We start from the raw sequence: 144,179 nt of genomic DNA, 5'->3' as shown, positions 1-144,179 counted from the left end.
TATGGTGCTTCTATTTTCATTAATTTCAAAATAAGTTCTAATATACCTTTGCTTGACTCATGAATTATCTAGAAATGTATTAGTTTTCAAATATTTGGGGGTTTTCCACATATCTTTGAGTTATTAATTTCTTATTTAATTCCACTGAGCTCTGAATACATACTTTGTACGAATTGACTCCTTTAAAATTTATTAACTTGTTTTATAACCGTCAGTATGGTCTATCTTGGTAAGCATTTTACGCGAAATTAAAAGGCATATGCATTCTGCTATTGTTTAGTGCAGTGTTCTGCAAATGTCAGTCGGGTTAATTTGGTTGATAGTTCGTTGAGTTCTCTATACCCTTCCTGATTTTCTGTTTACTTCTATTAACTATTAAGAGAAAGGTATAAAAATTTATGATTATAAATGTGAATTTGTCTATTTCTCCTTGTAGTTCTCTCATTTTTTGCTTAATGTATTTTAACGCTGTGTTATTAGGTCTGTAAATGTTTAGGATTGCTATGCCCTCTTAATAAATTGACCATTTTTTCATTATGAAATGACCTTCTTTATCCCTGGCAATATTCTTTGCTCTGAAATCTACTTTGTTGGATATAACATTGCCACTTCAGATTTCTTTTGAATTATGATAGCATAGTAAATATTATTCCATTCTTTTACTTTTTAACTTATTTGTCTTCCTATATATGAATTTGATATCTTATAGACAGCACATAGTTGGCTCTTGACTTTTTAAAAATCTAGGTTGACAATCTCTGCCTTTCATTTGGAGTGCTTAGACTTTTATATCTAATGTGATTTATCAGTATGGTAGGGTTTAAATCTATAACTTTGATATTAATTTTCTATTTAGCTCATCTCTTCTTTGTCCCCTTTCTCCTCTTTTCTGCCTTCTTTCAGATTGTTATTTAAGATTCCATTTTATCTCCTTTGTTGGCTTATTAGCTGGAAATCTTTGTTTTATTGCTTTAGTGATTGCTTTAAATCTTATAGTATATATTTTTAACTTATTTCAATCTACTTTCAAGTTATATTATATCATTTCACATATACTACAAAAATCTTGCAAAAGAATACTTTCATTTCTCACCTTCCAGTCTTTGTGCTATTTTTGTTATACATTTTACTTCTACAGATGTTATAACCCCCATTACATTCTTATTATTTTTTGTTTAAACAGTTTATTGTTTTTAAAGTAAATTTTAATAGTAAGAAAATATATTTATCAATGTAGTTACCATTTCCAATATCCATTATTCCTTTATATATCTATATTTGCATCTGTTATCATTTTCCTTTTGCCTGTAGGGCTTTCTTTAACTTCTCTGGTAGTGCAGATCTGAGTATTGAATTTGACTTTCAAGTTTTTGTCTTATGTCTGAAAAAGTCTTCATTTTGCCTCTGCTTTTGAAAGACTTTTTTGCTTGGTATAGAATTTTAAATGGATAGTTTTGTCTTTCAGTGATTTAAAGATGTTGCTTCATTGTCTTCTCATTTGTATTGTTTCCAGTAAGAAATTTACCAACATCTTTATCGTTTTTCTTCTGTACATATTGTATCTGTTTAATCTGGCTTAAAATTTTCTCTTTTCTCTGGTTTTAAACAATTTGATTATGTGGTGTCTTGGTGTAATTTTTTTTCATGGTTTCTTGTGCTTGGAGTTTGTAGACCTTCTTAAATTCTTAGGCTGGTAGTTTTTGTTAAATTGGAAAAAATTTCAGGAATTATTTCTTCAAATATTTTTTCTTCCCTGTCTTCCTTTAGACACTCCAAACACACACATATTACATTGCTTGAAATCGTGCCACAGCTCACTGAGCCTCTGTTCCTTTTTCTTTTATTCTTTTTTCTTTCTCTTCTTCATTTTGGACAGTTTCTAACTTTGTTTCTTTAAATTCACTAATCTTTTCTTCTACAGTGTCTACTCAGTCCTTATCTCATGCAATACTTTTCCTGTTACACATTTCAGTTCTTATTTCTCCAACTTCAATTTGAGTGGTTTTGTATATTGTTCATCATTCCACTTATCATGTGCAATCTTTCCTCTAAATTGTTTTTTTAATATCTAGAATGCAGTTTTAATACTTTTAGTGTTCCCCTTTTGTTAATTCTAACATCTGGGTCAATTCTGCATCAGTTTCAATGGGATGACTTTTCTCCTTATAATGGATTCTATTTTCCCATTTCTTTGCGTGCCTGGTAATTTTTGATTGGATGCCAGATATTTGCCAGTAATATGTTGAGTTCTCTAAGGGGGCTTTCTGTAGATCTATGGAGTCTTTTTCTATGTAACTCTTTCCTCTCTGGTACTCTGCGTGTGAACTCTCCAGCTGTCATGCTCTCCTTGAACCTTCATGTTCACATCCTCAGTCAGAGAATGATGCCTGGCTGCACCTGGGTTTCTCCTTCCTGTGCCATGGACTGGAAAGTCTCTCAATGGAGTAAGCTGAGGCAAATGTGGGACTCCCCTAATTTGTTTCCTGCCTCTCAGGGACCATTATCCTTTGTTGACTGATACCCAGTGTCTTGAAAACTATTGTTTCATATATTTTGTCTGTATTTTAGTGATTTCAGGGGCAAGGGTCCATGTTGCTACATCTTGGCTGGAAATGAGTGCCCTGAAGGTTATTTTTTAATGAATGACTTATAATGACAGAAAGGGTTGCTAATACTATGTGATCCCTTTCAGTATCGGATATCTCATGGGTTGACTTAGCACAGTAGGTGAGGCATATTCATTACATATTTATTACAAAAGATAAAGAACATTTCACTTTAAAATATTCTAATATTAAGGTGCAAGCTGTGTAACTGTAGCAGTAAGGGGTTTAAATGTTGATTGACTAATCTTTCAGAACTCTGGGAGTTAAACTTGACAGAATGTCAGTGAAAGTATTCACAGTACACAGGACAATTATTTATGACAGCTCATTTGTGGTGCTAATGGAACAAATAATGATTCTGTAAAGTTTTAGAATACATGGGCAGTTATCTCTGTTTCTACAAAGTTGATGCTCAAGATAAGAGTAAATTCATTTTCTTCTAACCAGGGAATTTTGTTTATGATATGAGAAAACTCATTCCTCATAAAGAAAAGGAGTTAGCTTGTCGTTCACTTAGAGGGCTTAGAAAAGTCCCAGGAAAATGGTAGTCACTTTCATAGATAACTATTGAATAAAAAATAGTATTATCTATCAATTATGGGAATAGCAAACTGGTGGCTTGTATGTAGTATTCTTCCTATCCACAAAGTGTTTTAGAAAATCAGGAGATTTCACACAAAAATCCAGATTTTCAGTTTCTCTTTGAGAGGGAAGCTTCCCATTAATACTCTTGGCTTCTTTCATTCATTTACACTAGCTTCATTTAGGTTTGCATCACTTTCCTCTATATTTCATCCTTCTGGGTTTTTTTTCATTGAAATATATTCCTAATAAAGATTAGGTCTAGAATATTGTGAGTAGTAAAAATACATCATTGAGGCAGGATTTCTTTAAGAGGCACTTTAAACTTATTACTTCTTTCTTGTGATGCTTTAAAATAATGGCCACAAAATCTCTGACACTACTCTCATTGAAAGAAAAGATTATGTCCTTTCTCCTTTTTTCCTTCCCTGGAATCTAGATAGACTTATGACTCAATTGGAACCAAGAGAATGTGGCAAAAGCAACACTGTGTGACTTCCTAATGTATTTATTACCATAAATAAAGAGAAATGCCCCTTCTATCTTGTTTGATGCGATCCCCACTTTTGGAGCAGTTTAAGAAGTTCACCCATCCCAAGGCTCCATATTGTGGGGAACCCCTGGCCTCACGGGGTAGAGGCTGTAGTCAGCAGCTCCACCTGGGGACCCAGCCAATCACCAGCATGAACTGCTCAACCGAGTGAAGACGCCTCCAGGCGATTTCAGACTCCAGGCATCAAGTGGTTCTCAGCCATCAGGAACTCTGAGCTGAGGCCTCAGATCTTGTGGAACAGAGATGAACTGTTCCCTCTGTACCCTGCCCAGATTTTGATTCACAGACTGTATAAACATGAAAAAAATGGCTGTTTTAAGCTGGTAAGTCATGGGGTAGCTTTTCACACAGCAATAGTAACTGGGACATAACTATTTGAAAATCCATTTGAACTAACTCTACACTAAAGAACACATACACTCATCTGAACTTCTCTATCTGTAAAATGGACATGAGAGTTTCTACAAAATTAAAGGAAGGAAAGGGTGCAATGTGCCAACTCCAGGGCCTGCAAGTGGTAGGTTCTTGCTTTTAAAAATAATTAAAACAAGAATAATGTATCTATATGGAATAGTGGTTCTACAATAGAAATTTAGAAGGGATACTTATACTGAAATGATTTCTTCTTGTCCTGTTGGCATTTCCCCCACAAATCCTAGCCCCTCATTACCAAGTAGAACTAGTGGTGGAGAAATTACTTGGATTCTGAGCGACACATCTGATTGAATGGAAGGCACACTACATAAAGGCAGCATTACAGGCATGTTAGAGGAAGAACAAAAACATGGTTTTTTCACCCTTTCGTCAGTTGTAACTGTAGGTTCGTCAGATAGTTGAAAAGTCAGTTAATCCAGGAATCATAAAACATTTGAGACCTTAAATACCTTGAACTCTTTGTTTTAACCAAACACATCCACTCCACCCCCCACAAATATGTAAACTACCTTTATAGTCTTTTCCTCTAGGGTCAAGGCCTTTTCCTTAGGTAGGGGGTCCCTAACTGGAGTTTCATATTGCCTCTCTTGTGTTAAATCATACCTGTAGTACACTGGCAGCGATTTTTACTCTAGTTCCTCAAAGGGGGGGGTGAGAACTTAAAAGATATAGATAGTTTTCAGTGGGAGGGCGAGGGGAGTTATAACTTTCCACCCTGCCATTGGAAAGGTGTCAATAAAGACTTCTTGAGTCAGGACATCCTTTGCTGGATTTGGAAGGATGGTAGAGTTGGAAAAGGTTGTGAAATGGTGGAGAATACAGACGGGAAGTCGTGTGCAAAGATGGAAGCAGTCAAGTTCAGAGCGTATTTAACAAATGGTGAACACTCAAGTTTCCTGGGGGTAAGCATGATGATTCTTACACCTGCTTTCCTAGAACATTCTTGACTTATGCCTGTTGTTAAAAAATCCCATCAAACTTAACATTTGTCCCAGATGAAAGTGTCCTGGTTTGGATAAGAAATTATATGGTCACCCTACCTAAAGGAGAGGAAGAGGAAGTAAGGATGAATGCCAAGTAAGCTCTTTCAACTTTAGTAGGCACTAGAGAGTCATGGAAGACTTGGGGAGTTGAGAGAATCAGGACTGAATTTTATAAGGGTCAATTCAGTAACACTGCAGGTTATACAATGGGGAAAAGAAAAGGGGAAAGAGGAGACGAAGTCGAGGTTTCTGGTAATAAGTAGTTTCGGAAAGCAGCCAAGAGAAGAGCAGGGGTTGAGGAAATGCAGGTGAAGGCATGGACAGGAGCAATGATTAGAATCTAATACTGAAGCACCAACTTCATTCATAGATGAGGTAGGCAAGAAATGAACAGGGGACAGAATTTCCTGTCCCATCCTTTGGGTCACTTGGTGGCATGATTTAACGGTCAATCCAGATCCCTCTGGAATGGAAGGAATAAGAAATCAACCTTGGGTCTCACAGCCCTTCCAGTTTGGAGGAAGGCTTTTTAGGTATGCTCCACTTTGCCATTGAGAATAAATCTTCAAGATTCTGTATCCCACCTATGTTTCTGAAGATGAAAAATGAAATAAGTGGATTCATCTTGAGGGCTCACCTCCATTCTGGATTCACTTCTCACTTCTAGTTCCCTCATTGGAAATTCGGGAAACGGTGGATCTCTTTGTGTGTGTTGGGGGCCTTCCCTTGAAGAGGAGGTGACTAGAAAAGCGAAAACTTTGTGGCCAAACACTCACAGAGGTAATTTCTTTTCTCTTTTCCAAACCAGAAAAATCAGCTTTTCCCCCGACTTCCTTGTGCAAAGGCCTATGAGGCTGTGTTTTTATCTTGGTGCCTGGAAAACATTTGGACAATACTAAGTTCTCTACATAAATGTGGGACACTTTATATAAAAGACACATGTGCAACACTCTCCTTTAAATCCATCTGCCCCACTTTCAGTACGCATTTCCCCTGGTGCTTTTCATCCTGTTAGAAAGACTCTGAAATGAAATGGAAACTTTCTGGGGAGTTGACACAGAGGAAACTCTTTCTCTTTTTCTCCCTAAGATGTGGGGCTGACAGAGGCTTTGTCAGCATGGGCCTGGGTCCTGAGCTGGAGCTCTCCCACAGAGCTGCACACTTTCACTTAATCTTTCTGCCAGTTTATAACCAGCAGGCCTCACCCTCTGCTATGGCCAGTGTCTGCCTCTTCTCTGCCAGGTAACCATTTTTGGGTGCATGTAGAAATCTGTTTGGATGCATGAGGGCATGTATTTGGGTGCCGTGTAGAAGGTTAACCACCTTGCTGGAAATCTGGTTCCTAGTTTTAGGCATCAAAATGACTCTGGGTGTTCATCAATGAGAACAGGATCATTAACCACTGCAGAAACATGGCCAAGGAGGTGTTTGTTCTCTCAACAAGTATTTGACCATTTCCTCTATGGCAAGGACTGCTTCAGGTCCTAGAGATACAGCAATGATCAAAACAGACAAAAATTCCTGCCCCCCTGGATCCTACATTCTACTGAGGCAGAGGGAGATGATAAACAATATAGTAAATCAAATATATAACATATCAGAGGATGAAAAGTGCTAACGAAGAAAGAAAATCAAGAGGTAAAGGAAATGATGAGGGTGAAGAAGTTTGAAATAGTAGATAGGGAAGCCTCACATTAAGGTGACATTCTAGGAAATACCCAAAGGAAGCAAGAGACCAAGCCATGACCAGTAGAAGGATGTCCCAGGCAAAAGGTAGAGCAAATGCAAGAACCCTGAGGCAGCATGTTCAAGGAAGAGCCAACAGGCCAGTGTGCTGGAATGAGCTGTTTGTCCACAGTCGCTTTTCAAGTTTTCTCTGCAGAGTGCAGGAGGCCTAAGGTCTGACCTAGCGGAGTACATATTAGTGGGTCCATATGCCAGCTAGATTATCATTAACACTAGGGAGCATTTGGAAAATGTAGGTGCTTGAATTTCTGCCTAAGCTGTTCCAGTTGAGTAAGTCTGGAGATGGCCAGGCATCTGTCTTTGTAGACAGCTTCCTAGGTAGTTTAAATGATCTGTAGGCTGGGGATCCGATATCTAGATCCAATCCGTCTTGATCTACAGCTTCATCCTGGCTATAGCAGGAATGGATCCCCTTTGCAGGGCAGTGAAATATTGAGGCCAACATGATCAGTGTTGGATTCATTGGTTTTAGCAGCAGGGAAAAGGCACGGTGATGACAAGCTAATGCTTTTATGTCTTATGCTCAAGAACTGCAACACAATGTGGGGCTTACAATCATTTTCTATTGCACTATAGATTTGTACTGTGCTTTGCTTTCCTTCCAGGAGACCCGGCCTCTGTGTTCAGCAGGTTCTGGTTGCTCTATTCCATGTCTTTCTGTATCCAAGGAAGGATTAAATAAGCTAACTGTAGGTAGGGATAGGGCTATAAATAGGATTCACCAGGAACTTGAATACAACTTGAAATATTCTGTTCTTGTCTTTGCTGATCTCTGCCATTGGCCTTGTGCTCCACCATTTCCACAAAGTAGAAAACATGACCACCCCCAGCTCTTGAGTTTTATAGCTGAGAGCTTCTGCCGTAAGAGAGGGTCTGATTTCCATACTCGGAGTCTCAAGTCTAACAGATTCTAAGGAGTAGACAGTGGCCTATTCCTGGTCAGTGCCTCCTATTGAGAGGATTGAACATGGCCAGTGTCATGGAAGAACATGGCAGCTTCTCTTGGTAGCCATAAATGAGGACAGATGACAGTTCCCAAGAGAAGGATGGGGTAGGGTGTATATGAGTACTTCCTTAGATGTTCTGTCCAGGGTTGAAACTTGCCTTGAAACTTTTCTTTTGAAATTGGTTTAGAGCCAAGATAATCTAAAACCAAAGTCCTTAAAATTGGATAAATGGCCCTACCAGATCTAATTCCCTATTACTGCTGTACAACTTCATCACTGAACGTCCTTTCTGTGCTCATGCCACTCTAGACACACTGGTCACCCCAAGTAAGGCCTTTGAACTTGCTGTTGCCATTGCTTGGGAAAATCCTGCCCCAGAAATCTGCATGGCTCGCTCCTCTCACCTCCTTCTGGTCTTTGCTGAAATATTGTTTTCCCAGTGAATCTCTCCCTGTCCACCTTATTTGAAATTGTATTTCTACTCCAGAGCTCCCAGTACTCCACAGTAATTTTATCCTTATGACTCATTACCATATGACATACTATGTCTTACTTACATTTTGTTGTCTCTATGGTTCACTGCAACATCAGCTCCGTAAAGCCAAGGATTTTTGTTTCTGTTGTTTACTGCTGTATCCCCAGCACCTGGAACAGTGCCTGGCACATAGTAGAAACTCAATGAATAGTGAATGCCTAGTAAAGTTCTTGTATATTTTCTTAGACCTCATAGTTATTCCACAGCTACACTTTTCTATGACATCCCATGATTAGGAACCCTGACGTAGAGGGCCCCACCTGAGACTCCTTTGGATTGAATCCAACAATAATTCCAGAAAATGAACAGAAGAGCAGGGAGGCTGGTGTTGGCATGGCAGCTGCTGAGCTGGGAAGGGGGCAGCATCTGTATTACTCAAACCCAGCAGCAGCCTTGGAGAGAGGATAAGCCTGCGGCTCTGCAGGGCTTTTCAATATCTTGGATTAAATGAACTGTGAAATATTTGTTTTATTAGAAGTGCTTGTGTTTGTTTCTGAGGCCTTACATTGTACGTGTTCTGGGCAGCTGATATGGAGCAGAGTGGAGTGTGCACAACGTTTAGAGAACTCACGGGAACATCCCTCATCATTTGGGACCTGTTTTCAGGGGACCCTCTCATCTCTCCTCCAAGACCAGCAATCTCATCCTTGGAACAAAGCACTGGGGAAAGAGCAGGTTACTGCCGGTAATGGAGCGTGGAGAGGAGCAGCCTCGTGTAGCACTGAGTGCAGAGGAACTCAGGAAATTCTTTTTGTCTGAATGTCTGCAATCCATAGAATTTCAGACCTGAGCAAGTATATTAAATGAGGACAGGACTGGGGGTTCAGGATGAGTCAGTTCTTAAAGCTGATGGAAATTAGAGAACTTTTACAGGACTTGAAAGAAAAGCCCCTCATGTGTACAGATGTGCTGAGTACAGCTCCACGGCATCTCCTGCCAAGTGTGTTGTTCTTAAACACATTTTCCACCTGGTCTAGGAAAGCTGAGGGCCTCCGAGGTTCATGAGGGAAGTCCTACTTTCTGAGTGGGGAATGAGAAATTCTAAATTTCTTGGTGAGTTCCCATGGTCAATGGAGTAGAAGCCTCCACATTCTTAGCTAAGAATATTGAGCGTCTTTCTGCCTGCTGAAGTCATTAAATTATCTGTGTATACGTGCGAACATTTGAATGGATGTGTGTACCTGTACGGATGCGTGTGGATGGACGTGTATGCGTGAAGGTATGTGTGTAGATGTATCTGTAAATGCATGGGAGAAGTTTCAGAGTATATACTTTCCCAATGGTTAAATGTTTAACTCTGGAAAGGTAGAAAAAATGAGGCAGGGTGAAATAAGGAAGGGGAGGGTTCATTTTTAGCCTTATAGAATTCTAAAATTTTTACGTCTTTTCCTACCAAAATGTACCCATGCATGATTTGTCCAGTGAAAAAAATTATTTAAAAAACTGCAGTTGACAAATGAACTCACTAACCAAAGACAAATTGACTGATGTTCCTTTTCTGTTCTACTCCATTTCCTGCTCCTTCTGAATGACCACAGTGGTAGTGGATTGTGGGGTGGGGGAAACTAATCACATCATGTGGGAATCTCTGTTTCTCTAATGCCACTGACCTACTGTCCTACAATACATATATGTCATTTTTTTCATACTATCCAATATATCGAGAATGTATCCTTCCCCAGCCCTTCCTGTTTTCAATTACCAAATTTTGCTCATCTTTTAAGACCTAACTTAATTAAATCACCACCATGAAGCTTCTTCTCATTTTTACATCATCTTTCCTATCCATCCATCCATCCATCCATCCTTTGTGAGTGACTACTGAATGCCAAACACTGTGTGAAACTTTAGGTAATACAGATCTTATTCTTGCCCTCTTGAAGATATAAAGAGAAGACAGAAAGGATATACTCAAGCAACCAAATGAATATAAAATTTAAAAATGTAATGCATGCTGGGGAAAAAATAAACATGGTATTCTGACAGAGAATAATGAAACAATACCCGAATTAAATAAGGTAGTCAGAGATGGCATTTATCGTATGACATGAAAATGGAAAACATGAGGCACGTTGAAAGATGAGAGAGGGGAAGTGTAGGAATGTTTTCACAAGGGAAACAATATCCATGATCTCTTCTGCTTCTAAAATCCTTCTATATTTGCCTACCGCATTGTTCATTGTATTTATCATGTCTATGTTCATAGTCTTGATTTTCAAGCTTCTTTACAGCTTTCAGTTTCCTATCATGTGGTAGGAACTAAACAAACTGAGTCAAACATCTGTGGACTCCAAAGCAAGAAAAAGGAATTCTCTTATATTGTCTCAAAGACATTTTAAATTTCATTGAAAGAATCTCTAAAGACACAGAGATTATTTCCAAAGTGATCTTTAGGACTGAATATAAAAATTGTTTCACTTTTCCAAGTTGCCTCTCTGCTAGGTCTTTACTCTGAACCAGGAAAGAAAGATCACTGTAATCTACAAATCCCATTCTGGTTGGGTAGAATCCATCCTTATGCCAAACTTTATTTAAAATCATTTAAAGATCTGTTGCAGAGGAAGTATTGTTATCCTTTCCTGTTCCTTTGGGCTTGTGGTCTTTTTATAGGGGGGAAGTGAGAGAGAAAGCATACTTTCGGTAGACCAGAAATTGTTTTCTTTAGTGTAATATATGGACTATTGAATATATCCAGGCTATAATCACCTCTCCATGCCTCTAAATTGAGTTGGTACTATTTTACCAACTTAATGAGTTGTTAGTCATCCTTATTTTTCCCTAAGATCTGGCCTTGAGGCATGGAAAGGTTTTTATTTTCTAAACCAGAAACCAGAAAACATCTTTGTTCTCTCCCTCAGGGCCAGCATCTTTAAGACCAAGGCATTAGAAAGAACAACTCCAATTTTAGAAACATACAGTAGTCAGAATAAAGTGGAAAACACCTTGCCGCCTCTGGAAGGGCATAGGATCTAAGAGTTCGAAGAAACCTTAGAAATTATTTAGGTCACTCCTCTACCCAGTGCTGGAATTTGTTTACAACAGCTCTAAAAAAATGAATGTATGTCTCACACATGAATGAAGAATGTAGCACATTCTAAGAAAGACTATTCCGGTTTTCAGTTATCTCTGGTTATTAGATAGTATTTATTCACGTCAGTTTATTCACACCATTCATACCATTACTTATTCACCCCATAATCTTCAATGAGACAAACCCTACCTTTCCAACATCTTTCCAGTGATCCTAAGAACAGGTCTTGTTTATGACTTAATTAAAACTAAATTGGGCTTCGAATCAGAAGATTTAAATTATGGCTCCAAAAGTTGGTTGATCTTGGGCAAGTTTTTAATTTCTATCTCTCAATTTCCTCCACTGTAAAATGTTTATAGTCACCTACCTCACTGAATAGTTGTGAGGGTCAAATAGGGAAATGTGTGTGAAAACGTCTAGCATATGCCCAAGACGTAGTAGGACCTCAACAAATTTTCTGTTCTGTTCCCTTTTATTTTCTCATGATCATTTAAAGAGCCTGGGGACAACTATATGGGTAAGAAATGCACTTGGCTACAAGTAACAAAACCCAAATAACATTAGCTTTATCATAAGGACATGTATTATCTATTTAATAAGAAGCTCAAAGATAGATAGCTTTAGGCTAGGTCTAGTAGCTCATTGATTTCCTCAAGGACTCGGGCTCTACCTCTCTGCTCCACCATTCTTCGAATTGTTGGCTTTTTTCTTCATGCTTTCTGCACTTTGGCTGTAAGAGGGCTGCAGTAGCTCCAGGCATCATGGATGCATTCAAGGCAGGAAGAAAGAGAGGAGTGGCATCTGTAACTCTCCTTTACTCCCTTACCTTTTCTCAGGAGGCAAAATAGTGTCCCGTGAGGTCTCCCTGCACTCTTTTCTTGTCTTCCACTGGCCAGACTGGGTGAAATGGCCATACCCACTGCAAGGTGAGCTGGGAAAGCAATATAGGCAAAGGGGAAGGGAGTTGGGAATGGCTATGTGCTAGCCAACTAACCACGGCTGCTGCTGTAACAGCTTTCATGTCTCCCCCTGATTGTCACCTTTCTAGGCTTATCACTCCATGCGGCCTCAGCAGCTCTGAAAACGACTTGATTCACATACTCCTTTGCCCCTTGGTTCTCCTTTGTTGGGTTAATCATGGTCAGAACCAGGTAATAGTTGTCCCCCTCGGGATTCAACCAGGGAGCAGAACCACTATGAGCCTTATGGACTTTGGAATTTATTATGGAATTAGATCTTATACAATGTGGGAGGAGCTGGAGAAGTAAGGTCTGGAAAGGGGAGTTGTAGGAACAGAGAAAAGTCGCTAACCTTCTTTCCTGAGGCATGGGCACAGGGCAACAAGTCGTAACTTGTAGGGAAATCTGGGAACTCAGGCATGTCCAGCTGCCAGAGCAGGGCCACAAAAGGAATATGATAAAGAAGTTTCTGGAAGGCTGTTGCCTCTAGGTCAAATGGTGAACCAGGGTCGCTGTTGGTCAGTTAGGCCTGTGGTCAGGAAGAAGAGCTGTGTGCAGGGCAAAGCTAGGACAAGCTGGAACCAGTTGGCACCTCATCTTCTGTCTCTTAATCTAACCACAATGAATCTTAGAGTTCAAGTTCAGAGCGATTTGAATGGGCTCAGTGTAGCCTCTCCAAACCCAGGAGGTGTCAAGCATGAGGAAAAAGAATGGGGCTGTGCACCCAAATGGACTTTGCTCATCGTGAGGTTTTGCACATTTTCATTGCAGTGAGACGCATTCTCAGGGAGAGAAGATTCTCTGAGGGTATGTCAAATGATGGAAATAAGGTCTATTCCAAAGGCAAAAATATGAGGTATGAATGCAGGTTGCTTATATGAATACACTAGCAGAAGGAAAAGGAGCAACTTAGATTGGGAAGATAAATAAGAAGGAAGAGGATGAAACATTGAAGCAGAAACTATGCCTCAATCATGCTTCTATAGAAGCCTTTCACATCTCCTCTATTAATTTTTGTTTCTTTGACTTCTGTTTCAAAACCCCATGGCAGCAGTTTTTCCTTAAGTGTATTTTTCCTTTGCAACTAAATCTTTTATCTTTGTCTTGACTTGTATATCAGTAAATGTTTAGCAGCATGTTAACTGTTATCTTTTGTGTACTAAAGCCCAGATTGTTTAGAATAATTAAATCACAGGATGTCTCCTATACTCATCTTAGCTCCGAGACTCTTTTCATCTAGGTGATAAAAGCCAGACATACATTAATCCATCAAATTGTCTGATGATAACTTGAAAAATTATGAGAGAATGTTATCTAATCATGAAAATAAGTTAAATTCCTCCTTTCCTATAAATAAGAGGTTTTGGGGATTTTTTTTCTTTCTATTTACAAAGCAGCCAGAAGATCAGTGAGTAGGGCCATTTTTCTATTCTATTATGGAACACATATGATATATTGAGTGTTTCTGAGATTTGTTCTTTAGGGCCAATTTGTCAACAGGACAGGCTGACCTATGTCTTCTCTGCATGGCAAGCTGAATGTCAAACAAATGTCTCCTTCATTCCAAAGACACCATTCTATTCTATTTGGGTGGAAGATGCTGCTGGTTTAACTCAGCAGCAGGAAATTGCTTGACTGGAGTACCTTCTGATGGCAAACTTATTTCACAGACCTTTGTAGACAAGGTAGGTTTTGACATCAGTGCTAGTTAGAGCAATAGTTCCAACCTGATTTCCAATGATTATTGTCCGAATGGGAACATTCAAGTGTTGAGATTTCCTTATAAAACTTGTACGCCCAGAAAAGTCACATTTTAAAAAACAACACCACTTAAGGGTATATACAAAAGCCAGCATTGTAAATTCCATATTGCTCTGGACTTGGGGAAATAAGCAGATGGAATATATTGGAAGGGCTGAGGGCACAGATGTCTTCTTGGCTTGGGTTCAGAGTGAAAGGAGAAGCCCATTTTGTGCTAAGTCTGGGATAGGAAAGCTCCCGATACATGGAGGGCTGAAAAATCAAGTACACAAAGTTTAATGAACTGTTTTTTAAGACAATTATTGCAAGACTTAAGCAACAAGTTATTGTTCGGGACCATGCTCTTCTAACTGATTCAAACATGCGTTTTGAGTGGGAAAAGCTTTTCAGTGGTGGTTGAGTTATGTAAAGTGTCCTCAGACCTTCCCCTTACAGTAGCATGGCTATTGCTCTGGCCAAGAGAAAGCTTGCCCTGTTGAAGCCCTAAGTCCTTTGTTCATTACAAACATTGTCTCCAGTGTTTACTAAACTGGGAACAGATGTTTACTGTGTCGATTTTTCCTTTAAAAGTTGAAAAGTAAAATTAGCTGCTATACTTGGTTTAGGAACCATATTCCTAAAGGAGAAGCCAGGAAAAATAACGAACTTCCATTGCTTTGTTCTTGTTACAAAATTTACGCTTACTTATTAGAGAACATGTAAGAAAATACAGACAAAAAGAAAAGTTTAAATCACTGGAAATCCTTCTATCAGAAAACAATGAAAGTTAACATTTTGTAATAAAACTTTCCAGTTATATTTGGAATTGCTGTGTATTCTTATCGTATTCCTGCTGTTTTCTTCTAGCAATCTGTTATAGGGGTTGTTTCTTGTCAATAAATACAGATCTAAGTTGCCAATTTTAATGGATGATTATATTTTATCTAATCTATAATTTATCTAACCTATCCACCATTTGTAGACATTGTGTTTTTATCGATCTATCTATCTATCTATCTATCTAATCTATCTGTGTTTTCAATAACATTGCAATGACAATCCACGTACTTCTCTGTGTGCTTGTCTGATTATTTCCTTGGGTTGAATTCCGAGAAGCAGAATTGCTGGATCAACGGGTCTGCACAAGTTTAACTTTTGATAGGTATTGCCAAATTGCCTGCCAAAATTTCATACCCATTATACTCCCTTCAACAGGGTGTGAGAGTGTCTTTTCTCCATCTGCTCCCTAACACTGGGTAATATCAATCCAATTAATCTTTGCCAAGCTGAAAACCTAAAACAACCACAGCACCAACATTTGTTGCTCCTATTTGTGTATTTAAGATTATTATTGAGTTTGCACATCTTGTTACATATTAATTAGCCCTTTGCACAGAACATTATGAATGTCCAGACGATGAACTTCCTTTTACTGTGTTTGCACTTTTCGTTGTACTTTAAAGAGATCATACGATATGGTCTGGAGTTAGCAGGCCTGGCATTTAGTCCTGCCTGACACTAGCTAAAGGGATTAGTTGCTACTTCTCCCAGATGCATCTGTAAAATGGGAGCAATTATAACTCACACAGAGCCACGAGGACTATTTTCTTCTATATGTAAATGGAAAGAGGAGGTTTTGTGTTTGTTTGTTTTTGGGTTAGGTTTTTTGTTGGTTTTTAAAATTTCTGTTCACTCTTATGGTCGGCCCCCTATAAAATGGCCCCCCAATGACCCCACCTTCCTAGTATTCACATCCTTGTGTAATCTCCTCTTGAGTGTGAGCTGGACCTACTGACTTACTTCCAACTAATAGAATACAGCAGAAGTGACGGGATGCCACTTCCAAGACTGGATTACAAAGACTCTGGCTCCCATCTTGCTCACCCTCTCTCTCGCTATCTATTATCTATTACTCTCTCTTGGAGCCTGAGCTCTAGGGGAAGCAAGCTGCCATGTTGTGAATAGCTCTACGGAGAGGTCCACGGAACAGGAAACTGATGTCTCTGGCCAACAACCAGCAAGGATCTGGGGCCTACCTACAGTCACGTGAGAGCTTCGAAGCAGACCCTACCCCAGTCCAGCCTGGAGATGACAGCAGTCCCAGCTGTAACATCTGGTTGCAGCCTGTGAGAGACTCTGAATCAAGGGCACCCAACCACGTTGTGCCCAAATTCAAGGCTCTCAGAAACTGTGAGAAAAGAAATGTTTGTTGTGTTAAGCCACTAAGTTGTGGGATAATTTGTTATGCAGCACTAGATAACTAATAGGACTCCTGAGGCATCTTCTTGGTGGTTACTACTAAGTGTTGTGTGCCCTACCTCCGTCTCCTGGCTCTGCCATGCACCAACCCTCTGTCATCAGTGGTCTCCACCTGGAACTCAGAGGACTTTGTCTTCTGGGCCTATCCTAGGAGAGGGTTGGGGGAAGCTATGCTCCTGTATTAACCATGTCTTTTATTTTCTGTATTCTGATGCTTCAACATCTGGGACCTTTCTGACCCTGGTTACTCTAAAAAATCAAATTATTTGTTCTCCACATCCTTCTTGCCTCTTCCCTTTGCAAGTAAGAGGAAGGAAATAAAGGTTAGTTTTTCTGTTGTTTTAATCAAAGGGCTAGACCAGATCATCTTTCAAGATCCCATTTCACCCCTGAAGTTGCTCGCTTATTTGTGGATTGGTTTTGCGAGTGGTGGAATGAAGATCATGGGTGCTATTGTTTACTCCTTTATCATTATGATGTTTGTGTTCTTGTTTTGTTTCTTTTTGAAGAAATAACACTCCAGCTTGCATGACCCATAATCCTGCCTCAAGTCCTTACTTTCAAATGAGGTGGGGAGTACATTCAAGCTATTTCATGTAGACTGCCTTCTGGATTGCCCACACACTTGTTTTCCTGAGCAGGATGACATCTTTTGTCTGTAAAGGGATGCACTTTGAAATTATTCCAGAAGAGAAAAAGTGAAAGGCTATGCTTTCCTAAGGTGCAGTCAAATTTTGTCACAATTTGCATTTAGTGAGCCTATTTGTCAACATTGCATCGTATCTGAAGATGCCTTTATCCACTCTTGTTTGTTTTAGGTTGAACTAAATAGTATGCAATTTACTAAATCACTAAAACATGGGAAAGAAAAGAAAAATATTTCTTATTTTTTGTTTTACAGCTCAGCTGTGAGGTGCAATGAATCTGATGCTTCAGAATTGTCAATTATTCCTGACCTTTAGAACTCCTTAGTAAAAATTAAGATATTCTGATAGGTTAGATTCTGATTCTATTTTTTTTCAGATTCTTTTCTTTGTTTCATGAACTGCTTCTTAAAAATAATGCTCTCACTCTGCTGAGGAAGAGAACTACTGAATTGTCATGTGTGTGTTGACTAAAAACACACACAAATGGAACAGTAGCAGGACTTCTGTAACCAAGAGAAGTTTATGAAACATTTAATTGTTAAGGGAGTCACAGTATTTCAGAGCTTGACCTTGAAGTTTTAAAAAAGTGAACTGATCCACTGGAACGAGTACAAAGCCAGCTTTGGTGCTAAATGTAAATTGTTAAAAATGGTACGGAATAACATCTGCCTTGTAGTATGCCTTAATCAGCACTGTGAAAAATGAAAGTTTAACGATCTACCATAGTGGCTTCTAAGAGAAGGATAAACAAAGGATGAAAGAGTTTCTTGCATGGTTTGTAACTGATGCCATGAAAAATGTCAAGAACCATCTGCCTCAAACTTATCCAAACTGTCATCAAGTATTCTAATCCAGTCAAACGAGATACAACTAGAACAACCTATGTAACTTGCTGAAGGCTTTTCAAAAGAGTTGTAAATAAAGAAGGAAAAAACCCATCAACTGTGTAGCTGCAGATTGCAGCCAGCTTGCCTGTGGCTTTGAAATTCAATCCCATTTCTCTAGTCTGACAAACTGTACTAAATAGTAAAATGGATTTTTATTGCTCTCAGCCATTTTCACTTTAGTTGCTATCAGGAGATGAATACACAGTTTTCTAATAGAATCAGAATCATGATTTATTTTTTAAAATGCACAGACTGGTTTCGACTGTACCACTCAATCGGGGGTGTGTGCAGAGGACCCAGGCATTGCATTTCCATCAGTAAGCAATCACTCACACAGGTAGGGCTAGATTTCCATGGCCTAAGCTGGCATACACTTTTTTAAATTGGAGCTTCTCTTCATGCTACTTACTCTATCGAATTTTCCTAATCCACTCATTAAGAGTACAGAGTTCAATATCATACTGATGGGCTTTAAATGCCAGCTCGACCACTGACTGACTGAGTGATCTTAGGTAAGTTGCTTGACTTCCCTGGACTTATTGTTGTCATCTGCAAGACTGAGATAATTATAATTACCTAGATCATAGACAGACATGAGTTTAATGCTTACGAAATACCTGAAACATTGAAACCAATTAGGACAGAGACAGGTAATGCTCACTGAATAACTCTGTGCTCCCCCACTCTCCTTTGCAATTGGGTTGGGGCCATGTCACTGGTTCTGGCCAACGAACTGTTAATAGAAGGATCCATGTCATTCCTGAGCCAAGATATTTAACTGCTTGTGTGCCTCCTCCATCTTTCTCCTTCCCTTCCAAGGCAACTGTGGAATCGATGTGTTCCAGACAGAATAGCTACAAGGTAAAGAAGGGCCACTTGTCCCACACTGGACTTCTCGTGAGAAAGAAATATATCTTTGTTGGGTTTAGCTGCTGACATTCAGTGTTAATTTGTTACTGCACATGGTACAGCTCAGCCTAATACCTAAATAAGTGTGTTGGCACTTGTAATTATATATATCTACTTTGCTACCAATAGATACACAATAAATATGTCTTTAAATGGCATACACCGTTTTGACTATTCTATTCTCTTCTTCAGTATCTTTGACTGAATAGGAAAAGAAAGTTGGGGGAAGAAAGATGATGATACAAATAACTGTAGAACAAGGCAAAATAATGTTAAAGACGCGAGGATAGTTTTACAAAAGGATCTCTGAGAAGTTACAAGAGTAGACTATCTATGGTTGAGGAGTTCTGGAAGAAATTTCACGGATGTGGAGTCCCTTTAGCTAGCCTTAAAGGACAGGCAATAGTGAAATAGGTAGGTGGGTGTAGGGGGCGTACAGGGCATTCCTTGCCCCAGCCCCTCAAGATAGAGAACAATGCATAAGTCTTTAGGAAAAAAGGAGAAACGGGAATGACCAATATGCAAATGAAAGGATATTCACTTTCACTAGTAATCAAAAGTCAAATCAAAATTAGGGGCCGGCCCCGTGGCCGAATGGTTAAGTTTATGCACTCCACGTCGGCGGCCTAGGGTTTCACTGGTTCAGATCCCGGGCGTGGACATGGGACCGCTCATCAGGCCATGTTGAGGCGGTGTCCCACATGCCACAACTAGAAGGACTCATAACTAAAATATACAACTATGTATTGGGGGGTTTTGGGGAGAAAAAGAAGAAAAAATAAAGTCAAATCAAAATGAATCAAAATTGAAACAAGAAGTGGATTTTATTTTTCCACCCATCAGGTTGGTCAAAACAAGAAGACTGAGAATATCTGACGCAGGGTCAGAGAGTGGGGAAACAGAACCCCCGCTGACCTCCAGTGGAAGATAACTTGCTACATGTCTGAGGATTTTGGCAATAAATATCAAAAGCCTTAAAAATGTGCTTATCTTTCACCCAGTGATTTCACAAAGATGATATTCATCACAAAAAAAAATTTAAGTAGCAAAAGCAAACAAAACAACCCACAGCAAGAGGAAACAATCTAAATGTCCATCAGTAGGAGATTGATTAAAAAATATAGTATTTATGAGAATATGATATTAATTTAAAATGATACATATATAAACCTACTGACATAGAAAGATCCCTAACATATAGTTAAATAAAAGGACGTTTTAAATCATATAGACTATATGATCCTGTTTGTGTCTTTAATTACGAAATTATATAGTTTATATTTTAGAATTTAGAAGTATAATTTATGGAATTATATAATGTCTAATTATATTTGCCTGCATATTATATTTTGTACATATATTTTAGACTTTAGTTAGATTTAGATTGACATACACATGCGTATCTTTTCTAAATTTTTATATATCAAAATTTTAACAGATTATGCTTAGGTGGTTTTAGGTGGTAGGATTATAAATAAAATTTATTTTTACCCTTATTTTCTGAATTCCTTCCCATGTTTTTGTGTTACTTTTATAAGAAGAAGAAAGCTACTTCAAAAACCAAAAAAAAAAAAAGGGGGAGAAACTGGGAATGGCTTTCACAGGTGGAGGTGGATAGGACACTTTGAATGGCCTCATCCCACGTGTGATGGGTACAATTTCTTACAGCCTTGTTGTATCTACTCTGTGTGAGGAGATGAGCCGTGCCATGAAATGGGCCATTTCCTGCTTATGTAAATCATTTTGCATTGGAAAATACTGCTTACCAAAGTAGTTTTTATCTTTTTAATGTTATCTGCCATTTCTCTAAAAGTAATTGTATCTTTAATTTTATAATAAGTCTGACGTGGCTTGACAGGGCACAAAGGAAAAGAGAAAAAGATGGATTGATACTTTGTTAGAGAGAAGACCATAAGTCTCTCCCCTTGTACAGTCAGGGCAGAGAATTCTTAGTTTTATATATTTAGAATAAGAACAGCTACCATTTATTGAGTCCTTTCTATTTGACAGGTCTGTGCTGAGCACTATCTGGGCAATATCTCATTTCATCCTCACCACAATCCTATAAGGTCAGTTCAATTAGTTTTTTCAATTTTATAGATGAGGAAACTAAGTTTAAGTAACTTATTGATTAAGTAACTTATCAAGGTTCCACAGCTAAAAAAGTGGCAGAGTCATTGTTTTGCCTGATAATTGAAAGATGATCAGATTCCAGATGGTGGAACAGCTTGATGAATGGAAAGCGATCAGATTAGGGATTAGATGAGCTAGATCATAGCTGGCTCATATTGCCGCTAATTTTTGGTAAATTTCTTCCCCTTGGGTCACAATGAATATGGCAAATACAATGCATATGTATTAACACATTTATATGAGATTAAAGAATAAAAACTATATATCTATATCTACATTTAGATTTATACTAACAAGACAGAGAATAGGAGGGGAGAGGTCGCAGATGAGAGACGTCAAGGCATTTTTGAAAGATTGAAAGCAGAACAAAGAGTAGTAATTAACTTAGCGAGCAGACAGAACTGACACCTAGTTGCTTGCAGTTGAGGAGATGATGCAAGGATGTCTGCCTTGGAGATTCACGTAAAAGTTCAGAGATTGAAGGCATCCCAAAGAATACGTATTTATTTATCTATTCAGTTGTTTTTCTCACAATATTTTAATCCATTTTGTAGAATTCTTACTTTCAAGTTCTCACCTTATGATTGTTTCCTTTTTCCTGCTTTTTGATTTTTGTTTCAAATTTAAAAGTTCTGAGCTCTTTAAATTATGGAAGTATCATATTCATATTGCAAGAATTTCAAATAACACAGAAATGCAGAAAGTAATAAAAAGAAAGTCTTTCGCACCTCCATATGATCTTCTAGCTGTGCTACCCAATATAGTATCCACCAGCTACATGTTGATATTTAAATCTAAGTTAATTAAAATGAACTAAAATTGAAAATCCAGTTCCTCAATTGCGCTAGCCACATTTCAAGGGCTCAACAGCCACATGTGGCTAGCGGCCACGGTATTGGACAGTGCAGAATCAGATCATTTCTATTATCATAGAAAGGATGATGGACACTACTGCTCTGGAGGTATTCACTGTGAACAGTTTATTGTATAAATTTTCAAAACTTTTCAACTGCACATAATGCATCATACTACGCGTACTCATGGTTTTACACAAATAGTCCAGCTGCTTCAAAGGAAAAACATGACCTCTTCCATCCCTCCTTCGTCCCAGCTCAGCTTCCCAGAAGCACCTGTTCATAATTTTAAAAATCTAATTATAGTTTATGCATTGCAGCAAACTAAGTAACAGAGATACGCAAGAAAAGCACGCTCACCACTCCTGCCCTAGCATATAGAGACAAAATCTATTTAATGTTTCTGGGTTTTTTTCTTTCGGTGACTACTTCCACAACTCCATTTCTTGATTCATCACTCAGTCAATATCTATTAACTCCTCAATAAGGAAGATGAGGATTAAGCTCACCCATATCGACCTCTCCCTTTTCTATCCTCCTGCTACTGTTTGAAATTTATATTATTACATTCTATTAGTTGCCCCTCTAACTCTGAATAACATTGTTTAGCCTGTATTTCTTCTTTCATCAACTTTCCCCTGACTGGTAAAATTGAGGTATCCACTCCTCCACTCTCCCCTCTCTCTCTCCCTCCCATTTCTAAGCCCCGCCTGCTGCTGCCCCTCTTACACCCGGACCTTATGTACTCTGTCTGCCCGCCAAGCCGCATTCTCTGTTTTCTGCGTAGGTTGGCTCTAACATCGCAAGCCAATTAGCAACATTCACTTGAAACAAAATATGTGGCTTTAACCAAATACACGTTAAGGTTCCTAAGTTTGGATATTCTATAATTTATTTAGCTAGATTTGATGTTAGATCATCTGATATAAACCCAACTCATACCAGTGAGGGAGTCTTTCTGTGTGTCTGTGTGTGTGTACACGTGTGCACGCTGTTTGCACGGGCAGGCTTTCTTCCTCTAGTCATGTCAGGTGGGAGGTGCACGTTCAGGGACTCTGGGGCTCCCAGGAGACAAGCTACAGCAGTGTGATTCTGATCCCCCTGGTCGAATACGGGCTTCACGTCCCAGATCTTTGTTCAGACACCGTCTCTCTGGCATGGCCTGGGGGCTGTGGATACTGCTTAGCTTTCTGATCTTCCAGACTCTAAAAGATTCCCTTGACTGAGGTAGAGCCTGTGGACTAAAAGGTACAGAGAGCAGAATTTCAATCCCAGAGATCTATGCAAATGCACGGAGACATCTATATTACATAGTCCATGAAATCTGATGCAAGTTATTCATAATTTCAGTGACAATATTGGATTGCCCTTAATAGGCACTAGTTGAAAGGGGGAACTAACCAAAAGCTAATATTGGAGCTTGCACTCAGGCTGCTAGGAGGCCCCCAAGAATCTCATTGGCAGTCTCTTTTGAAGATCGGTTCTCTGTGTCCATTAAAACAAGATTAAATTAGTTTGTGGGAGCTGCTTTTAGCATTGGCACTGTTACATTATGCATGATTTCTGACTGCACATCCCATGAACAAACTACGCGCAGCTCCATTAGTGATTTTTTAGGGCCGTGCTTAACTTGGAAATGGATTGATTTTGTGTAGGTTAATGTATAGCAATGATGCTGCTGTGTCCTTAAAAATACTCTCTTACATTTGATATCAATAGGGAAGCGCTCTTTGGGGATTATGGCTCATTTTAAAAGGTTAAATTATGTAGATTGATGACTAGAGAGCAGTAAACCCTAGACCAGTATATCGTAATATCTGGAAACGTAGCACTGCCCTCCTCCACGCCTTGGGGACATCAGGGTACCTTATTCAGCGTGCTTCCCACCAAGCACTTCCCCACATGGGGAAAACGATATTCCCAGGATCATTCAGCATCAGGGCAGAGCCAAATACTGAACTCATATCTTTTGAATTCTGGTTGTGAGAATCAGAAGTTTGGATTTTTAGTGACCTCAGCTCCTTCCCACTAGAGGGTTGCACCCATTTTTCTGTTCTTTCTAGAGCCGAGCAACATGCCTGGGATATGGTAAGTGGTGGTATTACTTGCTGAATTGAACTAAATATAGTTCAGCTTTCTCATTTTATGGAGGAAATGGTGGGACATGGTGTAAATATTTAGTTAAAAAGTACTTTTATTAAAGTGTACCTGAGGCCAGGCACAAAGATCAACCAGCCACAGTCGCCGCCTCTGGCAGCTAAGAGTTCGGTGGGGGAGCAGACCCTGCACACACAGTGCCCCTGGAAGAGACCAGAATGCAGCAGGTGCACTGGGAATGCCAACACTGCTTCCGGTGATGATATCCATGTTTAGTCAGGCAAATGAGTTGGTGGAAGGGATCCAGGCAAGAGGGCAGGCATGATACAGGCACAAAGAGGGGAAATGGCATGGAGAGGACAAGGGTCAGTAAACCATGGTGGGAGCTGAGGAGAGATCAGAAGAGGTAGGTAACAGACCAATCCGGAGGGAACTTCCCTGCCAGGCGAAGGGGCTCACTTTGCCCAGGAATGGCTGATATTCAGTGACAGAGGAAGGACTCGAGTTCACTTCTCTTGATTCTCAAAATGACTTCGTCCACCTCTATCACTGTGCAATGCTGGTTTCTCCCGCCTCAGTCCTGTAGTCTCTCTTTTGCTGCCCTTACTGGCAGAACTTCTGCTGCAGGCTTTGCGTTTTATTAGGATTTTTCAATTAGACAAGTAATACACTATAAATTTTTTAAGGATCAAAGGATATAAAGAGAAAAATAAAATCTCCCCTCTTGTCTACTTTCCCAATCCCAAACTGCTAACGGTTTCTTATGTATCTTTCTGGACATATTCCATGTGTGTAAGGAGTGTGGCAACCAAATGACATCAGATAGCTCATCCTGTAAGGTCACTTTGCTTTGGTTTTTCATAGTACATCTCGTACAACTTTCCATGACAGTATAGTTCTGTCTCACTTTTTAAAAAATTGCTGCATAGTATTTCATGGATCTAATTTGTTTAACCAATACTCCACTGTTGAGAATTTGTTTTATTCATTCATGTACACACACACACACACACACATATAATATATATAGTATATATGTGTACTATGCACCTACTATTATATACCGTGTACCCACTATATATGTATACATATAGTATATTATATCTATGGCAGGAAAAGTATTAAACATGGATTAGATACACTTAGAGGTCAAAAGAAGGAATGGCGGGCCAGCCCTGGTGGCCTAGTGGTTAAGCGCAGCTTCTGCTTCAGTGGCCCAGGTTTGGTTCCTGGGCCCGGACCTACACTGCTCTGTTAGCAGCCATGCTGTGCCGGCAGCCCACATACTAAAAAAATAGAGGAAGATTGGCATGGATGTTAGCTCAGGGTGAATCTTCCTCAGCCAAAAAAAAGAAGGAATGGTGAGGAAAAAAGCCATTTCATGTTTATCTGTAATGTTTTATTTCTTTTAAAAATATATAGCACAAATAAGGTAGATACTTTGATAGTTATTACATTATCTTTTGTGATTTTATATATCTTTAAATTCTACAGTTTTATTTAAAAAATACACCCACAGGGGCTGGCCCTGTTGCATAGTGGGTAAGTTTGGCATGCTCAACTTAGGCAGTGTGGGTTCCTGGGTTCGGATCTCAGGTGTGGACCTATACCACTCATCAGCCATGCTGTGGCGGCAACCCACATATAAAGTGGAGGAAGATTGGCACAGATGTTAGCTCAGGGCTAATCTTCCTCAAGGACAACAAAAAAACAGAAACAAAAACACACATACCAAGCAGATCGATGCTTTCATACTATAATATGCATCATTTTATTTCCTGTAGACCTACACTTGAAGAAGCTCCGTGAGACCACAGGAGAAGCCCCTCTGATAGTCTTCTTAGATTCAACTGCAGGAGTAATGGAGAGCTCCTAAGTTTCTAGCTTATTTTACACCATAAGACCAATGGGAAACAGGAGAGGCAGAAGTCAGAAAGATAAGTTTCCTCTCATTTCACCATTCTGTGGTTCTTTCTTGGAGCCCTTCTGGAAAAGTCCAGTCTGCCAAGCAAACTTACTCACTGAGGGACCTGCTGTGTGACACTGTGGCTCACGGAGAAGTGGTGGCCAGGCCCAGAACCCACCTCCTCCAAGGCCTGCATCATTTCCCACATCCTCACCTTCCCCACTGCGGGCTTGCGCCTCCCGGATCAAATCTCAGCACTTAGGTCCTCACCTCTGTGGTCTGGGTTCTCAGCGCACTCCCGAGGCCCATGGGCCGGTTATGATGTGGAGTTCCTGTGGAGCCTTGGGAATGTTGCTCTGAAGTTTCCAGAGTCAGACAACGTGGTTTAGTCAAATGCAGATGAAATTGTGGAGCCAGGTGTCCTAGCTTCAACCTTGGCTCCATCTCTTATTAACTGCGTGACCTTTCATCTCTGTCATGGGTCTAATGCAAACAATATTGCCTGCCTTCCTTATCTTGAAATGCCATCATCAGGATGAGGAGAGAGAAGGTTTGAGAAAGTAATGTGTAAGCCACAAAGTAGCAAACAAATGATAATTATCGCAACTGAGTGTGAATTTGGTCCAATGAACACTTCCACATTTTTCTGTCAAAATAAGATTAGTGTTAAAAATTTATAAAATTGTGAAAACCTCAGGTAGGTTATGTGTGTTTTTTGGCTTTTAGAGAAATAATATCTTACTAGAGCAGGCGTCACTAAACTATGACCCACAGGCCAAATTCTGAGGGCAGCCTTCCCTTTTGTAAATAAAGTTTTATTGAAACTCAGCCACACCCATTCCTTCACATATTATCTATAGCTGCTTTCACACTACCGGGGCAGAGCTGAGTACCTGTGGTTATAACAGAGATTGACCCACAAAGCCTCAAACATCTACTATTTGGCCTTTCATAGAAAAAGTCTGCCAATGCCTGTACTGGAGGAAACGCTAAGTGCCTTGTCCTTTCAGTTAACACTACGTATCACAGCTGTGCTCTTCACATTTTATATATGCAAGACAACACATCAGGGTCTAGAAGACAATATTATGGTTTTTATTTTTTGTCTCATTTTTTCTCATTTCCATTTTAGTATATATTTTACAAAGTATGAAATGCATTAGTATGATTGAACATGTACAAAATGTACTTATAAATACACACATAAATAATTATATTTGAGATAAATAGTCAAAAGTGTTTATAAAAATGAGTCCCTGAGATCTAGCCATGTTATTACATGTAGACCTAGTTATTTTGCCTGAACTCTTGTATGGTGTTACATTATTGGAGTATATCACAGTTTGTGCATCCACTCCCCCTCGATTAATATTTGGGCTGCCCTCAGTTTTTACTGCTACAAACAATGAAGCAGTAAATGTGTATGATTTGCTTTCTTCCAGATCCATCGTTAGTTGGTAAAGCCTGATGATAGGAACTTATTCTGGCCTTTTCCGATTTGAGAACTCATAGGGATAGGAAAATCCACAGCCCGACCCAACTGGGCCATTGCTGCATTATTCTTTGCTGATGCTACATGTGCTTTATCTGGTTGATAACAAATGCATTTCACTGAAAATTTTCATGAGTTTCAGAAGACAAAAGGGAAAGAAAGGTCTCAAAGACTCCACTAACCTGGGAAGCTCTAGAAAGAGAAAAGAATCTATAGAAAGAAAAAAAACTAATCTGAGGTGCCTCAGTTTCCTCACCTTCTCACCCGTCTCTGCTGTTGACCAACATCGGCCGGGGCTCCTTCCCAGGCGCTTTGGGGGTGACCTCACCTTCCCCCGCTCTGCCATCCCCAAGCTAGCTGGCTTCTCTGATTAGACTGTGCCTTTTACTGCCTTGTGTATCTTTTATGTTATGTAGGATTCTGGAAGCTCTGTGCACCTGTATTCTGATTTGAATTATTAAAGCAGGTCAGTATTTGTGCATTTAGAAGCGAGATTCTTTTTCAACCATCCCCGTGATGTGAAAGAGGAAGTTTTTCAACCATCAGTTACCTGTGTGGATAGTTCTTTTAATCCCCTCTATTTTTTTTTTGGCAGTTTCTCCATTCCTTAGCTTTTCTCTCCTTCCCTCCCTTCCTCCTTATCCCTCCCTCTCTCTCCTTCTCTAACTCTCTCTGTCTCTTTCTTAGTATCGTTTACTGGGCTGTGAGCCAAGCAGTGCTCTATGGCCCATGGGATTGACTCACATCAGGTGTGTGTATGTTGCTTCTTTCTCCTTGCCTTTTGTTTGAGTTTTAGGTCAATTAGACCAAAATCATTTCCATCCTTGGTACCAAAAGTGAAACCCTGGTTTGACCTATAGGGCCAACGCTTTAGCTACGGTGGAGCTCTGAACTTAGCAAGGGCTTGTTTCGGTCACCATTGGAACCCCACACCTAGAATACAGCAGATGCCCAATATCATTCATTGAATGGATGAACGACAGCACAAACCAAGCACTGAGGTGGGAGGGAGCCACAGCGCCGCTGCTGGGCCGTTCAGACTCAGTATACATGAGAAGAGTCCTAAGTGAGAGATTCCCCAACTGTCAGACTTGGGCACTCAAATGTAGAGAGATTGAGACCAGGCTTCACTGTTCGGATTATATCTTTGATGTTGTTTAGCTGCTAAAGAGATGGGACACATTGCCCATAGTATTTGCTCTAGAATTAAACTGAGAATAGGCAAGGTCATCTCGGGATTTTGATTTTGAACAACAGAATTTGAATCTCATATATTCCCCTATAAAGACTAGGAGTCTTTAGACATGACACTTTACTCTTTTGAACTTTGGTTTGCTTATCTATAAAACAAACAGGATATAGCATTGTCCTTACTGGTTGGTTATAATGATTAAATGAAATAGTTATTTTAACCTTGTAATGATAAGTGTTCAATAAATGTGAATTCCTTTCTCCATTTTTCCTTCTTTTCCCTTAGCCAAGATGATTCAGTTACTGGAACGCTGAAGTGGCCTCTTTAAAGTGTGGTTTATGGCATAGACTTAAATGACCGCTGTGTAGCTAAGTTATGATAGATTTGGGGCAGGGGACTGTGAATTAAAAAGAGTGGCAATTTGAACATGGATCTCACGGAGAGATTTCTAAGAGCTAGATTATTTTGCTTATTAATACGAAGTGTACTTCTCTTTACGTTGTTAGCTTCATAGATTGTATGTGTACATATACAAATACATAGACATAGACAGATATATTTTTAAGAGCTTACATGACTATTGTAGGTTGAACTGTATGCCCCCAAAAAAGATATGTTGAAGTCTTAACCCCAGGCACTTGTGAATGTTGCTTTATCTAGAAACAGGGTAGATGTGATCAAGTTAAGATGAGGTCATACAGGGCTAGGGTGGACCCTAAATCCAATGAGAAGTTTCTTTATAAGGAGAGAGAGATGTGGAGACACAGAGACACAGAGAGAGGAGGCGGCGACGTAAGGGCAGAGGCCGAGGTTGGAGTTACGCTGCCACAGCCAGGACACACCTGCGGCCCCCAGAAGTTGGAAGATGATTGCAGCCGTTGGAGCACGGAGGGTGGCCCTGCTGGCACCTTGATTTCGGACTTCTACCCTGCAGAATTTTCTGAGAATAAGTTTCTGTTGTTTTAAACCACTCAGTTTGTGGTGCTTTGTTATGGCAGCCCTAGGAAACTAAACAATGAGCTACCTGAAGTTTTCACAATTTTATCAATTTTTAACACTGATCTTGTATTGACTGAGAAGGGCAACAGAATTCATTGGACCAAATTCATGCTCAGTTGCGATAATTATCATTTGTTTGCTACTTTGTGGCTTACACATTACTTTCTCAAACCTTCTCTCTCCTCATCCTGATGATGGCATTTCAAGATAAGGAAGGCAGGCAATATTGTTTGCATTAGACCCATGACAGAGATGAAAGGTCACACAGTTAATAAGAGATGGAGCCAAGGTTGAAGCTAGGACACCTGGCTCCACAATTTCATCTGCATTTGACTAAACCACGTTGTCTGACTCTAGAAACTCTTCAGAGCAACATTTCCGAGGCTCCACAGGAACTCCACATCATAACCAGCCCGTGGCTCTCGGGAGTGCGCTGAGAACCCGGACCACAGAGGCGAGGACCTAAGTGCTGAGATTTGATCCGGGAGGCGCAAGCCCGCAGTGGGGAAGGTGAGGATATGGGAAATGATGCAGGCCTTGGAGGAGGTGGGTTCTAGGCCTGGCCACCACTTCTCCGTGAGCCACAGTGTCACACAGCAGGTCCCTCAGTGAGTAAGTTTGCTTGGCAGACTGGACTTTTCCAGAAGGCCTCCAAGAAAGAACCACAGAATGGTGAAATGAGAGGGAACTTATCTTTCTGACTTCCCCTCTCTTGCCTCCCATTGGTTAATATTCCTCCCATGATAAGCTGACTTCCCTTCCACCCACTCCCAGGTGACCCGATCTTGCCCTACATGGTTGTAATTACATATTTCAGAGTGAGGAGAGAAGCTAGCACTCATTTATGCTCAACTTAATGGTAAGTTTTTATTAGTGAATTTTTCTCCTCTCTGGCCACTGAAATGGTCTTGCAGAAATGGTAAAAAAAAAAAAACAAAAAACAAAAAAACAAACCCCCAAAACCACCACAGTTCTCTCAGAGCCTCCTGCTCCCAAGGGAAAAGGCAAAAGGACAGGCTGTTGTGAGGCCTCTGCCCAAGCAGATAAAGATCAAGAGCCGATCACATATTAAACGCTTGTGTGCTCTCTGCTAAGTGTCCTACATGCGTCTCTCATTCAGTCATCACTATTATGAAATAGACGCCTGCGTTTTCTGGATGAGCTACTGAGGCTCCAAGAAGATGAGCAATTTGAGAAAATCAACCAAGGAATACATTGTCAAGTTCAAAATTTGTGCCCAGGTTATCTGCTGTCGAAACCAGAGTTTGGGAGCATTATGTTATACTGCTTATCATATTTCATTGGATCTAAGACACCAACGGTTGACGTCAAACCACTATTTTATGTATGATTAATACATTAAAAAAAACCAGTACCAATTTAACTAGTGCCCTCCTTTCTTATCGCTCAAAACTTTCACTTTCCACCTATTGAAAGATTTCTTTAAAACTCATTTAGACATATCTTTATTATACATAGAAAGGAAAATAGAGTTGAAATGAATATTCCTAAAACATCGGTACTTTTGATATCTTGAAGATGCTTTGAATAACATTTCATCTGGGCTGTTGATGACTGCATAGCCTATACCACTAAAAATCTCAGTGATGAATATTTTGCTTAAGAGAATCTACTATTGTCTCCATGATTTTCTTGCAAGCCATTGACCCCCATTCTACACGTGTTGACACCCATGAGCAGGCAATGACAATGACATCATGATTGCCACCTGGCCAGCAGTGATTATGGTATGCACCCAATTTCAGAGATGCAAGAAGGTGAAAAAGACACATTTTAGAATCTACGAAGTATGGAAATTTTATCTGTGGTCATAATCTAGATGTCCTTTTCCATTTAGAATAAAATGTTTTCCTCCCATGACCTAAGGGATTTCTGCTAGCTGTATAGGCTTACTTGGGGGAAAAAATGTAGAAAATCTTCCGGTTGCTGGGTTTCAGTAATCCCAGCAATGACATTAATGAATTGGGTTATTTTCTAGGTAAACCCAACCTCCTTCATTCTTTGCAAGCTATGAGATTTAACTGTGTTTGAGAAAGTTTTCCACTAAAACTCCTGGGCTTTTAACTTATGTGGAGTCTTAAGTACAATTCATCATCTTATCTAATCTGATATCCAAGGATAGCTTTGTCAAAGCAGAGTCAAGTATTGACAATCCCTCAGAAACCTCAGAAGAATGAATACAAGAAAAATGATTTAAAGCTGGAAGATTTAAGTCAAAGTTTGAAATCTTTTTAAAAACTGAACAATGGACCCCTTCCTGAATCTGCTAATGCCAGCTTTGGAATATGAATAGAAAAGCAGACTCGGGGAGCAGAGATGGATCCTGGGATATCATCTTGTCTATTGCAAGAGGTGTATCTAGCATCCTGGCCAGATGATAACACACTGTGGTGATCCCAGAAGATTTCCACAAAGAATAGATTCCTGGCCTGTAGTCATTTTCAGTGCCTCCCTTCCCCCAGAAGAAATGCTCCAGATTGTTCTCGATAATATTTATCCTTGCCCTTAGAAGATATGCAGAAAGATGAGCCTGTCCCTTATATAACAAAGGGGCTACATAGTATAGGGGGCAAAAGTATAGGTCCAGACTCAGATTTTAATACCAGCTCTGGCTTTATTTGCTATGTGACCTTGGGCTAATTTTGTAACCTCTCTGTGCCTTTACTTTCTTGTCTATAAAATGGAGAAAATACTTTCATCTATTTAATGATATCGTTAAAAGGATTAAACGTGAATATTTGTTAAGTCCTAATACAAAGTAAGTACCTGGCACTTAGTAGGTGCTTTGTAAGTGCTTTCCAAATAGAACAAAAGTATCAACTGTTCTTATCAATTCAGGTTTTTACAAATAGTACAAACTAAATCATACAGCGATTGCTTTAAACCAGCATAGTCGTCTGTACTGTTTTTCCATCAGCATATCTACCTCAGAAGACATACTTCCGTGTTTTTCCTAAATTCTGAGTGGAGGTGAGAATTTTCTGGGTTGATGTACAGGCTGCTCTGTGTATAAACACAACATGTGTATTTTGGTGTTTTTGGGGGGTTGGCTTTAAGTTTGTGCTTCTTGCTCCATTAGAACAGATGGGGCTTATAGGCCAAGGCAACTTGGACAATGCATTTTAAAGAAATGTGGCTTGGCACTGATGTCGGAGCTCTTAACTGCGAGCTTTAAGCTCTTCCCTCCAGGGCTCTGCTCTGTGACCCAGCCCCACTCCGGGGGTGGCTTCTCTCCATCCTGTCACCTTCTGATAAAGGGTTTTTGGATTTTGATTTTTAGTGGGAGGAATCTGAATGTCCAGTGGACTTTTCTTTCTCTCAGGCCACTTAGGCCACCAGCCAGCCTCCTCCGACGCACAGCCACCATGTGTGATAGCACAGCGTGGCCTCCACAGATAGGGCATGCGCAGAGGCTACAGATGCGTTGGTCAGAGCACTAAAGGCAAAATTTGCTCCGGCAGCAAATAGGTTGACATGTCTGATACAGACATCCTGGGCCTACTTTTTAGATTCATGAAAGCAAAATTCAGCAAATCATTATAAGCATAACTTTTTGTTGTAGAAGTTTCTTATTTCAAACTCAGAATTCTCAACCCAGATTTGCTAGTAGAATATGGTCTCCATCAGAGCAGGACATGTCACTGAGTCAGCCTTGTTTGCTGGGGTATGCCCGGTGCCTTCATGTTGTCCAGTCCATCATGGGCCCTCGTTTGGTATGAAATGAGTGGATTTGTTGTTTCCTTTGATGTGACTTATGTTTTAAATTAAAATATCCAGTCAGTCAACTGCAGTGGTCACTGTAATTGTACTGAATTATTATTTTTTTAACTTTTTGTTAAGATTATGATAGTTTACAACCTTGTGAACTTTCAGTTGTACATTATTGTTAGTCGTGTTGTAGGTGCACCACTTCACCCTTTGTGCCCTCCCCCCACCCCCCTTTCCCCTGGTAACCAACAATCAGTTCTCTTTGTTTATATGTTTAACTTGCACTTATGAGTGGAGTTATACAGAGTTCGTCTTTCTCTATCTGGCTTATTTCACTTAACATAATACCCTCAAGGTCCATCCATGTTGTTGTTAATGGGATGATTTTATCCTTTTTTATGGCTGAGTAGTATTCCATTGTATCTATATACCAATCTTCTTTATCCAATCATCAGTTGCTGGGCACTTCGGTTGCTTCCACATCTTGGTTATTGTAAATAATGCTGCTATGAACATAGGGGTGCATGGGACTTTTGGAATTGCTGATTTCAAGTTCTTTGGATAGATACCCAGTAGTGGGATGGCTGGGTCGTATGGTATTTCTATTTTTAATTTTTTGAGAAATCTCCATACTGTTTCCCATAGTGGCTGCACCAGTGTGCATTCCCACTAACAATGTACAAGGGTTCCTTTTTCTCCACAACCTCTCCAACATTTGTTACTTTTTGTTTTGGATATTTTTGCCATTCTAACAGGTGTAAGGTGATATCTTAGTGTAGTTTTGATTTACATTTCCCTGATAATTAGTGATATTGAGCATCTTTTCATGTGTCTATTGGCCATCCATTTATCTTCTTTGGAGAAATGTCTGTTCATGTCTCCTGCCCATTTTTTGATTGGGTTGTTTGATTTTTTGTTGTTGAGCTGTGTGAGTTCTTTATATATTATGGAGATTAACCCTTTGTCAGATATATAACTTGTAAATAGTTTTTCCCAACTAGTGGACTGTTTTTTCGTTTCAATCCTGTTTTCCCTTGCCTTGAAGAAGCTTCTTAGTCTGATGAAGTCCCATTTGTTTATTCTTTATATTGTTTCCCTCATCTGAGGAGTTATGGTGTCTGAAAAGATCCTTTTAATACTGATGTCAAAGAGTGTACTGCCTATATTCTCTTCTAGAAGACTTATTGTTTCAGGTCTAATCTTTAGGTCTTTGATCCATTTTGAGTTTATTTTTGTGAATGGTGAAAAAGAATGGCCAGTTTTCATTCTTTTACATGTGGCTGTCCAGTTTTCCCAGCACCATTTGTTGAAGAGACTTTCTTTCCTCCATTGTATGCCCTCAGCTCCTTTGTTGAAGATTAGCTGTCCATAGATGTGTGGTTTTATTTCTGGGCTTTCAATTCTGTTCCATTGATCTCTACATCTGTTTTTGTACCAGTACCATGTTGTTTTGATTACTGTAGCTTTGTAGTATGCTTTGAAGTCAGGGATTGTTATCCTTGTACTGAATTATTTTATGGAAAGTTGCAGTTATGTTAGATGAGTTACTCTAGAGATATGCTGTACCTCACAGTGCCTTCAGTTAACAATAAGGTATTGGGCCCCTCAAAATTTGTTAATAGGATGGATCTCATGTTAAGTGCCCTTACCACAAAACAACAGCAAAAACAACAAAAACCAAAGGGACACAAGGAAACTCTGGGAGATATTGGATATGTCTTATGATCTTGATTTGGTGATGGTATCATGGGTGTTCCTATATGTTCAAACTCATCAAATTGTACGTAATAAGTATGTACAATTCTTTGTATATCAATCATACCTCAATAAAGCTGTAAAAAAAAAAAAAGAATGGAAGGGGAGGATGGAGGGAGAAAAAAGAGAGAGGAGGAAAGAAGGAACGGGGCCTCAGTTCCTCTAAGCAATTGAATTGAGAGTGACTTCTGGCTTGTTCCCATTGCTGGCTGTGGTTTGGGCCCACCCTTACCTCCTGAGAAGTCCAACACTTTGCACTAGTAACTGCCAAGAAATTCAAGCAGGTTGGAGAACCCACTGGATTATACATGGAAATGAGTATCTGAAATGTTCTTGGGTCTTTTCTCTTTTAAAAATCATAATACCAATGATTGCCTATTAATTTAAAAAATCAAAAAATAAGAAATGCAACAAAATCAGTCTCTTTTCTTCTTACCTTTTCCCTCTTATGTCAGTCCTCAAAAGTAGCCTCATTAACAGTTTAGTGTCTATAGTTCTGGGACACTCTTGTATGATATAACACAAATATAGGAGTGTGTGTGTGTGTGTGTGTGTATGCATATTATATACATTTACGAGGAAACTGACCTGTATGTTTGGTGTGGATCTTAGGACACAAACTCAAAAGATACGTTTCTTTATTTTCAATGAATCAACATAATTTGATTCTGAATTTCTATTCTTCCAAGCTGGTAGGAAATTCAACTTCAAATTAAGGTCCTAGAGCACCCAAGTGTTGTGCCAAGATCCTAGGATCTTATGAGGCACTACATCATCGTGAAGACTGTCCATTTTGGGTACTTCCGAGATGCCCACTGTCTCTGTTAACATGGTTCTTTCCAGAAATTGTTGGTAACGCTTCTACTAGTGGCAAGGATACTTGAACGGGCAAAGGGAATGGTGGAAAAAACAGGGAGAAAATACCATTTATCATCTAAAAAGGCATTCTACCTACATGTGTTTATATTGTTTTAGGAGAGCCAGAAATGAGGATATTATGCCACATATCTGTCTAGAAAAAATTGTAGTTAACCAAAAAAACTATCCTTATGTTCACTATGACGTTACATCGGCAGTTCTACCCATTCTTCCTGTTAGTAAATTAACGGATTTCAATAAGCCCGAGGAGGAAGCTGAACAGGCCTCCTCTCTGGCTCACGTGTGCACGAAGTTCTTCCCTAAGGGATCCTTTCTCGTGGTGTCAGAACCAAGCTTCCTAATTCAATATAAGCACAATAACATGCAACGTGGAGTGAGTCAGTCCTTGAATTGTGAGAAAGGCACTGGCTGCTCTGTAAAACCCCCCCGGTATCTGCTCATTCTGCTTTTCTCCTCCTTTCCTTGTTACTTTGTGGGTATATTGATTAGTTTTCAATTTCTATTTTCTTTTCCTTCTGTTTGTTCACTCTTTGTCCTTATTTTCTTAACTGCAGCAGAAGCTCAGCCCACTCCACTGTGAGGGGTGAAGTTTCTTGATGAAACAATTGGTGAAAAGGACCCAGCTTCTCACACACTGTCAGTAACTATCCTTGAAGTTTAAAGACGAAGCATGAACCTTGTGAGCTTGGAGGAGCCAGCTCGCTTTGCTGTTTAAGCTAATTGGTTTGAACAATATATTCAAGGTGCTGAGGGAGGAGGAAGCTTGACCCATTTCATGTTATGTACTCAGCCCGAGTTCCAACTGATTTCTCAGGCTCCAGCTAAGTCAAGGAACTTTTAGAGCTCCAGGATTCACAAAGTACATGAGCAGTCTGAGAACATTCATCACGTTATCTTATCTGATAGTGCCATTTCCACCTTTTGTTCACCAGAATAGAAAAGTCGGTGCATCTGGGTGATGTGCCCTTGGCATTGCCGTCTAAGGCATCTTGGAGAAGTTCACTTGGCCAGGTTGATATGTGCTGTGGGATGTGAGAAGTCAATTTTATCTTTCAGCTTCTAAAATGTCTATCAATTGGAAGAGTAACTGCTGTCTGAAATCTCAATGTCTATTTAGATAACATGTCAACCTCTAAAATTTATATTAGAGTGGCTAATAATACTGCATACCAATTAAGTGCTATGTTTAGGGGTAAGGAGGAAAATGTAAGAAGTTGGAATGCTTCATCATTTTAGCACATTGTCTCCAAGGCTCTTTATTACTATCCATTTTAATCTTTTCCATTATCATGAGATTGAAGGTTATGGAATTCTAATGCATTTGTAACACTTAATGCCCCCAAATGGTACATAGGACTCGGTAAGCTTAAATTTGTTTTGATTCTCCAGCACTCCTTCACCCTCCAAACTTTTCTACCTGTGTCACATGAGACTCATGATCATCAACAAAATCTCCTGCATCCTGTTCTTTGAACATTCTCTTCAGTGTTGTGCTGTGAGACCTGGCTACCCTTTGAGGACATTGCTTCCCATAATCTTAGATCAGAGCCTAGAGATGGACCATTTCCTTCTTTTCCTCATGGCTCCTTGTAGATCATTTCCCATCTCCTTTTCCCTAAACACCAGTTCCTTTGCGATGAATGCTATCAGACTATTTACTACTACCCCTTTTTGACACAGTCATCTATTAATGTCTGAGCCACTCCACCTCCCATTCATTGCCAATTTAGACAGCTCAATAGATCTCTCGTGTAGTCACATCTTTATCATTTTTGGTGATTCCAACATCTACAAGGATGATCCATCCCACCTGTTGGCATCTCGCGTTCTTGCGCCCCTCCCTCCAAAGGTCTTTTTTCTCTGCACTCCCTGTGTCAGTCGTCCATTTCCATGACACCACCCCAGATCTCTAAGCTCATTCCCATTCTGGGACTTGGGCATTGATTGGGACATTTTCTCCAGATCTCTTAGCTTGCCCCCTCAGTTATTCCAGTCTCTGTTAAAATGAAACTTCCTTGCTGAGGCCTTTTGGATTACCCTATGTAAAAATGACCATCCCACCCTAACCCGCACCCCTTCCTAGCTTCTTCTCTTACTCTATTTTTCTTCATACCTCTTATTACCAACTTGACAGCATGAAAGTATTTCCTGTCTCTCTCTGGAACACATGCCCACAGGGATAGCATTTTGTTTGCTTGTTCCTTGCACCTAAACTCTGTCAACTCACATTAGACCCTCAATAGGTATTTTAGAATTAAATAATGAACATATTCTATGTGTTTATAGCTAAGTAGCAATTTACTATGAACCCTTTCAGGCCATTTAGTGAATTATCACACTTTCTCAATACTCATATGGTAACTCTGATATATTAAGAGCATTCTTGGGAATAATTTCCATCAGAACTTTTATATTTTCCCACTAGAAATTTTTCTGATGTGTTCTAATTAATCGGATCGCATTCAGAGCCTATCCTGAACTGCCGCGTTGATTCCTCGTGGGAGCAATTCTGAAACAGGCAGGGCAGCTCTTAATAATATTTCTAGCATAGGTTTTGATAATTCTTTTTGGACTGGATGAGAAAAATTGCACAGATGGCAAGGGTGAGAGAACTTGGGTCATTCTTGTGAATGAGAAGATTTATTGCTTGCTTAATTCTCGAGGAAATACCTTTAACTTCTTCTTAAACCACGGGTCAACAGTTTTTCCTGTGTTTATGTAGTAGCTTTATTCATGGGCCTGATATTTGGCTCCTTCCAGGGAGTTCTGAGATCCTCAATCAGAAAAATGCTCTGTTTTGTGTTCAAAGATGATCTGTTGACCTGCCTGCCATGAGGCCTCCTGCTGGGCTGTTTCTCCAGAGGTGGGGACTTTTAATTTTTCTAAAGCATTTTCTAATTCTTTTCTGATTTTACTTCTAATCAGTGGCCTCAATTTGTAAGATGTCTAGCAGGATCCAAAGGCACAGACCAATGCTGAAGAAAAGACTTTCCCCTCTGCAAACCTAACTAAAATTTATAGATGTTGATGGTGTTTGCTGCTTTTTCTAAGCAATTCTGTACCACGCTATCTCCCAAGATTAAGAAGCATGGAAGAAGGCCTTCCCTAAGGTAACCTCGTCTGAAAATTTAATTTTGTATCTGGAGACTAACAATTCTGATTCTAATCACCAATGTATGAAGGTTTTCCTCACACCACCAAGAAAGTCTCTGACACTAGCTGGATGTCCTACAGTTCAACTCAATTCTGACACTACCTATCTGGAGAGAGCATCAGATCCCACAGGTTAAGGGCTCAGTCCTACAAGACTGCCCCCATTCTCCACTTCAGATGGCAGTGGCAGTGGCATGCCCAGGTTGTCCTCTGTGCTTCTGCTGGACTGATTATAGATGGGAAGTTCCAATGATCCTCTCCCTGGATTTGACTAATTCACTAGAGGGGCTCACAGAACTCAGAGAAACATTTTACTTACTGGATTACTGGTTTATTATAAAAGAATATAACTCAGGAACAACCAGATGGAAGAGATGCATCAGGAAGGTATGGGGAAACTGCTTGAAACTTCCAACTTCTAAGCCTTCTCCAAGAGCCACACTCTCCCCACATCTCCCCATGTTCACCAGCCTGGAAGCTCTCCAAACCCTGTCCTTTTGGGTTTTTTGGAGGCTTCGTTACACAGGCATCGTTGATTTGTTGATTAAATCATTGCCCATTGGGCATGGAGCTCGATCTTCAGCCCCGCTCCCCTCTCCAGACATGGGTGGAAAGGGAGGGCTTGGACTGAAAGTTCCAACCCTCCAATCACAGGCTTGGCTCCACTGACAACCGGCTTCCATCCTCAGGTGACCTAGGGACTCCAAAAGTCACTCATTAACAGAACAAAAGACACCTTTAGAGCTCTCATCCCTTAGGAAAGTCCAAGGGTTTTAGGAGTTCTGTGCCAGGAATAGGTCAAAGGCCGAATATATATCTCTTGTTATAAATCACAGTATCACATGGAGAAAACCACAGGGCCTCTGAACTTGAGTACTAAGGTCCATCTCTGTACTTTGTCACAGTCCGTATTCAATAAATACTAAATAATTGATTCAATAATAATGGGGAAAAAATTGGAGGTTAGAAAAGGATATATTCTTTTCACTGGGAGATAATATTCTTATATTTTGGGGGAAATCTTTGTTGGTAAAAGTTTTAAAAATCAGACTGGGAACTTCTCTGCCTTAAACATTAATCACAGGCCTGGAGAGGAAGATAAGATATTAATAGCACAAACTCTCATATGCGTGTGATGGGGAAAATGCATACATATTAACACTCTTTTTTCCTTCATCCTTCTTCCCATTATTATGCTGGGAAGAAGAGAGAATGACTTATTGAAGCAGAGAAAAGTGACCAGAGATGATAAAAAGCCAAGCTGGATATGTTTTTGGTGGAAAGTGGTTCGTATGAGAAGTACAGAACGTGAGAAATACAAGAAAAGAAAATTAAAAGATAAAGGAATTGCTGTGTATCTGTGTGGTTCATTTTGTACTTTCCTGAGAGCATGTACTAATGATATAAATTGTTTTTGGTCATTTTTACCAGTACCATTGTTTTATTGAATGCCCATCTGTGTCTCGGGGGCCCCAGATCTATGCGGTTTGCATAAGGTGACCCATCCCTGAAGCTGTAATGGAGGGAGGGTCGTTCACTCTGTCTCTGGATGTTCAAGGGATTAGAGAGACCTGACCTCTTATCTAGGGGATCAGAGAAGGCTTCTTGGAAGGGACGGTGTTTTACTCAGGCCTTGAAGAATGGATGGGATGTGGATCAGCAGAGACAAGGGGCAGAGCTTCCAGACGGAGCCAACGATTAAACTGACCAATACAGCAAGATCAGGGAGCAGCGAGGAGCTCAGTGTGGCTGGAGGCCTTTGCCTAGAATATGTCCTTTACAGCTGACTATCCACAACTCCTCCTCCCACCCCCCTACACCTTTATGTGGCCAAATCTCACTCATCCTTTAGGTCTCAGTAGACCTCATTCCTTCCAATAAGCTTCCCCTGATTGCTCTCCACATACTGTTATGTGAGGAGCTCCTGGATGAGAATTCAATGATACCCAGGGCCTCTGTTATCAGAGCACTCATCATACAGTAATGTCAGTGCCCATTGAATCTCCTGTCTCCAGGAGGACAGAGGCCTCTTGCTCATCATCATTTTTCCCAGTGTCTATCACAGTACCAGGAACAGAGTAAGTTCTTAATATTTTTTTTTTCAGAAATACTTAAATGAGAGAGAGAGTTGTGATGATACTTTCTGAAAAATTCTGCAAGACATGGCACAGAAGGCACTGGTCTTCTTGGACCCTTTACCCACCAGATGAACTGATTATTCAGTCATAAGCTACCATTGCTGGGGGTGGAAATATTTAAGTCCTCCCCTCATTGTAACAGGAATAATATGGGGATTAATGGGAAATATTAATTTTAGAGTTGAGGAAACAGATAATGAGAAGAAAGGTATGCAAAAAAAGGTGCACAATTAGTGACAGCTGGACTACTGTTTGTTGATTGCCACATTGGTGCATTTTTCCCTGTGTCATGTGGTTACCTTGCAAATAAAAAATGAAGCATTATTTTTATTTAAGAATCAGAAACTTGCCAATCCAAGATGCAAAACTACTGAAAAAAGAAATTCATGGCTAAAATGTCATGCCCTGAAGCAAAGCTAAGGCTCACAGAAACGACAGAATTTATTTGCCTGGATATATTAAATATAGAATCCAGTCAGCAAATTCCCCCCACCTCGCTTCTTGCTCCAAAGTCTATTGTCGCAGTTGTCAATCACAGCCACTCCATCTCTCACGCGCTCACATTTATATTGAATGCATCTGTATAACTTTAAGGTACAAGAAGCCATAACAGTAGGGGATTTGGAGTAAAAATTTTCTCCCAATGAACATATAAACTCAATAAACTATCGACTTAAAACAGCAGACGGAGGATTGATTAATGTATTATTTATATTTGTAAATATATTAATCATCTCTACAAAAAGGTGTTTTTTCAATTTTCTTGGGCGTTATTGGAGCAAAGATACAGTAAAAACTTACGACTTCACTGTAGGTCTCCCATGCTTACTCATCGGACTCTGCTTTACCACGACAGGTTCTTGGGGCGCAGCAGTGAACCGCAGAGCTGGCCCCTCACTTCGCAATGTCACTGTGTGAAGGGCAAGATGGATGGTGACCACATGATCACAGGTGTAACCATTTAATCCCATGGGTGCTGAGTGCTGGAAGGAAGCACGCGGGTATCCTGAGAATGCTCCCCACGGGGTGTGGGTCTCTGTCTCTCTATATATATCAAAGAACATGATATGTCTTTTCTAATTAGTCTTTTCATGTTCTTTGGATAAATACCAGAAGTGGAATAGCTGAATCATGTAATATTTCTATTTTTATTTTTTTGAGATATCTCCATCCTGTTTTCCATAGGTGCTGCACCAATTTGCATTCCCACCAACAGTGTACGAGGGTTCCTTTTTCTCCACGTCCTCTCCAACGCTTGTTATTTCTCTTTTTAACAGTACCAGTTCTGACTGGTGTGAGGTGATATCTCATTGTGGTTTTGATTTGCATTTCCCTGATAATTAGTGATGTTGAACATGGATGGACCTTGAGGGTGTTATGCTAAGCGAAATAAGTCAGACGGAGAAAGACAATTATTATATGGTTTCATCGTATGTGGAAATAAACCAGCAAACAAACACATAGATATGGAGAACAGATTGGCGGTTACCAGAGGCGGAGGGAGTACGTACGGGAAGCTGAAAAGGGTAAAAGGGCACACACATATGGAGATGGATGGCAACTAGACTTCCGGTAGTGAACATGATGTAGTTTATAGAAGTCAAAATGTAATGATGTACACCTGAAATTTACAAAATGTTACAAACCAATGTGACCTCAATAAAATAAATTTAAAAACCTTTAAATCACAAAACATCCTGGTGATGACAAATAATTTAAGATATGCTGAATATGTTTCTCTTTGTCCAAATACAATGCTCTGTTGTTAGCTCCTGTCTCCTTTTGCTTCTTGTCCCACTCCATTGAGAAAAAATTAAGGAAAGAAAATGTGCCACACAAAAGTCAGATTACAGTAGAGTCTAAGGTAATGAGCTCATACTCTGGTTCAGTTCCCATAGTTTCTGTGCATATGCCTTTTCTGAAACATCTAGGGTATGTGGAGATATAAAATGTGTCCATTTACCACGACACGTTTAGCTCTAAGCCTTGTTACTGTAGCCAATATATTCACGGACGAACTGCCTTTTGTAAAGTGTGTTTTCTTTGTTTCTGGTGAAAAGTGGTTTCAGGCCCAGCATGAGGAGTGGGGTGAGATACAGTGCGGTTTATCACAGGCACACTCTCTCTGGGGCATTCAGGACACAGTCCGTCTGCTCACTGAGATCCTTCCAGTGCAGTGTTCATGCTGGTGGGGAGCACCTGGCGGATCCACCCCAGGGTCAATGTCAGCCTCTGCTTTGCAGCCAAGCTTCTCATTTGTCTGGTTTGTCGTAGGGAGAGGGTGGCAAGAAGTGAGCTCCGTACCAGGTCCTTGGTGAGAACGGCACCATTAGTGACAAAAATTTGTGCTGAGCAAAAATAGTTGTATAAAATGAATGCTACCCATGGCCAGCCCTGTGGCCTAGTGGTTAGGTTCGCACGGTCCCCTTTGTGGCCCAGGGTTTCGCAGGTTCGGATCCTGGGCTCAGACATGGCACTGCTTGTCAGGTCATGCTGAGGCGGCATCCCGCACAGCACAACTAGAATATACAACTATGTACTGGGGGGCTATGGGGGGAAGAATTTAAAAAAAAAAAAAGGGAAGAAAAAAACAGATGGGCAACAGATGTTAGCGCAGGTGCCAATCTTTAAAAAAAAAATGAATGCTACCTGGAACGAGAAGCAACTGACACAAAAATAAAATAAATGCATAAATGCTTGAAGAGTCAATGGAACAGAGGCTGCCTGCTCCCCACTGTACTGAGTGAATGCTCTGGCCCTGAGGACACTCAGAGGGGATTGGGCACTGGACAGACCTAATTGTGGGCCTCTCCTGTGCCCACAACCTTCCCACATGGCATTTTGACAGCAGATAGGCCAGTACCATCCCCGCCCTGTGAGGCCAAGCTTCCAGGGAGTTGTCACCAACGCCACTGACCTTGTTGACCTCTCTCCCTAATTCCTCTGGCCTGCTGCTTCCCCCAGTCATCTCTCCTGGCTGCTACGTGATCATTTCAGGGAGCGCATGGGCAAAGCATTTAATGATGTCCCATAGTGAGGAAGTTATTGCCTTTTCGATTCTCCTTCAATCTTTACATTGAAATCAAGGAAAAAAGTTCAAGTGTGGTGCTACTATGTCTTTAACAGTTCTCTGATACTTACTAGCTACTTTTTTTTAATAAAGAGAGAGCCCACCTTGGGCCTAAAGCCTTGGCGGTGAACAGTGTCCAGCTAGAATTTAATAACATGGTTTTATTTTTCAGATACTTTCTATTTAAGGCAAGGGATACCAACGTTCCATTTATGCATGTCATATAGATCTTTCTTTAAAAATAAATGTATTTAAGGAAAAAAGGCAGTTAATAGGAAATACTAAGTAATAGGAGGGGAGCTATGCAAATATAGCGAAGACCGTGAAAAATAAAGTTTAAGAAATAGTTAGAGGACTTATGCTCCAATGCACAGATAGCACTTCTCTGTTGCCATATATAAAGAGTCCTGAAAAGTATGTAAAAGAAATACGTGCGACAGGCAGACATTATGAGAACTGAAAAAATTATATTTCCAGAGTTTGGTGCATGTTCTTTAATTTTTTTCTTTTCCCTTTGAACTCCCAGTCAAACGTGGCCCAAAGAGCATTCAACTGAAGAGCAAGACTTGCTGCTTTTGCCACACCTAACGATATTCATGCTTGAACTTCATTAAGTTTACGAGAACTAAACTTTTGTAAGAATTTTGTGTGCTTTCTTTTTTATCTTTTATTCATTTTTATTTCCAAAAGGCAAAGCACAATAATATAGGCATCAATTGCTTGAATACTGCTGTGGGAAGATGGCAACAAGGCCGTATCTGAACTGATGACTGCCTGGCAGTGCCACTCTGACAGCTGAGAAGGGGCCTTGGAGAGAGGATGGTCAAATGTTGTCACAGGTGGCTTGGGGGTGTCAATGTACAGAGCACAAAATTGCACATCGCAAGGAAATTGAACCTTCAGAAGTTAGCAATACAGTTTTATGGAGTATAATATGCTCGTGTTATAAGTGCAAGTTCACACTTGATCTTCATCAAGTGCTATTTTATGTTACTTATGAACTGATTTGTGTTTTTCTCTTGCAACAAAAATTAAGCTCCTGAAGCTTAGGGACTTTATTCTTACAGCTTTGACTCCCAGCGCCAGTTTAGGGTGGGAATGTGTATGCTTTTTACCTTTACAGTGTTTCTTCATTTGCATAGGTTATCCCAATTTTCTTTTAGGGAATTACTCTCGGTCCAGTCCACGTAGTTTGAATGTGGCTGACCCCATCCCTGGCTCCTTGGGTGAACACATGGCCCAAACCTAGTTAAGTGAATTACTGCATCCCATTGGTCAGTGTAACTCACTGAATGGGTACATAATCCAGGCTGGACCAATAGGAACTCTACCTAGGGTTTGGCTTGAATGGTTAGGATACAGGGATTTCTTTCAACTGCTAAATGAGTAGGATGTAAGCCTGGAACTACTAGGGATACAGTCTAGAAAACTCCTGGCGAAGAATGAAGCCATTGCAGAGAAAAAGCAGAGCCCTGAGTGATAGAGTAGTAAAAGCTAGAGAACCCTTTTTGTGCTCCTAGTTCCAGCCATTCCTGAGATATTACCCTTGAATTTTCCAGTTATATGAACTAATGATTCTCTTCCACCTCCCACACCTCTTCTTATGTTTAAGCTAATTTCAGTTGGGTTTTTGCATCTGGCTTCTGAAAGAGTCCTCACTAACACGGCCCCCCGCCCCCCGCCATCCTACCGAGTAACTGAGCACAGTACCAGGCATGTGATGTGTACATGGTAAATACTTGTTGATCTGTGTGGGCCCTAAGCTTAGGAAATAGGACGGTGTATCTAAAAGGCTTTTAGGTAAAAATGGAGACTTCAATCAGTCTCTCATTTAATGCATTTTTATTGAGCATCTGCTCAGTGCCAGGCACTGTCCTAGGTGCTGAGGATACAGCAGTGAAAAATTAGACAAAGTCCCCATTTTAATGGAAATGATATTCCAGTAGGAGAAGACATCACATGTCAGGTGGTGATATATAATCTGCAGCTGTGAAGAAAGACTTACTACTAATTAGGTGTGGGACCTTGAGAAAGCCACTTCATCTTTCTGAGTTTCCATTTCCTCATATGTAAAAAAAGAGTTGCATTTCATGCTCTTTTTCTCCCCCTTTCCACCACCACCACCATCAACAACAACAATATTTCCATTTCTTGACATACTTTCATAAACCTGAATTCTGGAGCATACCTGAATATATATTTGTTGGTAGTTATTTCCAGGAAATTTTATATTCTCCTGTGTTTATTGGTACAATTCTCTATGTATAGCATTGAGAACTATGATCTTGCTTGCTTAGGTTTCCCAGAAATAAGTCAGATTCCCAAGAGATTTGGGGGCGGCTGAAACCAGCTGAATTCCCTTGAGGTCTCACCTGAAATCACTACCTGAGTCTCTCTGTTCTGTCCCCGAGCTGTCCCTGAAATCAATGACAGACAGTCTCTTCACAGCCACCTTGCATTTGGTGAAAAGTTTCTGTTATCTCTGAACCTTGGCGAAGTTGAGACTTTTCTCCCCCCACACAGCTTCTCGGTTAATCACTTTACTTATCGCGATCTCTGGTCTCGCCTGCCTCTTCCTACAAGTTTTCAGAATCTTCAGAGCTTCTCTCCCAGTGGAAAGGTTCTCAGGAGCACTATTGCTGCTGACTTTTAAAGTGACACCGTAAGTATAATTTGGCTCTGAAGAGTGGACAGCATCATGTGGTTCTCAAGTGATGTTTTTGGTCTTATTTCCATATGTGTATATTCTTTTAACAAATATTTATTGAATATATACTGTGTGGCACTGGATGCTGCACCAATTGAGTACTGCTGGTAGGAGTAGGGATGAATGAAATTTGATTTTGGGTGGCCAATTTCTTAGTCTCACCTTGCTTAATGTTCCATCCTGCTGTGTACTGCGCATACTCAACTCACCAGTCCTCATTCCTACGTCTCATCCATCTCTAGTCATTCCCTTCTGAGGCAGTTCCCAGGTGTGTGGGGTTGGCTTGCCAGGCCACTAGGACTTCAGGCTCTTAGAAAAACATATGTTTTGGTTTTTCCTAAAAGCTGGTTCGAAGGATCACTGTGAGCGCTCTAGGAGTGACTCCTCAAGAGGCGTTTGGAGCTTGGGCCTGTGGTAAATCCCTCAGAAGCTCATCCAGGTCGTTCTGACCATAGTACTAGCTCATTTCGGGCTGAGAGCCTTTGGAGTGTCCACCGAAGGGACACAAGCTTCCACCTAACCCCAAACTGGCATGACTTTAGGCTGTGGTTTTGGGGTTTCCAACATCGGCAGTGCAGTTCATGTTACCCCAGGTGGCTCTACTTCCCTGTCAACCTGCTGAGTGAGCCACATGCCTTTGCCATGCTTGTCTCTGTATCATGCACGTTGGAATCACTCCTCTGATCCTATGCTCATGCTATTTGGTGACATTTCTCCCAAGAAGGGAGGCTGCATCTTAGTTCTGTTAATCTTCCTAGCATCTTGCACACTGTTTTGCATGAAATGAGTGCCCAGTGCGTGTTTTGACAATGGGATTTTGATTCAGTTGCTTTCTTGGATAGCTGTTGACAATATCCCAGCTAAATAAAGTAAAACCTCATGTTAGTCATTGAATTTCTATCAAAGGCATTGCAAACTGGTTATTGATTTTTTTTAAAAAAAGAGAAATAAGCCTACCACTTGATACTCTTGCACTAAAATGTGAGCTAGGACGACAACCAGATGTGACTCTCAAGTCAGATGGAACCCCTGTGAAATTGATAATAATACAAATAGAAGAATAAGATCAAATGGGGACTTAGTTAAGTTTAAACAACAGCTAATTACCCTACCTTGAGAAGGTCTCAGGCACTCTCCATAGTTTGGAAAGGTTTTAGGGTTTAACTCCATGCTTTTCTCTATTTACCCATTTCTTCGTTAACCATGCTTCTTTAGATCTATCCCATTCTATATCAATCTCACCATGAAGCTCAGTCTCTTCGTTGTTTCCACCAAAAATTCTTTTATGAACTTCACAACATTACAACAGAATTGAGAGAGTCAGAATCGGGAGAGAAACCACATGGAGAGCATACACTTCACTGTCTTCCTGGATACACCCGTCTCCTCACCTTTTCTTTTCCTCCTCCCTGCCTCAGTGGAGAAACCACGTCATTCTTCACCTTGTGTCACACCAAGCTCTCCCACCCATATTCATGCCCCCTTCAACCTCAGGCACTTTTCCAAGCAGTCTCCTTCCTAGGAGTTCTGGTCAAATTAAAATGTCTCCATCATATGACACAGAAAACGGGTCTCCCATGATTTAATATGGGCCTCAAGTGGAGATGGTAGATTGTCATTTGAAACTCCACTTCTTCAAAGGACAATATTCTAGAAATGAGGTGAAGCTGGCCGACTGAGTGGAATACCAAAACACCAAGAAGATGAAGGAGCTGATCATCAGCACTCCAGCTTCATAAGACAGCTGCTTCCTTCGCGTTCTGCTTCAGCAGGGCAGGGCTTGAGAGGTCTCTGGAGTCCTGCAGCACAAAACCTAAAGAGTGGTGTATAGGATGGGAGGGAGCTAAGTTCCTATCCTGGAGCCAGGGCCTTGACTTTGATGGGGATGCCTCTGTGTATCCCACTTGCACTTTTGAAAAGAGATCAGAAGTTTGCCATGAAAGATTATTTAATGGGTGGCCATCAACAGCTCTGTGGAATAGGCTGTGTTAAAACAAACGCAGTGACTGGAGGCCCTGTCTTCATCCACTAGAAAGGTCTTTCCACTCAAGGATGGTATAGAGTCCCAACTCAGAAGGCTAACTGCCAAAAGGTTATTGTGTGCAAGTGTAGCAATTTCTAGTTTCTGTAGGATGAATTAGATGAAGGGTTCTCCATAAATGCTAGTAAATGATGATGCCCTGGCAGCGGCAGCATATATCCACGCTTGAGCTCAGCCTGGTGCTGACTCGTGCTTTTCCGGTGGGAACCCAAGTGCTCTGCCAACACTCCTCATTCTGCAGCCTTCGGGGAGTGCTTGCTCGCAGCTGCAATGCAGCCCTGCAGTAGCTTGCTACAGGTATAGAGTGAGGTGGGCAGATAAAGGGTGGAGGATCACCAAGTTGACCAAAGGCAATGTGGGGTCAACGTAGTCATTGGATTCTGGGTCAATCCCAAAAATGTATTAGATCATGGAAACTCCTGGGCTGAGATCTCTAGACCAAGAGTCAACAAGCTATAGCCTGTGGGTCAAAGCTGGCAATGGCCTTTTTTTGTACAGCCCACACCTGAGAATGGCTTTTACATTTTTAAAATGTTGTAAAAAACCAAGTGTATGTGACAGAGAATGTAGCATGTGGCCTGCAAAGCCTACAATATTTGCTATCTGGCCGTTCACAGGCAAAGTTTGCTGACCCCTGATCTAGATGAGTGATATTCAACCTTGGCTACACACCAGAGCCACTTGGGGAATCTTTAAAACAAAATGAAACAACACAAATAAGCCAATAGATAACTCCGCTCTAAACGAACCTACTGAACTAGGCTCTCCAAAATGTCCTTGGTATTCTTGTAAACTTTCACGGGTAGTTCTGAGGGTTATCAGAGTTGAAAATGAGGTCGACCTTTTACTTTTCAAAGTTACGTGATCGTTGGTCTTGCACTCTACCTACCATCACGCAGAGCATCAGGTGGACGTTGGGCTAATCAAAGCCTCTGCTTCAGCAGAAGGGATGTGTGGGGCAGGACTGAGTAACAGAAAGGCCATAAGAAAGTTTCTACCTTTCCAAATTTGCTAAACACTTTACATATTTTCACAATGATTCTCGCAGCCCTCTACGAAATAAATCATTATTACAAAGCAACTAAGGCTTCAGAATGTTAAATAATCCATCCCAAATTACCTAGCTATCAAGGCAGACCTGGAATTTGAACCTGGGTGTGCCTGCCACCAGAATCTAATCCTTAACCAATGCGCTTTGCTGTCAGGCTGTCACGGAGCAGAACCACCGGTAACCAGAAATCCAATGGACCATCTTGGGAGTGGATGGGGAAGAGTGTGTGATATGCATTGACTGATACCCATGCTCTCACATAGAGCCACAGATACTGGGACTGTAGGGCGTCCTTGGCGGCTGTCTAGGAAAGGAATAAGGGGAGGCATGTGGATTTAAGCCCCTTACCCACTTAGTAATATTTATCCAGTGTTGTTGGCTTCCACCCCTTCCAGGCCTAAAATGCCATATGTGGACACCTGCCTCTCCCCTTTCAGCCCCCAGGGCATTGTAGAAGGCAAGCACATGGTCACTGGAATGAAGGTAGGCAAACATAAACTATTACCTTAATGATGCTCTCTGGAGCTGTCCAGTGCAGAGGCCCCAACATTGCCTAATTTTATGGAGGAAACTGAACCTTAGAGAGATGGATGAACTTGCTCAAATTTGCACTGATTCTATGGGTGGGATCTGCCTAGAGCCCGTGCTCTTTCTGCATCACTACTGCCATGCCTGCTGCCAGTTAATGGACCAGCCTGATTCGGAGAGGCCCCTCTTCCTATCTCCATCCATTTCCTTGGAAATTCACCAGGGCTTTTCCCAACAAAGGGACAGCCCAGTGATTCCTGGGGTCTTCTCAAGAGGCCTGGGTATGAGCTGTCCCTTCTTGAGCCTCTCAGTGGCCTGGTCTCAGTTGAAGATTTTCCCCTTCAGGAGGCCCAACTGCCGCCACATTGTCAATTGCTGGCTGGTTACTATGGAAACGGGTCTCAAGAGGGATCTGCTTTTCTCCCTCCTTGAATGAGGAGGAGTATAGGGCTTTGTGAGTACAGTGCTTCCCCCTTCATGGTCAGGAGAAGGACTGGCTTTGGGTGATGGGGCTTATACAATTTTGCCTAAGGACCCCACTCTTTGTCAGCATAAGTCTGCCAGTTTTTTATTCTGGAGAACAACTGTCCTTATTTGGAATCCATCTCCTTACTCCTTTTTGATGGTTAAAATGCCTTTTCTTTTAGGAAATGATTATGATAGTAGAAAGAATGGTTTAAAAGATGTCATCACTTGGTAAAGTAAAAAGTTTGCTAATACATGCAGCAATATGGATGAATCTCAAAATCCTTATGCTGAGCGAAATAAGCCTTGCAAAAACAAAGGGTACATATTGTATGACTCCATTTACATAAAATTCTAGAAAGTGCAAACTAATCTATAGTGACAGAAATCAGACAAGTGGTTACTAGTGGTGGGGTGGAGAGAGGGATGGATTATAAAAGGGCATGAGGAATCTTTGGGGTGATAAAAATATTTCTTATCTTGATTATGGTGATAGTTTCACAGTATATACGGATTTCAAAACTGATCCAATGATACATTTTAAATATATGCAACTTAGTATACTTCAGCTATACCTCAATGAAGTTGGAAGAAAATAGCAGCCTTTTGTTGTTCCTGAATTTTTATTTTTATTTTTTGTAATTTAAACTATCTGTGGAAAACTGAAGTGTGGGAAACACAGCGTCCTGGTAGCAGCATTTCTGAACACAATAGCGAAGGAGGTGAAGTTTGTTTCTGTTGTCCTCTCTATACTCGACCCCCATCCCCAGGGTTCCTGTGACAGGAGAAGGTGATTCTAGAAGCTAATAGGCACTCAGGCATCTGGAGACTTAGATGTGGCTTGTCTCTGAAGAGTTATTTGTATTTTATAAAGAATTCTTGCCTGTGAGTCATGTTCAACCTGAAAGGATCAAGCTCCAGTGGTAGAATTTTAAGCTCCGAGTTACCTAGTGAAAGTAGTATTTTGAGACTCTTTATATTGACCACCTTTGTCAACTGTTGGAATTAATGATTCCTTCTGTGTTCTTCGGGCCCTTTTTTGGTTTTAGGCTTATTGTACTTACCATTTCTGTTTCCAGTTATCATTCTTCCCAAAGTTTTTATAGAAGTATGTGTGCAAATTTTGTATATGTATATTTATACACACGCACACACATATTTATATTTGAAACTATAGTTTTAACCCATGAGGGCAAAATCTGAACAGGGTGAAGCATTGAGTAAGGATATCTTTGCGTGCCACACAATATGTTGCATGTATTTGTTCAATACCAAAATAAACCTCCTCACTTACTCTATGCTCATAACTCTTCTAGGAACTAGAGATACAAGCAAAAGTAAGACATAGTCCCTGACTTGGAGGCAGTAATAAGGTACGAGAGAAGGTAGTCTACCAAGTGGGCCATTAAAATAAGGTAGCATATACACTAAGATCTTGGTAAGCACAGGAAAATAGGACCTGGGGCAGCCCTTGCAGTGTCAGCAGAGTTCTTGAAAGAGGCAAGAGCTATGCCAAACCTGAGGTACCAGGAGTTAGTCAGCATGAGATGGGAGAAGGACTTTACTGGCAGTGGTGCTCTTGTGAGACTAAAAGAACCGATTCTTCTGGAGTGGAGTCGGTCCCAGGGAGAGAATGGACCCGGAGAGACACTCAGGAGCCAGATTATGACGTGCCTGTTTTAAATCACAGCAAGGAGGTTAGACTTTGTCATATGGCCAGTGCGCAGCCTCTGTGAAGATTTAAGCAGGGCAGTGCAGAGACCACAATTCGAATTTGGAAGGATCGTTTTGTCTACTGTAGGTTTACTTACGTGTGGACAAGGCAGCGGCTGGGAATCAAGTTAGAAGACCACGTTGGCAATGTAGTGAAAGACAATGGTACCTTGAACTAGGGACTAGAGAGGGCATGGAGGCAAGTGGCTATATATGAAAGGTACAGTGTCTTAGTCAGTTAGAGCCGCTGTAACAGAATACTACAGACCACATGGCTTAAACAACAAACATTTACTTCTCACAGTTCTGGAGGCTGGGAAGTCTAACATCAAGGTGCAGGCAGATCCAGTATCTGGCGAGGGCCTGCTTCCTGTTTTGAAGATGACATCTTCTCATTGCATCCTCACAGGGCCAAGAGAGAAATCATCACTCTTGTGTTTCTTCTCATAAGAGCACTAATCTCATTTGTAAGGGCTCCACCCTCATGACCTAATTACCTCCCAACAGCCCTACTTCCTAATACTATCACATTGTGGGGTTAGGATTTCAAAATATGGATTTGGGGGGAGGAAACAAACACTCAGTCCATAACATATAGCAAAGTTAGAATCAAGAGAACTAGAGTCAACAGACTGATGGAATATTAGTGGGAGTCATAGAGATGGGAAAGCTAGGAATGATGCCCAAGGATGGGCCTTAGACAACTGTGTGGTTAGTTAACGGAAGATGAGTTCAGGTTTAAATAAGGTTATGGGAGATGATGAGTTCAGGTGGAGATGTGCTGAGTTGGAGATGCCTGACACACAACTAGAAATGTCAAGAAGGAAGTCAAACTTAAGGATCTGGAACTCAGGAGGGGACTCCGGCCTATAAGTATAGGTTCAGCATATTGATGGGACATGAAACCATCCGAAGAGAACGAAACAGTAAATGCATGCTGAACTAAATTCTCTCTGTTTGGTTATTTTAGTCATTACTTTCGTGTTCACAGACGACTCTTTGGCTATACAATGGGGAAAGAAGTTCGTAATTAGTGGCAGGTATAACTGAGAATCCACTCTTTTTTGACTGTAGAGAAGAGTGTGGTTGCTGGGGATAGAAATGTGGAATTTGGATTAGAATTACCAGAAGTCCTCAACCCTTCAGTTTTTATCTGATTACTCGCTTTTAGATTTTTAGAAAATATTCCCTCATTGATGTTCCCACCGCGCTTGACATACACCTCCATGAGAGCACTTTTTAACTTTGGCTGTTATTATGGATTTACACGCCTGCTTTCCCCGCGCATCAAGCCTAATTGAGGCCAGGTACCATGCATGAATCATTTAAGTTTTGGCATAAAGCGAAGGTGTGCTAAACTGAGTGCTTCGTCTCCATAGTTCGCATGTTGAGTTTTCTAGAAAATTACTCTTGACTCTTGACTTCTCCATTGATATTTGTGTATTCGTGAGAGCAAATTTAAATGGGGCAGTATATGTACCCAACTTAAAGGAGAATTTTCCTCATTCTTACATAAGAATTGAATGGTTGTTTTATAATGTGTTGAGTCCTAAACTTAAAGGCATGTCCTTGTTGCTTCCTATAAATCTGAACCACTGGACAGATGCTTCCCTTGGTTTTCTGTGCAAACATCCAGGAGATCCCTTTTAATTCCATGATTTCCCTTAGCTTGCCAGACCAAATCTTAGTTCTCCAAAATCTCACAGGAAAGAAAAGTAACCAAAGAAATTATTGTTTCCATCAAACTCTAAGACAAACCGATGACATTAGGATGTTGTCCATTTGTGTTTACATCTTAATTTTAAGCCAGCTGGTTTTGTGTTTACAGTCTGCATTAACTAATTTAGGGCATCATGAAAATGGTTTATGTTTGATGGGTGAGTTTCATAATGAGCAGAATTTCTGCATGGATTTCTTACTCATTTAACACTTGAGAACATGTCATTATTTTATAAGCACTACTGATAAATCATCGGCAAATACTTCCCAGTCCTTTAAAATAATTTTTATTTCCCGTGATTTCAATTGTCTCTGCATTTTTCCTTGTAAATAGTTGAAGAGTAAGCACATTTTCAAAGAGCTGTAGGGAGGCTAAGATGCCAGTTGCATTTTAACGATATAGGGCATTATCGTTCTTACTGTAGCCAATTCTCTTTTAAATCATTGCAGTTTCTGCTCTAGCCTCCAGCTATAGAATTCTTTTCAAGCCGGCAGTGAACTTGGCAGGCTGCCAGAAGAAATATAAAGGTGTTTTGGTCCACCAAAGTATTTTGAGTGGTTCTTAGTGATACAGTTTTCTTCAGTACATCTGCAAAACATTTTTCTGAAGTGAATTTTCATGTGAAAAGCCTCCTTAATCATCACCAGCATTGTTTGTCTCAATGCAGTTATTTAAGTGCCCCCCTGGGTGCCTACAAAATAAACAAGGGAATCTTCTTAAGAGTTTTAAAAGTGGCAGGTGCTGACGCTGTGCCCTATTCACGTAGTTTGCAATGACATTTTTGTGCTAATCTATAGACAAACAAGAGACAGGTGACACACCGAATCAAGTACAATGAACAAGAGAAGACAGTTTTGGCCAATGAGGTCAGCTCTAGATAAGATGCTTTTGAGGCAAATGCATGCAAGAAGCAACTGCTTTTTAACCCTCTTGTTGTTTGCATTCTGGCTGTAAAAATCTGATACTTAAACTTGAGATGTTAACCAAACGCTTTTGGTTTTAAATGAAAACAAAAAGAGACTCGAGATGAAAATATCTGTATCTGTGTGTCTGTGAATACATAAGTCAATATGTATGCATGTATTTATGTACATGTACACACAAACATATATATTTGTCTTTAAAGAAAAGAACACTATGATTAAACATTAAAACGTGAAAATGACCATTTGTGTACTTTTTTGGCCATGAATTCAATCCACGTTTGTTGTATTTCCACAACAAACCACCCTATTTACATGCCAAACACCAATACACATGATGGAACTTAAGAAATAAATGATTAAACACATTTTTATTTTGTTTCCTCTTTATTGACTGCCTTGTATATGTACAAATTCTGTTTCTAGGGAACTTATTTTTTTTAAAAAATGTTGTATTAGTCATCTGTTTAGAGACACTTGATGGGAAGTTGATTTTATTAAGCTTTAATGCAGACAAATTATTAATCACCACCTTCCTATTTCTTTCTCTTTTTTTGCTGAGGAAGATTCACCCTAAGCTAACATCCACTGCCAATCTTCCTCTTTTATGTATGTGAGCCGCCGCCACAGCATGGCCACTGACAGATGAGTGGTGTGGTTTCACGCCCAGGAACTGAGCTACAGCTGCCAAAGTGGAGCACGCCAAACTTAACCACTAGGCCACCGGGGCTGGCCCCCTCCTATTTCTTTTTCAAAGTAATTCTGCTCATGAGGTAGTGACAAGAAGAGATCTGGGGAAGTTTTTTTTTTTTTAAAGCTTAATTCTTTTTGTAAAAAATGAAGCATACCTACCATAAATAATACTGAATGCATAAAACACTGTAAAATTATTAAAATATTCCACTGCACTAAAGGGTAAACTTTCGAGGGCATTTACATATTGCTTAGGAGAAGTTGAGGGTTTTGTATGTAATCTCCCCTCCTCCCAAAAAGAAAAAAGAACCAGATAATGACATTTTATCCAGCCCTTTCCACCTTAAGAAGCCTTGGCAAGGTCCATTTTGATTATTGTGATCAAGCACAAGAAGTACTGCTCTGCTGTTGGATAGATCTTCAATATCGTTAAATTCCAAGCTCTGGGCCTATGGCTTTGGGCTTAGCTGCTTCCATGGAAATCAGCCCTGGTTAAAAAAATGTGTTTCTTACCAAGTGGCTCCAGAAAGAAGCATGTACTTCCTTGCAGCAAGCAGGGCAATCCTAGAATTTAAGAACTAAAGGAAACAGGTATCATTTATGTGACGCTGGGAGTATATGAACTTCGTTCAACTTGAACTGAGAATTCATGAAGCAAATGGAGTACTTCATCAGATTTGGTTTGCACTTGTCTGTGATAGGAGTAGAGTCCTCTGCTAAAATTAGACATGGTTGCCATCGATCCAGCAGCAGCATGAGGGAGGGCTCATTGCCGTCACTGGGAGGATTGCTATGTTCTGAGTTTTATTAGGAAATTCTCAACCAACTAGGTCATAAGTCAGTGGAGAGAAAGGAGTTGTCCACTGGCCGGTCTGCAGTAAGGCTGCAATAGCTTTCAAATCTGTAGGGTGCTACTTTTCCTACTGAACATACCATGATTGTTTTCCATCAAAGAATGGCTCAGGATTTATCAAAACAGTGAAGTCTCCTGGTTGCTGTCTTTGGACCTTGGTCTTCAGAGTCACCTCCCCAGCTTAATGGAAACATCAACATTTCACTGCCTGCCAGAGGAAGAGTGAACAGAATAGAAACATGAAGAAATGGCAACCTTCTAAGGAATAAATGCCCTCACGGGATATGTTATCTGAGATAATACTGTTCAGTTAGATACTTTGCAGGTCTTCCTTCCATTGAAAATGGGAACAATTACAATGAGATACAGATTCTGTAGGTTGTGTATAACTAACTGAAAAGTGCTAATGCCTCTTATGAAGAGGAAGAGGTTAGGTCATGGATCCCATTGATAATCTGATGAAATGTATGTACTCTGCGTGCGCACGCACACGCGTGCTTGCACCTGTACACAAACACGTATTTTCTACATATACATATGAACAAACACACGTGTATGATAAAACCTTAGGGGAAACAGAGACCCTCCTGAAGTGAATCCACAGACCTCCCCAGGGTCTGTGGACACCTGATTGAGGACCTAGTTGAAGACCCTGCCACCACGTTGTTGGGGGGAGGGGAGAGTGTTCAATTTTGCCTTTGCAGGTGACAATCTCATTACCTTGATGGCCTGCACAGAGTAGAAAAAAAGAAACAACTCCTTCAATTGTATGTTGGTGTAATCAGGATAACTTGCATTTCCATAGGGTTCTGTGTTTTTGAAATCACTTTCCCATCTACAGCCTTGTTCATCTAAGAAAGGGGTTGCAGTATTATCTCCATTCTACAGGAGAAGAAGCAAATGTGGGAGCTAAGTGCCTGTCCCCTGGCCAGTGGCTCCTAACCTTGTACTCCTGCTGCTACACTGCTCTGACAAGGGCTTTATTTGAATCTGAATCAAACCCTTGTCAAATTCGACTTTTCTTTCTTAGTTTTCAGGCTCTTAAATTAGGCCTATGGTTTTGATATAACCCACTTGTGTTCTCTCCTATGATGTTTGAGTAGACGATATTGATTTTAGCCATTTTCGACAGGCCAGTATTTGGGGAATTTCTATAGCCAAAGAAAGCATATCACTTTCTCCCTGAATAACACATTTGCCATTACCTAATTTCTATAGCTTCCTTTACATGTTCTCTTCAGGGTCCCCAGATCGTGAGCATGCAGTTCCTGCATGGACTGACCGTTACATTTCAGAATGCCCAACGGAAAACTACACCAAGAACAGCGGCAGTTTTCCAGGTGACTCAGATATCATCAAAGCAAGAAAAAAAAATCATGACTTCTACTTGAAATATCCAAATAACTGATACAAACCTGACCCACAGGATGAGACCTCTGGTTGTTTCCTGGGGCTTTGCTGCTCAGAACTGGTGTTCCCTTGCCTCTTTCACCAACATATTACAGGAAGTCGCTTGTTTAGAAAGGCAGTCAGAATGCTCATCAAAAATAACCACACTTGACATTTATCTCGTTTCTTTAACTTTGCAATGTGATCTTGCATCTATTTTCTCTCAAAAGCTTCAGAAGGTGTTCAACTGAGGATGGTTCCACTCCTTTTATGGGACCTGCCAGATACTGAGAAGTTAGATGTGGTTCAGGCTGCTCTCTTTACTGAGTCCAAGCCACTGGCTTGAAAAATGAAACATTCTACTAACTATCTAGAAGGTAACCTCATACCTTATACATATATGGCGTGTTACCATCTACAAAGTATCTTCACACCTGTAATTTCATGTCATCCTCATACGTGGAATCACTAAGCAGGAAGCTGGAACCAAGTGTTACAGATGGGACAATTGAGGCCAAGAAAGACAGAGGAAAAGGACTAAACTGGAACCAACATCTTCTAAATTCCAGCCTTTCCCACTGTCTTGGAGTTGCCGGTCCATTTTACTGACATGATTGTTTACTAGAGAAGGGCCAATGAAGTTGGTTCTTATTTTATACCTATTTCTTCTGACCCTCCTATGTCCTTGCAGGCAGCGCCTCAATTGACTTTCAAGATTCAGGTAACCAATTTTCTCGCTGTTTGCTTAAGAGCACTCATTTTGCAGTACATGAAACTGGCTTAGACCTTTAGACAGATCCCCCGGGGATGACTTATGTGTGCAGTGGTGAAAGTCGATTTAACAAAACCATTAATTTGAGTTTCTGGGAATAAATAGTAGCTGTCACCCGCCATCAGAAAATACACAGAGAGTGCTTTGTAATCCAAATTGCAAAGTGCCTGAGAATACAACTGAATCAGGGAAAATAACTTGGGTGGTTGTTCAAGTCTGGGTATTGTTTTAACTTTCTGGCCAGGATGGTTCATTTCAGTGTGGTTTTCAGAAAACTAGATATTGGGTTGTGCCTGCCACATTTCATCAGTCATGCTGCATTACGTGCATTAGGAGGGCCTATGAATTCTTTTGGTCTCAGATTTACTGCAAGATGAGGCAGAAATCCATTTATGAATCCAAGGAAGGAGACTGTTAAAGATGGTCCCCCTTCACCAGGGCAGACAGCACCTGCTTTTCTCTTACCATTCTCCTGCGACAGCCCTCCTGCCAAACCCAGTCCCTCCCCTGAACTAAAAAGCCACCTCAAGTAAAGCTAAATTCAAACAGAGGGAAAATATGTTTCAAAGACCCATGACTGATGGTAAAATTGTCTTTGTTTTTTTAAATAGTCCACAGTAGGCAGCGTTACTATGATGAGCATAAGGAACAGTTTCAACACCAATGACCTGACGAGCTTGTGAGAGAACAGCCACTGACATTCTCAGAGGCCTGGAGTCTATGCTCATGTGAAGGCAAGTCATTGACTTTCTCTTTTGAAATTATTAAAAAAACACACTAAATATGGAATATTTCAAGCATATAGAAAAATAGACAGTTTCATACTTGACACCATCATCTGGATAGATACAACCAATGTGAGCATTTTGCATATTTTCTTCAGATCTCCCATTTCTTATACAAACAACACAATTGGATACATATACAGATAGTTCTCAACGATGCCTTGACTTAAAATTTTTTGACTTTATGGTAGTAAGAAAGTGATAGGTATTCAGAAGAAACCGTACTTTGAATTATGAATTTAGATGTTATTCTGGGCTACAGTGTGATATGCAGTAAGATACTCTCTCATGATGCTGGGCAGTGGCAGCGAGCACGGCTCCCAGTCAGCCACACGACCACAGGAGTAAACAACCAATACACTTACAACAATTCTGGACCCAGTCATTCTGTTGTTACTTTCAGTACAATGTTTAATAAAATATAAGAGATACTCAACACTTTACTATAAAATAGGCCTTAGATGATTAGATGATTTTGCCCAACTGTAGGCTAATGTAAGTGTTCTGAGCACATTTAAAGTAGGCTAGGCTAAGCTATGATGGCTGGTAGGTAAGGTGTATTAAATGCATTTTCAGCTTATGGTATTATCGGGGCATAAGCCCCTTGTAAGTCAAACAAGATCTGTATATACAGGTACATACATAAACATACATATGTCTATATACACGTATGTATGTATATATGCATACATGTATATATATATGCATATAACTTTATATAATATATATGCATATATAACTGGCTGGACATCATACTCACTAAAGTCATGAACAGGCATACAGTTTTGGGCATGTGAAGCTCTGTCTATATATTTGAAGCCTTAAAGCCCCAATATAGTATGTCTGCTAATAACTGTTTTAGAAAGAACATCTCTTGTCAAAGTCTTTAAGTCTTTGTAGGACTGAAAATGTATTTATTTTGGCTTCCTATTTGAATGAAAATTTAGCCAAATGTAACATTCTAGGTTGACAGGACTTGTTTGTTTATTTCTTCCTTTCAACTTGAATCTATGCTCCGCTCCCTCTGGCATCTCCTGCTGCCTTGCTCTGGTCTGCCACTTTGCATGGGTTACACTTAGGCTCATAGACTCCGTGGGAGCCAAGGTCTTAGCCACTGCTGTAGTCTTTCGACATGACCTCATTCAGTGCTTTGCATGTGTCTCCCATTTCTGCCTAGGAGATGTGAATCTTGTTTTCGTCTCTAACCATATCTTTTATTTTTTTCTCATCATATTCTATTGCTATAGAAGTCAAAAGGGCTTTCATGGACTGGACTATCGGCATCACCCTTGTTCTCTGCTGAAACCAATGTAGTGAAGGAAACCGGAGTCCAAGAGAAGTTCTAAACTATTAATCTTACTATGATTGCATAATAACCTAATCATGTGCTTAAAAAGAAAAGAAGTAATGGGTGGACAAGAAAGAATTCATGAAAAATAAATGTTTACCAAAATTAAAAATAGAATACAGACACTAAATAGCTGAACAGTGAAATAATAAACTGAAAAAGTTGCACAAGACACTCTTTGAAAGTGCAAAACCAAAGGACAAAAATTAAAATTATGGATAAAAGAGAAGAATCACAGGATAAATCTAAGAGATGGGATGTCTAATGGTCATTACAGAAAGAGAAAACAAGATGGGGAAGAAGTGAAAAAAAAAGTGATAATAGAACGAATGGATAAAATTCCCTCAGATGAAGAAATTCTTGAGTCTTTGGATCAAAAGTGCCCACTAAATGCTAGGCAGGGACTTGGAAAAGTGACACACGTAGACATATTCTAGTGCTATGTCTGAGTTGTTGGGACATGCAGAGGAAAACATACACAGTTTCAGAATAACGAAAGAATGTGGTGACCATTAAGGAAGGAGAATCAGTCTGGGAGTGAATGCCTCGTCTATAACATGAAAATGCTAGCAGTAATGGAAAAGTAATTCCAAAATTCTGGGGGACGTGATTTTTCTCTCAGCATTCTTGGGTCCTCTCAAACTATTATCTATGTGTAAGAAAAAAAGAAAAAGAAGATAATAAAATGATGATTATAACAACAAAGTCTAGGAATCAAACATTTGATTAAAGTATAATTTTGTTCTGGGTTGCAGGCAGGGGTGTGTATAGATGCGGCTGAATTCCTGATAGAGAAATATAAGCTTGTTTATATTTGTTAATGTTCTAGTAGGGATCATTGGTTGTACAGAACAGAAACATACTGAAGCTAGCTCAAGGAAGGGAGGCTAATTTTAAGGATTTGACAGGCATCTAAGAGTCACAGGCAGCCCCATAGGAACTGGAAATTAGAAGCCAGTACAAACTGAAACCCTACTCTCAGTTTCAAGAGATACTTGGTCGGTCTTGTCTTTCTCCCGCAGCAGCCACATGGTCTGTCATACCTCTTTTCTTGGTAGCTTCTCTCTGAGCTGGCTGTCTGTGTACATACAGACCAGCTATGCCACAAGTCACAAATCTACAAATTGGACACATCCAGGACCAAACGACGACAGTCTCTGTGACTCTTAGTTCAAGTTCTCAGGAAAAAGAGCTCAACTAGTTGCTAGCCAGCTGACGATTGCCTGGCCTCGAGTTACCTGTCTCATCCAGGACCAATTTTCTAGGCTAGGGTGGGGTGGGGTCGTGTGGTACTATGTGCCTTAGTAAGCCTGTGTCTTTGCAGGCTATAAAGATAAAGGACATTGCCAGAGAAGTGAACTGGCAGCAAAGACAAGGAAATATGCCCAGGAAGGTGAAAAAAATGTATGACTGGCCACTCGTAGCACAGAAATAGGATAGTTCAGTGATCTCACTGAAGCCAGCCTCTTATGGGAACACCCTACTTAGGAGAAAGTTCTTTCTGATGTCAAATTAAAATGTGTCATAAATATTTAACCAGATATGTTTTCTTGAGCAACTCAGAGAGATACTAATCTACTTTCTCCATGGCAACTCGTCATCTGAAGACAGCAGTTGACATCCACAGCCTCCGCCATCATCTTCTCTCCAGGTTAAAGAGTCTTGCCTAAGTTATTGTTAATTTTAAGACTTTTGAGTGAGAAAGAAAAAATTCCCCTACTCTTGCACCATGTAGATACTTCCATAATTGCACTCATCTCCCTGTTTGGTGGTAATTTATCTGCCTCGCCTGCTAGATCACAATTGAGGTCTTGTGTCCAATTAACCATTGAACTCCAGCAATTTGGCCCCATGCCAGGAACATAGTAGGTGCTTAAAGAAATGGATGTGTTGGTCAGAATAATTTTTATTTTGAATCCTAAGGCATTTTATTTTTAACTTCTCGACAATTCTACCCTCTTGGTGATTATTTAGTCACAAGACAGAAGGGCTGAATTAGAGAAGCTCTTACTGCACATACTGAGCATTTTGTTAATTGCCCTCTCTATTTGTAGCACTTTCTGGCAGGTGTGTTCAAGGTTGACTTGCATGGGAATCCATCCCACAGGGTTTTCCAAAGCACACTGGAAGAGAAGTTAGCAAAGTTGCAGAGGGACAGTGTCAATTTTCCTGAAGTTGCTTGATCATTTGGGGGAGGGTAAGGAAAAGAAGTGAAGCACCATGATTGATTTGTCCCACTGGGCTACTGAGTGACCGCCACTGGTTTTAAACCATAATTGGCATTTTGAAAAAACCCACAATTATGGTTTCTTAGATTTAGCGACCCAGAGGTTGTAGGTAGCAACAGATGAGGTTAGTCCACGTGTTCACCTCTGAAGTCTTATGACCCAGGTACCATATTGCTAGAGCAATCCACTGTTTATTTAGAAAGATGAAGTAGCTTAAGGTTTGACAGTTGGGCCAGAGGAGCAGGTGCAGCGTTCAAACTCTAAACCAAAATGCGATACAAGTTAATGTTCATCCATATACATACATGACATCTAGAAAAAACAGTCTAATCCAAACTGAGTTGGCCATTTTCTGTTCTGTAGACACAGTTAAGGAGCCTCAGGAGAAATTAATACAAACGCCTTAAATGACAGGATTCAGAGTGCCTCCGCTCTCAAGCCTGCTTCTTCCAGCCTCTCTCTCCTCCTTAGCTGACCCAGATTTTGAGGCACTGCTCTGAACTTAATTTGAGGAGTGGTTCAGGGTAATGAGTTTCCAACTTCGTGCAGAAAACAAATTTGCATTTTTCCAACTGATTAGTTTCTCTACTGATTAACTCAGCAAGGTCAACTTTTGGTCACTGGTGCCGCTGATATGAACAGCTGATATTTTCCAGTTTCAGAGCTGGGAGGCCTAACTGGAAACTCTTGTTTTCATTACTGAAGGACAAACTACAACATTCCAGAAGAGAAGGAAGTGCTGGAGCACCTGTACCTCTACCTGGGTGCTTGTTAGCCTCTGTGGCTCAGGGTCTTAGCAAAGGAGAAGCTCCCTTCATCTTCTCTGCATTCCTAGCGCCCACTGCAGAGTCCTTTTATGAGATTTTTCCCAAGATGATCCAAGGTTTCTGGGTCATGACTTCACTGGAAACATAGTGTGAAGTAGAAAACACTGGCTTTGGATTCAGAAGGAACTGCCTTGGAATTCCCAGTTCCACCCCTGTCAAAGCTAGGTAACCTTGAGTTAGTTCCGTGCCTTTGTTTCCTCATCTATGAAATGAGGATAATAGCTATTTCCCTAAGTTATTAGGATCAAAAAAGGAAACATATACGAAAGTGTTTAGCTTAGTGCTTGGTACATAGTAAGAGATTAGTAAATATTAATTGTCTTCCCTTATTGAAGTCCAAGGTCATATATGATGGCTAATTAAGAAAACAAGCTTAGCATCACTTATTCTACTCCGGTGTCTCACCTCTTCTCCATAAATGCCCGAATCATTTCTGGCCCCGGGCCCAACAGTTAGACCATCCTGACTGGCATTCCAAGGTGCCTTCAAATGCTGCCTTCTCCGCGGAGCCTCAGCAGATCCTCTGGCCCGTAGATCACTCAGTCCTCTGACTCCTTTCCGCTGTTATTTCCCAACTAGTGGCTCGCTAATTAGAGGGCACACATTACTGGTGGTGCCAGGATGACTTTGTGTGAAAGAAAAACGATTCAAGATTATACAGGTACATTGCAGTTCCAGCTTTCCACGGGCAAAAATATCTAGCTGAAATTTTTGAACATTGTTTTATTTTTAGTGTATTTCCTTTTATACTTGCTAACCTATAGAAAACGATGTTTCCATGTATGGTAGTGATCTAAAGTTTCCTTTGACTATGGGGTTGTTTAAGGAAAAAATAAGTGGTTTTATGTACATAAAAATATTGAGTAAATAATAATAATTCCATTGGTATGTGAAAATGGCGAAAGATAAACCACATCCGGTTAGCATGCATGTGACTGAAATTTAAGAAATATCAGTCTGTTCCACTTACACAGAGGTACCTTCAAGTAGGCTGCTGTCTTTTAAGTTTTCATGTTGCTTCTTACCGAGTACTGCCTTCCCCTCAAATGGATTGTTAACTTCTTGGAAAACGATGTCTGGTGCTCTCTTTCAACCTTCTATCCTGTCTAACACTTCTGTAGATTCATTTGTACAATAACTACTTGTCACTCGAATGGAGAAGAAAGTAACTTATTTATCAACCCAGTCTTATAAATTGGCAGACATTCACAGAGATACAATCCACAGAAAAATAGTGATGCTCTGAACAATGAAGAATATATGTATAATTAAGAATATATATAATTAATATATAATTAAGAATTATAATAAAAATGAAAAACGTAACTCACCTGCCACTCCTTTTCTTCCTTACAGGCTTCTCTTAGTCCTTGCTGGACAAAGGATATTAGCATGAGCCCAGCAATCACAGGAAAGGCTAGAACACATTCCTACTGGTTATTAGATTTAAAATAAGTTCATCTTTGACGCCCTACCAACAGGGATTGTCTATTCTGTCAATCAGGGATGAGTGGCAGCTGGAGAGAGGAGAATTTTGACGTGGTGGCCCTTGTCAGCCCCTAGTCGTCATAGGAATTATTCTCCACTTTGATTCTTGGGAGCAGTTCTGGTGTCAAGAACACGAAAGGAATTCCTCCTTAAATGTGCATTGTCCGTGCACTCTCACACCTCAGAAACGACTCCTGCATCCTCTTCAGCAAGTAGTTTTATTTGGTTAAAATTAAGCCTCCGTCTGTCGGGAAGAATTACTGTTCATCAGTTATTCAAACACAGTTCCTTATCTTACATGATCAGATCACCGTAGTGGCAATATGGAAACAACCCACTCACCATTAACGCGGCCAGTCACATCCACCTCTGCAGGATTCCCAGAGTGCCCCATTCTAAAATTAGAAGTGGCTGCCTCTTCCTCCTTCAATTTCTTTTTAAAATGATGTAGTTAGATCACTGGGATTGATTCTTTAATCAAACTTGGCCTGTAAGATGGCCCTCACTTTATGAACAGATAGCTTATCAACCTTTTCATTTTCTATCATTCAGATGTACAGAAAAGAGCAGCCATTCTTACGGTGTTGTATATGCTTTTAGGTTTAGCATTCTATTTTTTTTTCTTTCCCAAGATGATTAACCTCCCTGTTGTGTGCTGAGTAGAAATTATAACAGAAAAATACTTTTTTCTTTTGATCTTGCCGCTGCTTTGAACTAACCAGTTGGTGCAGCATGGCAGTCACAAAACTAGGACAGCATTCATGGATTCCAATAACTCATGTTTAACTTGGAAGAAGAGTGAAATTTGATTAAATATAGGATACGGATCTATAACCAGATATTGTGTGGCATTGAGTTTTCTTAAAAATCTTTTACTGTTTGATTCTTGACGCTTCTAGGGAAAAAAGCCCAAAGGGCCATTTTGAGCATACAAGGACAGTGTTGCAAAAATGAAGTTAATTTGCAAAGAGCATTAAATAGGGATCTCTTACTTGCTAATGGAAGAACCCAGTTCAAACTAACCCAGGCCAAAATAACTTTTTTTTTTGGCTCATACGGCCTGCGAAGTTTAGGCTCCTTGCTTGGGATAATTGGAGACAAGCACTGTGGTTTCTCTTCTTCCTTTCTGCACATTGACCTCATTCTTTATAATTGCAAAAGGGCTTCACAAGTCAGCAAATTTCTGTTTCACAAGAGAGAAAGTGCCCATTCTCCAGGAAGATCCCAGGAAAGAACTCCGACTCTACCAGCTTGTGTCACATGCCTTTTTCTTGGGCACTGTGGTCATGGAGATAGGGTCACAGCTAGAGATGCATTTCACATTTGGAACACACGTTAGAATTCTGGATGGGGATTAGGTAGGGGCTAGCAGCAACCAAAAAGAAAGAGGTGGCTCTAATAAGGCCTTGCAGAGCTAGGCTGTCACCCTAATTTGTATCTACTATAAAGAACTGAGAAAGGAAGATGAGAACCAAGAGTAGGGTAGAATGGTGATGAAGTTGGACACATGATAGGAGGAAAAACTATCTTTTAAGACCGTGTCTACCCAAATCTAATGTGTTCATTAGAGTGTAGGCTACATTACTGTAAAAAACAGACCCCCGAATACAGATTTACGAGACAGACATTTATCTGTCTCTTGTGTTACAGTCCAGAATTGGACAGGACGTGCGGGTTGGTTAAGTCCCTTTATTCCAGAAGATCGTCCAAGCATCTAGGTTACTTCTACCTTGCTGATCTGCCATGCCCTAAGGATAGCTCCACATGGCTAAACCTGACTCAGTCCATTACCTTCCCACGACAGCCCACAGGACGGGAAAAGAAGGAGTAGAGGGTAAGAGCCTCCTTACAAAAATGCATGATCTGCAAATTACACACATGGCTTCTGCTTGCTTCTCATTCCTCAAAATATATTCACCTGGCCATACCTGCCCACCAGGAAGACTGGGAAGAGTAATCTTTAGATGGATAATTATATGCCCAGGTAAAGCTCAGGAGGTTCTGTTATTATACAATCTGGGAAACAATTAACCTTCTACCCTACCCAAAAAGTGGAAGATCTCTTAAAAATGCTCTAGCTTCAACGGTGATGGAAGGAAAGTGTATTCAGTGTTTATGATGCTGATTAAAATGTAGCCAGATGAGTGTAGAGGTACCCAACATGTAGAGATGCGCTTATGTATCTCCATTACTTGTTGGACTGCCTTGGTAAGAACAGCATCCTTTGCTTTGCCACTGAGGCTACATTTGTTTTGCTTTTTAAAAACTGTGTCTGTTAAAAGGTAGACTGGGTCTATGGTATCGTGCTATTTTGCCCAATTTAAATCTTACTAATAAGGGTGAAGGGTGGAGAGAGACTCCCTTAGCTTGGAAGAAATGACATGCATTGTGGCATTTATAATGAATCCATTTGTACCATCATCATTGTTTCACCTCCCTTGTGTAATTTTTCCCAGGCATTTTCTGGCAGTCTCCAGGAGTAGAAAATGCTGGCCTTCGTAATGTCCCTCCTGTCTTGGGCTAAACCAGCCTTCTCTTCTCAGGTCTCCAAGCAACAGAATCTTAAAAATGAAATATTCATTTTCTGAAACCTAATTTAATTTCAGTGATGACTGGGTTGCAGAGTTTATCAGATCACAGAATCTGAAAAATTCTCTGCATTAACAATTCTCTCCTAGTGATGGAGTTATTTATTTATTTATTTGCTGCACCTTGTTAAAATGTACACACTCAGTTTTAACCTTGGTTTGTCTGACAATGATTTACTCATTTGTGATCTAGGGGTAATGAGAAACACTGTAGGCAATCATCTTGCTGTCAATAAATGAAATACATCGTTATTTTTCTAAAACAGAGATGAGATTAGTGTTTCTCCCAAACGTAGCTTCTACCCTTACTGAGAAATAAATGATTTTTTAGTTTTATTTTTGGAACAAATTCTGAAGTGTGGTAGTAAGAAATTCATCTTTCCTAACTTCTGGAGATGGTGAGTCATTACTGACACGTAATATCCAATTAAAGCAGTGACAAATGTAATTGTGTGTCACGCACCGTGGGGGTGATAAATTGTACCACATTGTGAAAGGCATGTTTTTGGTAAATGCTGTTTTGCTGTAAGATTGCAATTACAGCCTGCTTTGAATGGGCGCCTTTGTTTTAAACACAGGGTAATGGAGTTCTAAATAGAGAGATCAGGTTAACAAAAGGCATTTCAGAGCAGAGTGTAACCAGGCTAACTAGCAGTTAAAGTTTTCCTACCACTATCATTTCCACCTACAGCCAGAATCTATCTTAATTCCTCAAAGTATGGTTGTTCCTAAAGAGCTTGGTCCAGATGACTTCACTTATCTCTTAATATCATGGCCCGTTTTGCCTAAGACTATCTCCTTGAAATTACGTGACACTGTAAATTCCCAAAACAAAACAGAAACTCAGGAAACCCATCTAAGAAGCTGGCTTATATTCAGACAAATGGGAAGAGCTTACATCCTTCAAAATTTACCTTTCTCTAAAACATTTAAGCAGAAAAGGTGGACAATTTGGTTGAATTTTGTATTTATTAGATAATCTTTTATCTTTTTGCTTTAGCTACATAAACTTTCCTTTGCTAGCACATGTATTTTATGATTGTGTCACACTGTTTTATGTATGTGTCTGGTCTAAAACTAGATCATTCATGATTTTAATAAGGCGATTAAGATGCGTGGTGATGATCATAGTCTAAGATTTTTTAGGTAAAAGAGAGTCAAGCATTTAGTTTTACGTGATGATTGCTTTGTCGTTAAACTAAGTTTACTGAATTTGGTAAATAACTGAGCCATTCTCTGCTAATTATATTACTGTGACAATTTTCTTCGTTGTTTTGCTGAAGTTTGTCTTATAAAAATACAATAATGCACTTAAAATAATAGTGATAGTAATAGACTATATTAATTGAGAACCTTGAATATGCTTAGCATGATTATTTTAGTGAGTTTCAAATTGCATGAATAAGCTTTCAGTGCTTGGATGCAAATTTGCTTCTCTATTCAAAGATACATTGTCTCTGTCTTTAAGAACATTGCTATACAGTAGAGGAGAAAGAGTGCAGTGTAATAATGCACAGGTGTTTTCCTACCGCGCAAATACTCCTAACACTATTTGGATATGAGACAGATTAATTACAGAATGCAATTTGCATTTATGAGTCAGATATTTGTTATAACAATATGAGAAGTATTTCCATTTCCACCTATCTGGGATGAGTAGACCAACCCTTCTGCTAAGAACAACTAGAAACATTGAACAAAGTTTAAAAAGATATCTTTTTGAAAGCATTGGAGAGATACCAAGGTAGGAAGTTTTGAGAGGTCAAGATCCTAGAGAGAAAGGAAGTCCAGAGGAGTGAGCCTAATAGTCTTAGTCACTTTTCCACTTTAAGCAATTTTTGATTCAAAAGTAGTTCAAGGCAAAGAGCAGAACAAACCAAGCAGCAAGTAGCAGAAGGAGGCTTCTAAAAGGATGAGAATCTAATGAATGGATAAATTCATAAAAATACAATTTACCAAAACTGACTTACAATGAAAGAACAAAATCTGAATAGTCCTGTTTCTAGTAAAGAAAAGGAATCCTCAGGAAAAATCTTCCCACAAAGAAACTCTGGCCTCAGACGGGTTTACGAGTGAGTTAGTCCAAACAGTTAAGGAATAAATAATACCAGTTTTATGCAAACAGAGAGAATACTTTGCAATTCATTTTATGAAGGCAGTGCGGTCTTGATAGCAAAATCTGACGAAGCATTACAAAAAGGGTAATTTGCAGACCAATCTCTCAAAAACATAGATGTAAAAATCTAAGTCCAAAATTTTAGCAGATCAAATCAACAGATGTATAAAAAGGAATCTAAGTTTGGTTTAACATGTTAAAGTCACTATAATTTGCCATGTGAATGGAATAAAGGGGAATAATCTCAACAGATTATATGATTATTTCAATGGATACAGAAAATGCATTTAGTTAAATTCGACATCTATTTCCAAGAAAAATTCTTTAAAAACTAGGAAGAGAAGGGAAATTCATACTTGATAAAGGTATGTACAAAAACATCTACACTACAAATGGTATTTAAGAACACAATGTGACAAGTTTTCTCCCTGAAAAATGTTGGCTATCATCATTGTATTTATCACTACACCAGAGGTCCAACGCAATAAGAGAAGAGAAAGAAATGGAAGTATTTGGATTGGAGGAGAAATGGAAGTGTTAACTTGCTCTCTTTTACTCTGTTCACACGGTAAATTACATTACATTCTAAAGTGGGCAACGACTGAGGGCTTTCTGCCGGCAGCACTCCAACATCTTACAATTGCCTCAGGTAAAGAGTCTCCCTGCTCCAGGCAACGCCCCCTTCTCTGGGCAGCCTTACCAATGACTGGGGGATGTGAGTGTGTTAAGTGCTGGCTCCCTCACTCCAACTTGAGCATCCTTGGCTTCAGAGTTCCACACAGAGTTGGCTGAGTCATTTATAGAGACTGCCTCACAGTCTAACTTCTCCCTCTGCCCTGCTCTCTCTTCACACATCCCTTCCATGCGAGTTGATCCCAAAACCTGCCTAATAAGCCTCCTGCACACTAGTCTCCAACGCAGATTCTACTTTCTGGGGAACCAAAGCTGTAACAGTTGGTACTAGAGGTGGTTGGAGAAAGCAGATGCTAAGACAGGATTTTGGAGGGGGATCGTCTGCTGCCTGAGTGGCAACGAAGACTCATCTTTGGCGGTAAGCAGAACACAGCCCTTGACATGAGGCAGCAGTGCAATTATTAAAGTTTTTACTGGTGGTAAAATGGGAGAGCACATGAGCAGAAGGGAATTCATAAGCTGGTGCAATAGCAGGCGTTTAAGAAACACGTGGTAACGATAACAAAAAGGACAGCAGGCTTGGATAACTTGCTAAGCTCCATTGATGCTTTGGAAAAAGATAACAAAAGGTTAAGAGTGATAAATTGGAAATTAAAAGTAAAGGAGGAAATCTATAGGGCCTCCTTGGTAGCATATAAAGAGGTCTGAATCTTCTACAGCTCAGGACTTCTTCACGAGTGATAGAGCTCAAAGGTTAAACTCTAAACCTAGGCATGTGCTATGGTCTGAACGTGTCCCTCGAAAATTCCTATGTTGAAACCTAAGCCCTAAGGTGAAAGTACTTGAGGTGGGACCTTTAGGAGATGATCAGGTCGTGACTGACAGTGGAGACATCATGATTAGGATTAGTGCTCTTATAAAAGAGGCCCCACAGAGATTGCCAGCCCCCTTCTACTATGTGAGGACACAGCCTGAGGATGCCCTCTAAGAGGAAGCAGGTTCCCACCACACACTGAATTGCTGGCACTATGATTTTGGACTTCCTAGCCTCCAGAGTTGTGAGAGATAAATGTTTGTCGTTTATAAGTTATCTAGTTGTGGTGTTTTGTTACAGCTGTCCAAACAGACTAAGATAGTATGTCTGTCATGCCTGGGCCCTGATCAGGAAAGAAGAGAATTAAAGCAGACTGAAACTTTGAATCTCAAGATTCCCCTGAATCTCTGAACCTCTAGAAATGGGGCACACCTCCCTCAATGGACTGCCGCTTTCCCTTGATTTGAAGATTGAGGGCATTTTCCCGTGCAAGACACATGCCAACCCCTCTCCCCAGTTTCTTCCAGGCCAATAAGCCAATAAGTAACAAGGGTCAAGTCCAAGATGACCTGGGCAGGGATATATTGGGCCTGATAAGGAAAGAAAGGAGCTAGACCTGAAAGGAGATGCAGGATCTAGCCAACATGTACCAGCAAGAGCCAGAAAATATGCACGGGCTGTATTCTGAGGATGCCGGATCTAGGAGGGAACATAAGAGTCAACAAAACAGAGTTTAGTGATTTGAGAAGACTCTGTCAAGATACAGAGAGTTTAACATCCTGGCAAGGACCCTACAAGATGATGCAAACACACAGAGTGGCTTCCACAGGCCTGGAAATAGTAACAGCCTACATTAAACGAAGTAGAAAAGTCAGGGAAGCCAGGAAGGCCATAGCGAAGAATCACTGTGCCAGACAATGGAAGAAGGGAAGGAAAGGCTCAGAGAACTGGGAGTAGATTGATAATGCAAGGCTCAATGTCTATGGTGCTGTTGCAAGGCCCAGTAGATGACAGCATCCACTACAGTCCAACCCTTGTTCCACTCAGAGTCACTTTACGTAATGTCTAGGAACAACTCCTCCAGAATTCCCATGAGCCCCTTTTCCCAAGAAAAACTAAAAGGAGAAGTTCAGTGGTATAATCTTCAGCCCCAGCCACTCTCAGCTGGTCTCCGACTGTAACTGGTACTCACCATTTCCCTGTTCTAAGGCCATCCTTGACTCTCTTCACCTTAGCTAGCATCTCTGCTGGGCTCAGTGGCTTACCTTGTTGTATGATCCAGATCCTTATTCCTGAGCAGTCCAAGCTCTGGCTGCCATGCCCTTCCAAGCCATGGCTGCTGCAATTGTGTATTTACAGGTAACATTAGTCAAGAGAGACCAACAGGCATCCAAGTGGATCACTGGGGTACCAAACATATTTCTCTCTGCTGTCATTGGGTAACCATAACTCTACTTCTCTGTGAGATTTGGGTAGATAAGACTTCTTTAAAGGTCATATAAAACATTAAGAGAGGGGCCAGCCCAGTGGTGCAGTAGTTAAGTTTGCATGTTCCGCTTCTTGGCGGCCCGGGGTTCACTGGTTTTGATCCCAGGTGCGGATGGACATGGCACCACTTGGCAAAAGCCATGCCGTGGCAGGCATCCCACATATAAATTAAAGGAAGATGGGCATGGATGTTAGCTCAGTGCCAATCTTCCTCAGCAAAAAGAGGAGGATTGGCAGTAGTTAGCTCAGGGCTAATCTTCCTCAAAAAGAAAAAAAAATTGATACATTTTATTATATAAAATTAAGAATTTTTGTAGATCAAAAGACATCTTTATGAGAGTGAAAAATCATCCACAGTTGTACAACTACTTTGGCAGTATCTACTACAGTTGAACATATGTATGCTTACATATTATATCTATATAATATAACCCTATATATTAAACAGGATACATACATGCATACACCAAAAGTCTGGAAAGAGAATGTTCATAATAACAGTATTTTTGATAGTCAAAAACTAGAAATAATCAACTACCCCTTAACAGTATAATGGAGAAATAAATTGCACTATACTCAATAAAGGACTACCAAGTAATACCTTATGATTCCATTCATACCAATATAAAAATCAGTCCAAACTAAAAACAGGAGGGGGGTCAGTCACTGAAAAGGGGCACAAGGGGGGCCTCTGGGGCATGGGGAGTAGCGATGTTCAGTTTCTTGATCTGGGTAGATATGGAGGTGCATTCACTTGGAGAAAATTCATTGAGCTATACACTTATGATTCCACACTTTCCTGTGTAATTGTTATACTCCAGTTAAAATGTTAAAAATAAAGTTCAGTGACCAGCAGAGTCTAGGAACTAGCAAGCTCTACTTAATAGAAAAACACAACATTATTGCATACGCGATGGAAGCTTACTGTTTGAGCGGCTTTGCACGTTGCCTTTTGTGCGGCTGGCTAAGCCTGTTCCCTCCCTCACATGCCCAGGGATTCTCTAGCCCGCCAGCCTGTTATTCCTCATGGTACTAACTGCTGCTCAAACTTGCTTACTTGTCCTAGCGTAATGTCAATTCAGTGCCCTGAGGGATCTTGTCGCTTGTTTACTGTTGTATCCCTTGTACCTAGATTAGTGCCTGGCACACAGTAGGAGCTCAGTAAATATTTGCTGAATGAATGAATAAATGAGAAAAAGATGTTAAGTATATGTATAAAAAGACACTGGCCGGGCTGGCCTGCTGGCATAGTGGTTAAGTTTGCATTCTCCCCTTTGGTGGCCTGGGGTTCTCAGGTTTAGGTCCCAGTACTGACCTACACATTGCTCATCACGCCATGCTGTGGTGGCATCTCACATCCAAAATGGAGGAAGATTGGCAACAGGTGTTATAGATGTTAGCTCAGGGCCAATCTTCCTCACCAAAATAAAAAAGGAAACAAAAGACACAAGTCTTTGCTTGAGCAGAAATTAAACTTATTCCAATACTGGATTTGTTCAGTGATATCTACATTTTATAGCTATACACAGGTACATATTTTTCTTAAAATTAGTGCAGAAAATATAACTTGTTACTGTGACTCTGAAGCTGTCTATTCCCTAATTTCTATTTTCCCCATCAAAACAAATGTTTTTTACATAGCAATTTCCCACAACAATAATTTCTTAAGAACGCAACTATGCATTAAAGCAGAAAAGACTGAACTTAATAAAGTGGCAAAGGGGGAAGGCTAGATTACAAGCACTACCAAAATTTGGAGGAGGAAGAGGTGGCAAAGGCAGCCAGGGAACTTTCCAGAAGAAGATGGGTCTTGAGCTGCTGTGAAGGATGAATAGGATATGAGAAATGACAGGGTGTTGGGGTGAGGGAAGCAACATAGAAACAAGGAAGAGGCAGCCTTGTCCACATCCCTCTGGCTGGGGTCCAGGGCAACCCAGTAGGATACGATTGATCATGGGAGTCCAGAAGAAGTAGGAGAAAATGTAGGTCAAGAGCCCAACCTAAATGTTTAAGCAGCTGGCACGGCATCCAGTTCCAGCTCATTGCCTACCTCTCTATTCCCAGAATCACATTCATTATTACTGTTGTTTCAAAAGAGCCTTGGGCTTACCTTCCCTGGTGGGCCAACCACAGGACTTGAGTGAGGTGATGATGGTACCGGGAGGGGTGGGGGATGTGTGTGCACACGTGTGCATCCTCGCAACCTCACAGTAGTGTTTATTCCACTTCTCTAATTCACTCAATTTGTTCCTTTTAGAAGCAGTGGTGCAAATCTTTCTACGTTCATTAAATAACAATTGAGTGTCCATTGTGAGCTAGAGACTGTGGACACAAAGATGAAAAAGACAGTTTTAGCTTTTAGGGACCTCACTGTGTAGTAGGAGAGAAACATCTACACCAGTAATTGCCATTCAGAGGGATATGTACAGTGTCAGAATTGTGTTTGAAGTACAACAGGAAAAGATGGAGACAGTAGTCAAAACTGTTTGGTGCAGGGGGTTCCAGGGACGAGGAAAGATCATTTGACATGGCCGTGCGGAACTCCTGGGCATAGTGATTAGGTTGTTTGGAGTAAGTTATGTTGTCATTGCCAATCCTGAGCTAATGAAAAAGGAAAAAATAAGGGTTAACCAGGAGCCACAGATGACCGCTCAAGGGTTAAATCCAGTCAGAAAAAATGGTCTACAGGGTTAAAAAGAGAAAGTAAAAAAGATATTATCATAATTCCAAAGCAGGGAGATTACACGAAGATCTGGATTAGCAGTTTCTTGTGAGACAATGGAAGACCTGGGCAGCACTTGGCCCTTGTTTTTTCATGGCGACAAGCGGACTGTGCTCTCTGATTGCCATAGTCCCCCCCTCAGCCCTTCCCATGCAACTTCTCCTCTCTCTTGGCCCTTGTGTGGGTTTTGAACTTTATCCCTATTTGGTGGGATGGTGGGGTCAAGGACCAGTACACAATACTGGGTGATAAAAATCTATGCTTTTGTTTTATGTAGAAATGTACCCATGAGAAAAGACCATTAACACATGATCATATGTCAAAAGTGTTTCAAAAATCCACTATGGAATTGTACACTCATTGATGAGTTAAGACATAACCTGAAACAATGGAATCATTAGCAGCACTTGTGTCCTTAATATACTTCATTACTCCAGAGTGGCTGTGAGGATCAAAACAGGATAACAAATACAAAAGTGTTCTGTAAAATAGATGTGGTTTGCAAATACAAGAGAGGATGTAAAGAATACAACAAAAGACAATAAAACGTTCATGATGACAGAACAAATTTGAGTATGTGAAAGCAGGGAAGAGAGTGGCATCTGAGGGAGTCCTCTCAATTTTAACAAGTAATATGAACATGTTGGTATCAGCAGACCTGGGCGGGGAGTATCCCGATGGTGCTGTTCTCCTTTCGGCCTCAGGAGATGGCTATTCTGGGTGAATATAACATGCCCACACTGGGGATGACCCCCAAACACACATCTTAACTTCCTGCTTACAAACCTATTATAGATCTACTCTTCATGAATTTAAGCCTTTCTTGAGCCTGTTAAATGGTTCAAAAAAAAAAATCACAGATTAAAAAACAGGAAAGCTAGTTGGCACAAGCAGTATAGTAAATCGAAGTAGATTAGAAACCCAGCGGTGGTTGTATCTTTCCTCGGCATTTAAAGCCAGCAAGTGGACGTACTTTACAGTTAATATGCTTGCTGGTTATTTTCACTTCCTCATCAGAAACGTAGCTTATTAAATGGCAATCCTTTTCTTGTAATTTGTAAAAACAGAACTCATACAAACATCCAATGGGTCCAAAGAAAAGGAACAGAAATGAAACCGGTCTTCAGGGAGAGTAAGAGTGGGAGAAATTCTCCCTCTGAGCACATTTTTCAAACGTTCCGCCTTTTCGACAATTTGTGTTGTAAATTAATATGATGACAGCATGGCTGTTGAGATTAGGATAGAAAGATATTAGAGGAAGCAGTGCAAAAGGAAAACAGCCAGAAGATAAAGGAAGGCGCTCTTTAATATACTTATTCTCTCATCATCCAACAGAGAAGCCCCCAGCCTCCCCGAGCACCCCGGGCTCAATTCTCCTAACCTTGAGTGGGCAAAATTGGTTTGATTAGCTAGGATGAGGGTTCTTGGGACTTGGATACACTTTTTCCCCCTTTTGTGGGCAGGTTCACCAAACAATGGAAGGCAGATGCTGCAGGAGAGCGGTTCTCAAACAGGGCTGTCCAACAGAATCACCTGGGGAGGCTTTTTAACACTACCCATACCTAGCCTCACCACCGCCCCACCCCAAACAATTAAAATAGAATCTCTGGAGGTGGGGTTCAAGCACCGAGATGTTTAAAAAGCTCCTATGTGAGAACCACAGCCTTCGAGGTGTAGGCCAGTTTCTGCAGTCACTGCAGGGCCTTTCAGAGGCGTCCCCGTCGGCTCAGTCAGCCCTCTTGGGGCAGTTCAGCAGACCATCAACAGACGCCTGCCGAGAGATGACCTTTCCGCTTGCTCTCCTGCCCCCATCCCAGTCTTCCACTGCCTCCTTGTCCTCTCTCCACTGTAGGGAACATCACCATTTTACTGCGCCAGCACCCACTCATGCTACTTCTAGTAGCAACATCTCAGTTCTGTAAGCACCCCCCAGCTCCCAATTCTCAGCCATCATCAGGCGGTTCCGACTCCGCTCACAGCGCCAGAAATACCCTGTGACCCTGACCTGGCCAATCAGAGTACAAGCTCCCCTGGCCCCAGAGTGGCTGGGTCAGGGGTGGGCACGTGACTGGATCCTGGCCAATGAGGGGCAAGTTCTGTGCGAGCGCTGAGAAGGGGGGACCCTGGCTCTTATGAGTTAGAGGTGCGGTCCTCCATCCTGTCACCACCGGGGAGGCACGCGGGAGCTCGAGCCAGCGGGAGAAAGGCGGGTGTGCCAGGGGAGAGGGAAGAACCGCGGAGACGCGTCCAGGCCTCCCACCTGGGCCATGTTCAAAGGTGGATCCGCCCCTGGGCATCCCAGCGGGGACAGCCCTCAGCTCCCTTTCTTGCTGAGCACCTCGCCTTGGCCTTCCTGTCACTGGCAGCTCCGCCAGCCGGCGGAGGGGAGGAGAGGGCCGGCGGGCTCTGCTGTCGCAGGCGTGTGGCCCGCGCTCCGGGAGCTGAGCCACGCGCGGCTCCGCGGCCGCCCGGCCCTCGTCTGTGCTCGGTGCCCCGGAGGCAGCCCAGTCCTGGGGCACGTGCCCTTGGGCACCAGCCTCTCTGCTGGGAGAATCCCGTCCTTTGATTGAGTTTCCCGGTCGATTCAGCGAGAAGCAGTTCAAGCTCACACCCCTGTCTCTTGGTACAGAGTCACAACGGGCGACCTGCTGAAGAGTATTGAGTGGCCAAGTCCTCAGTTTGGCGCTCAGTTCTGAATAAAAGCATATTCTGGGTAAGCCTTTGGCAGCTATCTAGAGCGTAATAGCTAATATATCCCGAGGACTTACTATGTATCAGACATCATATACATATGATGCACATACATGTACTAGACAATACGTATTTCAGACCGTATGTATAGTATATTAAATATTCATTTTATTCTCATAACAACTATGGGAGGTTATTACTATTGTGCATTTTTTGTATGAGAAAACCAAGGCACAGAGGGTTTAAGTAATTTGCTCACAGTCACACAGCCACCAAGTGGCAGACCTGGGATTCCAACCCCGGAATTTGTATTCCAGGGCCTGGGTTCTGAAGCAGAACATTTTATCCCAGCCTCAGCCAGGCCACTTGCTCAATCCGGAACAAATAGTGACTTATGGCAGAAAAGAGGAAAAGGTGGCAGGGTCCAGGGTGGATGAGCTAGCCGTTTTTTCCAGCGTACCCGGATGCAGCCACCCTCCTTCCCGCCTGATGGAATGTTTGCAGGCAAGTGGGCGTGGTTATATTCGTACACACCGACTCAGAAGGGCTGCTCCAGGGCTGAGGGGCAGAGAACTGGGAAATCGAGGCGGCGTGACGATGTTCCGTGTGCAGATACAGAATCTCATCAGCGAGACGATGAAGGGCGCTTTCTGGACAGAAGGAAACGTTTAGCAACATTTTGCCTTTTCAGTTTAATATGCAAGTAACATTTGATTCCCTGGGCATTTCTATTTCTAACTAGAGCTCTGAAATGCAACCTAATTAGCAGCATTACCTGGAAAGTGGAGCTTTCCTCTCCCGGAATGGGGGGCCTTGCGAGCGCGCTTCTTGCCTGTCGTCCCCACTTGCTGTACACTGATTTCAGTTTGTCCAACTTGTCCCTCCTTGACCGAGATAGCCCAGTGGAACAAAGAGAATATAATCTTACTTTCGCCACACCCTACATTTTGCTCCTTTTTTTCCTTCTTAGTGAGGTTGAGAAACAAAGCATTTCCGTGTGGCTATTCTCTCCTGCGGTTGGAGGCCAACCCTGAGATTTCAAAGAAACCTCCTTTGTTCAAGATTTAAGGAAAATAATCACCGCACAGCAAACATTGATATGACTTTTAATGGCCATTTACCTGATTAATATCCTTTTATGCTACAAGGCAGCATGAGACACAGCCCTTTAATGAAAGCCAGCAACAAAGCCTGGACCAGGTGTGTTACTAAGAAACAATCTCTTGTGTGATTTAATTAGTCAAAGCATTGCATGGAGCAATTATAAGCAACCTTGCAGAAGTGGCAGTGGTATGGAGACCTCTGCTATAAATTGGTTTTTTAAAGAAAGACATCATGATTTAATAACTGCATTTCTAGTGAAAGGAGAAACCCCTCTTTAATTGGGAGCAAGAGGGAAAAAAATAAGCTAATCACAACTTTTAGATCTTGCCCCACTTCCCCTCATCTCTAATTGGGTACAAAAAAAAACCCACCTCTTAACAATTTCTAGGAGGACTTGAAAATGATTGTTTCTGTTGTGTTTTCTGACTTTGTCTCTTCTGTTCCTTGAGCTACTCAGTATCTTTGAGATTGGCACTCCACTTGCTGTGACATCTTTGGAGAAAACTTAAAATAACTCCACTTGGTCAGGCTGAATGCAGGACATCCTGTAATTTTAAGAGTTTCCTTTATTGTTACATATAAAAGAAATGGGAATTGTGATGGTTTGATGGGGCGTTTTTTTTTTAATCCTCATGCCTTGGTTTAATGATGTGTCAACCTGCCACGGACAGATTGACTGGCATAATGCTTATTACTTAAGATAAAGATAGATTTCTTGTGTGATGTGGGAGCTTTACAATAGATAGGGTCTTATCAGGGAAAGTCTGCCTAACCCAGGTAGGATTTGTGACTGACTTCTACATTGCAGTTCTCTATACTTCTACTTAAATTAAGGAGACAAGCTTTCAGTGCAGAGAGAGCGAAATACAGACTTGAGAACCAAAATTGAAACTTCCCTTCTCCATCTGGCTCCTGTGCACTCCCTCAGTTGGGGGTCTGGTGTGAACTCGTGCCCACTGAGTACCTGAATTTCCTTGAGCACAGGAAACTGAACATCACACACCATCAGAGAGTCATTTGTCCTTGGGGTCACTGGGCAATGCTAGGGTGGAATTTCTTTAGAGTTTTTAACTCGATACACATCTCCCAATCTATAAGGTCTGATCTAGGACCCAGAATCTGTGTCTGACGCTGGGTTTTTGATACCTCAGTCCAGCGATGAGTTAGAGAGACTACGTATTGGCAACACCAGTTGTCAGCCTCAGGGGTTTGTAAACTATGGGCTGCCACAGGCCTGTTTTGTAAAGAATGTGTTATTGGAACACAGCCACACCAATTCACCATACTGTGCTACAATGCAGAGTTAGGTGATTTCCATAGAGACCATCTAGCCCACAAAGCTAAAAATACTTACTATCTGGCCTTTTCTGAAACATTCGTTGACCCCCGGAAGTTATCAGAGATGAATTCTGACAAGCGTTGCTTGCCTTTGCAGCCTGTTAGGCGGGATTCACTCCGGCGAGATCCTCCTCCCCTATTTCTCAGTATCCAGGTGGCTCAGGCTGAGAAGGAAGACTGGGTTTGGGACTTGAACAACCGGGGTCAGTCCACCTCAAAGTGCTGAGAAGCCATTCGCGCACTGGAGGTGGGGTTCCTGATGCATTTCAAGTCCAACTGGAAGTGTTGAGGAAGCATCCTTTAGCATTTGGAAAATTATAGATTATGGATCAGTGGGTCACAGTTTGTGGATTACACAGCCATATGCACCAAGCTCTTTTTGTGGGGGAAATATATAAGCCTTGCACAGTGAATCTTTTCTTATATACACATTTTTAATTTCAAAAGAAATACACGAGTTCATTTGCTAAAAATATTTGAACCGTAAAGATAAAGCTAATGAGCAGGGGTAATTTCAAAACACCAAACCACAGTTCGACATGGGCACTGACCACTCGAGTTGATGCCAGCCGTAGCAAGAAGTGCCGCCTAATGGTCTGTCCCAGTGCAGTGTGTGCTCTGCTAATGACCCCTTGACCACCCACCCCTGACTCTCATCCGTTTTGTTCCCTTTCCCATTGTTCTTGGTTTGGCATGTAACTTTCCTGAGAGTGTTGTATGCTTTTATGTAGGTACTCGGTGAATTTGGAGTATTCTTGGGACAGTTTTTATATAAATGGTACCAAAGTGTAGTTATTCTAAAACTTACTTCTTTTTAGTAGATCTCTTGGTGCTAATACCCATAGATCATTTCTTTTTAGCTGCTGCACCATATGACGTAGTATAGGTATTCTTAAACACTTATAAGAACATTTTTAAATGAATGCAGATGTTATTAATAAAACACTAGTTCATTTAAATTGTGGCTACATTCGGTATCAATGTTAGCATATGGAAGCAAAAATGTAGCAGCAACCATGGGGCTCTGAGAAATATTTCCTGGTAAAAATAAATGCAGAATATAAAACAAACAAAAAAAATGTGTATTTTCATATATTTGCCTGCTTGGGCAAAAAAAAAGTCTTTGGAAGGATCCAGAAAGCAAAGCTGGAAACTGGTTGAGTCATAGTCTTTAAGGAAGGCACTAGGGGATGGGGATGGGTAGAAGACAATTGTTTAGTAGATTTACTATTTTGAATCACGTAACTCTATTATTTGTTTAAAAGAGTAAAATAAAATAATCACAAAAGCAGAAGGAAGTGTCTCAGTGGTCGACATGGGGAACCCCTGGCCAGGCCTGTGACCTCTAACAATTGTTCTCGTATCAGACCAAATAATTGAGTACTTAAATTACTATCAACAACCTCTGGGGAGGTCTGGGGATAGATTGAAAATCTTTTCTTGAAACAGCTAAATATAAAACATAGATCCACTAAATTAAAATCATTTCATTGAAACTTAAACAAATATTCCCCGGGGGACCCAGCCCAGAAAACAACAGCTGCTGTTCCTTGGGGCCCTCCCCCTCCCAGCTTGTGTGTGACCTGTGAATCCCAGGGGTCATCTGCTCAGATCCACCTCCTCCAGCCTGTCCGGCTTGTGAGTGGCAGGGGATGGGGGAGCAGCTGTTTCTGAGAGGCGATGGGCCCAGATGCCAAGGTTGGGACCTCTGGCCTCAGTCCCCCAGCCCCTTCCCAGACAGCGGGGTTGAGGAAGAAGGAACCGTTGTCTCTTCCTTCATCTCAGGGCCTGTAAGGATCCCCAGAAAAGCTCCCGGCTGTGATGAGAGATTTCTAAGTGTCCTTCTCATCAAATGGAATATGTCCGTACCAGCAGCTAGATTCCTCTTTTTATCTTGTATCGTAATAACAAATATTTATTTCTTACTTACTGTGTAACCAGCAGTTTGCTAAGAGGAGGATTATTAAATTATTATTAAGATATATGCTGGCATTATAACCATTTAGCAGACGAGGAAGCTCAAAGAGGTAAAAACATTGATCACGCAGCTCCTGCGGGTTGAGTTGGGGTCTGAACCCCAGGGCTAGTGCTTCCACCCACCCTATAGTCTGACCTTTCCTTGTGCTCCAAGGCTTACCCTCATGTTTAGATATAATAATAAATACTCCTATTCAGCCAGTGAGAGATGAGATGCCCCAGAAATCCTGCATTGGGACCTGCCGGATGTAAGACTTAACCTCTGAAATGATTGGCTTGAGTCAGTAGTAACCATGCCGTCAGGACCAAGAACTATGCTTAGAGTCTTCTCTGTGCAGGGCACTGGAAAGGATAAAGAAATCTAATAATAGCCAGTTACGCACTGAGTACTTGATGCCAGGCCCTGTTCTAAGATCTCCATGTATCACATTTACTCACAGTAATCGTATGGGAAGAGATTTATTGTTTCTCTCATTTTCCAGGTGAGGAACCTGAGGCCTAGAGAAATTCAGAGTCCCACAGGTGATAAGTGGTGGGACTGGGATTCAAGTCTCTTCTTACATCATACATATATCATGGGCTATATAACATCAACATGACTTATCACTGGTGATATTAATGTTGACCATTTGGTTAAGGCAGTATCTGCCAGGTTTCTCCACTATAAAGTTATTGTTTTTCCCTTTCCATAGTTTATTCTTTGGCAGTAAGTCACTAAATCCAGCCCACACTCAAAGGGAGAGGAATTAAGCTCCCCTCCTGGGTAGGGAGTATCTACGTATCTAACTCAGAGATCTTCAACAAGGAAGATTTCTCCCTGTTATTCTATGTAAGCATTTATTTATATCTATATGGACTCATGCATCCCTATTTTGTACTTTGTGTTATAATCTAATACTAAGTACTTATTTTGTTGTTCAAGTTTCTCCAGCTTGGGCCATTGAGAGCTCTTTCAGGTTGGCTCTTATGTCCCCTTGACATGGACATGCTTTTTCGAGTACTTCCTTACTTTTTGTCGCTACAAGATGGTGAAACTCATCTTGCATTTTTTATGCTCCATGCCTAGGGTCAACTGTTTCTTTGAGAAGCCTTGATTCTTTCTAATGAAGAATGGTATTTAGAAACCAAGATCTGGCCCCGGGTGTGTTCACTGTTAACTGGCATGTCACTGCTTCTGAGTGTTGTCAGTGGACAGAGCTAGGAAATATATGTATGTACACTAACCAATGTATACACCTCTCTATAATTATTTCTGTATCTGTCTACCTATATATGAATTACATGAACATGAGTTTGTCCCTTTGTCTCTAATTCAGCACCACAGATTTAATTCTAGCTTTCCTCACTTGATTGTTTACCAATTTCTTTCTCTGGCAGTGAGAAACCTGGCTCCCATTATCTACATTTATTTACATATTTGCTCAACCCTCATATCCATGCAGCTTCAGACTCATTAGCCCATGCCCCTGAGAGAAATAAACTACTAACTAGCGTGCAACAATTATATACAGTTCTTTTTTTCCTTTAGCCTTACAATTTCTAGTCAAAATACCATTTTCCGTAGTTACTTAGGTCAACACTATACTCTTTTAGGCCAAACTGGGAAGCAGGTACATTCGCACTGTTCACTGATATTTTAATTTCTCTTCTTTTGGGCATATGAGGGGTTAGAACTTCCTTGCCATCACCCGGTTAGGTAAGGACACGTTACTTGTTTTGTCCAATGAAATGTAAGAGAAGATGACAAGCGTTGCCTGCAGGAAGAAGAATTTGATTGATTGGTCCATCCCTCTCTTCCCCTGTCTTGGCAACTGTGGAAGCGTAAGTTGCTGTAGAAGTATGAGCTGCCTCATTACATGGAAGAGAGCAGCCTGGGAGAATCATCTAGACCCAAAGTGGGTTTTATGTGAGAATTAAACATTTATTAATTTAAGCTCCAGAGATTTTGGAGTTGTTTGTTACCGCAGCATGACTGTGCTCTAGCCTGATACATAAACAAGCATAATAATTAAGAATGATAAAATATAAAGAAGTAAACTCCAGCATGTCCTATGGGGAAAATTAGTGGTATAGATAAATGCTACGAATAGTGGTTCTTAAAGCTATTTATGTTCACCAATCCATTTGGAGATCTGATGAAAGGCATCTACTATCTTCTTCCTCAAATGCAAAAGTTACGTGTACACAAGATTTCACATTCTGTTTCAGCCAGGTACATGAGCTCCCTGCAGCCTGTCTAGGGCACATGGCCCATCTCATGTGGGCAGCTGCGATTCATCTTCCCTGGCAGCTGCCATGTGGGGATGTGGGTTCAGTGTTGAGGGCACAGATCTTTGGTATTAAGGTTCAGGTTGATCCCAGCAGGTGGAGTCAGTCTGAGAGAGTTTCTTGGAGGAGGTGCTGTTCAGGCTGAACCTTAAAGCAAAGGCAGAGAGAATGGGAACCAGATTTCAGGCGGAGGTCATATAGACAGGAAGTGGCAGAAGAGCTCCTTGAACTCAGGGCTATCTTACTCCAGACCCCACCATTTCAACCTCTGTGTAAGGGCTTTTCACTCTTTCAGGAAGGCAAGCAGGAAACCTAACCCTGAGAGGATGTGTTGAGCAAAGCTTTGAAGACCTTGACAATGGTTGTAAAATCTAATGTTCTCAGTGCCTGGCAAGTTAAATCAATGAGTTAAGTGAGAGGTGAAGGACGATAGGGAGTGGAGTGGACTGCAGTAAACCGGAGAGCATGCGGCCCATCTCAGGTGGGCAGCTGCTGTTCGTCTTCAATTACAGCTGTGACGTGGGAATGTGAATTCAGTGTTCCACAATTCCAAGTTTTCAAGGGAAAATGTAAATATTGTTTTTCTGTGTGTGAAATATTCTGATATTTTACCAACAGACAAAGCATGTCTGGCAACCGGGGCCACCATGTGCAACTGGGTAGGTTGTGTTTGAGCTGAGGGTCCTAAGGAAGTCTACTCAGATAAAGGAATGTCTTTTTCTAATTCATACGCAGATACACATAGAGCTGCACAGAGGCCTCCAATTTGAAGCCTCTGGTTTGGGAGGAAGCTTGCTTTCTCTGTTCTTATCAGGCCTTTCTGTAAACTAGCGTGAACAGCTTACAAGACACACCCAGTTCAACGCCATCAGCCCTGTCACCTGTGCGCGAAGCCGTAGTTCCCCTATGGCTGGCATCCAGGCCCACAGCGTGGGGGAGGTGATGGGCATTTTGAATTCTGGCTGCTGGGCACTTGTAAACAGGTGCTATTTACCTGGTGTCTGTTTCCTTGAACTACAGCATTACCTGATTTTCCGGGAAACCGTGCAAAATATAATCACCCAATTCTTGTCCACCCAAAAGATGGAATAAAAGCAAAAGCAGGGTACAATTTCACGTTATGGACACTTGCCGCAGTGCACACGTAACACTAGTAATTTGGAAAGGAACAAGTCTGAGCTATCATTAGGGGCACTAATGTATTCCCCTGGGATCTTCTCACATAGCCAGTTATTCCATGAAGCATTCCTTGCTGTAGTTTCCTGTTTTTCTTTCCTTCTCTCCGACTGTACAGCTTCCAGGGAAACAAAAACGGATGGAAAGGTGTTTTGGGTGTCCTCACCAGAGCAACAAGCTTCCATTCTCACTGCCAGGCCTCTGAGCGACGCAATTAAACCCAGCTTTCAGGGTGAATGGTAAACCCCGAAGCAGGCTCTGCCCCTGGAAGAGAGGAAGGAGCTCACGCACTGAAAAGTGTGTTGGTAGTTTCACTTTACTTCGTGGCCTTGTAGGGCCCCAAGACTCCGCTGGAGGCGGTGAGTACCCACTGGCTTCTGGGAGCTGATCATGATAAACCAAACAAAGCTCACACTGACCAGAGATGCGGCCAGTGGCTTAGAAATAATCCAGGCATTCCAAGAATGCATGGCCACAGTCTGCTCCATCTGCAGAGCACACAGAGAAGAAATGTGAAGAGGTAATGCCCGTATTTTAAAGAAATCTCTTCTAGTACGTTATTGATGAGGCTTTTCTCTTTTCTTTCCTTTTTCTTCTTTTTCTGTCTTTGTTTTTCATAAATTTCTTTGGCTGCCATTGCAGTTCCAACACTCCTCTTCTCCCTTCCCCCATGGGAGTTATTTGAGTCATGATGTGCCTCAAAAGGGCCGATCTCCAAAAAAGAAAAGAAAAAGGAAAACTATTAGAAACCTAATGAGCCTCTTAGTCTCTTTTTTTTTTCCCCCCTTTCTGGCCTTGTGTGTAATGAGGAGAAGAGAGAAGGACCTTGTGTACATTGCTGTGAGGGAAGCTGCTCTGGGCTGGGTTGATGGGAGGTAGTACAGGACTGATGCTTGTAGCCAGTGTCCGGAGTTTAGCGGGCATTCAATAGCGCGGTGGTTCTCAATTCATGTGTATTGGAAGCTTTTGGAAGATCTTCATTCAGTGCATCTTGGATAGGATCTACGCATCTGTAGTTTTTTAAATCTTCAAAGGCGATTCTGATATATAGCCAAAGAAGAAAATGTGTATTTGTTAGAAGGAAAAATCATTGAATTAAGGAAGGAGTAAAAAAATGCAACTAGACCAAAAAGCAATTGTATTAGATTTGAGGCAAGAATTCTTTTTTTCCAATTGTTTTGTTGAGATCATAACAGTTTATAGCATTGTATAATTTGGGGTGTACATTATTATTTATCAGTTTCTGTATGGACTGCATCATGATCACCACGGGTGATCTAACTTTTATCTGTCACCATACACACCTGCCATTTTACCCCTTTTGCCCCCCCAACCCCCTCCCCTCTGGTAACCACTAATCTGTTCTCTTTTTCCGTGTATTAGTTTATCTTCCACATGTGAGTGAAATCATGCAGTACTTGTCTTTGTCTGGCTTATTTTGATTAACCTCATACCCTCAAGGTCCATCCATTATGTCACAAATGGGAGGATTGTGTCTTTTTTATGGCTGAGTAGTATTCCATTGTGTATATATATACCACATCTTCTTTATCCATTCAGCTGTAGAAGGGCACTTGGGTTGCTTCCACGTCTTGGCTATTGTGAATAATGCTGCAATGAACATAGGGGTGCATAAGTCTGTTTGGATTATTGACTTCAAATTCTTTGGATAAATACCCAGTAGTGGGATAGCTGGATCTTATGGTATTTCTAATTTTTTGAGAAATCTCTGTATTGTTTTCCACAGTGGCTACAGCAGTTTGCTTTCTCACCAGCAGTGTTTGAGGGTTCCCTTTCCTCACATCCTCTCCAACATTTGTTATTTTTTGTCTTGGTAATTATAGCCACTCTGACAGGTGTAAGGTGATATCTCATTATAGTTTTGATTTGCATTTCCCTAATAATTAATGATGCTGAACATCTTTTCATGTCTCTGTTGGCCATCTGTGTATGTTCTTTAGAAAAATGTCTGTTCATATCCTCCACCCATTTTTTGATTGAGTTGTTTGGTTTTTTTTTTTTGTTGCGTTGTATGAGTTCTTTGTACATTTTGGATATTAACCTCTTGTCAGATATATGATTTGCAAATACTTTCTCCCAGCTCATGGGTTGTCTTTTCATTTTGTTCATGATTTCATTTGCTTTGCAGAAGGTTTTTATCTGATGTAGTCCCATTTGTTTATTTTTTCTTCTGTTTCCCTTGCCTGAGTACGTGTGGTATTCCAACAGATGCTGCTAAGACCAATGTCAGAGAGTGTACTGCCTATATTTTCTTCTAGGAGTTTTATGGCTTCAGGTCTTACATTCAAGACTTTAATCCATTTTGAGTTAATTTTTGTGTGTGGTGCAAGACAATGGTCCACTTTCATTCTTTTGCATGTGGCTGTCCAGTTTTCCCAACACCATTTATTGAAGAGAATTTCCTTTCTCCATTATATGTTCCTGACTCCTTTGTCAAGATTAACTGTCCTCAGATCTGTGATTTTATTTCTGGGCTTTCAATTCTGTTCTGTTGATCCGTGTATCTGTTTTTGTGCCAGTACATGCTGTTTTGATTACTGTAGCTCTGTAGTATATTTTGACATCAGGGATTGTGATGCCTCCAGCTTTGTTCTTTTTTCTCAGGATTGCTTTGGTATTCAGGGTCTTTTGTTGTTCCATACAAATTTTAGGATTCTTTATTCTATTTCTGTGGAGAATGTGATTGGGATTCTGATTGGGATTGCATTGAATCTGTCGATTTATTTAGGTAGTATGGACATTTTTAACTATGTTTATTCTTCCAATCCATGGGCATGGAATATCTTTCCATTTCTTTGTGTCTTCTTTGATTTCTTTCAATGATGTTTTGTAGTTTTCAATGTATATATCTTTCACCTCCTTGGTTAAATTTATTCCTAGGTATTTTATTCTTTTTGTTGTGATCGTAAACGGGATTGTATTCTTGAGTTCTCTTTCTGCCAGTTCATTGTTAGTGTATAGAAATGCAACTGATTTTTATAAGTTGATTTTGTACCCTGCAACTTTGTTGTAGTTGTTGATTATTTCTAATAGTTTTCTGATGGATTCTTTAGGGTTTTCTACATATAGAATCATGTCATCTGAAAACAGCAAGAGTTTCATTTCTTCCTTTCCAATTTGGATACCTTTTATTTCTTTTTCTTGCATAATTGCTCTGGCCAAAACCTCCAGTACCATATTGAATAGAAGTGGTGATAGTGGGCACCCTTGACTTGTTCCTGTTCTTAGAGGGATAGCTTTCAGTTTCTCGCCATTGAGTATGATGTTGGTTGTGGGTTTGTCATATATGGCCTTTATTATGTTGATGTATTTTCCTTCTATATGCATTTTATTGAGAGTTGTTATCATAAATGGATGTTGGCTCTTGTCAAATGCTTTCTCTGCATCTATTTAGATGATCATGTGGTTTTTGTTCCTCATTTTGTTAATGTGGTGTATCACATTGATTGATTTGCAGATGTTGAACCATCCCTGTGTCCCTGAAATAAATCCCACTTGATCATGATGTATGATGTTTTTAATGTGTTGCTGTATTCAATTTGCCAATGTTTTGTTGAATATTTTTGCATCTAAGTTAATCAGCAATATTGGCCTGTACTTTTCCTTCTTTGTGTTGTCCTTGTCTAGTTTTGGCCTCAGGGTAATGTTGGCATCGTAGAATGAGCTAGGACGTGTTCTGTCTACTTCAATTTTTTGGAAGAGTTTGACAAGTATAGGTAGAAAATCTTCTTTGAATGTTTGGTAGAATTCTCCAGAGAAGCCATCTGGTCCTGGACTTTTGTTTCTTGGGAGGTTTTTGATTACTGTTTCAATCTCTTTACTTGTGATTTGTCTATTCAGAGTCTCTATTTCTTCTTGATTCAGTTTTGGGAGGTTGTATGAATCTAATAATTAATCTATTTCTGCTAGGTCATCCAATTTGTGGGCATATAGTTTTTCATAATATTCTCTTATAATCCTTTGTATTTTGTGGTATCCATTGTAATTTGTCCTTTTTCATTTCTAATTTTATTTATTTGAGCCTTCTGTCTTTTTTTCTTGGTGAGTCTGGCTAAAGGTTTGTCAATTTTGTTTATCTTCTCAAAGAACCAGCTATTAGTTTCATTGATCCTTTCTACTTTTTTTTTTTTTTAGTCTTTGTTTCATTTATTTCTGCCTTAATTTTTATCATTTGCCTCCTTCTGCTGACTTTGGGCTTTGTTTGTTCCTCTTTTTCTAGTTCTGCTAGATTCAGTTTAAGATTACTTATTTGAGGGGCTGGCCATAGTGGTTAAGTTCACATGCTCCACTTCGGCAGCCGGGGTTTGCGGGTTCCGATCCCAGGAATGGACCTACATGCCGTTCATCAGGCCATGCTGTGGTAGCATCCCACATGCAAAATAGAGAAAGATTGGCACAGATGTTGGCTCGGTGACAATCTTCCTTAAGCAAAAAGAGGAAGATTGGCAACAGATGTTAGCTCAGGGCCAATCTTCCTCACCAAAAAAAAAAAGAAGAAGAAGAAGAAGAAGGATTACTTATTTGAAATTTTTCTTGTTTGTTCAGGTGGGCCTGTATTGCTATGAATTTCCCTCTTATAACTGCATTTCCTGTGTCCCATAAGAGTTCATATGTTGTATTTTCATTTTCATTTGTCTCTAGGTATTTTTTAATTTCTCCTTTGATTTCTTCATTGATCTGATGGTTGTTCAGTAGCATGTTGTTTGGTTTCCACATATTTCTGACTTTCCCAGCCTTTTTCTTGTAGTTTATTTCTAGTTTCATAGCATTGTGGTCAGAAAAGATGCTTGAGATGATTTCAGTCTTCTTAAATTTATTGAGACTTGCCTTATTTCCCAATATATGGTCTATCTTTGAGAATGACCCATGTGCAATCTGCACTTGAGAAGAATGTATATTCTGATGCTTTTGGATGGAATGCTCTCGATATATCTATTAAGTCCATCTGATTAAGTGTTTCATTTAAATCCACTGTTTTGTTGCTGACTTTCTGTCTGGATGATCTGTCCATTGATGTAAGTGGGGTGTTGAGGTCCCCTACTATTATTGTGTTGCTGTTAACTTCTCCCTTTATGTATGTTAATAGCTTCTTTATATACTTTGGTGCTCCTGTGGTAGGTGCATATATGTTCATAAGTATTACGTCCTTTTGGTGAAATGTACCTTTTATCATTATATAACTGTCCCTCTTTGTCTCTCTTTGTCTTTTTTATCTTGAAGTCTGCTTTGTCTGATATAAGTATGGCAGCACCTGCTTTCTTTTGTTTGCTGTTTGCTTGGAGTATCGTCCTCTATCCCTTCACTCTGACCCTTTGTTTGTCTTTAGAGCTGAGATGTGTTTCCTGGAGGCAGCATATTGTTGGATCTTATTTTATAATCCATCCAGCTACTCGGTGTCTTTTGACTGGAGAATTTAATCCACTTACATTAAGAGTGATTATTGATATATGAGAGCTTCATACTGCGGTTTTATATCTGTTTTCCGGTTGTTCTTTGTTTCCATTGTTTCTTTTCCTTTGTATTTTTGACTGCCATTTCATTTTGGTTTTCTCTGTGGAGGTTTTCTCTTTTTTAATGAATTGTGGCCCTGCTCTTATTTTTTGTTTAGTGGTTGCTGTAAGGCTTGTATAAAAGATCTCATAGATGAGATAGTCCTTTTTCTGATAGCCTCTTATTTCCATTAGCCTTAAGCAGGTTCTGTCCCTTCCTCTTCCCCTTCTGAGTTATTGTTGTCACAAATTATTCTGTCTTGTGTTGTGAGTTTGTGACTAAGTTAAAGTGTTTATACTGACTTTTGATGTTTTCCTTCCTTTTATCTTTTAAGTTATAACTGAGTATTTGCTTCCCTGTTCTGAAAGAGAGCCACAGTTTTCTGATTTTGTCTATTTATCTCCTTGCTCAAAGCTTTTTAGACCTTTGTCTTTTTGTTTCAGGTATGAGGGCATCTTTAATCATTTCTTTTAGGGAGGTCTAGTGGCAATAAACTCCCTCAGCTTTTATTTATCTGGGAAAGCTTTTATTTCTCCATCATGTCTGAAGGATTGTTTTGCTGGATAGAGTATTCTTGGCTGAAAGTTTTTGTCTTTCATATTTTGAATATATCATTCCCTTCTCTCCTAGCCTGTAAGGTTTCTGCAGAGAAATCTGCTGGATGCCTGACAGGGTTCCTTTGTAGGTTATTTTATTCTGCCTTGCTGCTTTTAATATTTTATCCTTGTCAGTGACTTTTGTCAGTTTTACTGTTACATGCCTTGGAGAAGGTCTTTTAGCATTGATGTAATTAGGTGTTCTGTTATCTTCATGTATTTGTAAATCCAGTTCCTTCCTCAGATGTGGGAAGTTCTCAGCTATTATTTCTTTGAGCAAACTCCTTTCTCCTTTCTCCCTCTTTTCTCCCTCTGGAATACTTATAATCCTTATGTTGGTTTTCCTAATAAAGTCTGATATTTCTCAAAGAATTCCTTCATTTAAAAAAAAAGTCTTAGTTCTCTCTCCTCTTTCCACCTGTAGCATTTCTATATTTCCATCCTCTAAATCATCAGTTCTTTCCTCCATAACATCAGCTCCATTTTTTTAAAGGATTCTATATTATTTTTTACTTCATTAATTGTGTTCTTCATATCCAGAATTTCTGCTTGTTTTTTGTTTTTTTTTTTTACAGTTTCAATCTCTTCGGTGAAATATTCCTTCTTCTCATTAATTTTATTCCTGAACTCATTGAACTGTCTTTCTGTGTTTTCTTGTAACTCATTAAGTTTCTTTATGACAGCTATTTTGAATTCTCTGTCATTTAGATTGTAAATTTCTGTGTCTGCATGATTGGTTTCTGGAGAATTGTCATTTTCCTTCTGGTCTAAGTTGTTGCTGTAATTTCTCATGGTGTTTGATGAGCTAATATTTTCTCAGCACATTTGTGGTAGTATTAGGTTGCAGATCCCACCTGCTACCACTAGCAGGGAGCAGGAGCTGTGTTTTTGATCTCACCCCATCTGCTGGAAGTTGTAGGGGTACTATGGGTGCTTGCACTTGTCAGGAGAGTATTTGTGTGTGTGTGTAGATCGCTGCTGCCTCTTCTTATAGTCGTGCTGGCCACTGTGCTTGGTGGGCAGGGATTCCTAGTGGGGTCCGCACCTGTGCCACTTCTTGGGGCCACAGTGGCATGGTGGGCTCTCCCACCACCAGGAAAGTGATCACAAGCTAAGGGCTGCTGCTGCTTCTTCCTACAGTCAGTGCAAGGTGCAGTCTCACTTTCGGGGCACAGTGGTACTGTGGGTGTTCATGCCAGCCAGGAAAGCATTCACATGCAGGCACAGGGCTGCTGGGGAAGGGCAGGGAGTCCTCACCTATCTCCACCACTTCCCCAAGGCCCAATCCATCTACCTTTAGATGTATAGCTGCGTGTGTCTCTCAGGCATCCTGTTGTGCTGTGTGGGTTTCCTCCATTGCTCAATGATTGTCCATTTAACTATAGTTCAAAGAGGGAGAGACAAAGGGAATGGCTCACTCCACTGTGTTGCTGACATCACCTTGTTCTTGATGGTCTTTACATCAGATTCTTCATTGATTATGATCCTCAAAGTGAGCTTCCTACGAGTACCCAGAATTCTTTAATATCACAATGTGAACCTGAATTTAAAGAATCTTCCTTCTATTGGTGTGTTATCAATTTTGGCTGTGTAGGGCTTGTGATGTTCTCCTAGCCTTGATGAAGGATTGGTAAGGTGGATTGTAGGTGGGTACATGTTGCAGCACTCATTTACTCATTTAATAAATATGTATTGCGATTTCCCTGAGCAGCCACAGAAAACACACAGACACAGATTAAAAACCCGCAGAGAAAAAAAAAAACCCAATTCTAAAAAGTACTCAATGAATACAAAAGAAGGCAGGAAAGGAGCATCAAGGATCAGAGAATAGAAGAAGAAAAATAGAAAAAAGTGACAAAATGATAGATTTAAGCCCAATCTTTATCAATAACTATATTACCTTAAATGGGAGTAAATACTCCAATTGTAAAGCCAGTATTCTCAGGATGGATAAACAGCTAATTGGTATCTATAATTGATGTACCTTAAATATGAAAATGTGAATAGAAAAAATCAAAAGAGGAAAACAATATACTAAACACTACTCATAAGAAAGCTGGTATGCCTCTGTTAAACAAAGAAGATTTCAAAACAGAAAATATTACCAGACATAAGATGGAGACATTTCATAATAATAGGGTCAATTCATCAAGAAGAGAGAATCCTAAATGTATGTGCATCTAAGGCATGTGCATTCATCAAACTACATGCAAGAAAAATAGACGGAACTAAAGGGAGAAACAGATCGATGGACAACCAGGATGGGAGACCTCAACACTCCTTTCTCAGTAACTGATGGCCAAGGAGACAAAAAAATCAGAAAAGGTACTAGTAAGCAACACAATGTAATAGACATTTATAAAATTCTTACAATCAACAGATACAGAATATACATTTTTATTAAGGACACATAAAAGATTAACCAAAATAGACCAGGTTCTGGATCATAAAACAAGTCCCTTCAAATTTTTAAGGTTGAAATAATACAAAATGTGTTCTCTGACCAGGATAACATTAAATTAGAAATAATTAATAAAAATATATCTACATATTGCCCACACATTTGAAAATTAAGCAACACACTGGCAAATAATCCATGGTTCAAAGAAAAATTCATAAGAGAAATCAGAAAATATTTTGAAGTAATTAATAATGAAAACACAAATATCAAAATATGTAGGGCACAGCTGAAGTGGTGCTAAGAGAGAAAATCATGTCTTTAAATACTTATATTAGAAAAGAAGAAAGATCTAAAATAAATTATATAACTTCTACATTAAGAAACTAGGAAAACTGGAGCAACTAAGGTCAAAGTAAGTTAAAAGGAGGAAATTGTATATATATGTATGTATTTTATATACATACATATATACATACATACATACATATATATATATATATATATTTCTATGGAAAAAATAGATAAATGTGAAGTCCAAAAGTTGATATTATTTAACAAATATTAGTGAAATTGATAAACTACGAACAAGACTGAACCAGAAAGAAGAGGGAAAACACAAAGACTAACATTAAGAATGAAAGAGGATATCACTACAGGCACCTTATGTCACCACGTTTTACAACTTTTAAAAAAATACGGTAATCCAAACTGTTTAAAGAATAGATGATCTGACTAGCTCTAAATATTCACTAAAAATTTAACTCATAATTAAAATCCTTTTCACTAATAAACCCCTGTCTCCACCAACCTCACTGGTGAACTCTATTAAATGTTTAAGGAGGAAATAACCTTCATCTTATACAAACTCATCAAAAATAATGGAGGAGGAGGGACTTTCTAACTCATTTTATAAAGCCAGCACACTAAAACCTGAGAAGGACATTGCAAGAAGAGAAAACTGCGGGTCAGTATCACTCATTAAATAGACTAAAAAAATCCTTAATGTAATATTAGCAGTTAGTATAGAAGTATATAAAAAGTACAATACATTATGATCAAGTGGGTTTAGTTCTAGGAATGTAAGATTCTTTTAATATTCAAAAACCAATGTAATTCACTTCATTTACAGAGTGCAAGAGAAAAGTGATATGATGATCTCAAGAAGTGCAGAAAAAGTATTTGACAAAATGCAACACACATTTATGATTATGAAAAAGGAAGAAGAACCTTTGAGCAAATTAGAAATAAAAGAGAATTTCTTCAATTTAATACAGGGCATCTCTGAAAAAGATCTCATTCTTAATGGTGAAATATTGAAAGCATTAACATCATTTGTTAATGTCATTCTTAATGGTGAAATATCAAAAACATTCATCCTAAGATTGAGAACAGGCAAATTTTTCTACTCTAAACAGTTTCTCCTCAACGTTTTACTAGAGTTCAATGAAATAAAACGTTGATAATGAAGAAGTAAAACTATTCATAATGACATGATTGCACATATAAAGGAATCTTAAAAAATTAGTAGATCTGATATGTGAATTCAGCAAGGTCTCAGCATAAAAAGCTAATGTACAAAAATCAATTGTATACCTGTATATTAGCAACAAACAATTGGAAAATAGAATTTTTAAAATACCATTCATAATAAAACCAACAAATATCTAGAAATAAATTTAACAAAAGACGTAAAAGACCTTTACATTAAAATCTATAAAATACTGTCAAGGAAAAAGTAAAGACTTAAATAAAAATGGTTTTACCATGCTCATGGAATTGGAAGACTCAGTATTATAAAGATGTCAAATTTCACTCAAATTGATCTATAGATTTAGTGTAATTGCAATCAAAATCCCATCAGGCTTTTTTGGTAGAAATAAATAAGCTGCTAATAAAATTTATATAGAAATGCAAACAACCTAAAATAGCCAAAACAAAGAAGGACAAAGTTGGAAGACTTATGCTACCTGATTTTAAGATTTGCTATAAAGCTATAGTAATCAAGACAGTGTAATACTGGTGTAAGGACGGACAAACAGATCTATGGAACAAAAAAGAAAGTCAAAAAGTAGATCCACATGTATACAGTCAATTGATTTTTCAAGAGAACACCAATACAATTTAATGGGAAAAGGAAAATCTTTTTGACAAATTATGTTGGCTAGCTGGATATCTGTGTGGGAAAAAATTTGAACTGCTGCTCATCCCTCACACCATACACAAAATCAGCTGGAAGTAGATTACAGCTCGAAATGTAAAAGCTTAAACTATAAAACTCTTAGATGAAAAAATAGATGAATATCTTTGTGATCTGGGCTTAGGCAAAGATTTTTTAGATAGAATGCAAAATGTGAAAATTATAAAAGAAAAAGATAATAAACGACTTCATCAAAATTAATTTCTGCTCCTTAATAGTCATCATTACAGGAATGAAAAGGCAAACCACAGAATGAGGAAAACGTAGACAGTATTTTCTGCAAAGTATGCCATATATATCCACAAAAACTTGTATCCAGAATATATGAAGAACTCCCACAAATAAATAGCAAAAAGAGAAACAACCCAAGACAAAATAGTTGAAGGACTTGGAAAATTCACAAAAGAGGATATATGAATGACCGCTAAGTACATGAAAAGATGTTCGATGTTTTAAGCCTGATGGGAAATGCAAATTAAAACCATAATAAGAAACTATTATATATTCACTAAAATCTATAAAATTTAAAAAGACTAACAATATCTTATGACAGAAAGGATGCAGAGCAACTGGACCACTCACGTGTTGTTGGTGGAGGTGTAAAATTAGACAACCGCTTTGGAAAACTGTCAGTTTCTTATAAAGTTCAAAATACACCTACCTTATGATCCAGCAACTCAACTTCTACCTATTTACCCAAGAGAAATGGAAGCATATTTCCACAAAATGACTTGTTCATTGCAAGAATGTTTATTGCAGCTTAACTCATAATAGTAAGAAATTCAAAACAACATGTTTAAATTTTCTTGTTGTCCATCAACAAGAAAACGGATCAACAAACTGTGATAAATCTGTGCACTGGAATAGTGTGCAGCAAAAATGGAACAAATTACTCATTCATACAACACATGGGTAAATCTCAAAAACACAATGTGAGAATCAATCAAGATAAAAAATAACTCATACTGTATGTTTGCATTTATATCGAATTAAAGGACAGGCAGAACTAATCTATGAAGAATCATAACTGTGTTTCCTCATAGAGAGAAATCAGAATTGTGGTTACATCTGGTGGGAAGAGGGTTAAAACTTGAAAGGGACACAGGGGAACTTTCAGGGTGATGATAATACTCTATACCTTGATTGAGGTGTTACTTAAATGAGTATATACATTTGCCAAAGTCCATCGAAATGCGCATTTAGGATCTGTGCATTTTACTGTATGCAATTAAATCAAAGAAAGGAATGTATGGACACCCACTGTGTCTTAAGTGCTATACTAGACCCTGGGGATAAGATAGTGAGCAAAAGTCATAGTCCTTGCCCTCATGGAGCTTAGAAAGGAGAGGTGGAGAAAGATATCAATGGAAAAATCATGTACTTGAAAACCTGAGAAATGTAGATGAGCGAAATGTTTGAGCAGGAATCTGAGAGCACAGCAGGTGTGAACAATAGTCCCTAAACTCAGAAGTGCAACAAGTATCACATTCTGGTAAATTGTCTTAGTTCTCCCCCATGTGGGTGGGTGGGAGGTTCCATCTCTGTCTGCCTTGGGACTGCCTTCTCTTTCCTGATCACTTCACCCTCAGGGACTCTGGTGGTACCTGGACAGAGTAGTGTAGTCCTCCAGGCTCCTGGCAATCAGGGCTTTCGTGGTCATTGCTGATATCTTTTTGTCCAATGAGGAAGGATCCTTGAAGGAGAGAGGCATGCTACTGTTGAACTCATAAGCAGTTCTCTAGAAACCCCACACAGCCATCTTTTGGAGGTATTGCCATTTCTTCAGGGGTTTGTCTAGGAGTAAAGAGAAGGTCTCCACTGTTCACTGGATTTCTCACTCTCTCTTGCCCTCTACTCCTCCAACTTCTCTGTGGACACCTGGCATTGTCTTTTTAGAGAGCTTAAACTGCTGGCAAAGACAGGATGCCTTTGCTCTCTGCCCTACAAAACTTGGTTATTCAAGGAAGGACAACAAGGCCAAACTACAGGCTTGAAATGTGAGAAAGAAAGAAAAATCACACATGTATATGCAATGATAATTTCAATAAATTATCCTGCCCAAGATTATTTACTGGAGCAAAGTGATTCAGGCAGAGAGGCCTGGGAAGAGCTTCTCTGAGGAACTAATGATTGAACTAGATTTCTTGAAGAGGTGGAATTAACTACGTCAGGTGGGGTGGGGGAAGGAGTGTTTCAGGAGGTAGGACAGCATATGTAAAGGCCCTGTGGTGAAGGGGAGCACGCTGTATTCAAGGAACCTAAAGGAGGCTAGTGGACTGCTGTGCAGTGAACAAAGCATAGGGGTACAGAGACCAGAGAGGCAGGCAGGAGCCAGACCTGGGAAGGCCAACATTGCCATCCTTATCTTAGGGTAAATGGGAAGCTATTGAAGTGTTCCAAACTCCCTTTTTCTCCCTCCCTTTAAAAAATATATTTGGCTAGAGTGTTTATTGAAGGTATGGCTGGTCCTCAATTCTACCCACTGCTGGGGCTGCTTCTAAGTGGAGTCAGGAAGCCCCCACACACATCCCTTTTGGGTTTTGTAGATTCAGAAGGGCCACTGATCTCGGGGATGGGCACACCCATGCATACGGGTAACGTTGTACTCCAGCCAACCCTCATTACTGCATATTTCTTCAACTTGGGATATGTGATCACTTTCCCAGTTGATTCAAAGCAGTTAGGTGAAATGGCTGGAGAAATAAAAGTAATTTAGGTTATAAATGAGAATGCTAACCATATGATAGGTTGCTATAAGGAAGACCAACATTAATGTGCTGTAATATGCAATCTGAACTTGCAGAGGAGTGAGTTATGTACTGCAATAATAAGGAGGCACAAAAGTTATGTGAGTACTTACTGTCAGGATAGCTATTTCTACAATGAGGCTTTTACAATCTGGGTGCATGTCTGTGCATAATTTTCATATGCTTCCCAGGTATCATATGTTATATCTAAAGACAGGAAGAGGCTAGTGGCCAAAGGAGGAAAAATATGCTATTAAACTCATTAATTTGTGAGTTCTGGTTATAGAATGATTGTGAAGGACAGTCATTTCTTGGCTTGAATGTGTTATTTTGCTGTAATTTTAAGTGTGAATGTGTGAAAATATTGAGTGCATCTGCTAAGTGAGGCAAAGTGTAGAGTGAAACTTTATTTATTTAACCTTATTTTGTCAGTAATGAGGATGGGGAATCTATAAAGAAAGGAAGAGTCCTTCTTAAAATAGAGACTGAAAATGGAAATAAAATGGAGTGATGTACTTAAAATACTGAATAGAATCTGTTTTAATTTCTGTTTTCTAGCACCTTCGAGTACTTAAGAAGCACAAATTTACATAGTTATAAATCAGTCGCGTCATCCGAAAGTACTTTTATTAGGCAATAGTTTGAACTTATCACAGTTTGAATGACACAGCCAGCTGCATTTCTTGAAATATATTCTAGAATTTTTCCCTAACTCAGAATGAATGTCCTACTTTCCTAAGCAGTTCTACCCACTGAAGCTTTGGTTGAAGTGAGAGAATTCCAGCCTAGCATCATTGGCTGGCAGACACTAATGACCTCAGGGAGCCAGAAGGCCAGGCCCCTGGGCCGATAGGAGTTCAGTGTTTTAATTCTACTGATGTCACTCGGAGGAGGGTAAATGGGCTACACAGCACTGTCATAGACCTTTGCGGTCTAGCTTCTGCTGAGCTCCAAATCGCTGCTCTGAAGTCCTCCCACTTGTGCCTGGGTAGCTCCGTTTCTTCATCAATAAGTTGACTGCTCCAGCTTTCAATGTCTGCCCTTCGCCCCGCCCCAGCTGCTCATCAAATCTCACAGAGGGCAGGCGAGGGGTAGACGGGATTCTCCCTCATAGACCCCCTTCCTTAAGGTCTTATAGAAGTGGTATCTTGTCTCTCTGTCCTTCCATCTATGGCTAACTAACCCTCCCACTTAACCAGTCTCTACATGTTTTTGATATCCCAGCGTTTTTGACGCTGGCTCCGTCTCCCTACTCAGCTCTCCCCCTGATTTCTCTCCTACCCCGAAAGAACTCTTGCCCTGCAGAATTCACAAATTCACCTTCGGGCTGTGGCCATCTTCCTTGCTTTACACATGTGCATCTTCCCTTGCGTATCAGAACAGTTAGGGAAAGTACTCGTCAGGCTGAGACCTGGGGCAGAGTTTCAGAGACTCTGGCTCTCCTCTCCAACCTTCCTTACTGAGCAGATGCCCAGCTGCCCTCTGTGAATTGCATCTTTGTCCCCTGCAAGTTTTTTTTTTCTTTGTGGTTTCTGGTATTTTGAAGGATTTTCCATTTCTTAAAAACATACTAGCTTATAAAAACTATGTGTCACATATCCTCATTATAGAAAATAGATACTTTATATCTATTTTTAAAAAATAGGTATTTAAAACGTAGGAAAAATAGGTATTTATTAGCAAAGATAGAAAATAAAACTTCCCTTTGATCCTACCAGACATTTTATGCACGTAAACACACATCGGCAGTATGGTGTAGCAGTTAAGGGCATGAGGTATGGGCTGGAGTGTGTGAATTTGAAAGCCAAGCTCTGCCACTTATTGTCTGTGTGACCTCAGGCGCATTAGTAAACTCTCTGTGTCCCAGTGGCTTCATCTTTAAAATGAGGTGAAAATAGTAACATTGCTAGCGTTGTAAGGATGAATGGGTTAATATTTACAAAGTGTTTAGAACTGTACCTGGAATGAAGGAAGTCCTCAATAAATGTGCTACTGTTGTATCATTTATAAAGAAATGACGTCATGCTACATGTGGAATTTTACAGCTCGCTTTTTCACTAAAAGTATATTTTGAACAGTTTTTATGTCAATGAATGGCTAATCTGTTAGCTATATTATCTTTTAAACATATTATTTTAAATGATTGTATAATATTCCATTGTGTAGTTGAACTTGAATTTATTTAATTAATGTTCATGAGGTGAATTGTTTCCAGTTTATAATATAAAAAATGCCAGCAATTAACATCCTAGTCCAGCCTACATCTTTGGACATATCCATGGTTTCTAGAAATGGGATTTATGGTCAACAGATAAGCACATTTTTAAGACTCTGGATTTAAATTGCTAAAATGATCTCCAGATTATACTCCCATCAATAAATTTTCAGTTTTTTTAAAAACATTGCTTCCTTCAAGGGTCCGCAGGAACTTTACATTCACCGTATTCTGTTGCGCCTGATCTGGCTAACTCTTTTGCGTACATGGCTTTCTAATAGGTATTATGCCAAGCACTGATTTTCAGATAGTTGTAGCAAGGCATAGTCATGAGGCTTCAGGAAAGAGGTCCCTATATTAGCTAAAGATCTTAGGAAGGCCTTGAGAATATAGCTAAACCCTAAAGGACGCCCTTAATGAAGAGGTTCTCAAATTTAGCTGCACATTAGAATCTCCTGGGCGAACTTCTAAAAGAAATACCAATGCTTGGGTCTAGACTCAAATGGCCTGGGGCAAGGCACAAGCATTGAATGATTTACAAAGCTGTTCAGATGATTCTAATGTGCAGTCTGAGTTGAAGACATTAATGGATTGAATTTCTTTAATTACAGGTGAGATTACTTGAATTCATCATGTGTTTCCTTACACCTGCCGTTGGTGTCATCTTGGTACTACCCTTCAGTCATTCCCTTCTTTGTGAAAATAAAAATAATGATTTCAAACATTGGCAGTATCTAGAAGCTCAGGTAAATATATTCTTGCTATTCACTTTTCTCTTTCCGTGATGCTGTAGACAGCATCCTAACATTAATCTTACTGCTAACCCATCAATCATCTCTCTGATCACATCTCTTCTCCTAGATACTAAAGATCTCTCTTTTCAGGTGATTCCACCTACTATTGTGCTTCCCATGTTGAGTGTGATGTAAATGTCATTGGTTCTATTTTGTTGCTTTTATGAGACTATCTCAGCACTGGCCAAGTTTTTTGGAAATGTGAATTCTTGATGGAGCTCGCTGAACCAGAGACTTGACACTTGTGGAATTTTGCAAGCTGTGGGGAACCTCTAGCTAAGGATTCTCAGTATAAAACTAGGGAAGGCATTTGATTAAAATGCTTTGCAATAGTATGTTCTCGAGTTTTCACAAGTTTGTTCAAAAAAATACAGAGAGCTAATCTCCCTACAACAAGATACTTAATCATACTGTGTACTTAAAGAAACAAACAAAACTTTACAAAGGTATGAGGGAATGTGTACTCTTAAAACTTTTGGTGAAAATGTAAATTGGTGAAACCATTTTGAAGAGCAATCTGAAAATATTTACTAAAATTAAAAATGAATATCTACTTTCACCCAGAAATTCGTGTCTAGGAAATTATGGATATTCTTATAAACTTGTACCAAGACACATGTATGAGGTTATTCATTTGAGCATTGAGCGTTATACCAAAACATTGGTAATAACCTACATGTCCATCAGCAGGAGACTGCCTATATGAATATGGCACATCCATCCAGCTGTTAAAATTATGGATTAGAGTAGTTTATATAGACATCAATGTACTCCCATGATGCATAAGCGAGCAAAGTAGGCAAGCTATAGAATGGTCTGTAGGATTGCATTTGTCTAAATTTAAAAATAAAATCATAAATGGTTTTATGTCCTTTGTATCTGGAAGGATCAATGAGGAACTGTTAAGAATGGCCGTCTTTGAAATACGAAGGGTTGAGGAAGAAGAGAGGCTTATACATTTTAATTTTGTAGGTTTATGTACTTTTTGGATTGTAAAACCACATTTATGTGTTATTCCTCTTTCAAAAATTAGGTAAAGAATTTTGACAGTTGTGGGGTCTGCTAAATCACTTTGCAGTTTGAAAAAAAGGAGTAAAACAGTCACAGAAAATGCTTTACAAGTATCTTTGAGAGTTTGATGAGGAAGAACGCCACATTCGATGGTAGGTGGGCTGGCACGGTATTCCCTCTGAGCTAACTGTTCTTCAAAGCATGTGGTTCAAAAGTGATCCTCAGGTAGGCTTACAAGAATTGGTTATGTTATTTTCCACGCCTTAAAAAAAAACATCTAGGGGCCAGCCTGGTGGCGCAGAGGTTAAGTGCACATGTTCCACTTTGGGGGCCCAGGGTTCGCCGGTTCGAATCCCGGGTGCGGATATGGCACTGCTTGGCCAGTCATGCTGTGGTAGGCGTCCCACGTATAAAGTAAAGGAAGATGGGCACCAATGTGAGCTCAGGGCCAGTCTTCCTCAGCAAAAGGAGGAGGATTGGCAGCAGTTAGCTCAAGGCTAATCTTCCTCAAAAAGAAAAATTATAAAATAACCTAAAAAATCTAGAACATTTCCTTGCAAAAGAGTTACCTCCTGTTGTGTCAAGCCATTTAGTGATTTGGGAAAAGGAAGTTAGCTTTGGTGAACAGATTTTTCTCGCCTATCCGTTGTTCTCCTGTCCTTGGTATAGCATGAGTTTTAGGGAAATACCTAAGAGAGTGGTTTAACATTAGTGTCATTCTCATTGTTTTAGTTGCAATCTGTATCACACATATCCAGACACCTAGAGAAAGAAACAGGTCTTTACCTGAGTGTCCTGTTGAGTCTTGAAAGATGGTATTTCAAAGAAACACACCAACCAAGCTGTTCATCTCGAATGCCAACTTGTTCTCCTCCCTCTGTCTCTCCTTCCTGGCCCTGTTCCTTCCTACACCATGACCTCCTCATCCATGTTCGCTATACCCATGTTTCCTTTCCACCCCCACCACCACCACCTTGGCTCAGACAAACCCATGCCTGGATTAGAGAATAGGAAGTTATGCTGTTTCCTGCTAATTTTTCCTGCAAAACCTACTAGAATCATTTCCCTAAAATGCTCTTTTATCATGGTGTCTCTGATTGTGCATAAGTAGAGGTTGCCTGTGAGGTTGATCCCACACTCCTTAGCCTGTATTCAAACTCAGTCCAGATCCAGGAAGTGTTTCTTGGTTGAACTGAGAACCCCCATCCCCCGCATTCACACACACATCTACACAAACACACATAAACTCGCACTTACAGATTGTGCTTCTTGGGTCCAGTCCTCACTACTGAAGTGAATTTCATAGTATCCTGAATTCAGTGATTTTTAATGGTTATCCAAATGGTGTGACGTCAATTTATACACATGCAGGCACACAGAGTACACAAACACATTTCCAAGATTTATTTACCAAAGAGACTCAGTCATGAAAAGATCTGTTTGAATCAGAAGAGACTGAAATACCAATAGATGGAACGTTTAAATCCTTTTGCTCCCTTTTTTTGACTAAGGTTAGGATGCCATCAAGATGAGGTCAGCTACAGAAAATGGAATAGTTGCAATTTCTTTACCTAACTTCAGAGTTCTGTGTAAATTATCTAGCCTCTTACTCAGGCCTGGTCTTGATAGATTCCTTGAGGGGAGTGGCTGTGCCTGTTTCTTTGGAATCTCCCAGTATCCTATGTAATTCTGAGAAAAGTTGCCTGGACATCCAGTTTCGGAACCCAGACCTTATATGTTCTGATAGGTTCTTCATACAGCTTACCCAAGGAGGATGTGCAAATTTGCAGGGTCCTGGGGCAGGGAGCAGAGCAATTGGTAGCTTATAAGGCCATGGTCTTTCCCCCTAGAAAGGACATGCTTGTGGAGCTCCCTTTACAGACCAGGCCAATGCCCCCTGCTTCCTGGGTGTAACCACTGTCTTTGGAGTCAATCTCAGTCATCATCAGTATCAGGGAAGGCGTTTTTTTCTCAACCTTAGAATGAAAAGATTAGATTCGGGTCTGAACAGTAGCAATGGGATCCAAAAGCTACTTTCGATAATGCGAAAGGGCTAGTAGAAGTCATATATTTGCCTTCAAAGCACCACATTACTGATTATAGGTTAAATGCAGTTTGTTAGACAAATCTTTTCCAAATGTGGAGTTTGTACAGGGAAATGAACAAAAGGGGTTCATGGTGGAGCCTAGTTGATCTCTATGCCCTTTCCAGGCCCCCTTGACATTCTTTAATTCCTAGCTGGTCCATGAACCTGATAATGTGGGCAAAATGCTCTCATTCCACCTACCATGTTTTCTTGGAAGAGCCTAAACAGTCTTAGCATTGGGCAGTGCCTCTGGACTGGGCAAATCTCCTACCTGACTTTGACAGCACCATCCACCTATCTTGACTCTTCAGTCCTCCGTGTCTGAACCCAGAAGGTTGAAAAGTGCTCTTCCTTCATTTCTTTCTCCCCTCTTCTCATCCTCCCTCCCTCTTTCTTTCAGCCTGGACTTGTCAGCATAATTTTCTGTGTTTGTTTTTATATCCTAGGCCTCTTCTCTCTGTTCTATGTATGCATCTTCTTGTGTCTTTCCCTGAACCTATGCATGTTTTGCTCTATGCCATTTTCTGGATTCAACTTTATCAACATGGTAGCCGTAAAACCCACTTGTTTTCTTCCTTTAAAATGCTGACAATTTTGTAGATATCAAGTATGAGGGCGGCACCGCCGGCCACTATAGGATGGCTATATTAGGCTGTGCTTCTTATAGCTGTCCTTATGATTGTTGCCAGTAATTTGATAAATGCATACTAGCTAATAAAGTACAATTAACATTTAATAATCAAAAATGTGGAGTCAGTTGTACCTCCCTCACCGTAGTGATGAGCAAACCTTTTATGTTGTGATGTCTTAACAGTTAGCTGCATGAGTGCTAAATGTTGCTTTTAATTAAACAATAAAGAATGTAACACCCTTTGTGGTATCATTATAAATTTTGATGTGGTACAACAATTTGATTCTTTAAAAATTAATTGCCTAGGAGTATGTTTAAGTAGTATTGATTATGTTGCTGCCTCGCGTTGATCTGTGATACTTAACCCAACATTTAAAATATCTTTTCCCCATTATATGTTGTGATGCAAGAGTAAAAGCAAAGTACAAAACAAATAGGCACTTGAATTCTAATAGCAATAAGCAATAAATGTCAGGCATCTGGAAATTATGGTTGCAATTTCATCAGAGTACACTTTGTTCTTCTACTGTGCCTGCGTGAATTTTGCTACAGGCAAAATCTATTACAGATAACAGTTAAGAACCTTTCTAATCTACACAGATAGTCATGGCAAAATGCTAGAAAACTAAATGTTGGAAAATGTAATATTGCAGGGGAAAATTGACACTTGTAGAAAATAATGTGGTCCTATTTAGAACCACAAATGGTAATCATTTCTTTAGGATCACGATGTGGTGGATGTTCCTGCGACGGGTGACCCAGATGAAGGACACAGCGCTGGGACTGAATCCTGTTCTGCTGGCTGGTGTGTGTGTGTGTATAGGTAGATGCTTATCTGTAAATGGAGGGGTGGGGCGTGTGCTTAACGATCGCTACCTGGAATTGTAATTACAAAGTCAGATCAACCCGTGAGAAGCCGGGGTTTTTTCCACTGCCCTTGGGTATACCGAAGAGGAATATTTCTATTCTGGGGCCAGTTGACTCCCCTCAGGAGAAAGATTAGTTAGTATTCACCACTCTTGATGGCACATAGTGACCCTGGATAGTTGCTTGGTAAATTTACTAAGTGAGCTTTCGGGAAATTGGCTCCCGGCTATTAACTTGGAGACAGAGCTTTTCTGCACTTAACTCCAGCTTAACCTGCATCTTTTAGGTCTCGGGGCATTAGAACTAGAGTTTGAATATCTGGAGTCTACCATTTACCTTATAATCTTCTTCCTCTTTATTTTTCATGTCTCTTCAATATATATAAAGCATTGCTACCTGGATTAGTTATCTATTGCTGTGTAAACAATTACCTCCAGATTTAGCATCTTAAAGTTTATTATCTCATAATTTCTATGGGTCTGGAATTTGGGAGCAGCTGAGAGGGGTGGCTCTGGCTTGGAGTCTCTCGAGAAGTTACCGTCAAGGTGTCAGCCAGGGCTGCAGTCAAGTAAAGACTTGATGCCAAGCTGGGGATGGAGGATCCTCTTCCAAAAGGAGAGCTATTGGCAAGAGGCGTCAATCCTCGCAGGTTGTCGGCAGGAAGCTTCCATTCATTGCCGTGTGAATGTCGCCATAGACCTGCCTGAGCTTGCCCACAACTTGACAGCTGGTTTCTCCAAGAGCAACTGATCTGAGAGGAAGGAAGCTGCAGTGCCTTTTATGAGCTGGCCTGAGAAGTCACTCACTGCCATTTTTGCCACATTCTGTTTGTTAAAAGTGAGTCACTGAGTCCTACTCATATTGAAGGGGAGAACTAAACTCCACTTCTTGAAGGGAGGCACATCGAAGGATCGTGGATGTATTTTTAAAACCAACATCCACCTAAACCAGGTGCACCAGCATGGCCTCGCAGGGCAGACTGTCTTCCAGGCCTGCTCAAGTTGTACCTTGTCTCAAAAGACCTCCTTCGCTTCTTGGACCCATATTTTTCTCCCTTCACTCACGCCTAGATAACAGCATCTCACCTCTTTGAGCATCTTGTCTTTGACTGCTATGAATCATTATTCTAAGTGTGTATTTTTTTTTCTCCCCAATAAAATGTTAGATGCCTCAAGGCAAGGGTTGTGTCTTATAATTTTATCTTCTCTAGAGGCCATTCCTTGTTAGGCCAATAGCTGAGCCCAATAACTAAGCACGGGAGGCTGTTGAGTGTGGTAGATGAGAGCAGGGCTTTGAAGCCAAGGAATCTTAGGTTCAAATTCTGGCTTCACCATTGGGAAAGCTTGGGAAAGCTATTACAATGGGGACAGTACTAGAACATAGCTCAGAAGACTATTGTGAAGATTTAATGAGTTAATGCCTGTTAAGAATGTAGAAAGTGATACACAAATCGTAGGTATTGTCATCGTGGTGCTGCTGTTTATAGTCATTTCACCTGTCCATAGGCCACTTTGTGTTATGTTGGATGGACTGTTGGATCCAGTTCTACCAACTTCCTGTGTGACATCGAGCAAGTTCTTCTTTTCTGAGCCTTTGTTTCGGGACCTGTGAAATGAAGATGTTGTACCAGGTTATTTCTATGACCCTTATGCTGCAAGACTCTCTAACTCTGTTTTCTCTTATACAGATGAGAGTAAAGAGAGAAGAGATTTTCTTTTTAATTTGGGCAAGGGCTGCAGGACATGCCGTGTTAAATCTTACAGACAAGGATTTATGTCAGAAGATCAGCCACCTGTGTCAGGCCTGTCTGCAAGGGAAGACGGAAACTAATATTTTTTGACTACTTGTTATTTGCTTGGGTCTCTGCATATGTCATACCATTAAATACAATTATCCCTCTGAACTTCCCTCTTCTCCCTTCTGCTCGTGCCAGCCCATCCACCATCCAAGATCCCCGCTAAAGATGAAGGTCTCAGCTCACGTGGCTGACCAACAGCAGCAGGGAGAATGGTATCCAGTACTATGTGATTCCAATCCCAAGTCCTTTCCGGGACCCCTGGCCACCTCCACTTGAGAAGAGTGTCACCTCTTGAGTGATTTAACTCAGCTCATCCTTCTGTACATGGCAACAGTAATACTCGGGCAACCCAGGAGAAACTGCAGTGGGGTCGTTTGTATAGCTGGATAACTCTAGCTGGGTCAAATTGAAGGGAATTATCTGGAGTTCTTTTAGTCCCTTTTTAAAATCTAATAGGTAATTACCAGCAGTCTTGTCTCTGTGACTTAGTCTCAATGGCACTAAGAGGGCAAAATTCTTTGGTATGTAAATTCCAGGGTTTCTGCTAGGGTTCTTGAGAGTCTGTAAAGGGAGGGGTTTTTGCTTGTTTGTTTTGTTGTCATTCTGGTTTTATTTTTATTTTCCTTTTACCCTGGTCCCTCTAAGCTTGGGAGACTGTTGACTTTGTGTGGCAAAGCAGGGAGGTAGGCTCTGTATAGACTTGTTGCCACTCCGCACCTCATTGGTGCCTGCAGAGTCCTTCCGTCAGTGAGACCAGAGAGTTGCTCAGAGTTGGGGCCACCAGCGGGTCTCATGGCCACCTCTCTTCGAGAAGGATTGGGAGGCCCAGCTGCATGAGTCCTGCCTACCCAGGCTTCCCAGTGGGCCTTTGTCAAGGGTGCTTAGCTGCCTGAGGGCAGGAAGGAAGGAAGGACTAAGTCCTTCTCTAGGCACATGTGAGCAGGAGGAGAGAGGAAGAACGGGGCAGGCCATCAGTATCCTGTACGGATGGCATGATAGGATGTAAAAGTGGAACATGTAACAAAGCAGTGGCATCAGCTACAGCGCATAGGAAGAGCCCAGGTGCCCACAGCTGTCAAGGATAAAACAGGCATTTGAGAGCAGGAAGGCACCAAGTATAGTTCCTCAACTTTAAAGATATAAAACAGGTCTGATAAGAGCATCCTCTCTTCTGCTGATTATCATTTTCCACCTTGTAGATATTCATGTCAAGCCTCGTCCCTGCTGAACTGAGGTCTCTTTGAGGTAAGGAGGAACATCTGGATTCTGAGAGAGAGAGAGAGCCCCGGATTCAGAGGTGACAGTCCTGCCGCCACCGATGGCCCTACAGAGCCTTCAACACAAGCAGGCAGGAACCCCTCTAAATGACATTGAGATTGCATTGCCCCACTGCTTAAAACCCTCTAATCAGGCTATTGCACTATCTACAAAGGAAAACTAAATATTAATTTACTAAAAAATACTAGAAGTCTTAATTGTATTTATGATTTTTAACTGTAATTCTAGACTTCGGTTCACAGAAGTAATTATGCACATCATTATTGTAGGTTAAAAGATGCAAAGGGTAAGACATATTTTCCTTCAAATAAATTCCTCCTTCTGAAGCAAGCTCAAACTAAATTTGCCTAATTGTAGCATGTAGCAACTCGGTCTCTTAGAAATTTGTTTCTTCTCTGTTCGTTTTTGAATACTGCCTCTAGATTTGGATAACTTGTTTATTGAAAAGGAAAAGTAGGACAAGGGAAATTTTCTTAAAAATCCTATGTATAAAGCTAAAGCCTACAATGATTTCCCATCCCACTTGGAATAAAATCCAAGTTTCTTATCAGCGCAGGGTGTTCCTATGAGCTGGACGCAGCCCACCCCTCTGACCTCCTCTCATTGGTCTCCCTTCATTCACTCCTCTCCAGTCACGTTTGTCTTCTTTCTGTCCCTTCAGAGTGCCAACCTTGTTCTCTCTTTAGGGCCTAGACTTGCATTTCCCTCTGCCTGGAAAGTTCTTCTGCCAAATCTTGGCATGACTGTCCCCTTGTCGTTCAGATCACAGGTCTGTGTGGTCACATGGAGGTGTTCCCGACTAGTCTACTTTATGTGATTGTGTAACAGGTATAACCAATGACAATTGTCCTATTAGTTTATTAATTTACTGATTATTATCTGTTTCCTTCCCTGACATGTGAGCTCCAGGAGAGCAGGAATTACAGCCTGGTTCATCCGTTGCTCTATCCCCGGGGCTGGGCCAGTGCCTGGCACAGAGCAAATGTTCTCTGAAGAAATGAAGCAATCTTGGCTCTGCCAGTTGCCACCTGTATGACCTTGGGAAAGTCACTTTATTTTCATTATGTTAAATTAGGCTACAAAACTACTTGTTATGAGGGTGAAAAATATGTATATAAAATACCTAGCACATTGCCAGGTTCATAGAATGTGTTTAATAATTAGAATTTTTTTCCTAAAAAGTCTAAAACACTGTATATGTGTGTGTATGTGTGTAATTATGAGCACATGTAGTAAGCACTGAATAAGTATATGTTGACTGAACCAAATATTCATTGCAGAGCCTGATCTTCAGCCCAGGTTGCCTGATTCCTGGTTTGGGGCCCATTACATCTTTGGTAATTCCCATGCCAAGTATGCCTCAGCGGTGGGTGGGAGGAAGTGGGATGCATGGAGATGGAGTATTTTGAGAAATGAATGTAGGCCAGCTTTCTGGAGACATTGCTTCCAGACGTGGTTCTGCCTCGAACTAGTCGAATCACTGGGGAAGCTGTGTTATGGCTGTTGGCCTCTGTTTTCTGATCTATGAAGTAGAGACCATGATACCAATTTTTCCTCATTCTTGTTAACAGATTCTACTGTATTACTCACTTTGCATCAAGATAGGAAGAATGGTTCTCCCTACGTGTTGCATGTGATCTAGTCGAGGAGTACTGTGGACAGGTATTGTCAACAGCAACACAAGACCCTAGCAACGAAGGCGAGGTCAGAGTAGAACGATCTGAGGGTAGAACTGGGCACTATTTGCCCAAGAGTGAAGCATCATAACTTAGGCCAGAAAATTGGAATTCATGTCTAGATTCTGCTACTTAGTAGCTGTGTGGCCCTGGACAAGTTGTATAACCCCTCTGAACCACATTTTTCAGCTGTGTATAAGGGAGATATATCACCTCCCTCACAGGATCCTGCTGATCGTTCCTTTGTGAAGTGTAAAGGACTACCTGAAAAGCTCTGACCCTGCTTTTATTGGCCGTATAGCCTACTTGGTATAGAAACATTCCAAGCAATAGACTGTGTGCTTCCTAAAATACGGAAAACTCCTCAAAGGCAGAATCTACAATATTTAATTTTTCTGGATTTCGTTTCATCTTCCATATGGTATCTGGTTAGATGACTCAGTTAGCGTAATTGTGGATTCGTCCTCAGCTAGTCTCCAAATGAATATTTTCCACATTTCTGCCAAAGTCCCAATTCAAATTGTTTTGTTTGTTTGTTTGCTGAGAGCAGCTGGTTTGTATATAAAGGTGGGGATCAATGGATTCTGGGCAGTTTTCAACACTGGATCTTGAGGGAAACATTAATTTCCAGAATTAGCCACAACAAATGGGTGCTTATTAGATGAGAAGGCTGAAGGTCTGAACCCCTGCAATCTTGCAGGGTTTTCAGAGAGGGGTTTTTGACCATGGATCTAGAGTAACTCTCTCCCAGTCACCCTCTATGACATCATCCTGCTCCTTTCCTTTACAGAATTTGTAACTATTTAAAATGACCTTATTTGTTTACTTGTCTATTTCTCTTACATTCTATTGGAATGTGAGGTTGATGGAATACGACCTTTATTCATTTCCCTATCTCAATAACCTAGAATAATTCCTGACACATGGAGGCGATCAAGAAATATTTTTAATTAATTAATAACTAAGTGAATGCAGCCATTGAACTAGAAACTGAAAACAATTCAATTGTCCAGTTCTTCTTTTATTCCAAGGATGACTTCCTCTAGATGCAAGAGCAGACGCAGTTGAGGATTCCATGTTCATCTGGCTGAGTGGAGTCAACCAGCATGTTAGAGGTATAACATCCGTGAGTCTCACTCATACACAGAGAAATCTGGCCAGAAGAGCAATCCCAATGACTCAAGATAGTCTCCCAATCCTGAAAACGTGAAAAAGATTTAGCCTATGTCCTCATTTGGGATGTGGTCAGTTATAGCAACCTTAATTTGCTGGCTTTCTTTTCAGAAGAGCATATCCCGTCTATAGTGTAATGGGTTCGGAAGGCGAGTTACCTCTGTTTCCTCTTTGAGGACAAACTGCATGAAGCTTGCTACGTTCTCTGCCACTGGGGTTAGAAGGGCCATGAGCTGGGATATGCAGTGATTAAACACTGTCAAGATGAGGGCCCCTGAGGCAAGGATCGCCGCCTTCACTCTCCCCCAGAGCCTACGGGGCGTGTAAACCTTGAGACCAACCAAGTATTTCCTGAAGATTTGTGCTGTGTTCAGTGCTAAGTTAATTTTCAGCTTGCAGTCACTTATGGTGGTAACTTCCATATTCATGCAAAATTCTTCTTTGACTAGGATTATTCAGGGTAACATTTAAAGACTCTCTCTGAATCCTTACTGTGTGAGAATGGCTGATCTGAATAATTTTGTGCAGAGGTGTTGATTATGGACTGAAGGTTTATATTTTTGTGTTAATTTCAGGTAAGCCCTCTCTCTCATTTATTTGACATTAACGTAACTGGATAATTTTGAAATTCTGGTAGTTGTATTTTTAAATCCACAAAACAAAGTTCCAGTGCAAGTAGGTATTTTTCACCAGCCAAAAGATTTGAGTATGTTGTAAATATTACAAAAAGGGCAATATTCTAGTCTAGCTACACGCCTACAGATTTATTTTTTGTGAACCCTAGATCTAAGCTTTGTATGGTGCACTCGCAGTATCCACCTTGTCTATCACCTCAGGCCGTATTCAGTATTTCCTCACTTAAAATCCATAAAGGTTTGGATGATCACATCTCTACACGCAGTGGTCCTTTGGGCATCCCTTTGATTCTTTTGAATTAGGAGATGTTAGAAGTGGAAAAGACCAGTGATACATATAAACCAGCAGTGTCCGAATTCTTTTTTGTGGACCAACTGTGTCCAAGTCAAGACACCTGGGGACCTTTAAAGCCATACAGATCCTAGGACTCCAACCCCCATAAATTCTCCTTCATTAGAAGGATTGGGGTCTGGTCCTGGAATCTATATTTTAAAAAATGTGATGCTCAGTTGAATTTGGAAACAGATGGCCTCTAGTATAACACCCTGATTTTGTAGAAGTAAACTGAGATCCACAAAGGACAGAGGAAACATACATGGACACACAGCTGGAAAATGACCCAGCATGTATATCCTCAGTCTCCTTCATCCTGATTTCATCACCATGCTCTAATTATGATGACAATATAACAATCAATGATAACTCTGCCTACAACCACTACTCAACATCTATGCCTATTGTGTACCTCCTTAGTACTGACCCTGATGCCTCATTTTCTTTGATCCTCCTAAGAACACTTATGAGATATGCCTTATCTGCTTCCTAGGATAACCAGGCCTCACAGTACCTGCTCATATAACCAAGCTCCTTTAATGGTGTTTCTATGTATTTCCTGATGACACGGTGAATGACTGAGTCAGGACACTGTTAATACTTTCCACTGGGAAACTGACCCTGGAAGGTTACAATGCCCATGATTAGGAATCAGAAGATTACAGACATAAATGGCACAGAAGAAGGCATTTTTAAAAGAGCTAAATCTAATGTTGTTCATAAGTCTTCTACCGTGTTCTGAGGTTGCCAGAATTGATCATTGCTACTTTATTTTAATCAGGAGCTGAAACTTTCTTGGTTACTGTCAAGTGGGAAAATTCTCAGTGCTAAAATAATTTCCAGGTCCAATCAAAACAAGCTTCCCCTCAAAAAACTGTCGAAAATCTCAACATGCAATAGATGTGTTATGGACTTATAAAAATGGAGCCTGATACTCCCCAGAGTCCTTTCCTGATGAGGCTTCTGGAGGCACAGGATTCCCTGAGATGGATTTTCCCAGAGGGAATCTGGAGAAAGGTTTCAAGACAGATTTTCCTTTGTGAGTGTAAGTAAGGAGGTGTGTCTGTGAGGGGAAAAGGGAACATGCCTATTTGTGTGCCTGTATGTGTGGTGTGCGTGCAACTGAACATTCTCCAATGTCTTCCCCTTCTCTCAGGAATGCCCTGGCAGAGGTGGGGGAGTGAACAGGCAGATCCACCCAGGATTTCAGAGCTCTGGGCGTTAGGCTACCTTATCTCAGCTGGGCTGACTTCTCGCCAACATCCTCAGGTAACTCATTCCAGCTTTACTTGATCTCCATCTCAAGACAGTTGTTTTCTTTTACTTAGTTACATTTTTTCTTATTATCAAAGTAATACATTTTTTTAATATAGATTTTATTTTTTAGAGCAGTTTTAGGATCAAAATTGAACAGAAAGTACAAAGAGTTTCCACATACCCCTGGTTCTCCCCTCACCACAAAGCAGAACGTCCCCCATTATCAATATCTGGCACTAGAAGTACATTTGTTACCGTTGATGGGTCAACACTGACATGTCTTGATCACCCAAAGTCCATAGTTTACATTAGGGTTCACACTTGGTGTTGAATGTAATACATTTTATTGTAAAAATTTTGAAACAGTCAAAAAACATTCAAAAATTAAAGAAAATTAAAAGCACCTATAATCCTACACCCAAATTTAACTACTGGTAACATTTTGGCTATGTACAGTCATGCAACACTTAATGACGGGGATATGCTCTAAGAAACGCATCATTAGGCTATTTCGTTGTCGTGTGAACTTCATAGAGTGCACTTACACAAACCTAGATGGTACAGCTTACTACACACCTAGGCTATATGGTACTAATCTTGTGGAACCACTGTCATATATGCGGTCCATCATTGACCAAAATGTCATTATGTGGCACATAACTATACTCTGCTCATCTGTATGTGTGTGTGCGTGCACGCATGTGTGAGTGTGTATGTATATATTCTTTTTCCTTATCAAAATCATAGTAGGAATACTACTTTTAACACTCTTTTCAATTAATATTAGATCTTGAATATCTTTTGATATTCTTAAATATGCTAACAAATGATTTTCCAGGAGTGCATAGTTCCACATTGAAAGTTTGATCATGTTATTTCTACCCACAAGTCATCGTAAACATCGATGGCAGGAACCTCCTCTGTGGATTTTTTCCTCCCTTAAGACAAATTCATAGGGCAGGAATTGTGATGTCAAGGGCACCATACCATCAGACTTTCTTTACAACAAGCCAGACCAGCCTCCAGGAAGGCTCCCCCCGTGCGCACTTCCACCTGCAAAGTATGAAACTGACCCTTTACCCACATACTAACCCAAACTAGATACTTAAATTTAAAAATTCTATTGTAAAAGCAATTTTAAAATAATGCCTTCTCAATTATAAATAAAATAATGGAATGAATTATGTCTCTTTTACTATATGTCCCCAAATATCTAGTCATTTAAATGAATCCATTTAATAAGCACCTCTAATACTGTCCTAATTGTTGGGACCATTAAATAGATGAATAAATCATTCTCTACTCTCAAGAATTTCATTCATTAGAGTGGAGATAGATAAGTATATGACTAAGTTACGTGATGTGCTAAATTCTTTGCACATGGTTGGTACCCAATAACTGTTTTTTGACTGGATGCCTAGATGAAGAGGATCAGTGGGCTGTGGGACTGCAAAGGAGAAAGTCGTTAATTTTTCCCAAGGGAGGTAAGAAGAGGCTTCCCAGTAGAGGTGACTTGCCATCCAATCATTGTCCAGCAGTGTGTAAGCACTGGACACTCTTCTAGGTACTGGAGACATGGTGGTGGTCAAGGTCAACAGAGTCTTTGACCTTATGGCGCTTCCGTGTTAGAGGGGAAAAACAGACAACAAGCAAGGAAACAAAAACAATAGCATGCAGTGTCAGGTGGTAAGAGTGATGTGAAGAAAATAAGGCAGGTGAAGGGGATAGAGAGAGGCTGTGTAAGGGGAGGTGCTCTTCCAATTGACTTAAAAGATAAGGATTTTGTTGGGCTGAGATGAGAAAAGCTTCTGGGAAGGTGTAAGAGCCTGAACAAAGCCACAGGTGAGTGGCGTGGTCCAGGGAGGTGCGGAGGGCATGGCAGGGCTGGGGTGGGAGTGAGGATAGAGGAAGTGGGGCAAGGGTGGGAGATGGAGGTCAGATGGTGAAGGATTTGTAAGGATGCCCTCCTTAGCTGACAGACTGACCAGCAAAATCGGCTCTTATCTTCTCTCCTCTATTTCCTGCTGAGCAGTTGGAGGACAAAGAGAAATATGGTTTGATCATTGGCCCAACGCGCCTCCCACAGGGTAGGTGTGAGGAAATGTTCACATAGTTATTCGATGGGTTCCGCTGTGGTTTCTCTCCCAGTGGCAGCAATCAGTAGTTCTAAAAGCTCCACCAATCTTTTCCACATTTTGGAGCTTCAGAAAAGTGAGGCAGAGTGAGATTAAGTCACAGGGTTGTTAGATGAAATACAGGGCACCCAATTAAATTTTTCTTTCAGATAAATATGCAATAATTTTTTAGTATAAGTACGTCTCAAATATTGCATGTTTATCTGAAAGTCAGATTTAACCGGGTGTTCTGTGTTTTCACTTGCTAAATCTGGCAACCGTATCAGGGGAGGGTAGAAAGCCAGAACTGGATGTCTGTGTCGTCTTGCATGGGCTCTGAGAGGAACTGAGAGAACGTCAGAGAAGAGCAGTAGTCTTATTTTTGTATTATTTCTCCCAGGACTGATTAAGTTATTTGCTAGATAGTTTCTTTCTTCTGAGAAGCCAAGAAAATGACAGTGAGTATTCAATGAGAATAACAAGGAACGACTGCACTTAGGGTGATTTCTGTAAGCGGGAGTTGGAAGAGCCGGCCCTCACGCAGGTCTTGTATTGGGAGATGGCAGTGATGGGGGTACAAACTTCACAGACATGCTTCTGTGGAGTTTAGTGTGGTTGAGGGGGGATTGGTACAGGGACTATGTGTCCACTTGGCCTGGGACAGTCCTGATTGACAGCTGTCATCCCAGAGTAATTACGAATAGTGCCACCTTTCACCCTCAAAAGTATCCTGGTTTCAGATAATAAATAATATGATCCTTCCATGAGGTGGCCAGGGAACCCAGAGAGTTTGGCTGCACCTTTGTGGGCTGGGGATGTCCCATGACTTCACTGGGCCTCGCTCATTTCATTTGTGAATGAGAGGGCACTGAGTGAAACTCTAAGTCTCTTCCCAGCTTCCATTCTTTGGAACATCTGCATGTCTTTGGGCAAAGCTAATAGTAAGAGGCTGGTCTTCACTCTCAATTTGAGAACGATGTGTATTCCATTTCTCCGTAGGCTCTGTTCGTGCCAGCAGAGTTATACCAGCTTCCAAAAATCCTTGAAGAGTGAAAACTTAAAACTGTTATTTTGTCCTCAGGATAGAAAGACCAAGTGCTAAATAGTGCCTGAAATAAATACAATTTAGTTAACAAAGAATCACAAGTGACCAGGCACGGCATTGGCTAATTCGAGCCAATTGTGTAAGCAACTATTTATACTTTAAAAAATATTCACTGCACAAGTAATAACAGAATATGGTGAAATTTCCACTTTCTCACTCCTCTCTCAGATTGACAACATTCCCCTAAACCAGTTGTGAATTCTTCCAGACCTTGTAAATACAGGTCTGTATTTCCATTCATTTGCATGCATACATACACAAAGTTTTCAAAACCAAAAATATATATATTTAGTTTTTTAGTACATTGCTATTAATATTTCTCAGCCACTCTTCCCTTTCATTGAATATAGGTCTACCTCATTCTTTTTTTTTAGCCATATGGTATTTCATAGTATGGATGTATTAAAATATATTTAAGTAATCCCCTCTTGTTGGACATTTAGGTTGTTTCCAATTATCTGCTATAATAAATAATGCTGCAATGAGTATCCTAATATGAATGTGCATATGTATATTTTTGTAGGTAGATTTCTAGAAATGGAATCATTCATTTTAATAATTATTGCTAAGTTGTTATTTTAAAAGTTTCTTCTGATTTGCACGTTAAATTAAGGGCACTTTCCAAGAACTTGAAGAGAATTTTCTCATGGAGGCAAGGATTCAAAGTCTTGGTTCTTCCTGAAATTTAGCTCTAAGTAGCCTTTTTTTTTTTTTGACAGTGATTCCTTGACCTGCGCAATTGGATCAAACCTAGACCAAATTAAATCTTACTTATGTAGAAACTTGGTCTCCATGACCTTGTGTTTATCTGGGGAGTGATTTATTGGTGCAGGCTGCGGTCCAGCTATGAATGACGCTGATGGGGGAACATACTTATCCCTCCATCTATAGAAGCTGAATTAGGCTTACTGGGATTAACTGCGGCTGAAGGACTTGTTCATCTACTTTAATTATCCTTCCAATGAGAGCTTTTTCCCAGACTGGATTTGGGATCAGGAGAAGAATGGAGGCTGGAGGCAGTGATGGAACAGCTCAGCTAAAGATCTTATAGAAAAGGCGCTCAGAGGGGAAAGCTGTAGCCTAACATAGGTACATAAGATTTAACATTTTCCTTTTTGAAAGGAGAAGCCATGTTTTTAAAAAACAGATGTATTTTTGTAAACTTTGAGTAATTTGGCTTGCCAATGAAATTATTTTTCCAAGGAATCACATTCAAAGTCAGAAAGAAAAAAGGAATGGTTTTCCTCGCTCTGAAACAAACAGGGCTGTCCGGTACTGAAACTTGCACCCATAAAGCCAAAGTTAACAAAAGGATGAAAGCTGGGATAATTGAGGGGACTGGAGAGCTGGAGACAAAGGCTGGACAAAACGGCCATTGTGTCATCACTGTGTGCTCTGCTGCCCTCTAGTGGTCACGTGAGGGAGTTGGGCGTAAAAATGTCTCAAGGTCATCCTCATATAGCTAGATTGTAGAAGAAAGAAAGGTGGCATTAGGTAGTCCTTCAAACTGCCCATCTTGTCAACAGACTGCCTAGTGAGGAGGTAACAAACGTTCTGGCATAGAAAGCAGAGAAGAGTTAAGTGTATGCTGCAACGGGGCTACTTAATAATAGGAAAAAGGAAACATGAGAAATGACACTCTTTCCACTTAATTTAATGTGACTCATACATATACAACGCTGCCTCTGTGCAAGATTTCCTATCCAGCAGTGAAGACACAGGGAGGAATTAAACATGACCTCCGCCCTTGGGGAGATCCAAGTGTGGAGGGCAGGGCGCAGGCAATCAGCAAGTCGGACTACGAACAATGTTATAAGAGGCATTTGACAAGACATTTATTCTGGATAGTAATTCTCAAGTTAGAAGGAGATTACTTACTGAGCATTTCCATTTTGTTCCAAAAAGGGAAGCATTTCCTTGTTCTAGATAGAGACACTGGTACAGGATGTGGATAAAGTTTTCTTTCTTCTCTCTCTTTTGTAAAACATTGAATTTAGACTGCTGAGATGGCACAACTATGACAGCTCAAAGTTGCAGTCTTGGTTTGAAGATGAAAGCCATGCCGTGTACATGAGTTCTTTATTCCTTTGCTAAATAAATTCCTCTGTGAACTATAGGGGACAAAAGGCTCTACTGAGGGAAGCAGCCATACTACACGGCCACAGAGTCAAAGGTGGCCACTTGCCCCCACCCCCATCTATGCAGAGCTGTGCCTCATGCTCCTTAAGGAATCTTTTCTAGAACACTCCTCATCATCAATCTTTAGGAACTCTGTTTAGAGACGTGTAGGCCCTGCTAAATAATCCTCTCTCCTAGATCCTTTGCTAGCAGCTTTTGAGTTGCATTTGTTAAGAACTAATCCTCCATTCTTTTCATTTACCAAGAAGCCAGAGAGGGCCTGAGGAGGAGGGTGGGATTAGAGGGGCAGGGTTCCACCTTCAGTATCTAGAGCAATGCTAATGTAAGATGTGTGGATTTAGGAAGCTACCCTTGTTTTGATCTGAAATTTATTGGAAGACCAAAGACTAAACCTCTCATGGATATTTTGTTTTCACCTGGCTAGTATCCATTCCCCCATCTTCCTAGATCCGCTTTGGATTTTCTATAGGTGACCATTCCTCCTTACTCTCTTTCTTTATGACTTTACAGTGCCAACCGCTCCTGTAGGTAAAACAAGACTGGCCACTCAGAGTTTAACATCCTCGAGCTACTGTGATAAGTTCAAGAAAGGCCACAAGATCTGAGCTGGACCAAATAGGGCAAATGGGATCCCATCTTGGAATCTGTTGGAGCTATCAGGGGAAAAACATTTTTTTTTTCTTTTGTAGTATTCAAGAAGATGGGACATAAGCTTAGAGCTCCTGACGTCTTGTCACCAGGAAGGGAGAAGTTAACTAAGAGCTCAGCCACTCTAGAGGAAAGCAGAGAAATTGATGCAAGGGTCCTAATGACATTGTTTGAGCTCCTGGATACAACCGTGTTTGAAGTCTCGTATATCCATGAACTTTGCAGTTGTGTGAACCAATCTATTTCTTTTTGGCTCTTGCTCAAGTCAATTGTTCGCAGACATTTCTGTGCGTCAAATCACCTGAGGAGCTTGTTAAAATGTAGATTTCTATGCCCCACCTTCAGGTGGATCTATGGTGGGAACCAAAACCTTGCATTTCAAATAATTTTCTAGGAGATGCTGTGGCTGCTGGTCCAGGGGCCATACTTTGAGAACCATTGGCTTAGGAGCCTTTTTTGGTTTCTGCTGCTGATAACCCAAACTGTCTTGATTGACATCAGAAGATCTTTTCTAAATGGAAAAAGAATCCGATGCGTAGAAGAATTAATAGAATGAGATAAAATAATGTGTTTGGGAACTAGTCAATAAGCACTTGAAAAAGGACATGGCCATCCCTCATGACTGCTTTGGACCAAACCAACATTTTGTAAGGTGGTTTTCCACTGTCCATATGGCTAAAGGCAAGGCCGTTCGAGTTTATGACAAATGAGCAAAAACAGCAGGACTAATACATGTTTTGTCGAAGACTTAAAACCCGTGCATTGAGAAAATGCACATTTTTCGCTCTGATCCAGTCTGTCAACAAAATGCTTTTCATGAGAAACATCAAAGCCATTTCATCTGCAAGTTTCATTTTTTTGAATCCCTTAATCTACACTGTTGACAAAAATTTCTGTCAAGTGCCTCAAACCATTGTATTAACAAATTTTATTTTGTCAGTCATGATTTAGCCCCCTTGCAAAGACGGTTTGTAATATTCCGCTCCATCCTGCAGGAGGAATACTTAACTGTTAATGCCTCAATCTTAATATTGAAAGCAACTGAAGAGAGAAAGTAAAAGTGGTGTGCTCATTTAGCACATCTGTTGGATGTCCATGTGCATTTGAAATAAATCCAGTTCATCTGAAGTTTTCCCTGGGTAATGCAAGCCACAGTGAGGGTCAGGATATTGCAGTTGGTGAACTTACACAGTACTGTTCATGTTTTCCAGTTTAGTTTCTTATCTGCTAATCACAGGCTTTCTGTTCTTACCTATGCGACTTCTCCCTGTGGCTACGCCTGGTGGCTTTTGTGAAAGCATCACCATTCACGATTTTCCCTAATTGCAAATGCAGGAGGATGCCGTGTACCTTCCAGTGTCTTCAGATTCCAGTGTGTCTTCAGTTCAATTATCATGCCATTAAAATAAGGGATGGTCACTGCTGTTTTCTAGAGATGCTGTAAGAGCATTTGGCTATTTCTGCTCAAAAAGAAGCAATGGTGGATAAGCTTAAGCTTGAGATGTCTGTTTTCTGCATAGCTTATCCCTGAATTATTGGTGATGGCAAGATGAGAAGGCTGGATTTCCTGATAGTCTCTGACATGTTAAATTGCTAAGTCTTCTTAGGAACTTCAAAACAAGACAGTCATAAATTGATGTCACCAATTCTAATTATGGTGGATACCCCTGCGGAGAATTTGCAGATGCCAATGTATCTTGTAGGGAATTGGACATCTTGTACTGTAGACAAGAATGAAGGATGTGCTGGGTTAAATATTGAGCAATCTGAATGTGAGTCCTGACTCTACCTCATAATAGCTATTTGACCTTGAGCAAGTCACTGGATGTCTCTGGGCTTGAATATCTCCTCACCTGCACAATGGGGCTGATGTAACTACTTGCCTTGTAGACCTTCTGAGCTCCTGGGAAGATCAAAAGAGGTGAATTTATAAGTCCAAATTTAGGGTGATTGTACAATGCTAGGTAAATATAAGCTCGCATTGGAAGCTGTTTCAGACATGCTTCTTTCATTTTAGCTAGCTTCGAGGAGGCAATACATTCCTCTCTGTGGTATAAACCAGTGGCAGAGTGGTGATGTAATTTGATGACTTGCCTCGAATCTCTCCTGTTTTGACCGTCCATATAGTCTTAAAACCCACTTTCAGGTGGTGTCTAGAGTGTGGCATGCAAAGGAGAAGGGACTACATATAAAGTGTGTTGGCAAAGGTTGATGTGCATGTGTTTACCGTACTGCTTTCTCGTATGGGCACCACTGGGAACAGGGATGTATGGATCTGACGTAGGAGCAGTTGAGACCTGGAGCCCAGAAGCTTCCCTTGAAGAGAAGGTGGCAGATGGCACCAGGAAGGTGGACTAGAAGACTCCCCTGGGTATCTCGGGCAGGTAGGTGGCCCTGTCTCTTCCACAATTTTCTTTCATCTAGTCCATTACAAGGAAAGAATAATCTTATATCTGAGACCCTTTGAACCCCAAAGTATGCCTAGAAACAGTGGTCACTGTAAAAGCACCACGGTGGCAAGATTGAGTGGCTATGACTTTTGCCAGCAGGACCCTTGTGTCCAGCATTGTGGCAAGTCCACTGAGTTCGGCATATTCTCTTACAATCCTTCTTGACTCTTTTAAGAATCCTTCAAACTTCTCTCCTCCAGGCAAAACTATCTTACTTCCTGCTCACTCTTCCCAAATCATTCATCAACTCCATGGCCACCAAAATCCATGCTCCCTCACATGACAAATGATATGCAGCTAATAATAGACTTCCCTGAGCTCTGAGCACTAGATTTGCTGTCTACAGCAGAGGGAATCGAGATTGAGTGCACAGTTGGGGAAAAACAAATCAATTATAATAAGTGGCAAACAAACAACTCCTCGTTTCTCTCAGAAGCCCAAGCTAGTGGGGTGAGTTATACAGGCAAGGGCTTTCTGGACTGGTGGTTTCTGGAGTATCATCCTTAGGATGCACGTGCACAGACATTAGGAGGAAGGGGCCGTGGGCAGCCCAGGGGTAGAGAGAAGAGCAGGTTCTGTACATTCTATGGACATAATTGGTTCTTTCCCAGGAAACATTTACACTAACCTTTGACTTCCAGAAGCAGAGACAGGCCCACAGCATAAACTACTCTATTGGGTAGTATGACAATCAGGACTTTTTGATTGCTACTGTTGGATAATGTAATCCACACTGGCTTATTGGACAAAAAATAAATGAATGAGACCCTCTTGGTTTATATACCTTAACTTTCTAAGGGTTAATCTTACTTTGGGTGCAGCTGGATACAAGAGCTCAAGCCACCACAGATGTGATTTCTTAGTCACCATTTCTTGGCTGGCTCAGCTTTCTCTGTGGAGAACTCATCCTCAGATGGATTTCTTCTCATGGATACAGGATGCCTGCTAACTTCAAATCTGGCAGAAAAGAATGAGAGAGATTTACTCCTAGTGCTCCCTGAGAGTTAGCCTGCTTGGGGAGGCCGGGGTCGCAGGCTCACCCCTGAAGCAGTGACTATGTGAAGAAGACTCAGGCCTTCCACTGGGTTAGGCCTGGGTTGTATATATGACCCCTACAGACCTAGGAGGACTGAGGAGGGACAGAATGGGGCTTCAGCTGAAAATCGGAATTGCTAGTGGGAAAGCAGAGTCTGCTAGTCATGGCTCAGTGGCAGAACATAGAAATTGCTGTCTTAAGCAGAAAGCAACTTGCAGGATATTCAGTATTTAGAAAATGGTTGGAAGAGCTAGGATTGGTTCCAGGAAAGACTTCCAGAAGAGCTATAGAGAATTGGCCAGCATAGGGAATGGCCCCTGTTATACTCAGGAGGTGGAGGATTGAGAAGCTGCCCTACCACATCCTGGCTCCTGGGTGCACCACCTTCATGTGTTCCAGGGATCAGGAAGCTGCCATCAGAACCATTGGCTCTAGAGCCGTGCCACTTCTGGATCCACACCAGCAAGATGGTGCCCTGCATCCTGCCTCTTAACACCCACAAAGCCAGAGTCCCTTCCCTGGACTTCTGTTAACCCTGCTGTAGAAAAATCAAATATTGTTATGGCAACCCTTGCCAGAGAAGCATGGTTTCTGCCTCACTGCCACCTTCTAAAGCTTGTGCATCTGAGAGCCCAAACTGAAATGACATCGTGAACCTTGGGGAGTCTGAGAAGTAGAGTATTTAGCTTTGCAGCTTCTGCAGCCACCAAAGAGAGGATAGACTGGAAGGTGAGTGGCTATTTCTATCCATACATGAGGGCCAGTTAGGAATGTCTGCTACGGTGATGATTTGAACTGTACACAGGCCCGTGTGTACAAACAGTACACATGGGTGTTCTCAATGCTGAAAGTTTCCTCAGATGTACCATCTTGCTGAGTCAAAGCTGCAGAGACCCATGGAGTGACACGCTGCATCAGACAGAGTCACTCATGAACTACCATGGATACTCAACAAGAGATCTAATGTGCACACCTATTTGGGAGAAGAAACCCAGGGATGTAAGCATGGGGGGAGCATCAAGTTCGCATAATGCCTGGCCAGGGGGACGGTGGCAAACCTCCGAGTATAGAGCCAGCTAAAGAGGAAGGAGCACTTCCGACGTCTGTCTTGACTGCACCCAGGGCTGTTCCTGGCTCTGGTGAACCAAACCCGAGGCTGTTGCTGTGTGTATTTAGAGTTAGTGACCCCTCATTTAGACAACACCTGCTGACAGTGTTATAATAGCCAGTGTTTCTTCTATACATACTACGGGCCAGACACCATTCTATGGCCATCACAGGTATAATCCCATTTAAGCCAAATGGCAACCCTATGTGACAGGGTATTCATTCTTTCAACAAATACTTGTTGAATGCCCACTCTGTAGCAGACAGACCCATAGGTACCGGGGATACAGCTGCAAATGAAGCAGGCAGGACCCCTGCCCTTATATGTCTTCCACCATGATGAAAACTATTGTTCTCCCCATTTGCCAAGGGGAGAAACTGGAGGCGCAGAAGAGTTGAGTCACTCACCCAAAGTCATTCGGCGAGTGACTGGCATGACTTGTGCTTGAACCCTGGCAGACTTCCTGCCACACTTCCACTTCCTCATGACTGCCTTGAGAGAAGATGCCAGAGGAAGGCCTTATCTCCACTTCACCGGTGGGTAAACTGAGGCTCAGAGGCCTTGAGTTGATGTGGCCAAGCTCACAGTAATAGCAAGGAGAAAAGCTGGAGCTCTGCCATGTGTGTTTAGAGCCACAGTTAAGTCTTTTCGTGGTGACATTGTGCCTCCAAGACTTAGCACGTTCTTACTTCTGTCCCTCTCTGCAGTGCTCCTAGTGATGTTGAGGAGGAGGTCAGTAAGGCCTGGCATTCGAGGACTAGCTATGTGCCAGGCTCTGACCTGATATCTGTACATGATTTTCTCATTTAATCTTCACTAATCTGTGAACTATATATGGTTATTATTCCTATTTCACAGGTGAGAAAATGACTCAAAGAGTAATTTTCCAAGGTCACAGAGCTGGGAAAGGGGGAGCCAAGGTTTAAGCCAGGCTTCCTGATCCAAAGGTGCGTGACATTCCACTTGACTGCAGAGAAGCTCTGTCTTCTCCTCGTACTTGGAGGGAGAGCTTTGGGGATCGGCAAATCAAACACTTTTCTTAATGCAAGAAGCGTCTCATCTTTCACCTGTGTTGTCACAAAATAGGTGCAGAATCATGGTGAAGAATAACCATTTTGCCAAAGCTACTTTGGATAAGTGTCCATTCCAGCACATGAGGCAAGATCAGACGCTGCTAAAAAATATATATTAATAATAAATAAATCATATGCCTGCTTTCCTTTGGCACCCACCCCCCTCTCCCACTTGCTCTTCTGGTTGGAGCCGACTCAGGCTTGTTTCATGTCACTGCTTATTTGCAGTCCTATTTCCAAAGGATATATTTTTATTGGAGCAATAATTTCCATCATAAGTTAAATAATTTGGCACTTTGCCATTTGCATTAAAGGGAAAAAGCCCTCTGTTACTTAAATTTAACAGTTTCATGTCAGTCTCAGGAGCTTTTCCAGTGGGAGAACCTCTGAAGGCCAGCCCCTCACCCTTAGAATAGTAGAAATGTGTAATGTTAAGAGGATTTCTCAGTCTGGGCACTGTTGACATTTTGGGCCAGATGATGTTTTGTTATGGGGGCTTTTCTGTGCATTGTAGGATGTGTAGCAGCATCCTTGGCCTCTGCCCACTAAATGCTAGTACTGTTACCCACCCCGCCCCAGTTGTGACAATCAAAATATCTAGAGATATTGCCAAATAACCCTGAGGAGGGGCTGGAGCAGGCAGGCAGAATCGCCCTTGCTTGAGTCTAGGAGTCAGAACGACTTGTATTCTGAGCACAATTTGGGCTGCATGAACTTGGGGAGGTACTGACTCCTTTGAGACTCAACCGTACAATGGAAATGACAATGGTGCCCACCTTATACAATTGTTGGCAGGATTAGCTGAGATTGTGTGAGAAATGTGTGGTGGTGGGGATTGCTAATGCGTTCCTTAAAAACTTGTTCATCGTTTTCCTGGACACAAAGTCAGTCTACATTTCGCAGCCTCCCCTGCCGTTAGGTGTGGCCTGATGACTGGGTTTCAGCTAGTACAATATGAGTGAAAGTCATGTGAGCCTGGCCCATGAAAGCCTCCAGGAGGCAGACCTCCGCGATCTTGCCCTGCCTGCCAGCTCTCTGTAAGGTCTCTGAGGCTCGAGGGAATGGTGGTGCACAGGATGGAAGCAACCTGGGTCTCTGGCTGCCTGGAGCATAACCACTCTCTCTCCCCTGCCACTGCTGACTGCACTTTCTGTGAGCGAAAAATAAGCTTTTATTATGTTAAGCCACTGAAATGTGAGAGTTTATCTGTTACAGCAGCTAGCATGACACTACTGCATGTGCATGACAATACATTTGGCACATAGTAAGCGTCAATAGATAATACTATTATTATTAACAATTGGTGACTCCTATCTTGGTTTTCTTAACCTGACAGACAACTGGAGATCAGCTAGGGGAGGTAATGGGAGCTGAGCTGATTGACATATATCACAATGTGTTTCTCTCTAAGTCATGAAATTTGATGGGTGAATCAGCACCAGCTTATGTCAGACATTCAAGAGCGATCTTGGGAGCCCCAGACGGCATCTCAAAAGCTAGCTTCCTTGGATCTCCCAGAGCGTGGATCTTTCCCACTTGTAGAATCTGTGATGTTCTTCCTCTAGGGCAAGCCAGATCTATGCTTAGATCCCAGTAAAGAGCATGGTTTAAGGGGAAGGCCATTTGGGTCCCCACCTTCCTTTTTTGTCAATGCTAGAAGTTTATGTTTCTGTGGGGAACTATAAATAATGTACATTGAGTAAAGGCAATGCTTAACTCACTAGGGATTCAGACATTTAATTCAATATGGTAAAATGACAATGAGGACCCTGAAGCCCACAGAGGGCATCTGGTGGCTGTATTCTTCTTTGTCCTCTGCTGTAATCCTTTGCCTTCCCTGATATTAAGATGCTTACAACATTGGACTTTGGAAAGATTGCAAATGCTTCACAAACTTTCTTTCTACAAATACTTTGTGCACACAAGCTACGCTAGGCTGAATAATGGCCCTCCAAAGACACCCACATCCTAATCCCGGGAACCTGGAAGAGACTCTGCAGATGGAAGTAAATTGAAGCTCTTCAGATGGAGAGATTATCTTGGATTATCCAGATGGGCCTAATGTAATCATAAGCATTCTTAGGGAGGCAGGAGGAGCAGAATGAGTAATGGGAGATGTGACAACAAAAGCAAAAGGTAGGAGTGCTCTGAGGAAGCAGCCACGAGCCAAGGAATGCAGATGGCCCCAAGAGCTGAAGAAGGCAAGGAAACAGATTCTCCTCTCAGAACCTTCTAAAGGAACCACCCTGCCCATACCTTCACATTAGCCCAGTGAGACTTATTTTGAACTTCTGACTTCCAGAACTATAAGATAATAACTTATTTTGTTTTAAGCACCAAGTTTGTGGTAATTTGTCACAGCAGCAACAGGAAATGAATACACCGACCTATTGTCATTTATGGGTCAAGGAGCTGGAGATAAAGTCATGGTTCCCCTGGCCTGGAAGTGCTCATTTAGCTCACTGTCCACTCATGGAGGCAGACAATTAAAACACAATTGTAACTAGTGCCATTTTCAGAGAAGATAAACTAATCCAGTTTGGGGGAGATCACTGTATAGGTCAGGATTCTTTCAGTTGTGTCAGAAAATCCAGCACAAACTAGCTTCAGCAAAAAAGAGAGTTTAGTGGCCTCAGGCATGCCTAAAATGAGGAGCTCAAACAGTGTCATCAAATCTCTCTCTCTCGCTCCAGCTATCATTCCTGCCTCACCAATTCCATCTCTTTATTCTGGTACTGTCTGTGTTGGTCTTGTCCTCTCTTACTTCACATGAGGGAGATGGCTGCTACCAACTCTAGAAAAATAAAGTCAAACATCCAGTGGGAAAAATGATTCCTTCTTTCAGAATTTACAGGATAACCATGAGAAGAAATATTCTGATTGGCTGGTGTGGGTCACATGCTTTTCCCGGGACCAATCCCTGGGACCAAGTGAATCACATAGTGTGATTGGTTAATACCGGGGCACATGGCAACACCTGGGGACAGGAGGCGGGTCATGTGATTGGCTGTGCCATGGGATCACATGGAGTACAGGATGAGTAATTCTTCAAATGAAGTGGAGGCTCTCTTTCCAGAAGAAAGAAGAAAAGCACGCTTGACAGATCAGCTCCTGAGGTAACCATTAAAGTCAGGCAGGTTTGGTAAAGCTGATTACAGCAAAGGTTTTAAGTGACTGCTGAAGGGGCCCACCTGAATCAGGACCACATGCTCGCCCTCCCCCCCCGCCCCTTCCTTGTCTTTAAACGAGTGGCTGCAGCTCCAGTTTCAATTCCCACATCTAAAAAAACATCCATTGTTGAAAAGGTCAGAGCTATCTTGGCTCCCCCATTTTGCCACTCACCCGATTGTATTTTGGGCTAAGAACTTCCAAGAATCAACTCCTGAGCACGGCTCTTAGAGCCCTCTTTGCAAAGACCAACTCAATGGATGCAATTAATCATTGAAATGATTTAGTTTTCTAAGGGAGAATGTCAGCCTTTCCTGAGAAGCAGAGCTCCTGAGTTCTGGCAGCATTTCGTACTTAGAATTAGCTCTCTGCCCCTTTGGCCCTGGCCCTGATCTTCTCTGCACATTAGTATAGCTTATTGGGTTCCCGTGGAGTTGACCATAAGAGCCATCGAGTGAATTTTCTTCCATGGTGGTGGCTGGATTAGGATAATGCCAGTGAGAACCTGCTGATTATCTAAAAATGACTCAAAAAGTGTGGGTCTGACTCTATTAATCTTTCCTAATTTGTGCCAGCCTGCTACATTCAGATTTGAGGCTTTTCTCCTTACCTCGATATTTAAGTACTCTCTGGCTAAGATTACCTGCCAACGTTTGTGTCTGGGCTGGTGTAGGGGTGTGTGTATGGAGCGGTAGTCTTCCAGCTCAGTTAAGAATCTACAGCCCTGGCTCCTACCCCTTTGGAAAGCAACATGTAGAAATGGAAATAGGGTGGGAATATGGAGCAGATGCTGCTGGAAAGTTCTATGCTTCCTAACTAGCATGCTCTAGCTGTGCCTAGGCCAGGCTGTGGGAACGGTTCTCTTATTGACTAGTGGCACTTGTCCAGTGTTTGCTCATGCCTGGTCCACACATTAGATTCATGAGGTGGGAATGCTAACTGGTATTACGCAGCAAAACGACTTCCTTAGTGATAAAAGGTTTGGGGGAACAGTGTACTAAACAAAGTGAAACATGTTTCTCTAAGAAGAGGATAAAACATGTAACATTTCTCAAATTTTTTGGGCAATAGACTAACTTTTCCTGGCAGCTTTAGTCACTTGTTTAATAAATTTCAATTTGGTGCTCACCACACGCTGGACTCCCTGCTAGGCACAGGGCGTGCCATTTTGAAAAGAGCAGACTCAGCTCCACGTCTCCCCAGACGAGTGTTCCAAGGAACCCTCTCTGGGAAATGCAGCCCTGGCCCACTGTATCGGCCTTGGAATAGTAGGTTTCTATGAGGTTTGTGCCCTCATCTCCTTGCTTTCAAGAACTGGTTTGTGGCCCCAAATGAAGCAGTTTGAGAGAGAATAGCAGATATTGCTTAGTGCTACAGAACACAACTGTTAGAACCAAGAGCCTTCTGTTCCATGGCCTTGCAGATTCTCGTGGGATGTTGTAAGTGTACATTCGTGCCGGTTAGGGGTTCAAATCACTACACTTGCCTCCTTAAGTAGGTTTTAGGTTCCTTGAAACTTGAGATCATGGCCTATTTTCCTTTTTTTTTTTTTGAGGAAGATTAGCTCTGAGCTAACATCTGCCACCAATCCTACTCTTTTTGCTGAGGAAGACTGGCCCTGAGCTAACATTTGTGCCCATCTTCCTCTATTTTATATTTGGGACACCTGCCACAGCATGGCTTGACAAGCAGTGCATAGGGCTACACTGGGGATCTGAACTGGCGAACCCTGGGCTGCCAAGGCTGAATGTATGAACTTAACCGCTGTGCCACTGGGCCAGCCCCCATGGCCTATTTTCCTTTTTATTTCCTCTTCTTTGTTAGCATACTTCGGTTTGCAAGTGACAGAAACCCAACCTAACGAGATAATTTCTTAGCTTTTATAACCAAACAAGGAAAGAGCAAAAGTAAAGTTGGGTTTAGGTTTTACAGATTCCAAGATTCAAACACTTTGAAGATACTCTACCTTCGTCCCTGTTTCTTTTGCTCTCTCCTAGGCACATACAAGTGTGTGTACACATATAAGCGTGTGTGTGCGCACACACACTTTTGCTTCTCTTTGTGTGTCACTTCATGTCCTCTAACTGTGGCCCTTCTCCTCTGCCCGCTGGAGAGTGTAGCCCTGTGACAGCCAGAGTCCCGGTCCTCCATCCCCCGACAGTAGAATAAAGACACGTCTGGTCGTCATCTCCAGTGAAAAAGCCTCAGAGCAGGGCTGTGACCAGGCTGGGTTTGTGTGCCCACCACAGACCGTTCCTGTGAGCATGGGGCTGGGCTACACTGGGATGATCCACTGCCCAAGTCCGTGGCCATGGGCACCGCGCTATTACAGAAGGAAAATACGCAGTGGGCAGTCAAAACAACATCCCCTCCAGTTCCTCACCTTCTGGGGCTTGAGAAGATTGGAGGCACTCGGGGCATAGCTGCTGGATAGAGGAGCAATGAGACGTAGAATAGTGAATAGCACCAGGATGTGGGATTATTTGTTATTAAAGGACATGTTTCTCCCTTCCTAATAGTCTTGCAATATCGTAGATGCTCAGCAGAAATTTGTATAATGAGAAGTAGGGTCTCTGTTTTGCTTTAACATTCTAGAAAGTTTTGTTGCATTTGTTTTATTCTCTTTGGAAGATTCTAAACTTAAGATCTTTATAAACATTTATGTCTTCTGATTTTTTTTAGCCAATTTTGGGGAGCTTCTGACAAGTTTCTGCTCCCAAGTAGATTCCCTCTTTTCATGCCAAGTGCCGAACGCACTTTCTGTTTCTCATTAGCCTCCTGGCTTTCTGTTGTTTGGTTCTTCACTCCTTGTCCTTGTACAGATGGCCGACCTTCACTTCATCACTCCCTTTAATGAGGTCCCACACAGAGATACTGGTCTGTATGCACTCTCCTAATTGCAGCCCGAGAAACTTCATGCCATTTCATGGGCTGAGGAAACACACAGGCAGGGAGGGCCCAATGGCGACTGAACAGTGACCTTGGGCTGGAGAATTAGAGCTGAGGGTCTGTGGACTCCTCCTTTGCCTCCCCGACTGCTGACATACAACTCCCTACGATCTTAATTCTAACGCTGTCTTATTAGGGAAGATGGAACGGAGCACCTGTGCGCAGGGCTGTCTAAGCACACGGCCTGCGCCTGTGGCACAGAGGCTGTTCTGCCTGTTCTTTGCTTCTTCTGTAAACAGCAGAGAGACTTAGTCAGGGTTGGAGCAGAGGAAGAAATATATTAGTCATCCTCATAACAGGGAATGTTTTTTTGAACCTTTACTACATGCCAGGCATTGTATTCGGTCCTTTAGGGTTAATAGCTCATTTGATCTTCGGTCATTTGAGTGGGTTTTTTTTTTTTTTTTTTTTTGCCTATTTTACGTTGAAGAAACAAGTTCAGAAGAGTTAACGTTAGGTAACTTGCCTATACTCAAACAGTTAGTAAAAGTCAGATCCAGATTTGAGTGAAGGCAGTTTGATTCCAGAGCAGCTGGTCGTATCCCCGCTGCTCTCCCCCTGCCCCTCGACTAAGCACACACAGTCTGCCTGTGAAGTGAGAAGAGAGGAGGCATTTGCATGATGCCAATTAGTGTACTTGACCGCACACTGCAGGTGAAGGCAGTGCTGCCCAGGCCCGGAATGTGAAGGCTGGAAGACTCTTTTAGGCCCTGGCATGGTGGGGTCATGGCAGAGGAAGAAACAAGCTGAGAGAGGAGAGCGGCAGATGTGGTGTCTTGACTCCCAGGATCTCATGCTCCCTCCTTATTCTAGGACCTGGTAGAACAGGTGTTCAAAGAGTGGCTCACTGACTGTGCATCTTAAAAGCACCTTCAGCTACTGGAGAAATTGCACATTCTGTGCATCCTTGGCCCCAGATACCTGAATTGGAACAATTCCTATATCTTGGTCAAGAGAAACGTTATGCACTAGAAAGTTTGTGAAAGGTAGTCATTGAGTTCTGTGGTGAGAATTTTGAGTTGCGTGTAGCATTGTCCATCTAGAGGCAGCTGTGGCTTGGAGGAAACAGAACTGGATTTGAAGGTCCGTGCGTCTAGTGTGACTGGTTTTCTTTTAAAGCCTTCGATTCTTCATCAGCGAAAGGAGCATCAGGTACCCGCTTATCTCATAGATGTGACAACATGGGTGAAATGGCGTTCGTGAATGGAAGAACAGGTTGGTGTCAAAGTTAGCAGTGGGCGTTGGGGCAGAGAAGGACCTTGTGTGCAATTTGCGTGGGGTCCTGCGTCCACTCTGAGAGTCCACATGTAAGGATCAATGTTATGGTCCATGTGTTTGCTTATCATTCAGCTCTCTGGGGTAGAAGAAATCCCAAGGGCAGGTGGGGACTACAGGTGGTCAGTGGGTGGTTAATAGGATTTAGGTGGGTGTGATACCACCTAGCGGACTTTCTTTCTGCCTCCAGTCATCTCCACCGTGTGTAGCTGTGGACTACCTGCATCCTTTCACCTGCCTTGGATGTCCGTCTGTCCCTTTGCATGCTGCTCAGCCATCTCCCTTCCATCTTGGAGCAGAAGTTTAGTCCTTGAGGGGCAGAACTGGAAGAGACTCTTGAAATAATCTAGAGATAAAAGTTCCTGAAGTCTCCAGCATTACTCAAAGCCTAGTACACAGACCACTGATGGGACTTGCAATTTGTTAAGTGGTAATAGACACTCTATTTTTCATTGGTCCCATGGTTATGTGGATACATATTAGAAAATAACTTTATTTTATTTTTTTTTTTGCTTGGAAAGATTCTCCCTGAGCTAACATCTGTTGCTAATATTCCCCTTTTTTATTTTTCCTCCCCAAAGCCCCAGTGCATAGTTGTATATTCTAGTTGTAAGTGCTAGTTCTTCTACGTGAGCCACTGCCACAACACGGCTACTGACGGACAAGTCATGTGGTTCTGCGCCTGGGAATTGAACACGGGCCCCTGAAGCAGAGTGTGCAAAACTTTAGCCACAAGGCCACTGGGGCTGACTTGGGTTTAGTTTATTTTTTATTTATGATAGGATATAAAATTTCCTTTAAAATATATTTGTTAACAAAAATAATAGTACAGGCGTTACACACAAGCATTGTTACAATGATATGTGGTTTCATGATACAGCTTAACCCTCTATTTTATAGAGGAGGTAATTGGGGCCCAGAGAGGGAAGTGATCTGTCTAGGGACACACAGATAGTCCTTGTGGAGTTAGGCTAATGTTGGGTCTGGGGCTCGTCTCCCGGGGCTCTGCTCTTCAGCTCAGTTAATGTTGACTCTGGGCCTTAGATCAAATGTGATTAGGAAAGAAAACCACACCCCTGTAAAATGCTCTCTAAGATCAGCTAAAATACATTTTGGAGTAAAATCTCTCTTTTCCTTTTGATTATGTGTTTGTTGTTGATACCTAGTGAGAAAAAAAGCCAAGACCTGCAGGGCCCGCTGGGATTCTGTGGCGGTGGTACGAGGGAGGGAGAGGCAGAAGACGGACTCAACCATCAAGGCTGCTCTCTCTGCTCAGTAGGAGCTCAGGATGGTGTCAAGGGCCATCGCCACGCTGTCTTCAGAGCCCCAGGCTGCTGCAGAGGAGTCTCAGGGCCTCTGTGTGAGGGCAGCTGAGTAGGTGGGCTCTGTCCCCGTGTCCTCTCAGCATTTATGTAGTTTGTGAATCAGAGTGCCACAGAGGGTTCCCTTTTAATAAAAAAAAAAAAAAGGAGGTGAGGGGAAGGGCTTCCTTAGCAAAAGCTGGAAAATTGCTGGTATAGTGGAAAGAGCGTAGACTTTGGAGAAAGATGGACTGACTTTGAATCCTATCTTTTTCATGCACCAGAAGTGTGATTTGGGGTAACTGACATTGTGAACCTCAAATTCCCCTATGTTAAAACCCCCTGTTTCTTAGAGTTTATTTTGAATATTTAATGAAACAACATAGAGGAAAGCACATAGCATCATTCTTGGCATGTGGTAGACACTAGGTCACCAGGAATTTTTATTACTCGTAATCACCATCATAGTAATTGCATCACCCCTCCTGAAGTTATTTGTATTTTAAGAGGGCACAAAGCTCTAAGCTAGAATACTAGACTCGATAAGGAACTTTCAGGCATCCAAGGACAAGGAGAGCATGTAGGGAGAGGGTGGGTGGGGGAGGGGGGTACAGTTTCTGATGTGCATAAATGATGCCACCTCTTTGTAAGTGCATGGTTAATTTTTGTTCAGGTCCACAATCATCAGTTATTCTCTGCTGTAGCCACCAAATTCAGAAATCTACTTCTTGTCTGAAAAAAATAAAACCTCTAGTGCAGGGAAAGCTTAGGAGAGAGCCCTGGGTGCTCGTGCAGGCAGTGGCCTTGGGTGTGTGTGTTAACACAGGCTACAGACGCAGTTTCCATGACGGTCATCCTACTAACCAATCTCTGAGAACGTGCTTTCTTCCCACAGGATGCCTCCATTCTGGGGAAGGGAAAATAAACGAACTCATTCTACTTATGGACCTAAGAGATTATTCATAATGGTGTTTTTCTTTTTGAAATGAATTCTTGCAGGAGTTGGTACCCTGAGCCAGCAGTGCTGAGGAAATGATCTCAACAGCAGTGGATTATCTGGAGCGACCCCCGTCTCCACCCTTCCCGCTCTGTCTTCTCATCCTTTAGTACAAACACTCCATTCTGGCCCAATTAGAATCACACAATGTCTCATGTTCATGAAGTGCATTTTGAACTTTAAGTTCCCTCTTCATATTTTTAAATCATTGCATTTAAGTCTAATTCAATAAGATTCTGTATTTCCTTCAATTTAATCTGTGAGCTGCTTTCGCCTACCTGTTGCTAGGACAACCAGTGCCTGCTCTGGCTTTTGCTTGTTGTCCAGGCAGAGGCTGTGTTAATTAACTCCCTGAAATTGCAGGCCAGGTAATCAATACCAAATGTATGGACTTGGCTGGAATGTTTTAATTAAATTTACAGTAATTTTATTTGCAGCTTCTTCTGCAATCTGCATGGTAGGCAATTGATTTTTATTTCAGATACGATGGTCTGCTCGCCAGCCGGGTCATCCCTGCTCCTAAGTGCCTCTCTCCATCAACTGAACCATTGTTAAATGAGGAATAGCCAAGACAAGTTATTAGTTAAAATAATAATAAAAAAAGAAGAAAACCTTAAACTATCAGGAGGGTTGAGCTTCCATCAGTTAAGTCTCCCCTCAGCTGGATGTTTGTGTGGAATGAATCCAGAAGACAGGCATCAGCAGGCTCCTGGAAAATGTCCGATGATGTTGGGTGGAAAACACAGATGCTGTGTGCTGCAGCATCGTCTGTGCTGCTGAGAACAAAAGATGCAAAGGACTGCCCTCCACCACCAATATTCGTGATACAGACGTGTCCTAATAGGACTGAACCGTGCGATGTTTAGAAGGACCCCACCCCCCCCCTTCTTCAAGCATAGTGGTTAACTGCTTGGGCTCCCAAGACAGATAAACCTGGGGCTCACATCTCAGCAATGCCACCAAGCCAAGTTGATCAGCTTTCCTGCATATCCAAAGGAGAGGTGGTCATACCCACCTCCCAGGGTTGCTGTGAGATTGCACACAGTCATGCATGTTATGGGGTGTATTAGATTGCTCTGACATGAGCATGAACTCTTGAATTCGACAGTCTAGCTTTGTGCCCCAGCTCTGTCGCTGGCTCTTGGGATGACCTTAGGCAGAGTACTTAAACTCTCAGGGCCTCAGGCTTCTCACTTCAAAAAAGAGGATATTGTCACCTGTCTCGTAGAATTAGGCTGGGGATCCTGTGAGATAATGCACATAAAGCAGGGACCTCAGTGCTGGGTGCATACGTTTACTGGGATTTCCTTGAGTTTGAGGTCTCATCATCCTGTGGAGGTAGCTCTATAGTTCAGCCAAGTAGGTTCCTTGGGTAAGGACCAAACCTGTGTCAATTGCTTGGGCGTGATGGGAGTTTATTGCAAGGAACGGTGAAGATCCCAGACAGAATTGGAATCTGTCCCAACAGCCATCCTGACTCTCTACACGCTGTTTCTCCCCTCTCATGGACACCTTTAGAAGTACCGCCCCAAAGTCTTTATCTTTAAGGGTTAGGAACCCGAGCTGAGAACCCTACCATTATGTTAGTTTTCCCTGTGTTCCCACTTTCCACAGTGAGCGTTCTCTTGGGTGGTTTCATTCCTGTCAATTCCCTTCCATCCAACAAATTCCCTTCAATCACTTTGGAATCACTTGAGTTCTCTTACATACTTCCGTTTGGGTATGCCCCTGCTCCACAGTCCTCTGTGGTATGGGCAAAGGCTGGCTATGTGCCCTTACCAGGGAAAACAGTCTAACATGACTAAAATAGGAAGAAAATGAAATAAAACAGGCCTAGCAGGGTGCCCTGATTCAATAATGGCACTAAGACTTTTGTATCATCCAGTAGAGCCAACTTTCATTTGCATACAAAACCTTTTATTGTTTGAAATACCTAGTAGGAATTCACTAAGTATCATTACATCAATGGAGGAAGGTAGGAGCAATTTAAGGAGGCCAACGTGATTCCATATGGTTCCTTCAAAATGCTGGAGAGGCAGCCAAGCACTTCTTCTGTTAATGTGTTTCAATAGCCATTTGCTAAGAATGATGACGGATTTAACTAAAGGCATTGGCCACAGCAGCTTGGAATGGCCATTAGGGAATAAGAGTGAGATTTTCTTATGGTGCACACCTGCCTGAAAATCCTTTCTCTATGCCCACATCTTACGTTCCAAATAAACAGAAATTTAATGGGAATATATTCACTTCCCTTCAAAGACAACAGAACATTGTATTGGAAGAGCTTCAGCTAACTGGAAAATAATATGTGTCCCTTGGTGAAAATATAGTCATCATGCTGGAATTTGCGGATATTTCCCTTGACAATAAAATTAATCTCTTTTTCATTGCTTAAGATGATTTCCTGTTGGGAGACACTGTCTATGGAGATATTTTTGCTAATTTATTTGAGCCTGGTTAGAGAATCGATTCTAGTTCATTGTAGCTTGGGGATGGCTGACCCTTGACAACTGCTTATTCTCTATTAGATTTTCCTGATAAACACCTCTTTCTCACTCACTCTTTCTTCACATTTATCATGGCGTCTAGACCTAGACAAACACGTTAGGCGGAAACTGAAATCTATGAAGGAGCAGTTATGGTTGAGTGATGTGAGGTCCAGTTGCCCCACCTTTCCTGTAGAGGTGAAGGAGACCATCAGTGAAGTGGTGGCCAAGATGCCCAGTATCAGAATTCCCCCACCCCCTCAAGGGGCCTGACACAGGGCTCCCCAAGCTTCCTGGAACCTATAGGAGCTCAGAACTGCCTTAAAATAACATTAACAAAGCTGAAAAAAAAAATGCGACTTTTTGGTCATTTGCGTTGTCATTGCCTGTGTGAAAATGTCCTTTTCATCCACATGTATGAGTTCACGTAATCATTATTATGGCTTGCCTTTTTCCTCTAACATTTCTTCTCCCTTTCCCAACTGCCAAAGCACCAGCATTGTGTACATCCGCCAAGTTGCTGCTCTGGCCTTGAGACCCAGGTTGGGTTTGACAGTCAATATACTCTGAATATACCCCTCAAATGCAGTACTGATCTCGGAGAGTTAAGTGTGGACTCAGTGTTCATTGTTGCAACAACTTAGAGCAGAATAGCTACATAGAGAATATAACACAGTGAATATGTGTACAATGTTAACCATATACAATGCACTGAATCCTTACATATATAAACTCATTTAATTGTCAGAGCAGCCTTCTAAGGAAAGTACTATATTATCACTTTCTTTATAAGAGGAAATTGAGGCAAAATAAATTTAAGAAACTTGCGCCAAGTCACATTGCCCATAAGGGGAAGAGCCCAGATTCAGATCCAGGAAGTCTGGCTTCAGAATCTGGCCTACTGTATTTCCAATGTTCCTACCTGGCTCTTGAACATATTTGGTAGTTCTCTTCCCAGTGGGGTTTCTCTTCCTAATTCCACTTGGGCTAGTCATCCGTGCATTTACTTATTCAATCAATTATTCACACATTTATCCATTCGAAAAGTATTTACTGGAAACCCAGTGTGTTCAGACTCCATGCTGGATCCTGGGACTGCGGTGATGAACAGGACAGCCACAGGCCGGCCCATGAGCATACAGTGTAGCAGGGGAGCCAGACGAACAAGTATTTAGAGGATTAACTGGCTGTTTATAATTTCTGGTTGCACTTAATACTATTGCATTTACTATTTATGACTTGGAGCGATGGAGGGATGAATGGTTTCGTGGAGAAAGTGTGGAAGGGGGGCAAGAATTGGGCAAGGAGAAGAGGCTATTGCAGGAGCCTGGGGAGGGGGCAAGGTGAGAGGGGCATCTGGTTTCTGAGATGTGGTGTGTGTTTCTTCCATTCAAGAAGACTTGAAGTCAATATGACTAGATACTAACAATTAACAATTCCGGGTAAATTTTAAAATTTTATTTATAAAAGGAAAGGAAAAGAAAAAATGCGGGACTGGAGCATTTCAGACTTCCTTATCGTTTCTTGAAAGTGGAGTGGGGCTTCCAGCGCAAGGGTCTAATCTGACATGGAGTAAGCTGTGTGGACTGACTCTCTTGTCTGAAACAAAGAGGCAGGCCAAAGACAGCCAGCCCCTTGTCTTCAGCCTAACGGGGTGTGTTCTGCGGGTGAAGGGGCAGGGCCATTTGTGCCTGTGGCTTGGGGGCAGTGTCTATGCAGCTCAGGGAGCAGGTGGAAGAGGCAGCCTGCAAACCCAGAGGAAGTCACAGAGAGTCCATCATGTCAGGGCTCCACTTCCCTGCTGTCAGAAGAGTGAGCCTCTTAGGTGTGTGTGCTCCCCTGTCAGCTGTGGTGTCTGATAAAGTAAGGGCTGTGACTTCATGATCCAGGCCCTGCAGAAATAGGAGTTGTAGGCCTTATCATAACATTCATGTCAGCCGTAGGTGACCGGAAAATTGCTCCTCTGCCCACTCAGACCTGGGCCCCACCTAGAAGTTGAAAATAGGTGACCCAGAATTACCCAGTCTTGGGGATGGATGGTCCTCCTAAAGGTCGCCTGACCACTGATTTCCAAATCTGACTGCTCATTCAAAGCACTCGAGAGCATTTGTTAAAAATAGATTAAAAAAAAAAAAAGAGGTCTAGAGATTCTGATTTAGCAGGCTTGGGATGGGACATGAGAATTTTTGAGCTGATGATTCAAAACCTGGATCTAGATAGTGCTTCTCTCCTGGGGGAGCTTCTTAAAAGGTAGGTTCGATTTCAGCAGATCCAGTTGAAGCCCAAGACTTGCCTTTCTAAGAAGTGCCCCAGGGATGCTGCTGGCCCAGGGGTCATCCTTCTGGGTGCAAGGAATGAGAACAATCTTACAACCAGGGAGGTTTGTTTTCAGTCCTTATTTGAATACTTCTAGAGATATGGAGCTCTCAGATCCTACCACTTAAGACAAGTTTCAATTATTAGCAAGATCTTTCTTTCATTGAGTTAAAATCTCTATGTCGGTAACTTCTAGAAGGCACTGGAGTGGAGTGTTTAAGTGCGAGCTCTGGAGACGGGTGACCTGGTTTGGATCTTGGCTCTGACTTTTGCTAGCTTTGTGACTTTGGGTAAACACATGACCTTCCTGTGTTTATAAAATAGGGTAATAAAAGTGCCTACCTCATAGGATTCCTATAAATTCATAATCACATTAATCTGTGTTCTAATCCAGTAAGATTAGAGCAGTGCTTGGCGTGGAGTAAGCACTTATAAGTATTTCGTTATTGGTGCAGCTGCACATCAACCAGAATCACTTTGACATTAGTTCTGTTTCATTTCCCAATCTGAGGCATCATTAGACCAGATAGTGACCAGGTGGCTAAGACAAAAGTTGGAATTTCCTCTTTCCAGCATCCCGCCAACCTTTCCAACCTTCACACTCCTGGCAGGTGGCTATTTCCATAGATCTTTCCAACTTGATCTACCTAATATTACTTTGTACAGACAGGAATTAATAAAGCATTCAGAATGTGGAAGAGGGCTTTTCTTCTAGGAACACAGCAATTTGAATATAGGCCTTCGTGGTTTCATATTAAGCTTAGGAATTTCAATCCCCAATCCCAAACAGTGGAAGAAGAGAAAATTGTTTTTTCTTTTCTTTTAAAAAATTACTAAATGTTTTGGATGTACAAAAATATATAAAGAATACTGTAAGAGAGATCTATATACCTACCTCCCAGCGGAAGAAATAGAATATTAGTAGCACTTAGCTCCCTATACATCCGTCCCCAATTGTATCCCCACTTTCTCAGAGGCAACCATGATTCAGAATTTAGTATTATCATTTTCACATATTAGGGTTATTTTTTAAACCATAAACATATGTTTTCCTAAATGACGTAAGTTATTTTGCACGTTTTAAGTTTTTATATGATAGATACTTCTGCAATTTTCTTTTTCATCCCTTCTACATTGTAGCTGTGAAATTCATTCTTTAGCTCTCTTACTGTTTTCACTGCTATATAGTATCGCATTGTATTTATTTCTCATTCTTCCGCTTGACAAACTCTTAACTCCTTTGGAGCGTAGAATGGCTGTTTGCTCATTGTGCATTCTTTCCAAGTCTATGACTTATTGCATGAATTCGATACTTGGAGTCTTGGTTTTGGAATTCAGACACCTTTTGCCTTCTGGCTTATGTAGCTGAAAAGTGGTGGCTTTCAATATTTTTTTTTTGTTTGCTTGTTTCTTTTTGTCTTCCTCACTTTCTCCCCCATCTTCCTCCTTTCCTCCCTCCCTTCCTTCTTTTTTTCCTTCCTTCCTTCATTCCTGTACTATATATTTAAAATATGTGTTCAAAAATTCAGTTCACTTTTTTGTTCCGGGCTATGTAAGCCTCCTCATGCCATTAACCAGCTATTTCCATTGATGAATGGAATCAGAAGAGTAATGGATACAAGGAAGTGGGAAGAATGGATTGGATGGGAAAAGAAATCTCAGTCAATATCTTAAAATAATATCTGCCATACTGAAAAGGACAGTTAAACAAGTTGGCACTGATGACTACATGGTATAATTAGCATTGAGTGATGTCCCAACTCTCAAACTTTATTGCATATGCTTATCATCTAGGGATCTTGTTACCATGTAGATTCTTATGTCATAGGTCCAAAGTGTGAACTGAGTCGACATTCCTAGCAAGCTCCCGGGTGATGCAGATGCTGCTTGTCCTGGACCAGGCTTTGGGAAGCAAGGGTGTATGAACAGAACGCACATTTGTCTCAGACCTGAGTTTGAATCTTGGCTCCACTGTTTTCATTATCTTGGAGGACCTTGGGAAAATTAGTTTCCAGTGCAGTGGTTCTCATCCTTGCCTGTACATTATAGTTACCTGGGCTACACTTAAAAATCTTGAACCCAGATTGCACCCCAGATTAATTAAATCAGAATATCTAGGGGTGGGACTGAAACATTAGTGGTTTT

At 41.1% G+C, this 144,179-nt stretch overlaps 2 long non-coding RNA genes across 15 annotated transcripts; one reads left to right on the top strand and one right to left on the bottom strand.

Annotated features, from left to right (window-relative positions):
- Positions 1 to 56,140: 56,140 nt before the first annotated feature.
- LOC139082438 (uncharacterized) lies at positions 56,141 to 81,759 on the bottom strand. 8 transcript variants are annotated; one of them, XR_011538416.1, is made up of 8 exons: positions 81,258 to 81,754; positions 80,275 to 80,448; positions 79,575 to 79,683; positions 79,334 to 79,449; positions 65,591 to 75,708; positions 64,665 to 65,501; positions 58,326 to 58,576; positions 56,141 to 57,118 (listed from the first exon to the last, which is right to left on the bottom strand). It is a non-coding gene; the product is annotated as an uncharacterized lncRNA (long non-coding RNA). The 8 variants fall into 8 exon arrangements; XR_011538417.1 differs by having other exon boundaries at positions 58,326 to 65,501; positions 65,591 to 65,991; positions 73,164 to 75,708; positions 81,258 to 81,753; XR_011538418.1 differs by having other exon boundaries at positions 58,326 to 65,501; positions 65,591 to 65,991; positions 75,497 to 75,708; positions 81,258 to 81,748.
- LOC139082439 (uncharacterized) lies at positions 79,162 to 125,096 on the top strand. Of its 7 annotated transcripts, XR_011538427.1 has the most exons (7): positions 86,804 to 87,182; positions 102,941 to 103,075; positions 104,157 to 112,456; positions 113,502 to 113,585; positions 114,093 to 115,657; positions 115,769 to 115,881; positions 121,738 to 125,096. It is a non-coding gene; the product is annotated as an uncharacterized lncRNA (long non-coding RNA). The 7 variants fall into 7 exon arrangements; XR_011538423.1 differs by having other exon boundaries at positions 86,805 to 87,182; positions 104,157 to 107,656; positions 109,406 to 115,657; XR_011538424.1 differs by having other exon boundaries at positions 86,805 to 87,182; positions 113,502 to 115,657.
- Positions 125,097 to 144,179: the final 19,083 nt, after the last annotated feature.

Source organism: Equus przewalskii, chromosome 3 (assembly GCF_037783145.1).
Source record: "Equus przewalskii isolate Varuska chromosome 3, EquPr2, whole genome shotgun sequence".
NCBI classification, from domain to species: domain Eukaryota; kingdom Metazoa; phylum Chordata; class Mammalia; order Perissodactyla; family Equidae; genus Equus; species Equus przewalskii.
Note: the sequence above shows the minus strand (reverse complement) of the source record. Positions and strands in the feature narration are given on the sequence as shown.